This window comes from Beta vulgaris, chromosome 2, assembly GCF_026745355.1.
Source record: "Beta vulgaris subsp. vulgaris cultivar EL10 chromosome 2, EL10.2, whole genome shotgun sequence".
In the NCBI taxonomy this organism is placed as follows: Eukaryota; Viridiplantae; Streptophyta; class Magnoliopsida; order Caryophyllales; family Amaranthaceae; genus Beta; species Beta vulgaris.
This window is the reverse complement of record NC_079203.1, coordinates 56,386,697-56,504,640: the sequence shown is the minus strand read 5'-3', so window position 1 is coordinate 56,504,640 and position 117,944 is coordinate 56,386,697. Positions and strand designations below refer to the sequence as shown.

Below are 117,944 nucleotides of genomic sequence, written 5' to 3'. Positions count from 1 at the left end.
GAGAATGGAGAGTTGAAGAGGATGATACAAGGGTTGCCAGTGGCTGATGGAGGAATATGTGGGATGTGTGGTGGATTTAGATATGTTATTGTGTGTGAATGGTGTGATGGAAGTCATAGAGTGTTTGTAGATGATAAGTATGGGTTTAAGAGTTGTTCTTTGTGTAATGTCAATGGGTTGATTCACTGCGGTGTTCTGACTACTCGGGGTTGTTTTGAGATAATCCGTCCGACGCTTAAGTCAGTTGAGGTACATAGAGAAAGTCTAGAGAGAAATTCTCTAATTTGTTAGGTGAGAATTTAATACTCGTTCATTGATGAGACAGTTAATATTTATAGCGTTGGGAATTCCAGAAAGATAACATTGCATTCATGGGATGTGCTTCTTGGGGATCAATGGCTAAGTTGCCTTTTCAAGCAATTAGTCTTTCCACCTCCATTTGGGGATCCCTAGACAACTAGAGCTAGGTCAACTCCCCTGTATGACTCACTGTGCCACCTATCTAGTAATTCCTAATGACGTGGCATAGGTAATGGGTGGACCATTTTATTGAGCCCAAACAGTGGTTAAACCTCATAGTACAAAATTGTTATATAAAGTAATTTTTTGAAAGAAAAAATTTTAAAGGGTCATTTTTTTGAAAAAAGTTGGTTGTAAAAGGTATTTTATGACATTGAAATTGTAGTAGATTGATGTTCAAACTTTTACATTTTATCGGAATCATTACAAAAGTGAAAAAAAGAAGAAGTTACAGTCAAGTAATTGATCATCAATTCATCATAAAGTATTGGACGTTACGTTTTCTTCTATATAAATGATCCAACATGAGAATGTTAGCTGACAAAAAAATGGGTAAGTCTACTTCCCCTAGATGGGGCTTCTTCACCCTTGTTGTAATGATGATGTTTGCACAGGCACAGCATATACAAGCAGCGGTTGTGTCCATTATACTAGGCGGATTAGGCTTTGCTACCTATGGTTTGGCCATCGCTATCATGATGGATAAGATCAAGATCAGTAGTTATAAGCTAATAGACACAGGATGGGCTGATGTAATCAACAACACTGCCATATATAATTCTCGCGTTTTTACTGAAGTTGTGGAAGAAGGTGGAAGATGTATAAATGTTTCTCACAAGCTACATGGAAAAATATTCAGACGTTTACAGTTCTAGGTAGAACTGATTACTGTTGTGTTCTGATGTACTGGATTATGTCTCCACAATAGAAGACAAATGGAATTTAGTAATAATATTGTAGAAGGAAAATGTGAAGGTATTAGATGTAAAAAGAGCCCTAGAGCAGTAGATTTTGACTTAGCGCTAGAATTGCTCTTTCGCCGATTATTCTCCATTATCTCTTATAAAATTATATATCTTTTTTCATACTAATTGCATAAATTACTGTGAAAAAAGAGAAATGAAAACTATATTTTAAGACGAAGGAAGTATTGCCTCACATCTGCGCATTCCGATGCTAGATTTTTGTAAGTAAAAGTTGAGAACATGGAATTAAATGTGAAATGCAAACGTTATTTTCTCCGTTTTATGATGAATTTTCAGTGATGTTTTTCAAGATCAGTGGCATGTGATTAAAATCTGTATATGGGCGGATATGGGCGTTTCAGTTTTAAATAATTAATGAACTTCAAAAATGGATTTTACCAAGGTTGAATTATTTCGGTTCTAAAATGTTGTTCTATGAGTCCTGATATGTGGGAATAATGGTTATAAATAAATTTACAGGAGAAGAAAATTGTTCTTATTTTTAGATTTTACCCCCCTCTTCCCTTTCTAAATTACAAAAAGAATATTAATACCAAAATGGGGGTTCAAACAAAGCCACCGAAAAATAAATTCAACATCACTCACAAATCACTTATATCAAGAAATTTTACAAAACACTCAAAGAATTGAGAAAATCACGTTGAAGAAATCACGCAAATCACTCACATGATCAGAAACTTTACAAAAAACTAAATATTAACTTATACACTAAAACTAATATAGTAGAATGTCAATACATACAAAACATTCACAAAATTCACTTACAAATCGTTGTTCTAAAAAAACCATTTACAATTACATACTCACAAAAATTACCTATAAACACAATCTCAGAAAAACATAAGATTTTGACAGTCATATCACACATTCGTCCCGGCGATTTTCGAACTTTCAAACAGGTACATAATTCTTTTAATCTTCAAAGTTATTTCACATTAGTCGATTGTTATGTAGTTGAAAAAAGGGATAATATCAATTAGTTGAGAAGGGCTTTTATATAATTTGATTCATTTTCATATAAAATCAGAAAACAAGATGTGTATGAAATTTGATTCATTTATGTCACTGATCAAAAAGTAACAATTTTAGTTCTTTTATTAAAATTCCAATATAAACTTTGTGCCCAAAACTTTTGCAAAATATCCATGTTCATTTAAAGGGGGTCTGTACTCTTCGGACCGTAAATACTATTCTCAATTAAGAGAGGTGAATAATAACTTGGATCTAAAAACTGCTTCCTCTCAAAAACGAGGATTAAGAATATTTTTGCAAAAAGTATAAAAGTATGAATAAAAGGAAATGAAAGAAAAAGGAAAAAGTAAAAATAAAAGAAGTAAAAATAATTGGGAGAAAATAAAAAGGAAAAAGAAAAAAAAAGAAGAAAAAAAACCTGAAGAGTACAACAAAAGCCAAAAGGAGTAAAAAGAAAAGGAAGAAAAAAAGGAAAAAGATAATAGAAATAGAGAAAGGAAATCAGAAACTGAAGCATCAGACCCCCTTTTTGCAAACAACTTTTTCAAATATCCATTTTCAGAAAAATAAATTACATTAATTTGCGAAATTAGATTGTGTACGAAAATTTTAAAATTTCATTTCAATATAATTGAAACTCAAAGTGTTAAAATTTAAAAAAGGAGAAAAATTAAAAATGACCATTTCATGCGAAAATAGATTGTGTATGAAAAAATTAAATTTTATTTCAAATATAATTCAAACTCAAAGTGTTAAAATTTAGAAAAGGAGAAAAATTAAAATGACCATTTCATGCAAAATCAGATTGTGTATGAAAATTTTAAAATTTCATTTCAAATATAATTGAAACTCAAAGTGTTAACATTTAGAAAAGGAGAAAAAAAAAAACTGAAATTGTATTATACTTTTCGGTTAACAAATTACTGAAGTCCATGATTTAGGAAATTACCTTTCTTTGTTACATAATCGACCCAATTAGATCTACTGCTTCATGAGACTTGAATTGAAATGCTTGACTTTTTAATGTTGTTCTTTGACGTTGACCTGAAAATCTACTGTTGTATGTCGTTCGAAAAGTTCCTGATTTTGTTATTGTATATTGCATACTTTGATGAACTGGGTGAACTAGGTTCCTTCAAAATATAGGTTGTAGATTTGTAGTGAGAGGAGAGAGAGAATAAATAGTTAGAATGTACAGAAATTTTTAGGCCGAGAGGAGAGAGGGAATCAATAGTTGGAGCATTTTTTTTTTTATCTGATGGTCTTCAGTTCACTCTCACTCTTCACCAATTTAATCTCACTCTTCACCAATTTACATTCACCAAGTAAGACCATGGAGATTAATCAGTTCCACACCGTTGATTACATATTTGAAGTTGACTGGACTGATGAGTGTGCGTGGATTTTCAAGAAAATTAGTTAAAGTCAACAAAAAAGTAGTTACAAATGCAATTTCGATCATTATTTATACTTATTTATTAAAGTGTTTTGAAATACTATTGGATTGTATTTCAAATAATCTTATTCACAAAATGGAGGTGAACTTAAATACTAACTTGCATTTTCTTTTTGTTTTCTACTTAGTAATAATTAGGCCTAAAAATATCATCGCATGCATCGCGTGCATAAAAAGCTAGTAGAGTATAGACTTAGGAGAGCAGTACAATAAGTTTATAAACTTTGAATAAATATGAATTAGGAGAGATAGTGTTGAAATGTAAAGAAAATAACCAGTCTTATAAGATTGACAAGTTACTTATTCTATTGTCAAATGATTTTGAGGTAGAATTTCTATCGGGCTTAGCTTATAAGTGGTTCAAACTCTAATTCTTCTTCCCGAGTAGCCTAGGCCTAGTTTTATTTTCTTTCTAAGTTTAACATAATTACATAACCCAAGTCCTATATCTAGGGGTGTAAGAAGATTGGACTTTGCTAAATTCAGTCCAAATTTTGTAGACTCGAGAAATTGAGTCCAAATCCAATTTGAATTTTTTTGAGTCCACTCAAGTTCAGTCCAATTTTTTTCTTGAGTCCATATCCAGTCTAGTCTGATTGGTATATAATATACTTAATTTTTTTGTCGAGTCAGGTTAATAATGTTTTCTCATTATTGAATTATTAAAATTTGAAAACTTGAACTCGTTACATCCATTTTATAGAGTAAGTTCCATATATCTTTAAAGTCTAGTAAAATGCAAAATACAAAAGACGCCAAAAGCGTTAAATTAATTTTTGTCTTTTCAATCTTCACTTTTCACTTTGGACTTTTGGAAGGTAAGTGTAAATTTTGGCCCATGTAAAAGTTTAGAGCGAAAATTTTAGAAGTCCAAAATTTCAAAAGAAAAATGTCAAAGAATATTTTGAGTCCAATTTTTTTGGACTGAATATATTATATATTGTAAGCTTAAGTATTTTTTTTATTAGATTGGACTTATTGGACTCCAAAAGAGCGAGTCCAAATTATGAGAAAAAGATCTCAGCTTTGGGATAACTGTAAGGAACATTCAACTCAGCCCTAAATTGGAATCCATATTACCAATTGTAAGAGGTAACGACAACAATGTGATGCACTAACTGCATAAAGGGTCGGATGTTACATCTTTCGTGTCCTTCAGCACTATAATATAAGAACCAACATACAAAGGCTTGCACCTTAATACAGCATGGGGAAATCTACTATTCCAAAATTAGCCTACTACTTTCTCCTTGTTATGGTCGTATCAGCGCAACGTACACAAGCAGCTCTAGTTTCGGTTGGTATAGTCACAGGGGCTGTGGTAACTTTTTCTGCAGTTCTTGGCATCATTACCAAATACAAAATCAAAAAAAATCGGGAACGTAGAAGAAAAGGGTTACCACCTCATGTAATCAACACTTCCGGTAACAACCAAGTATATCACAGTAACCGCAGATTTTGTTATGTTGACGACGGAAGCCTTCACTGGAGAGGCGAAAATGCTTCTCATACTATGCTATCTATATGTTAGGGAAAAACTCTTTTGTGTCTCATCAGTTGCCTAAAACCGTGATATTATTTAAAAACTTGTTAGTTATAGGTGAAGTATAATTAGTAGAATGCGTTTGTATTTAAATGGGGAATGAACCTTGAACATGTCGGTCGAATTATGTTCTTGCATCTTATATTATAATTAGGTTCAATTTTCCCACCTCTTTTTGGGAGTGGGTGGTGAGTTTTATGTACTTATCTTCATTATATAAGTTAAAGGGGAGCTATGGTGCCCCTTTGAAAAGACTTATTAACCCGTGATTTAATAAAAAAGATTACCTATTAAGATTTTGAGATTTTCTTCAATCATAGTCATTCCTAATTTAAAATAGGTATATCAAAGGAAGTTCAAAGTAGCTAAAATAGACTTTCATAAAAATATGTGTATTGAAAGAAAAAAGTTTGTGATTGAAGAACAAATTAACATAACTAAAGCAGTTTTCAAATCAATTACAAAACCAAAGACATAAAATTTTTAATTTTACCTCAACTTTAAAATGCAATAACAATATACCAACATCCATTAATTAACAAGTAATAAAAATACCAAGAAAACAACTTCTTCCTAAAGTAATTTTTTTATTTTGTATTTACACTACGTGATATTTACTTAGAACTAATGATAATTATAAATTACATCCTTCAAAATTATATTTAGATGAATTTTAATAATAATCGTTAAAATAATTCACACACACATCGCATGCAAAAAAAGTTAGTGATTATATAAATGAAACATATTTTACCCACCTTTTTTATAAACCTTATTATACTCCCTTCGTTTTTTTTTTTAAATTAGGATGTTTGTCTTTGGTCCAAGTAAAATTAGGAATGTCAAACCCTAAGTTATAGCTAATAGCCTTCCCACCAAGTTTATCATATCGTTGCACAATTTCATTAAAGTCCCCTAAAACAAGCCATGTATGGTTTATTAATGTTATTTCTTGCAAATTAAAATTTTTAAGGTCTCCCATAATTATTTCCTCTTCCAAAGTTTAAGACTACCATAAATGAATAAAAATACAAAGGAGGTTTTTGTGTTACGTACCTCAACAACCCCATAAACTCCTTGCACACCATCCCTAATCACTTGAAAGTCCACAATATGCGACTTCCAAAGGAGGAGAATGCCTCCCACAAATCCCAACGGCTCCACAAGGTGCCAAGGATCCATCCCGAGGTCCCACACAACCATTGTCGTTTTTTCCCGGCCCAACCAAGTCTCTACCAAAACGACCATGCTCGGATTATGTTACTCCACAAGTAGTCGGAAATTGGACTCAAAAGAGGGGCGTCCAATCCCCCTAGCATTCCAAAAGAGAATATTCATTCCTTTCTTGTCGGCGAGGAGGTGGCCGAGGTTTTGTGCCGTGAGGGCGGTACAGGAATGGGGGTTTTCTTTTGGAGTTTTTCTCTCCCCATCTTATTACTCTCCTATACTTTCATGATGAGATTAATTGTGGTCTTTGTTACGCATGAATCAAACGCAACTACATTATCCAGCTCATAGCTTATATACAAGTCATCACAATTCACACCTCTACTTCTAATAATAATAGAAATAACAAGCGTAATTGTGAACATTCAACGTTATGCAATAAATGTGTTCGTAATATATATTTATACACATGAATGTACGTTATGTCTTTATGTAGTATATGTAACTCATGCTAAGATGAGAAAATTCGTGATGAAAAGAATGGGTACATCCACTTCTCCTACATGGACCTTTTCCATTCTTATGTTGCTATCAGCACGGTGTATAGAAGCAGCTCTGGTATCGGCTGCGTTGGGTGCAGTAGCTTTTGTCGCCTTTGGTCTGACTTTTACATGGCTTACTGATAAAGAACAGCGAAAAATACGTGAACTTAAAAAGAAATGTGTCGATATGTATAGTACTACCAGTTACAACTCCGGTAATGGTGATCGCTTACATGGGAAACGCATACATACATATCCTATGCATGCAGATGGGTACGATTCTAATTAGCCAAGCTACTTGAGGCAGAATTCACTTGTCGTCGTACGTTAAGTTTATTTTTTTTGACGGGATCGATGATTCAATGGTTGCCAGTGGCTGATGGAGGAGTATGTGGGATGTGTGGTGGGTTTAGATATGTTGTGTGAATGGTGTGATGGAAGTCATAGAGTGTTTGTAGATAAGTATGGTTTTAAGGCTCCATTTTGTAGGGTGTAAAACATTTTCCTGGAAAACTGTTTTTCTCTATTTTCAGTTTTACATTGTGTGGCTGACAAAATAGTGTAAAACCATTTTCCCTTGGGGTAAAAATGTAAAATTACTCTTATAATGATGGAAACCATTTTCCCTTCAGGGAAAATTGTTTTCCTTAGCTCTCTTGTACAATACTCCTCTCACTACTTTCTTACTTTTCCTTTCCTTGCATCATTTTTCTTACATGGAACCAAACAACGAAAACTAATTATACATTGTAAATTGTTTTCGATGAAAATCATTTTACACTGAAAATATTTTACGCCCTACCGAATCGAGCCTAAGAGTTGTTCTCTGTACGTGTAATGTCAGTGGGTTGTTTCACTGCAGATATTGTACTACTGTTGTTTCTGAATTACTCCATGATGTACTGGATCTTTGGAGAAGAAAAAGGTTAAAAGAAATTAAAGTTGTATTAGTGGTATGAATGTATAGGGAAATTGTGAAGGTATATATGGGTCTTAGGGATGATAATATGATATGTAGACGACTTGACGGTAGAGATCGATAGTAGTAGATTTTGAGATATGCTAGCTTGGTTTGTTTGAGATATCTACACAGTTTCGGACTTTTTTTTTTTTTTTTTTTTTTTTGGTGAACAAAGGAACATCAAATTAACTAAAACAATCCCGAAATAAAGTTATTACAATCCGAGATGTACTCATTCATGCAACAAAGGGGTGGGGTGCTAAAAAACTTTGTTACATTCATGCAATCATCAAACTTTAAAGCTTCCTTTGCCAATCGATCCGCAACCTTGTTTTGTGTTCTAGGTAGATGCTTGACTTGGACTTCCCTGATCTTTAATAGGAGCTCCCTGCACTCAGATACAATGTTAGTGTAGATGTCCACCACTGATTGACGACGCGTAAGCAAGCTAATAGCATGTAGACTATCAGAAAAACAGTAACAATGTGTAATATTCTGTCGTACAGCCTGTTGTAACCCTTCTCTTATCCCCGATAATTCTGCAAGTACTACATTTAGAGTGTAAGATTTTTTGCAAAAGCCCAATACCCAAGTACCCTTAGAGTCTCTAATTAGGCCACCAATACCAATTTGAGAGAGAGGATCATGGAACGAGGCATCGGTATGAATCATAAAGCTATTATGAGGAGCTACAAAGAGTTGTGACGGGGAGGATAAAAACAAGGGTTGTAAATTGGGTTGGTCCGTAGGTAGGTCCATCAGGGGTTTGTACTTACAAGCCTTCAAAAACTCCCAAGCTTGTCTTTTTGCCTGTATCATGGTTTCTTGGGGAGTGGGTATATCCTTACCCTCGAAAACTAGCAAGTTTCTAGCTTTCCAGACCTCAAAACATATCCAGGGAAATAACACTTTCCATGGTAGGCCATGTAGTACCCTCGTAGATTCAAGATTCCGTGTTATCCATGTTTGGATATCTCCCTCTCTAACCTCGGCGTCGAGGTCGGCAAGGGTCCATACTGGAGCCGACAATTGACAGTCCCGCAAAACATGAATTCCATCTTCCGTGAAATTTACACACCGAGGACACATTGGAGATGGGAGAATATGTCGGATATAGAGGAGTAAGTTATGAGGTAAACGGTCACGCCATACCAACCAAAGGAAGAATTTCAGCTTGGGAGGGGTTTTAGCTTTCCAAATCAAACTTATCTTGGACGGTAAAGGTTTGATTACATTGGGGTTTTGCAGGAGACTCTCTTGATAGGCCATTGCTAGGGAGAAACCTGTTGCATTAACGAAATTTGACACCGGTGCATCAGTGAGGAGGTTCTGCGGGGGGGTTATTGAATGAATACGGTCCACAATTACATCTGGGAGGGAGATCGATAGTGGTTGAAGATTCCAAGACCCGTTGGTAGTGAGGTCCCTAAGTGTTAAATTACATTCAGTCTCAGTGAGGGGGCCCATAACCAACTCTCTCAGCGGTCCAACACCCACCCAGTTGTCAAACCACACCCTAATTCCTTCCCCATTCCCAATGACCCAAGAGCTGTTTCTGGATAGTAAGTCCCACCCTTTCCCAATTCCTTTCCACACATGAGACCCATACTTAAAACTCGTAACATGATTGTAATGAACATATTTCGAAAATATACACTCCTTGGCCAGGGTAGATTCACCATGGCACATTTTCCACCCCAACTTTGCCATGGATGCCTGGTTCAGAGCCATCTGGTTTCTTATCCCCAGCCCCCCTTTATCCTTGGGAAGGAAGGTGGTCTCCCTATTTACTAAATGCAAACATTTTTTCTCCTCTGTGTCTCCCCATAAGAAGTTATTACAGATCCTATCTATGTCGTCCAAAGAAGCCTTAGGCAGGTGAGTGGCCTGCATGTAGTACGATGCTATTGTTGCTAGGGTCGATTGAACCAAACATAGTCTCCCTGCTTTGTTCAAAAAGGTAGTTTTCCATTTTGCCAACTTGTTTCTAACCTTGTCCACAACAAACTGGACTTGAGCTCTAGATGGGCGTTTATGAGAAATGGGAAGGCCCAGGTAGAAGCCCAAATCAACAGATTCTCGTATGTTTAGGGTATCCTGAAATAGGCTCTTATGTTTGCAGATGACCTGCTTTTGTTTGGAAGAGTAGATGAGAATACGGCCTTTACGGTTAGGGAGGTCTTGAATGTGTTCTGTCAAAAGTCGGGCCAAAAGATTAATGAGGATAAGAGTAGTTTCGGACTTTATGATACTAGATTTTTGTAAGTAAAAGTAAGAACATGGAATCAAATGTGAAATACAAATGTTATTCTCTCAATCATTTTGATGAATTTTCTTTTCTTTACATCAATATCACAATGATGTTCCGTCATCCGTGGCATCATTAAACACGAATTTCTCCGATTTCATTTCGTAGATGAGAGTTATTTTCGTGTTATTTAGAAAATGTTTAATCATTGCAAATAATATAACATTAAAGGGAGGTAGTAATTGTTTCGACTTACTCGAGATGTTATATCCAAAATGTAAGTTGTTAAAATTGGACCTGATTTAAATTTATTGCACTTGATTAGACCTTATTGATCCTGATTGGAACCTATTAGCTGATTGGACATGATTGAAATTTATCTTAACTGCACTGAACTTAACTGATTGGACCTAAAACTTAGTTTTTGAAGGTGAAGAGAATGCACCCTTAAAGTCGTGCATATACAATATGGCAAGTCTCGTTACGTAGGCTTAACCACTAAACGAAGTAATTTTTGGTATTATCATCTTGAGGTAAATATTAATAAATAAAATATATAATTGCATATAGCCCTTGGTGGGATTTTGTTCCTCCACATGCTAAGGTTAAATACTAAACTAAGTGATTACTCCAAAAAAAATTAATGGGTATACTTGCTTGTACGAGTATAATGCATTATACTCTTATGAATAAATGAGATAACCTTAAACAAAAAAAGGTATACAAATAAGGTTACTCATAACTAATGCGCAAATCCAACAAGTCTCCTAGAATTTCACTAATAACCAAGAAGGTCTTGGAGAGTTCATCAATGTTTTTTTGAACTTGAATTTCTGAATTATATAGTAAATTATTTAGAAATGATGTAATTTCTCTATATATGTTCATGCATGATATATTGGATTTTTCAATGATAAGATTAATTGTTCAGAAACGGTACATGTTTTTGACCTGGTGTCGACATGCCGCTAATATTAACATGAATCTTCTCAAGTTAGATAAGTCACTATATATATAGGGAGTTCCACTTCTCCATACTTCCTCCTAATTTTTACCCCCTGAACTTTTCTTTTGGAACATTTTGACTTATCCAATAAATTTATTAGCATTCAGCAGTAACTGTTAAACCAATGAAGATATATCGACTTTTCCTGTAAAAAAAATGCAGAAATGTAACAGCTTACTGACATAATAAAGCTAGTTTTTGTTGATATATTAATGGATGTTACTCCTCTTCCAATTATAAAAGACTCAAATCGAAAACATTGCCAATTAACACAATGTGTAAATCCACAACCCAACCTAAATGGATTATCTTCTTTCTTGTTCTTATTGTCGTTTGTGCACAATCCACTCAATGACTCAAGCAGCACTGGTGTCCGCCGCATTGGGTTTAGCGGGTTGTGACCTTTCTTATGAGAAACCTTAAAATCGAAGGCTATAAATTCAAACTGGAATGTCCTCAGGTTTTGTCCGCATGCTCCGTTTGTTATAGTCATCGCAAAGTTCTGTGTGGCACCAAGAAGGTATTTGAGAAGCAGATTTATAGACGCTGGACGCATTACCTTCGAAGAAACTCCTCTAATTGTACGTTATTTGACAAATAAGACAATCAGTTAGGTGCCACCTTCAACATGCGAGTCATCTTTTGTTTTCATCATCTAAATTCATTTAGTCATGTTTATGGTAATTATGATGAAATCCATGGTTCGTAGATCTTTGCCTGTAATTCACCAACTCTATATTTTTTTTTTGTGTTTGCACCCGTTCGGACTATATCCGGATTGAGGCCAAGTTCGGGGTGATTAGGTTCCATTCCTCTCCCAAGGATGTTGCGGGGATTCGAACACGGGTCCGTCCTACCAAAGCCAGTCCCCATCACCACTGGGCCAACACTTACTTAGTATTCATGCTATCTCTATATAAGGCTACTAGACTAACCGGTTAATATAGGTTATAATACAGCATGTCTTGCGTGTGGCAGGCCACATGCGAAATTACAAGTACGGCCGCGTGACACGCTGTCAGCCCGTCAACTCATTTTGAAATGGTCATATCTCACTCGTTTTTACATTAGAATTGAGCTTTTGACCAGGCATTGCAAAGCTATTGAGCCAAATTTTCATCTCCAACTTGAATATATCTTCCCAAAAATATTAAGTGTGCTGTGAGATATGACCTTTTGAAATTGATCCTTATGCACAAACATTTATAAACAAAGGGAGTTACTTTTATAACCAAATGGAGTTGCTTATATGAGTATGTGGTTATTCTCAACAATAAAAGAGTGTCACTCCTATAAAAAAACGAGGTTACTCTTCTAAGCAAATGCGGTTACTTTTGTAAACCTTTAGGGTTACTCGTATGATAAGATGAGGTTACTCATATGATTTATTAGAAGTTACTTGTATAAATAAATGAGATTACTAGTATGAATTAATTTGGTTACTCATAAGATTAAATGAGGTTACTCATAGATTAAATGACATTACTAGTATGAATTAATTGGGTTACTCATATGATAAAAATGGGGTTACTCATCCATCTTCCTCACAATTGTTCACAAAAGTAGCCCAAATCGAACCTCGCAAAACGGTTCGATGCATTGCGGTTTGTGGCATGAACCATTTTTTCATCCGCAATATGAGTTTTGTAATCTAAGAATTCTGAATTTTTTTCATCAACGATATGAGTAAAAGACATGTAAAAGACTAAAAGAAGTGAATAAACTTGTTTTAGCATATCACTATAACACGTGTCATTATCGATTTGTTTTTAAATTTTTTTATTTCAATTTGAAAAAAAAACCCGAATATTTTTCTTTTTTATTTTCTTCTGTGGGTCCCCTCCACTTTTTTTCTCTCTCCCCCCACCTCACCCCTCCCCTACCTAGACACAACAATCATATCGCCACCTTCTTCACTTCTTCAAACCATATTGTATGAATGGTTTCAATGTACGAGTATATTTCAATAAGTGGATAGAGATGGTGTATCTGACAGTTACCACTGCAAAACTGTAACCGGCGACATTCCTTGAATTAGATGTGATGTTATGTCTTTTTTTTTGTAATTATGAGAGTACTATATAAGTATGACCCAAGAGGAGATGTACGTCACTAAAACCAGGCAATGGGTAAAACCAATTACCCTGCAAGATGGTCCATTTTATGCGTTGTTCTCCTAGTAATATCAGCACAGCAAATTGAAGCAGCAATAGTATCGATCGTACTAGGAGGAGTAGTGTTTGGAACTTACGGTCTTGTTCTTGGTGTGTTGATTATAAGAACGGCAAAATTGGGATGGACTTGTATATTTAGTTCCGCAAATGATGACACAGGAAGTTGTGGTTTTCGTACGTTAGCTGCTGCTCAAGCAAACGAGACTGGTAGACGGTCGTCATCGTCATAAGAACAGGAAGAAAACTTTTCATCCCCTGCCCCTCTTTTCTAGTAGCTTCAGTTCAGAGAAGGAACTCGCGAAACACAAATGGTGCCAAGCACTCGGGCCTGGTAATTGCCGGAAATCAAACGAATAGAGGAAACGAAGGTGATGAACTAATGTGCATCTGCTTTTAGGGTACTCGGTGCGTTTACTACTGTGTCTGTTGTGTTCTGATGTACTGGATTCTGTCTTCACAATAGATGAAAAAAGGTAAAAGAAAGTTGGAATTTAGTGGAAGCTTTTAGGGAGATAATATGAGAGGTAGAGTGAGAAGTAGATTTTGAGAAAGTGTTAGGCTTACTAGTGATTTCTTCACAGGCTGTGATACTAGATTTTTGTAAGTAAAAACTAAGAACAAGAAATTAATTGTGAAATACAAATTTTATGAAACTCTTTTTTTTATTTGTTTGTGAATTTTCTTTGCTTCAAATCTCTGAGATTGGTGGCAGGTGATTTGTTTTGTGTAGCATCTAATTGGAAGTCTGAGTACCATTTGTAGATTGCTCTCTGTTTTTGTCTTGTTTTTCAATAAGTTTTTTTGCTTTGAGTTTGCCAATTTTATAGGGAGTGCCGATTTTGTTTGAATTATGGTGAGAAAAAATTGCAACATTGGTCAAGTAGGTTGAGTATTTTTTTTCTTTTTTGATTCATATGAGCCACGAAGGCGGTACAAAGTACAAAGAAGGGGAGGGGGTACAAAGTACAAAGTACAAAGTAGGTTGAGTATGAGTCGTGAGTCATGACACTTGTTTAGCTGTTTCAAATGTTGAAATAAGAATACGAACTTTAATTTTACTTGGAAAGAATAAGTTGCATTGACTATGCATAATTTGTGGGTTGTTTAGCTCATTGACTAGATAAAACTTTGGTTACAAATGTATAGGGATCCATTTTATTTGTGTACAATTTCAAACATAGTATTTAAATAAGTTATTGTTGATAGAATATAAAACTATTCATGTCACTTTAATAATCAGTTTAAATTTTTGGTTGAGTTAATTCTTTGACACTTTGGGAATTGGGATGCACACATAATGTTGGAGATCATTCCAACAAAGCTAAGCTCATCCTACCTCCACTATTTAATAATTGTACGATTGTTTTATACTCTCTTTTGGTGCGTTTTTGTCAAGTTTCAATCAAGTATCCTTCCGTTTCTATTCCTCAATTAATCAATATATACAACCTAGAGGACCAAAGTCCTCATCTTAATCCACCTAGGTAAATATACGATAATATGTATCTCCTAATCAACCTTGGTACAAAAATCAATGTCAAATGAGAGCATGTAAATCTCGAACGCCCAACTTGTAAAACAAAAATTCAAATTGAATGTTGCCTAAACCTTTGGTGAATATATCTGCAAGTTCAAATTTGGTAGGAAGGGAATAACGAGACCCTCAGTTATAGCATCTCAAACAAAATGACAATCTGTAAAGCATGGATTATGGACTAGGGTGCACAATGCTCATTGTGCACCAAAAAAGAACATACAATTAATATAAAAGAACACGAACTTTTTTTCAACAACTTTTCTACTTTACAAAAGAACACACGACTTAAAATTAAAGAACGTGTAAATCTATATTTATAAAAGAACATATAGTAAATGAACATCTACACTTAAGGTAAAAGAACATATATCTTTTAAATTTAAATTTGAAAAAAGAATCTTTACTTGCAAAATTTAAGGAAACAAATAACAATAATTTTTTAAAATTATATATAGACTATAAAAATAATAAAACGACGTAATTTCGAAAAGGGTGCACCATGCTCTACATGCACTTGGGTGCATGTACTTATTTGCGTCACAATACAGAAGCATACCCTTATTAAGATGTTTAATCACCCAATAAGTGCTTGAGCCATTTCAATCCACAAACAATAGCAACCATGATATGTGCCTCCACCAAAAAACGAGAAACTGTAGATAATACGTGATAGGAAAATCTGTTCGGAAGTTATTATAAAGAAGCAAAAATGGAAAAGAAAATATAACGGCCGATGGAGTAATTGATATCATAAAGTATTGGATGTTATGCTGTTCCCGCATATAAATAATCCAACAAAAGAATGTTTAGAGACAATACTTATCATATACTATGGGTAAGTTGACCTCAGCAAGATGGAGATTTTTGATTCTTGTATTAATGGTTATATCAGCAAATCATATAGAAGCAGCGGTGGTGTCGATTGTAATAGGTGGACTGGGTTTTGGTGCCCTTGGTTGGGTTGTCTCTGTGATTACAAGATACAAAATTAAAAAAATTATGAGTCGTAAAATTGTGAAGAATAACCTCCTAAGCCATGTTTCTCGTGGTTACGCTAAAACAGACAAGGGCTCATATCAGCTTCATGAGGGAGGTCAAAATACTTCTCAGGCTAAACCTTACGTGGTGGCTTCAATTCGCAGCAGGTACACCGGAAAATCAGGTGATGATTTAGGTTTTATTAGAGCTTCGGTGATGTTGTCTGTGTGCCTTTTAGTCGTCCTTTGTGGCTAATTAATCGATTTTTTTTTTGACGGGAACTAGTCCACTAGTGTGTGGGATGTGAGGTGGATTTAGATATGTGGTGTGTGAATGGTGTGATGGAAGTCATAGAGTGTTTGTAGATGATAAGTATGGGTTTAAGAGTTGTTCTCTGTGTAATGTCAATGGCTTGATTCACTGCATAAATTGTACTAGTGTTGTTGTTTCGGTTGTGAAACGGCGGCAGATCGATGAGACATCCGTCACTAATCGAGGGTTGTTCGGGACTGGTGAGCTGCAAGAAAACAAATGTGAGCTACCCTCAGGGGGATGCTAGGAATTAAACCCCCTTCGACGCTCAAGTTAGTAAGTATCCGCTAAGGATTTAGAGAGAAAGCTAGAGAGAGATAAACTATTTATAGTATGTAAGAGAATGTACTTGCAGAATAGTACTATTGAGCTATTTATAGTAGTACTGTTCATCTGATAGGATGAGTAATCCTTTGACACGTGTACGACTAAGATGAGTCTGATTGGAGGAAAGATTCCCTTATTTTATCCTTTTTGGTGGCCGCGAGGACCATCTCGGTCCATTACCAAGGAAGACTTGTTCCACTTTGATAAGTTTGCGTCTTGAAGCGTTTCTTGTTCGACAACAGACTTGGGTGCTACCCGTACAGTTGTGTTCTGAATCAGTCCATGATGCACTGAATCCTGTTTCCATTGTAGAAGAAAAAGGTTAAAAGAAAGTTGGTGTGAGTGGTATTCGTGGTATGAATGTACAAGGACATTATTGTGAAGGTGTGGGATGATAATATGTTATTTAGACGACTTGACGGTAGAGATAGTAGTAGATTTTGAGATATGCTAGCTTGGGTTTGCTTGAGATATATCTTCACAGTTTCGAACTTTATGATACTAGATTTTTGTAAGTAAAAAGTAAGAACATGGAATCAAATGTGAAATACAAACGTTATTCTCTCAATCCTTTTGATGAATTTTCTTTACTTCATTATCTCAATGATGTTCCGTCTGTGGTATCATTAAACACGAATTTTTAAATACTAATGGAGCTGCTCGAGGCTCTCCTGGTGAAGCTGGAGAGGGAGCAATCATACGGAATAATTGTGGTACTTTTATCTCTGCCATAGCCTTGAATTTTGGTAGCTGCCATGCTTTTCGTGCTGAAGTTTTAGCGCTCCTACGTGGGCTTGAGCTAGCTAGGAATCTCCAAATAAGCCATCTTATTGTGCAACTTGATAATCAAGCATGTGTGCAAGCCATTAACGCTGGGGGTAGTAGCATTTGTGGGTGTTCCCATCTCATAAAAAATGTGTTGATTTGCTAAATAAGGAAGATTGGAGAGTTAAGGTAATCCACATCTATCGAGAAGGCAACTGAGCTACTGATTGGTTGGCTAACCGAGGCGTGGAGCAACATCATGCAATTCAGTTGTTTGAAAAAGCTCCTCTCGATCTTCATAGAATCATAGTTGAGGATGCTCGTGAGATTGCACTCGCACCTATGATTCCTCATTAGATTGCTTGTTTAGTTTGCTTTTTTTCCCTTGTTTTTCTTTGCTTGGCTTCGCCTCATTTGCATCAAAAAAAAAAATTAAACACGAATTTCTCCGATTCCATTTCGCAGACGAGAGTTGTTTTCGTGTTATTTGAAATTATATACTACGATAGTTTCATATTAATTATTTGTAACGATTTTGTAAGAATAGTGACTTGAATGGTGACTTGAAGGTATTTGGTAGAATGCGTGAAGAAGGAATGACAAAAGGCTGACTTTGAATGGACATATCTCTCAATCTATAAATGATTTTGAGGTGATTCAAAGTGGAGGTGATAGCTTGTTCCGAGAGCTTTCCAACGATAGGTCATATGCCCAATTCCGCTGAGAAACGAGAAAGTTATGTCAGTTTTACGAAGAACTGACGAAACTGTTTTCGTCTTCGCCCGGTCGGGCGGATCTCGCCCGGTCGGGCGCGCAAGCTGTTTTGGAAGAGCTGGGGACCGCCCGGTCGGGCGGATTTCGCCCGGACGCCCGGGCGGATCGGGAAATAACGCGGAAAACGCGTTTTGAGCGGTTTTGTATAAATAGGTTATTTTAACCTATCTTTAACACTACGAAAAACACTCTGTTCTCTCTGTAATCTGGTTTTTCTCATAATAAAATATTCTCTCTCTCTCTGCCGTGGACGTAGCCAATTTGGTGAACCACGTAATTCTGGTGTCTGATTTTATTGTTTTTGCATTCATTATTTGTTCTTCCTCACATCCGTTATAACAAATTGGTATAAGAGCTTAGGTTTTCGATCTGTGTGAGAAAGATGTCTGGGGTGAATGTCAAAATCGATAAATTTACTGGGAGGAATAGTTTTAGTCTGTGGCAGATCAAGATGCGGGCGTTACTGAAGCAACAGGGGTTGTGGGCACCGTTGGCAAAGAAAGCAACGGATTTAGTCACCGCTGAGATGGCCGTTCTGGAGGAGAAAGCTCATTCAACGATTATGTTGTGTCTGGCAGATGACATAATCACTGAAGTCGCGGAGGAGGAAACCGCATCTGGTCTGTGGTTGAAATTAGAGAGTTTGTACATGACAAAATCTCTAACCAACAAGTTGCTTTTGAAGCAACGTCTGTTCAGTCTGCGAATGCAGGAAGGTATGCCTCTTAGAGATCATCTGATCAATTAAATACAATTTTATTAGAATTGCGTAATATTGATGTGAAGGTGGAGGATGAGGATGCCGCTTTAATTCTGCTTGTTTCTTTACCTATATCGTATGAAAATTTTGTGCAATCTTTCATTGTTGGTAAAGATTCTGTGTCCCTAGAAGAAGTTAGATCATCTTTGCATACTAGGGAATTGCGCCATAAGGCATCTGGTAGTAGTACAGAAAGTCAGTCTTCTGGGTTAGTGGCCAGTAGTAGTGGTGGTAAAGGACATGGTAAAAAGAATTTTAAGAAATCTGGAAATTCAAAGGGGGTCCTAAACCTAATGATATCTGTAACTACTGTAAGGAAAGGAGGCATTGGAAGAAGGAATGTCCTAAAAAGAAGCATCAGGAGAACAAATCTGGGTCTGGTTCTGCTGCTGTTGCAGCAGAAAATTCGAATTCTGAGGATGACCTTGCTCTAGTGGCAAATGAGAAAACATATAGTGATGTGTGGGTTTCTTGATTCTGGAGCGTCATATCATATGAGTCCTCATAGGGAGTGGTTTACTACTTATGAGCAGGTAGATGGGGGAAATATTTCGATGGCTAACAGTGCAGTCTGTAAGATAGTTGGAATAGGCTCTATCAAGATCCGGACTCATGATGATATTATCTATACTTTGAAAAATGTTAAGCATGTTCCACAGATGACCAACAATCTGATTTCACTTAGTCTACTAGACAGTAAGGGTTTCAGTTTCAGAGGGAGTGGTGGAGTTGTGTATGTTTGCAAGGGTTCAAAGGAGGTTTTGAAGGGGGTCAAGCGTAGTACTTTGTATGTTCTGCAGGGTTCTACTATCTCAGGTTCAGCTTCTATTGCATCGTCTGAGGTTCAGAAGGAGGATATGACCAAGCTATGGCACATGAGACTTGGTCATATGAGTGAGAGAGGAATGCAAATCCTCTCCAAGGCAGATCTTCTGTGTGGCCATAAGGTCACAAACCTGGAGTTTTGTGAGCATTGTGTTCTTGGAAAATTACATCGTAGCAAGTTTTCAAAGGGCATTCATAGAACAAAAGGTACTCTGGATTATATCCACTCTGATTGTTGGGGTCCTTCACGCGTGGAGTCTTTGGCAGGTCACAGGTATTTTGTTTCTTTCATAGATGATTATTCAAGAATGACTTGGTTGATTATTATGAAGTCAAAAGGTGAAGCTTTCAAGAACTTTAAGCAGTGGAAGGCATTAGTGGAAAATCAAACTGGGAAGAAGATCAAAAGGCTACGAACTGATAATGGTCTGGAATTTTGTTTGTCTGAGTTCAATGAGTTCTGTAAAAATGAAGGGATTGCTAGGCATCACACTGTCAGAGATACACCACAGCAGAATGGTGTAGCAGAAAGGATGAATCAGACACTTCTGGAGAGAGCTCGGTGCATGCTCTCTAATGCTGGTATGACTAGAAGATTCTGGGAAGAAGTTTGATAGCTATATGATGAAGCTAGGCTACAACAGGAGCTCATATGATTGTTGTGTGTATCATAACAAGCTGACAGATGGGTCTTTCATCTACTTAGTGCTATATGTGGATGATATGTTGATAGCTGCCAGGAACAAGTCAGATGTTCAGAAATTGAAGGAACTTCTCAGTGCTGAATTTGAAATGAAGGATTTGGGTGCAGCAAGGAAGATTTTGGGGATGGAAATTTATAGGGATAGGACTCAGAAGAAACTTTTCTTGTTACAGAAGGGTTATATTGAGAAGATATTGTCAAGGTTTGGTATGTCAACAGCAAAACCTATAGATACTCCAAGTGCTTCGAATAGTCATTTGTCTGTGGCTTTTGCACCTAAGTCGGCTGAGGAGAAGGAGTACATGAGTCGGGTTCCGTATGCTAGTGCAGTAGGGAGTCTGATGTATGCTATGGTTTGCACTAGGCCGGATCTTGCACATGCAGTCAGTGTGGTTAGTAGGTTCATGGGTGATCCTGGTAAGGAGCATTGGCAGGCAGTCAAGAGGATCTTTGGTACCTTAGAGGTACGTCAGATATTGGTCTCATTTATGGAGGTGATATGGTTTGCTTAGTTGCAGGATATTCGATTCTGATTATGCTGGAGATGTAGATGGTAGAAGGTCTATGACTGGATATGTGTTTACTCTTGGTGGTTCTGTGGTGAGTTGGAAAGCAACTTTACAACCTACTGTAACTTTGTCTACTACTGAGGCAGAGTACATGGCCTTGACAGAAGCAGCTAAGGAGGGGATCTGGTTAAAGGGGTTAATCAGTGATTTGGGTCTACATCATGATCAAGCAACTGTGTTCTGTGACAGTTTAAGTGCAATATGTCTAGCAAAGGATCAAGTCCATCATGAGAGGACTAAACATATTGATGTCAGATATCATTTTCTGAGGAGTGAGACAAGGATTAAGGTGAAGAAGGTAGGAACTGCTGATAATCCTGCTGATATGTTCACCAAGCCGGTTCCGCAGAGTAAGTTCCAACATTGCTTGGACTTACTTAATATTCGTGATTGTTAGTTGCCCTCTTGGGGCAATTCTGGGGTCCTTAGGGACTAATCTGGTCTGGTTGTCTTTTGGGACAAATCTGGTGTTGGGAGATTCTGGGCGTTGTTGTAACACCCCCAAATTTCTCTCTTTTGGAAAACTTATTTTCATATAAAACTCCTTGAGAAACTTGAGAGTATTACCGCCACGTGATAACGTTAAAGGCTTTAATACTAAATACTAACTGAACTTTAAACTAATGCAGCGGAAATAACTTAAATAACTTCTCTTTATTAATATAATCTTTATTGTACAACTATACAACAATAGAAATAAAGAAAATAAAATAACAACTCCTTGACTAATTATGATTCCTCACTAGCTCCCCCATATGAAGTATGCATCAATCAACCTGTAAATTCTGCTCACCAAAAGGGTCATCACAGGGACAATGCCATAAAACAAAAAACAAAACGCGTGTCAGTAAAATACTGAGTACATGTATATGCGGAATATTAAACACTTTATTTGATTAAACTTTTGAAATATTTAATTTCAAAAAACCTTTCTGGATACTTGATAATACTTGTATAACATAACTTTTGAAATATTTAATTTCGAAAAACCTTTCTAGATACTTGATAATACTTGTATAATACAAAGTATATAACCTTAATAAAAATCCTTTTTCCTTGCCTAGGTACCTTGCCTAAAGTGTGCACACCCCCCAAGTTTAGTATTCCTTACTGAGTCTATTACGAGGGGAACTACCTTGTCCACATGACTTATACAAAAAGTACATGGGTAAATAATATAATGGCTACCGTTCTTGCTAATAAATAACAAGCCGTTGCCTTGGTAAGTAATAATAGCTACCGTTCTTGCTAATAAATAACAAGCCGTGGCCTCTTTATAAATTGTGATCATAAAAGATCATATAACTAATAAAAATCCTTCGAAATAATCCTCCTTTAAAAAGAATAATAATTCTTATATAAAACTTTAGCCATATGAAGGCATAAATAAAATAACTTGCTTAAGGTTTAACCTTTGAAAAATAATAATAGTTCAAAAACACTCCCTTTTTAAATATATAGACATGAATCTAAAGATCAAACTCCTTCTAAAATATTTGAATATAAATTCAAAGATAAAACTTTATAAATATATTAAATAAAAGACATAATTCAAAGTTCATAAATAAAATTTATAAACATTCAAACATGTTCATATAAAACAGATGCAGTTCATAATAGAACTCACAAAACATGTATTTCGATCCAAAATATTTTCCTAAAAACATGATACTATACTTGCAAAACAATTATTAAAGATCTACAAATACACGCACCTTGAAAATTAATAGCTACTAAGGAGGAAGAGAAAGGTAGGCTAAAAGAGAGAGAAAGTTTAAACTTGAGAAAAGAGATTTATTCCTCAAATTTGGTGTGAAGAATATGGTGGGTGGAGACCCCTATTTATACTAGTTGGGTAAATAAGATAAGAATAGGAATAGGAACTAAAAGATAGATTTTTGAGAAAGATAATTAATTTTAGCTAGGATAAAATATCTTTTATGATAATATAGATAGAATAGAGGAATATTCCACAAGATAAATAGTCTAGATGCTAATTAACCAAAAGATAAAACAAACAAATTAACCAAAAGATAGAAGAAAACAATGTAATGTAACCACCTTTTGATAAACATTACCTTGTTTCCTGGCGGTGGAAACCAAAAGATAGAATCACCAAAATACCAATTTGGATGCAACTCACTGGCGTGAGTTTGCACCGAAATTGGTTTGCATATCTTTTTTTTTTTTTTTTTTTTTTTTCCTTTTGTAAATCTCTTATAAATCCTTTTTGAAATTTCTTTTCAAAATATCTTCTAACTACTTGGATTACAAGTTGTAAACTCAGGCCCAGTATATAATTTGGGCTAGAATTTATTTGAAAACCCCATAATATCATAAAGTCTTATTTAAAACCTTTATAATTAATAAAAAGCCTTTTTAATATATAAAACCTTTTAAAAAAATATAACTAAGAAGTTACTAAAAATACGGAGTATTACAGACTACCCCCCTTAAAAGAAGTTTCGTCCTCGAAACTTGAAACAAGCAAGTAAGAAGTAAAGCATGTAATTCACATATACTACAAACTCTCTATAAAATAAGTTGGCTCACATAATAACTCAATAAAATAAGTCAAAAGTAGGTCAAAAATAGCATTTTAAGTTAAAAGCGCGAAACTCTATCGTATTCTACCCCTCTTAAAAGGAGTTACGCCCCCGTAACTCGCTAAGGCTTAAAACTTGACTTAAAATTATTTACCAACTTTGTAGTGAAAAACAATTAAGAATCTTTGGGAATGAATAATTAAAACACTAGAGAGATAAACTTTCAAAAATAACTTTTAAACTTTAAAAAAATTAACCTCTATTTCAAGGTATTGAAATAAATTGCCTTCAATAATAAATCAACATAATAAAGAAAGTATTTGAATAAGTACAAAAGGTATAGTTTATGACAAACTGAAAAATTTTCTAAAACTTGAGTAGGAAAATTTTTCAAATTCTTGAAATAATAAGAATTAACATACTGATACTAAAGACAAGTTTTGTAGGAAAACTATTTGAGAAATACTAATATATTATCAAAATGCTATAATATAGTGAGAACAAAAGAACTTTATAAAACCTTTCGTAAGCTTTACTCGAAAATAAATATTCAAACAACTTTTTCTTTTGTTGTTTAAAATACTTTGTTTTCTCCTCAAAATTTAATCAGCTTACATAACTCATGAAGGTCTCACAATGAATAAAAAAAAAATTACCCTGATCCTACTTACTATAATCAAAATCAAATAATTCATCATTATTCACAAGCAAAACTTGTATTATATATATAACACAACATATACTTGAAGAAAAAATAGACTTCCTTACTTAGGTCCTCAAAACTAAAACTCCTCGAAACTCATCTTCAATTTTTTCTTAAAATACCACAATTAATATTCTCTCAAAAATAAAGAGTATGTAGTCAACTAGGACTTGAGATAGTAAATAAACAATCTTTCCTCATACAATCTTCAATTCAATAAAATTAACTCCTTCACATAATATAAACTCAATGCTTAAATCCATAATATAAAAATGATTATTCTTTCCAAAATCAATCATTGATTGACTAGTTTCCTCCTTTTTTTTCTCTTTTATTAAGCTCCAGATTTCTCCCAAAAGAATATATTTCTTCTATTATTAGAGTCACTTATTTCAATAAGTGATATACCCAATCCTTATAATCACTCTATCTTTCATATTGCCAAAACAACAATTATACACTATCATTCAAGCAAAAGTTTAAGACTACTCCCAATAATACTCCTCTTGACATTCAATAATCTCCAAAATCAACTTAGAATACATTTAAGAATTCTAGTATCTTACTTCACCTTTAAAACAAAAATGATCAAAGAACCTGCTAAAGTTTCAAATATGGTCTTACTTCGTACTTTCTTGTTACTATAACAACGATAACTCCTTTAAAAATTTGCGATTCAGCATAGGGAAAATTCCTTAATTAAATCCGCTTCAAATATGTATCTCATATACCTATAAGGTCCTCATAATATTCCTTATTTTGTCACCTTTAAAGGTTATCTCTATATCATTGCTAAGAGGTTGTGACTATATCCATAAACAAAATATATAACTTATCTAAATCTTCAATAATTCCTCCAAGCTGGTATAAACCATTGACCTCCTACTTGTTTCCACAAATTATGAAATTTTCTTCCTTGCTTATGTCACTAAACATTAAAGATCATCCAACTACATAAAACTTCAAAGGACTAATTTCACAATTCTTAGCATATAATATAATGTATTGCCTTCTTCACTCCTACTAAAACAAATAACTACTAAACTTCTTTCCTTCAAAGGAATAAACTAGAACAATTTTCACCTTTTTTAATGATTACATCTCAAATAGTCAACTTTTTTTGAACTCATAGGTTCTCCTAACACTTATAAATCAACAAATAACATATTGATGCTTTACACAATATATATAAATCATTTGCATGAATTGAATCACATGCATACATGTCATATAAGACATTAAAAAAACCAAGTTCAACTCATAGAAAATATACATGCCAAAAAAAAATATCGTAAGAGATAGTAATCTCACAACTTGCAAGTAGCTTCTTAATAACATGTCATGAAAGACAGAATAATAACTCAACTCTTATAATAAACAATAAACTCTTTCTTTGCTTATGAAAAATACGAAGATTTTTCATATTAACTTGACAATAAGTCAAACTTCCTTAAAATATTCAAAATAATCATATTACAATAGAACAATGAGCACTAAACAATTCTTAAAAAAAATCAGTACTTCATAAAAATTACAGCTTTATAATTCAAATAAATATATATAGATTTATAAGATAAATACGGATTGCATGTTGAAATAATAGTCAAAATAAAAATAACATTTGAACTATAATTTCAAATGGATCGAAAATATTTGAAATTCCTATATAAAAAAAATTGTTTGATATTCTTGAAAAATACATATATATGTATTGACAAAAGAGTTGTTTTATTTGAGTACTAGGCTTAGTGTATGAATAATTAGTCGAGTGAGTTCCCAGGAAAGAGAGGTGCGGCACAAACGGCCAACTTAAGTACCAAGTCTTTCCTTAGCCAGAACTTTCCTCAGAAAAATAAATCCACATACTTATTCCGTTCTTCAAAATATAAATCAGAAAATATTTATACTTGAAAATTAAGTATTTGCTTAAAAAAAAGAAGTATTTTTTTTCACATAATATAAAATGTCAAAAAAATGAATAAATAGAATGCGAAACTCTACTTATATGCCCTTCCTAGATCTACCCATACTCTCATTGACTGTTTATTTATTTTAAAAAAAGCACCTGGAAAACTGATACCACTTTGTAACACCCCCAAATTTCTCTCTTTTGGAAAACTTATTTTATATAAAACTCCTTGAGAAACTTGAGAGTATTACCGCCACGTGATAACGTTAAAGGCTTTAATACTAATACTAACTGAACTTTAAACTAATGCAGCGGAAATAACTTAAATAACTTCTCTTTATTAATATAAACTTTATTGTACAACTATAAACAATGAAATAAAGAAAATAAAATAACAACTCCTTGACTAATTATGATTCCTCACTAGCTCCCCATATGAAGTATGCATCAATCAACCTGTAAATTCTGCTCACCAAAAGGGTCATCACAGGGAAAAGCCATAAAACAAAACAAAACGCGTGTCAGTAAAAATACTGAGTACATGTATATGCGGAATATTAAACACTTTATTTAATTAAACTTTTGAAATATTTAATTTCAAAAAACCTTTCTGGATACTTGATAATACTTGTATAACATAACTTTTGAAATATTTAATTTCGAAAAACCTTTCTAGATACTTGATAATACTTGTATAATAAAAGTATATAACTTAATAAAAATCCTTTTTCCTTGCCTAGGTACCTTGCCTAAAGTGTGCACACCCCCCAAGTTTAGTATTCCTTACTGAGTCTATTACGAGGGGAACTACCTTGTCCACATGACTTATACAAAAAGTACATGGGTAAATAATATAATGGCTACCGTTCTTGCTAATAAATAACAAGCCGTTGCCTTGGTAAATAATAATAGCTACCGTTCTTGCTAATAAATAACAAGCCGTGGCCTCTTTATAAATTGTGATCATAAAAGATCATATAACTAATAAAAATCCTTCGGAAATAATCCTCCTTTAAAAAGAATAATAATTCTTATATAAAACTTTAGCCATATAAAGGCATAAATAAAATAACTTGCTTAAGGTTTAACCTTTGAAAAATAATAATAGTTCAAAAACACTCCCTTTTTAAATATATAACATGAATCTAAAGATCAAACTCCTTCTAAAATATTTGAATATAAATTCAAAGATAAAACTTTATAAATATATTAATAAAGACATAATTCAAAGTTCATAAATAAAATTTATAAACATTCAAACAGTTCATATAAAACAGATGCAGTTCATAATAGAAACTCAAAAACATGTATTTCGATCCAAAATATTTTCCTAAAAACATGATACTATACCTTGCAAAACAATTATTAAAGATCTACAAATACACGCACCTTGAAAATTAATAGCTACTAAGGAGAAGAGAAAGGTAGGCTAAAGAGAGAGAAAGTTTAAACTTGAGAAAAGAGATTTATTCTCAAATTTGGTGTGAAGAATATGTGGGTGGAGACCCCTATTTATACTAGTTGGGTAAATAAGATAAGAATAGGAATAGGAACTAAAAGATAGTTTTTGAGAAAGATAATTAATTTTAGCTAGAAAAATATCTTTTATGATAATATAGATAGAATAGAGAATATTCCACAAGATAAATAGTCTAGATGCTAATTAACCAAAAGATAAAACAAACAAATTAACCAAAGATAGAAGAAAACAATGTAATGTAACACCTTTTGATAAACATTACCTTGTTTCCTGGCGGTGGAAAAAAAGATAGAATCACCAAAATACAATTTGGATGCAACTCACTGGCGTGAGTTTGCACGAAATTGGTTTGCACATCTTTTTTTTTTTTTTTTTTTTTTTTTTCCTTTTGTAAATCTCTTATAAATCCTTTTTGAAATTTCTTTTTAAAATATCTTCTAACTACTTGGATTACAAGTTGTAAACTCAGGCCCAGTATATAATTTGGGCTAGAATTTATTTGAAAACCCCATAATATCATAAAGTCTTATTTAAAACCTTTATAATTAATAAAAAGCCTTTTTAATATATAAAACCTTTTAAAAAAATATAACTAAGAAGTTACTAAAAATACGGAGTATTACAGTTGTGATCAATGCATCTGATTTTCTGGTTATTGTGAGAGGATTCAAGTCAAGGTGGAGATTTGTAAGAATAGTGACTTGAATGGTGACTTGAAGGTATTTGGTAGAATGCGTGAAGAAGGAATGACAAAAGGCTGACTTTGAATGGACATATCTCTCAATCTATAAATGATTTTGAGGTGATTCAAAGTGGAGGTGATAGCTTGTTCCGAGAGCTTTCCAACGATAGGTCATATGCCCAATTCCGCTGAGAAACGAGAAAGTTATGTCAGTTTTACGAAGAACTGACGAAACTGTTTTCGTCTTCGCCCGGTCGGGCGGATCTCGCCCGTCGGGCGCGCAAGCTGTTTTGGAAGAGCTGGGGACCGCCCGGTCGGGCGGATTTCGCCCGGGCGCCGGCGATCGGGAAATAACGCGGAAAAGCGTTTTGAGCGGTTTTGTATAAATAGGTTATTTTAACCTATCTTTAACACTACGAAAAACACTCTGTTCTCTCTGTAATCTGGTTTCTTCTCATAATAAAATATTCTCTCTCTCTGCCGTGGACGTAGCCAATTTGGTGAACCACGTAATTCTGGTGTCTGATTTTATTGTTTTTGCATTCATTATTTGTTCTTCCTCACATCCGTTATAACAGATTTGACATAAAATGTGAATAGAAAATGTTCAATCATGACAAATAATATTAAACTGAGTTAGTAATTATTGGACTTACTCAAGATGTTATATCCAAAATGTCAGTCGTTAAAATTAAGAAAGGTGAATTTTTAATATAAATTTATAGAAAGAGGAAAATGTTCTTAGTTTGCGATAGCAACTATGTGGAAGTTTGACTACCAGTTGTCTAACTCTGTTTATAGTTTTGTTTTCAACAAGTTTATTTTTCTTTGAGTTTGGCAAATTCATATGGAGTACCGAATTTGTTTCAATTATAGTGAGAAAAGTTACAAAATTGGTCAAGTAGGTTGAGTACGACTCGTGACACAAAGCTTTGTTTCGAATGTTGAAATAAGATTAAGGCTATGTTCAGTTCATCTTATTTTTGCTTATTTCAGATATAATCAGATCTAATCAGATCAGATCAGATTAGAAAAAATAAGTTCAGATCAGATCATACTTATATTTTAAAATCATTTTACTATTAAATATCTTTCATTACATATTAGTAAAAATTACAATAATTGAATATTAATAAAGTACTCGTTGAGACGAATCAAACAAGACCACACATGAATATATATTTTCTTATATATTGAGAAAAATCTAAAAGATAAGATCTTGTAATCATATCAGATCAGAAAAAATAAGTTCAGATCAGAAAATTTCAGGTGAACTAAACATAACCTAAGGACGATACTTTTACATCGAAAAAATAAATTGAATTGATTAGGCTTAAGTTTGTGGGTTATTCAACTTATTTACAAACCAATCTTTATAAGGAGGGAGGAAATTAGATGAAAAATACTTATTTCCAGTTATCATAGTTCGAAATATCAATAATGGATCAGTTATAGTTGCGATTATATATTTTGGTTTAATTTCTTGTTACCGATATGTATTTGTGTGAGGTAATGCTTTAAAATATTTGGGTATTCTACAACATATGTAATTATAGGGAATTAGGAAAAAAAATCTTGAAAGTTTTGGAAATGAACAACATATCTAAAATTGATAAGAGTATTATTCACATTTAAGTAATAGTAGTATATCCCCTCAAAGAAAAAGTAGTATACTGAGAATAAAATTGCGAAAATTTCCTTATTATCAAGGAGTGGTACATGCATAAAGAATTTGGGACCATATAAGGCTTTTATTAAACTGATTGGATCTGGTTAGACATGATTGAATCTAATTTAAACTTATTGCACCTGATTGGACCTTATTGGTCTTGATTGGAACCTATTGACCTGATTGGAACTTATATAAAACAAACGAACATATAAATCATGAAAAATTGCTTTCAAAGGTCTTAACTCTTAATCATGGCTTATCATTTTTAATAGATTTCATTTATCGACCAACATATATCAATCCTATTTTTGAGAATATTGTCTTTTATTAGATTCAAATGACTTATGACTTGCTAAGTAAATAAAAATGTGTAGTTACTAAGAATCAAATACATGACCTTTGAAATAAAATGTGAGACTTTAACCATTAATTAATCCACTACAAATCAATGTTTAATGTTTCAAAGTAAAACATAATAAATTCTTATAATTATATGTAATTATAGAAACACTTTGTTTTAGTTGCTTTACCCATACACCTCATACAGCCAGTGTAAGTACCAACTGTTTTGGAACGAACAATTATTTCACAATCATCTTGCTAATTAAATCCAACTGTTCCGGAGTGTCGCGCGCTAACTGGTTACTACAGAAGGCCAATCAGCCAATAGTTAATGCATCAAACTTAGGCTAGATATAGTTAGTTGAACAAGAACGCACCGAAACGACTGCAAATTGTAACAGCAAACATATCAAGTTTAACGCAGTAAATTGATCATAAAAGTTTTGTATGTTATGTCTCCCTTATTTGCTATATATCGTTAGGTTCAAACTAGAGAATGTTGGCTCAGAACATGAGAATGGATAAATCCACTTCCTTTAAACGAGTCTTCTTCTTCCTCGTTCTTATGGTAATGATATCAAGACATGCACAAGCAGCATTAGTTTCTGTTGCGATTGGTTCAGCAGTTATGATGACTTATGGTCTTGCTATTACCATTATCGGGTTAATAAAACTCCACTGTGACTACAAATGTCTTCAAGAAACTAATACCTATACTACCAACTACAATCACACAGATCATTACATGATTTACAACCAGCGTTGGTTAGGTCCAGCTAACGTCGGTGATTACAGGAAAGGCGATCATCAGGCTTATAATAATAAGCCATTGCTCTTTCGTGACAGCCCGGCGAAGTTCCTTGGGAATTGGTTACACTCCTAAACTAGAGAATGTTGAGTTGACGTTTTTGACCTGACATATAAATCAGTTTGGATTGAGATTTTCGACCTGAAATATAAATCAGGTCGACCTGAAATTGACCCAACCCGACCTGATTGCCAATCCTGAGTCGAAGCCGTTTAATGTTTGATACTTTTTGTATTAAAATTGGACCCTTTTTTTAATAATTTTTGTAATATGTTTATGATCGATATTCTTTTACGACTCCTTTATGCGGAGAAGTTGCCAAATAAAAAATATTATAACAGGTCATGAACGTGCCGACGTGGTGCACTAAATTGCTCAATAAATGTAGGAGAATTGTTGTTCGATATATGTACGACCCGACATGAGAGCGTTTGCCAAGGCTCAAAAGCACAATGGGTATCTGCACGTCCCCAAAATGGGCCACAATATTTCTCTTACTGATGGTGTGTTAATTTTTTTAGATTTATATGAAAATGGGCCTGGGTAACCCAATAAAGAGGAGGAGAGTTTAGCCCACTTACAAGTTAGGAGGTTCCATCTTAAAACCAATTGGGGAGCTCTGATATCATGTTAATTTTTTTTAGATTTATATGAAAATGGGCCTGGGTAACCCAATAAGAAGGAGGAGAGTTTAGCCTACTTACAAGTTAGGAGGTTCCATCCTAAAACCAATTGGTGATAGGAGTAACTCTTTATCTTATAAAGTGGTTTATTCTCTCCGCTTTCTCCGATGTGGGACACTCACAAGTGGGCACTTAATGGGTTTCAACATGGTGTTATCAGCACAACACATAGAAGCAGCGTTAGTATCCCTTGCAATAGGAGGAACAACTTTTACCCTCATGTGTATGGCTCTTCCCATGCATATGAGAAGGCATAACGTCAAAACAGAGTATTCTCGAATAATCGACGCGGCCAATCCCAAGGCCAAACCCCAACCCGAAAATCCTCTTTTTTATTGATATGTTATACTTCCTCCATTTCATAATACTCGCTACACTTTAAATTGTGGGAAGTTTCACATTACTTGTTATACTTTCTTGGGTAATAAACTCTCTCTATCCGTCTCCTCTCACCTGGGTCCCTTTTCTTTTTACTTTCTACCTCTCTCTTCTCTAAAAATTGTCTAAAAGTCCGTGAATTGAAAAGTGTAGCGAGTAATATAAAATGGAAGAAATAGTACAAGTATGATGACTAATGCAATCTTCATTGACCGGAAGGATTAGCGCAGCTCCGTGCGCCCATGTAAATGTTTTAGACTGAATCCCACTGAATGTGGAGAAGATGAGCCATTAAGTAGTACTAGTCAATCCGTTTCAAGAGTAACAAATTTAACGGCCGAGTAATTGTCTACATAAAAGTATTGAATATTATGTTTTCCCCCTATAAAATTATCCAACATGAGAACGTTTCGTGAAAATACAATGGGTAAGTCCAGCACTCCAACATGGGGTTTCTTCATTCTCGCTATAATGGTAATATCAGCACAGCATATGGATGCAGCGGTTGTGTCGATTGTGCTAGGCGGAGTAGGTTTCACGGCGTTTGGTTGGGTTGTCTCTATGATGATGAGAAGACTCAAAAGTGCTCAACCTGAAAGAGGACGTGCTCATAAAACTAGCACTGTCAAGTACAGCTTAAGTTATAATTCTACTGGATTTGTTAAAGAAAACAAGGAGTATCATCAACTTCGTACGCGAGGTATATATACTCCTCAGAGTCTCAGACTGTACCTTTTCTGCGTAAATTAGTCTCGAGCTTCAGTGTTTTTGGTAACGTGGATTATGGTTTGGTAAAGAACATTAGAGCCCAAGATTAATATTGGCGATGCTACTTTCTAGTAAGTATAAGTCCCTTAATTCTAATATTGTTGTAGGCTTTTCTTGTTCCTTGCTGTCCCTTAAATAACTCTAATATTCATAGTGTATTTACATTTGTCTTACGAAGCAAAAATGGGCTAATAATTATTTGCTAATTGACCTTATGTTGACAATACTTCCTTGAAAACAGGGTTAGCATATGGATGCAGCGGTTGTGTCGATTGTGCTAGGCGGAGTAAGAAATCACCCAATAAGTGCTTGAGCCATTTCAATCCACAAACAATAGCAACCATGATATATGTGCCGCCTTCAAAAAAACGAGGAAATGTAGATAATGTGATAGGAAAATCTGTTTGGAAGTTTGACTACCACTGTAGAAGCACTCTGACTTATTTTTATCCAATAAATATTTTGCTTTGAGTTTTGCGACGTCATTGGAGTACCGAATTTGTTTCAATCATGATAAGAAAAGTTGCAAAATTGTCCAAGTAGGTTATGACTCGTGACACAAGGCCTTGTTTCAAATGTTGAAGCCAAAATCAGACATTGTCGAAGGGAAGATAACAGGATCGCGGATGTATTAGCTAAGGATTGTAAAACGTAAGCTATAGAATGCAATGTAACTAGGATTTTGAGTTTTCCCCACTCCTCCTGGTTATTGTATAAATTGTTACGTTTTGGCTTGTAACCAACCTTAACTTTAAACTTTATTTTTCTAAAAAAAGAAAAAAAGATTCCAATATATGCTCTGAACCACACGTATGTAAATATTCTCCTCGTATGTGTATCCAACATAGGGATGTCAAGAGAGTGAGGGATAGCCTAGTGGTTAGAGTTTTCCTCCCGGTTCCAGGAAGTCCTGGGATTGATTCTCACCCTTGGCAAGTTGGGATTCCCTTTATTTTCCCCATAACTTGCCAAGGGTTCTCTTTACCTTATTGAAAAAAAAACATAGGGATGTCAATGCATAAGATTTGGATCGGGTCCTCTAGGATCCAGATCCGACCCGATACGCTGGGTAATAAAATTGAGGATTTAAATCCAATTTCAATGGATACTACGGATCCAGGTCCTAAACAGATCTAAAATTGATCATAACTTATTTTCTTCAAACAACCCTAATTTTCATGATAATTAAAGATTTTAAAGAACAAAACAACAATATTTAACATCTTCATTTGTCGATGTTGAAGTAACAAACATTCAATTTTAATAGAACAAATCCAAACATAAATAACATTAAGAGTTCAACATTAATTTTTACCCTTTTAATTATATATTTTAAAATAACTTTCAAAAACGGGTTATTGATCTGGATCCGAGTAATCATTTAGCACCTGGCTAAAAACGAGGATGCATATCCTGCCCAGTTCCGTAAGGTCCAAAATTTGAGGATTTAGATCCGCTAAAAAACCAAACTGAATCCACGACTTCGGTTAGGGTCCATTATCCACTTACATCCCTAATCCAACCTACCCATCTCTTAAGTCATAATGATAACTTTTCTAAAGAGGAGTGAAAAGACGGCTGGGGAACAATGATGAATTAATATCTCACATACCAATAAAAAAAATCCGACATACCAATTTTAAATATTACTAAATCACTATGTTATCTCTAGAACTTTGAAAATTCTATTGTGCTTCCAGGAGCGCATGGTGTACATGGTGCACCTAGTAAATTTGTTCCATTTTCGATGAGTAAATAAATGTTATATTTCAACAAATGTTCGTTTTAAGCAAAAAATATGTTCTATATTCAATAAAAAAGTTAGAATTTCAATAAGTAAATGTTCTATTTGAATAAATGTTCGCTTCAAGCATAGAAGCACAATCCACAAATTACTAGAACTTAAGCCACACACTTTGAAACGGCATAGTATGAAAAGTACGATTAATCTTTCATGAAACTGAAAATCATCGGAATTGCGATGATCATAACTAAAGGGGTTACTATTAGAATTTAGAAGTCTTGAAATTTCCAATGACTAGAATTTTTTGCATGCGATGCGTGCTTGAATTTTTTTCGAAACAGAAACTCGATTTTCTTCGACATAAGAGTCAAAATTTGAACATTAGACATACGAAGTATAATTGTTTTTAGTTGCAAAATTTGATTGGTTTAGTTTCTGTCACTTAAGTCTCTCACCATTCTTTTTATTTATTTTTTTAAATTTCAAAGTTAAGTTCTATGAACAAAATATAAATTTTATTGAATTTATTTATGATTTCTAATATTATAATTTTTTAGTTGATTCTTGAATTAAGTATAGTACTTCATAAATTGTAAAGAAAGTGGACACTTTGATTTAAAGTTAATTTTTTCATAGGTTGTAGTTTATAAGTGAATTTTTAAGTTTTTGTAAAGTTTTCTCATTTTAGTGATTTGCATAACATAAATTATGCAATTTTATGATTTTAGTTCACTTGTGAGTGATTGTTATAATTATATTTTTGGTATTTTTTTTAGAAACCCCCTTTGATTTATAAGTGAATTTGTAATTTAGAATGGGAAGGTGGTAACATAGTCTCTTCATTCGGGGACACCATAGCTCCCCCTTCCCTTATATAATAGAGATATATGACCAAAATTTGATTTGGGTTTATGTCATCTTCTTCACTACCCAAACGAGGCAGCCCAAGTAAAACCAACCAGGATAGCTACGCCAATTGTAATCGACGCTAGCTCTTCTTCAGTATGTTGGACCGATATCACCATACCTAAAAGAAAGAAGAAAGACCACTATGGTCGGGACGTATATTTACCCATTGTCTTCCTCGCGAGCATTCTCATGTACGTGTTGAATCATACATAGCAGAACAAAACATAACATCCAAATTCATATAGTCAGCCGTCGGGGTACCAAATTTGTTTCAATTATCCTTATCCTTGACCATTTAAAAGTTGGAAGACTGACTACTGTTCATTTGAACAGTGTTTTGAGTCACAAAAGCATGTAAATCATTGTTCATAAAACTTGGGCAATTTCATCCCTCCATCTACCTCCTCTTTACGGTGTCTCTCTCCTCTTTTCTCCGTCTTTCGTCTTTCTCCATCCTATTTCTCTTCACAGCTTCTTCAGGTACTTCAACATAAAACCCTAGCATACTTTTCCCTAAATATATGGTTTTCTCTTCCTAATTTTAATTTCAAGTTCATGTATGATGCACATTAGATTTGGACCAATTCTAGTTTCTAATTCATTTTTTTGGCAATGCAACAAGATCAATGCAATAGGGTTTTAATTTCTTTCCATTCTCTCTGTCTTCATTTCGGCTCTGTTTGGTAGGGCGTAGAAGGTTTTCCTGAAAAATTATTTTCCTTTATTATTTTCTGTTTTACATTATTTGGTTGGCAAAAGAGTCTAAAACCATTTTTCCTTGGAATAAAATTATTCTCCTAATGATGGAGAACTATTTTTCCTTTAAAATGAAGGGGAAACAATTCTCCTTACTTTCTCTTTCATTTTCATCATTTTTCATGAAAATCATTTTACGCTGAAAATATTATACAGGCTACCAAACGGAGTCTTCTTTACTTATCTTATTTCTCTTCATTTTTATGTGTGTGTGTCAGATTTTCTGAAATTTGAGTGTTTACGAAGATATTTTTTCTCTCGCTATTCTTTTTAGATTTAAAACAACGCAGTAATTGGTCAAATTGTCTTCTCCCGACGTCAGGAATATATAGAGAAACATTTTACGGGAGAATCAAACTCTGTCGACGAGATTGGAACTCGAATTCCCTAAAAATCGAAGGTATTATTACGAGTAATTCTTCATATAAACTTTAACACTGTCTTTTCTTACACAAATTTGAGTGAGAAACTAGATTATTCTTCATCCATCATCCATTTTCCAAAAAATGTTTTCTAATCCTTCCATGGAATGATGTAGGAGTGATGTTCTATTCTTCTTCTCGGAAGTCTATTCATATCTATTTACCATGCTTTAGGGTGGTATTTTTCTTGCTCTAGGGTTTAACTTAACGATTTTTATTAGTCAATTGTCGAAGGTCTCTCTCTCATCTTTTTTTTTTTTTTCTTCTTGCGCTTGGTATTATTCTGTTCAAAACTTTGTTTCTAGATGGAAAATTATAAAATGGGTGAAAATGATGGTCTTTTAGTGTTTGTAATTGCCAGAACTTAGAGTAAGAGAGTTGTAGAATCGACAAAGAGTTCGGCAATATGCGTACCAAGTTCAAACACGAAAAGGTTAGGGTTTCATTTTGTAATCTTATTCGTCAGCCTTTTTTAATCTAAGTCCATTTCTGGTGATTTTAATGTTATTTTATTTGTACAACTCATCTAATTTGAGAGGAAATTTGGTTATGTATTTCGTAAATTTTGATCTGCTATAGTTTTGATGACATTGAAATTTCTTTTAGGGTTTGGCTAAATTGGAGGATTTTGATATTTTGGTGAAAGTTAATTGGTCAGCCCTCAACTTCAGACCAAATTCAACCAATTATCTCTGTCAATTGTTGTCGCCATTTTTCCTTGAATTATTGTTGCAGTGCTGGTTGTGCTATTGCTCATTGTTGTCCCTGTTGTATGCATGTGCTTTCGGCGATTGGTCGCTGCCACCGCCCACCAGCACAATGGAGGTGTTGTTGCTTTGTTGTATGCTGGTGCGATGCTTATTCATCTCTTTTGTTCAGCTTATTCCCCTTTCTTTTGAGGGACGGTAAACCTAAAACATTCAAGTTTGACATTTATTGATATAAATGGTGGTTGTTACCGTAACTATGATTACATGTGCGTGAAACATTTGCTATCGTAATACAATTGTTGTAGAGTATGGATGATCCTAGCCAGTTGTTGTTCGGGACCTTGTTGGAGGGTGGTTAACATATCCATTATGCTGTGTTGCAAGATTTGTTGGAAGGGTTGAGGGTCGGCTTGCTGCAGCTGCTATGAGGGGGTAGGTCGATCCCCATTAGAGTGCTCATCGTTGGGATCGATAGTATGGACCGTGGGAGTCCGATGGGGGGGGGGGAGGCGATGTCACCCGTTCGAATCTCATATGGTGAGAGGGCAAGGGTGCTCATTCGGATCCCTGAGCTTGTGTTGAATTAAGGTTGTCTTTTGCGAGTGCTCTTGGCTGGGGCCATTGTTGAGTAGCAATGAGGTGAATCTTGCTGAGTGGTGGCGAAGTAACTTTGTTTATAACTTTTCCACAGGCGGTGCCAAATTGTTTTTGTCTAGAAATTGAGAATTACTTATGTATGCTGATCTGAGTAGCACTGAGCCCCAAGAGCGTTCGCCTGAATCAATTGTCCATACGTTGAAAACTTGAAAAACACGGTTAGACTACCCTAGGAGTTGTTCCGGGATTGTCCCTTCGACGCTCAAGTCAATTGAGGTAGAGAGAAAATATCTAGAGAGAGATGCTCTAGTTTGTTAGGTGAGAATTCAATACATGATCATTGATGAGACAATTGATATTTATAGCGTTGCGCAGTGACGGAGCCAGGATTCTCAAAGTGGGGGGACAAAATCCGATTGTCGAGCGTTCGGGAAAATAACAATACAACACAAATTGTTTAATACTTAATATTTTGCATTTAAAATTTCAAAATGCTTATAGTCTTACAATCTAAGAAAAATGACAAAAAAAAAAAAAAATTAGAAACATCCATATCAACATCATGTGTTTGGGGAGAACTAAATGAAGGAGATTCATTTTGAGGTTTCACTATGAGCGAGTGAAGAACTTTCTTGTGATTTCATTCTTTTAAAGAAAAATTGTCGAAGATCAGGTTGTTTTCCCTTAGCCTTGGATTTGTTAGAATTAGGTGAATGTGAATCACTTGACATTTCTTATAATATTGATAAATATTAATCAATTACATATCAAAGTAATTAAACAGAACTATTCAATATTTCAATTATAAATCAATTCATATTTTCAATTTCCTAATTAGAAATTCGAAATTGCAACTAACAATTCCATAAATCATGAGTTCATGACCAATTCCAAACCAACAACAAATCAATCAGCAACCATAAATCCACAATCACAAATTCACATTTCACAAGTATCATAATTCACAACCAAACAATGTAAATATTACCTTAAAAAAAACTAAAACTAAAACTAAAACTTAGGGTTTAGAAAACTTACTGACTGACACAATCAGTGAGTGTTAGTTGGGCGTCTCGAGAGGTCCGCGACGGCGAACGCGGTGGTGGTGGCGGCGTCGCTTCGTCTTTTGACTCTGTCGCTTCGTAGCTTCGTTCATCTTCGGCTCTTCCTCACCGCTCCTGACTCCTTCGTTCGAAGTTCGTGACTTCGTTCCTCTTCCTCAATCCTCACCGCTCGTCGTCGTTCCTCCGGTGAATGCGAATGTGCGGTCGACCGTCGTCGTTCCTCCGCCGCGAGTTTAGGGTTTCGTTTTTCAGTTTCTCTCTTCCTTTCACTGAGTTTCAACGTGTTCTTTTCAAAATCATTTTCTCTCTCTCACCTTCACGCGTTTACCCACTGCCCAGCATGTTCTTTTTTTTTTTTTTTAGAAATTATTTTTTATAAGTGGGGGGGACATCTGTCCCCATGCCCCCCCTGCTAGCTCCGCCATTGGCGTTGCGAATTCCCAAAAAGGCAACGTTGATGGGATGTGCTTCTTAGGGATCAATGGCTAAGCTGTCTTTTCAAGCAATTAATTAGCCTTTTCACCCCCATCTAGTGATCCTTAGACAACCTAGAGCTTGGTCAATTCCCCGTGTATGACCCACTGTCCCACCTATCTGGTAATTCCTCATCATGACGTTGCATAGGTATTGGGCGGGCCATTTTATTGAGCTCAAACAGTGGTTAAACTTCATTGTAAGTACATTGAAAGAAACTTTTTACATAAGGTAGTTTTTTGGAAGAAAAAAATTTAAAAGGTGATTTTTTTGGAAAAAGTTGGTTATAAAAGATAATTTTATGAAAAATTTCTACATTAAATATTGAAATTATAGTAAATTGATAGTTAAACTTTCATATACATTTTATTTCAAAAATAAAATCACTACAAAAGTAAAAATAAATAAATAAAAAAGAAGTAACAGTCAAGTAATTGATCATCATAAAAGTATTGGACGTAAACGTTTCTTCTATATAAATGATCCAACATGAGAATGTTAGCTGACAACAAAATGGGCAAGTCTACTTTCCCGAGATGGGGCTTCTTCACCCTTGTTGTAATGATGATGTTTGCACAGGCACATCATATACAAGCAGCGGTTGTGTCCATTATACTAGGCGGATTAGGCTTTGCTACCTATGGTTTGGCCATCGCTATCATGATGGATAAGATCAAGATCAGTAGTTATAAGCTAATAGACACAGGATGGGCTGATGTAATCAACAACACTGCCATAAATAATTCTCGCGTTTTTACTGAAGTTGTGGAAGAAGGTGGGAGATGTATAAATGTTTCTCACAAGCTACCTGGAAAAATATCCAGACGTTTAAGGTTCTACCGTTCTAGGTAGAACTGATTATTGTTGGGCAAACAACAGGTGATATAGATGTTAAAATTAGGTGTATCGGAGCTTAGAATATGACAGCCCTCCTTTAGTCTTATTATAGTTCGGATATTATATGGTTTTTTATACTCCGTGTTTTGAGTTGTCATTTGATTTTGGGGTTGTTTGTCAATTGGCTATTGGCTTCTAGCTGTTTTAGTTGGCTCGTTTGACTCGCTGGAAGTATTGACTATAATGTAGTTATGGATTGGCTTTTGAGTTGATTGTTCAAGCCAATTGTTTGCAAATTAGTTGTGGTTATTGGTTGTTTATTAGAGAGTTTTTTTTTCATTTTAGCTTAAAACCCAGCTTTTCAGCCAACCAAAAGTCAATAACCAAACACTTTTTTAGCTGTTTGACTAAATTGAAAAGCCAAAAGCCAATGAAAAAGCCATTTACCAAACATGGCTGTTAAGTTTGATTTATTTATGTATCTATATATGAGAATTGCACTATTTCACATTTGATCACTATTTATAAATCAATTTTGACAAGTTTTTTTTATCTCTCTAGTCATCCTTATTTAAAGGAAAAAAAAAGGATTTTTTCACCAGGTACCCCTGAGGTTTCTTAATATTCACCTGGTACCCTCGCGTTTTCCAAATTTCCCCAAGTACCCCTATGGTTCGGAAAAATACCTGACGTGACCCTACCGTCAAGTTTTTGTTAAATATAACTCTAAAAAACTTAATTAACCTTAACTTCTAACTCTATCCTAACCCGAACTCCTAACCCTAACCCTCCACCCTTAATCCTCCCACCACCCCCTCCCACCACCGCAGCTCCTCCCCAACCCCAACCCCACCCCCGTCGCAGCCCCTCCCCCAACCCCGTCGCGCAGCGACGATTCCCCCCACCCCGTCGAATTTTGCGCTCCCCTCCCCCATCCCCCGCCGGCTGCGTGAAAAATTGACTTATGGGAGAAATTCGACGGGGGGTGGGGGAGGGAGTGCAAAATTCGAAGGGGGGATCATTGCGCGGCGGGGTGGGGGGAATCACTGTGCGACAGGGTAGGGTTGGGGGAAGGGCAGCGGGAAGGGCTGCGGTGAGGAGGGGCAAGGGTGGTGGGAGGGGCTGCGATGGGGAGGGGCAAGGGTGGTGGGAGGGGTTGCGGTGGGGTGGGGAAGTGGTGGTGGGATTTGGGTGGTTAGGGTGAGGTGGGTCAAGTGGTGAGGTTTGAGTGGTTAGGGTGAGGTGGGGTCAAGTGGTGGGGTTAGGGGTTATGGAGAGAGTTAGATTAATTAGGTTTTCAAAGTATTAATTAAGTTTAATTAGAGTTAATTAGTATTAATTAAGTTTAATTAGAGTTAATTAGGATTAATTAGGTTAGTTAGGGGTTAATTTGGTTGATTTAACCTTAATGACTAACAGAGTTGACGACCGTTAGTCATTAAGGGTATTCTAAGTATTTTTCAAAACCTCAAGGGCACCAGGTGAATTGTTGAAAACGTGAGTGTACCAGGTGAATATTAAGAAACCTCAGGGGTACCTGGTGAAAAAACTGAAAATAATAATAATAAGGTGGGATCTTGTTTAATTCTAGAAGTGACCATGGGTCGAGTCGAATCAATTTTTTGTACCCAGCTATTTCGAGCTAAAAAAAGTGGGTTTTTCGGACTAAAATCGGGCCGAATGGAAGTTAGTTTAGATTAAAAAACATTTTCGGCTTGTCATAAACCCGTCCCAAAGCCAAAAAAATGGATGGCGCCCAAAATCGGGCCACAAAAATTCTGTCCAAGCTCGAAAAAAATATTAAAAATGAAAAATATAATCACCTGGGCATAGCCCGGGTGTATTAACTAGTTAACTATAATAGAGAAAAATATAATCATACAAAAACTGACTATATCAATTTGAAATTAACTATATCGTATGTTATCTGGTGCACTGTACGTGATTGTGCAACAGGTACATTTAAATTTTTTTACAAGATAATTGTATATTAGAGCCAAAAACATTATTTTGATAATATGTCGATAATTGGATTATATATTGGGTTTTTATATTTATATTACTTTTTATTTATAAATAGGAATTTTTAAATCTATACAAAAAAGCATAGGTCAAGAGCATCAAAAATCCTATATAAGATATCATTATACAAAAAATATTTCATTTCAAAGACTAATCAAAATAAAAAAAAACTATATGTTTTTTTTTTATCTTCAATATCAATCCTTATTTGTTATCTCCAAATAGAATTTTATTACATTATTTTTTAAATAAAATCTTAAAAATCCAAATAGAAAAGTCCATATGAATATACCACCTTTTATAATTAATATAGTTGTGCGATTATTTTTGCTGAATAAGGGTGGTTAAACGTCGCGAAACAACATTTCGGTTCGTTTTTTTTGCGGACCGTAACCGTTTAGTCCGGTTATCGCATAAGCGGTTAACCATTAATTGTGAGTTAACGGCGGTTAGAAAAAGGGTATATGGTGCACGTTTTCGGATAGTCAGGGTATACGGTGCATTTCTGAATCATTGAGGGTATATTGTGAATTTGTTGATTTGTCGGGGGGTATTTGGTGAAAAAACTTAAGTTATACTATTATGTTTTACTTAATGTACATATACATTTTTTTATTTTTTTGTGCATATCTTATATATTATATATACTCTAATATAAATGTATTATAAAGCGGATAATGAATCTATTTGAAAACATAACGAACACTAATAATTCACTCCATTTTCTAATTAAAGTATTTATATTAGTACTAGAGTTTCCAAATAATCACATATTTATTTTCTCTAATTATTGTAACTTAGTAACAAATATTAGAATTAATGTAATTGTTTGAAAATGTTTCACAATAATCATATAGAGAAAAAATATATTTCGATCACTGAAAAATCATAACCGTAACCATACCGTTTAACCGTTAATTATATCGGTTTGGTAACCATACCGTTAAAATATTTTTATATCGGTACGATTACCGCTCATTTTAACCGGTTTTTCAATTTTTCGATACGGTATTTCGATTTCGGTTTTTCGATACGGTATTTCGATTTCGATTTTTCGATACGGTATTTCGATTTTTCATAACAGCCCTAAAATACACCACCCAAATTCTGCTGGACACTAGAATTTTAGTTTGGGTCTTACACGGAGCTTTTAGTTAGGGACTATTTCCTCAACCTCAATCTCTGCGCTAATAACGCTCGCAAGTCGCCTTCCCTTCGCTTTGTTTGGCGTGGAATCGAATGGTTGATCATCAAAGCTATCATATCTTAATGAGCTGCATTCCCTCAGTAATCTCATTTAATTACAAATTACAATGGCGAATCCAAAGAATTGGGTTTTCACCCAAGTATTTGATCCGAGAAGCAAGTTTATACTCCAGTTGAACAGCCTTTCGTTTGTCGTTGGCTTGATCAATTTCTTCCTCGACCCTCTCTTCATGTATATCCCCTCAAATAGCTCCGAGACTTTCTTATACAATGATCTTCATTTAGGAGCAATTCTCGCTATACTAAGAACAATTGGAGATCTCTTTCGGTTTTTTAATATCATAATAAAATTTCGCACGGCCTATGAAGATCCTTGTTCAAAAGTTTTTAAGAAGAGGCGGCTTGTTGAAGAACCTAGAGCAATTGCCATCAAATACTTGAAGTCTACTTTCATCGTTGATCTTTTTGCAGCATTACCACTGCTACAGGTGTGCATCAACCCGCACTAGGCACTACTATTTACTGCTAACTCATTCTATCTGTCTCAAAATATAGTTTCGATTTTCATTTTGGATATCCCAAAATATAGTTCTTATTTTTATATTTAAGTCCACGTTTTTTGGTAATTTGCTTCTTAAAATTAGTTTTTTTCCTTTGTTTATTCAACCCAAGTGTTAGAATTGATACTCTTTCACCAATTATTTTCTGTTCTCACTCCTAATATCATTTTTTTCCATACAATATTTATTTCAATAAACAAAAGTATTTACTATCCCTCATAAATTCTACTTACTTTAATTTCGACAGAAAAATAGAATCATGAACTATATTTTGGACGGATGGAGTAGAGCATAATTGATTAATGGGGGTAATACTTCCCCTTCCTTCATTTTTCTTTGGGTTTTTCTGCGTAGTACCCTGTGTTTTACGAAATTCTACTTTGTAACCAACCTTTTTGAAATTTACATGTTATATCTCTAAGCTTTCTAAACATCACACAAAATACCCTTATACATGATATCAAACAATCAATTTTGGTAGTTTCTTACCATGTTGGCATAAAGTAGTATTTTTGAGCCCGGTTAGTTGACTAAGGTTTGGGATATGATATGAGAAACTAAATGCTAAGTGAGGCTTGGAGTAAGATTTTCTATGGACAAGGGTATTTTGTGTGTCGTTTTGAAAATTTAAAGGTAAAATGTGGAGAGTTCAAAAAAATTGGGTACAACATAGAATTTCGTTAAACAAAGGGGCACTGCGTAGAAAAGACTGATGAAAGTTAATCTAGAAAATTCTTGATAGGTCATGTAATGTAAGGAAAAATTTTATATGCATGTCTTAAATTGTCTAGAAAAATCTTGTAAAATATCTATGTAAAAAAATCTAAGTTTAGAATATTTGAGTGTGTGTTAGAAATATCAAGGTCTAGAAAAATCTAGAAACTAAGGTACAACAACTATAAATATGTTGTATGTGTATGAGTTAAAGGTGAGCTCAAATGAGAGTGAGCAAGATGAGCTCAAATGAGGGGGAGCCAAACAAAGTGACCTCCGCACAAAATATTAAGAAAGGTAGAAACAAAGGGTTTTACCAAGGTGAATGAGAGACATGAGCTCTCGCAAACACACTTGTACAATTAATTATCAATGAAAATACAATTTTATGATATTATTCGGGTCCATCAAAACTTCCGCGTGCGCCACAAATTCTATCAAAGACTAACTTGTTTTCTTTAACACCATTCATGTATGTTATTAGCACCTTAATTTTTTTTAGTTTGACTTTTGTTACTCCATTAATGCATTATTCTAATTCAAGCATGTCCTTAAACTAATATTAAGCCAATAGCTCGATATCCAATTTTTAATCTTGTGAATGTGTAACTTTAATCTTAAATTCATTTATGTTATAATTTAGTTGCAACATAAGGAGACACATTCATGTAGGAGAAGAGTTGCTACAATGGCTAGTGCTACTTGATTGTCATCCTTAAGAATGGTTGGGGCAAGACCTTTTTAGACCCAAGTCTCAGAGTTTTTAACAAGGTAACTTCACAAGTAGTAAGCACCATGTCTCTATATTAAGATATTTGGTGTTGAACGAGCCAGCAGCGCACCACAAACTGCTTTGTAGCGTTCCATGATATAGGAGAGGATCCAAGGAAGATGCAAGAAGTCGAGAACAGATTCCTGTACTGTGACAATAGGTTGTGAGATGGGCTGCTGATGTTGAACTGAAGTAGAATCCCTTGAGCAGGAGTCTCTTTGTGGCTTGTATAAGAGTACAGGAAAGATAGTGCATAAACTGATTCAACAAATGTGAAAAGCTTGAACAAGCTCAGAGAATTTCAGAAGAGAGAGAAAGTTTAGAGAGAACTTAGGAGTAGTTTCTCATTGATTAATTGATGGAAAAGATAACTTCTCAGAATGAGGAAGATATCTATTTATAGTTACAGCACTCAGATAGAAAGAAAAGATGTAATAAATTACTAATGTGTAACAACCTTACAACAAACTTATAACAAATTGTAACTAACTATTATAAGAAACGTGCTAAAGAAGCTTGAGCCAGATGAGCTAAGCAGGTGGATGTAGAGAAGAACCAGTAGGTCCAATAAAATGTATGGCAAAGCCTAACCAGGCATACTGACAGTAAGACAGATCAATGTGCCTAGGAGAAATTTGATAGGGTGTCGGGAAAGGATCACCTATCTCTAAAGCCTTAGATATGCATCCATAGGTAGCTTAAGATGCTTTAGTGTGACATATTCCATATTCCGTGAGAAGATCCAGAGCGTACTGTTTTTGTATATGAAGATGCCATCCGAAGATCTCTTAATTTCAAGGCCTAAAAGTACCTCAGCTGAGCATGAAAACACTGAGGGAGAAGATATTTGAGTTTTATAATCTCTGCTGCACGGTTATCTGAGATAAGAAGATCATCAACATAGATGATTATTAAGATGATGTGATTTTGTTGACTTTTGATCCGCTCCTGACTGATAAACCAAAGAGATAAGGGTGGAAGATACTTTTCGGAATCATTGTTTTGGAGGCTCTACATGGTTTTCTTGGGCTTGCACACTGCATTTTCTTTCAGAGGAGCTTGTATTTTTTTTGAGATGAAGGGTAGCCAAGGAGTGAACCTATCTTTCTGAGTGACTTGGTTAGTAGCAAAAGCTAAGCACTCAAAGACTATGTGTTCTTCCTACTCTTCCATTTTGTTGTGTCCAGTTCACATAAGATGTTTGGTGGAAAATGCATGTTTTGCAAAGATTGATGACGGAGCTCATTATGGAAATCTGCAACTGCTTTATCATATCTTAGAATTTTAATTTAAACGCCCAAGTGTCTTATGCGATCACCAACTATGGTAAAAAAAATGTATGAATTTACTCTTGGTGCAAACTTTTATAAACCCTATATTTCCTAGGGAATCAGATCAAATCTTACCCAAGCATGTGAGTCATTGAGTGTGAAATGGAGCTTGCTAATTACGTACATATGACATGTAAGGCAGAGTTGTGTTTCTGCAGAAATATGAGGTATGACACACTCCTGTGTTGGAGTTGTTGTTTGTACAGTTAACAGGTTGATGCGCAACTTCTTCTCCATCAGAGACACTCCAATTACCGACATTGAACATTGATATTATATGTAATGTCTTCACATATTGCCATTGCCTTACCCCTTTGCTATATAATTTCTGCTAAAGTATGAGTATCTGTAAGACTTTATACAATTTCATGCTTCGTTTTTCTCTGTCAGGCTTATATATGGCTCCATATTCTATCATCCAACAGTGCATTGACAACTGGCAAGGGTGCCTATTCTCGCATATATAGAATCTTCTGGCTCCAGCTCCCTTCACGGTTGTTTGTTGTGGGATATGCATCAAAAAGCCAAATCCCCAAAACATCTGGTGTTCTAATGAAGAGTGCGATGTTGGGAGCATTTTACAACCTTCTATCGTTCATGACTCTTAGTAACGTGAGCATTGTATTTAATGTCCTTTTGCTTATCAAGAGTACCATGCATGTGGCTTAACATGTTGTCAAATGCAGCTAGTAGGAGCCATATACTACCACATGCACATATATTGGCTGATAGGGTGTGTCAAGAAAATAGAACGAAAGAGCATGGATATTCGAAACCTTGAATGGGATCAAGTTCTTTCTACTTGTACCCAAGAAACTCAACTTGGTATGCTCTCGAGTGCTTTGACAAATAAGATCGTGACAAGGAATTTTATTCAAAAGTACATGTTTTGCTTTTCATGGGGACTCAAAAGTTTAAGGTATGGACCTTGATATCTTCTACCTTGAAATGCTCTTTATCTTGGATCAGCATCCAGTGTTTACACTTTACGTGCTTCATCAAGTGTTTACACTTGACATGCTTCTTCCTGAAAGCAGAAAAGCGATGTCAGTTCACTCTAGAAAGTTCAATAATGGTTTCTGCTTGGCTAACCATGATCGTTGGTTATAAAGAGTGTTTCTTTGTCTTTTTTCTTTTTTATTAATTGCCAAGTAAATAACTAAGTACTTTTGCGTTTTTATTTATATTCACAGTTCCCTGGGTCAAAATTTCACTACAAGCTTTTTCACTTGGGAGACAATTTTTAGTATAATTATCACCCTGTTTGGTCTTATCTTTTTCGCGGATTTGATAACCCGGATGCAGGTATGTTTTACATAGTATTATAATGGCTCTCCTAGCTACATACTTTCTTATGTGTCTTCTATCTTGGAGTTGCAGTCCAATTTCATTCTTTCTGATGTCATCTGTCCTGGTTTTGCTAATCTCTTATAGTAATTGTGTTGTATATACGTTTAATTGGGAAGTTGGGATATCAAAGATAATGCTGCTGGCAGGACAATAGGTGGTTGTTTCTTTTTATCAGTATACTGGATTATTGGTGGTCTTTTGTTGATTTTAAATGCTGTTTTCTTCTTAGCTAAAGGTCTCCTCTATTATATATAAAGGCCGGCATACAGTCCATGGAGGAGAGGGAAGAACAACAGAGGGCAAGACAAAGAGAAGTAAAGGAATGGATGGATTACCATCAACTACCACTTGATCTAAAGGAACGCGTTGATCATGCTATCCAGTCTGAATGGACTGGAAGTGGCATAGATGATGAGACCGTGCTGGATTCACTCTCTCTGGAACTGAGATCTGAAATTCGGAAATATTTATACATGGATTCTGTCTGCAAGGTGAATTGCTCACCCTTCTCTGAGTTTTATTATTGCATATCTCATATATGTACAGCTAGCTAACAGGAACATACCCTGAGGATGCGTTCTGTTTGCCTCATATTTTCTTGTTTGAACTAATCTAATCTATTAGGCCTTAACTGATCTGAACTTATCAAAACTAATTGGCCTTTTAACTTAACGTATTAGAACTTATCATAGTAGATAATCAAATAAAGGTAGCTCTTATTAACACTGAAAATAACTTATCTGAATTTATTGGCCTTGAATTTTTAACTTATCTGAATTTATCCTTCTGAATTAAGAGAAAATCATGTGATATGGGAGAATCTAAATTGCTGGCTGATCTTTTTCCTTCTATTGTCATGTACATGAGAATGGCGACTAAAAATCAGGAAAATTGCCAGCTTTGTGCAACAATGTATGCAACCTAATAATCACAGACATAATGACCAATTTTCTTGATCTAAACTTATATTCAGAAAATCATACTGATTTTTTACTGTCATGTAATGAAAATGGTGAAAGAGAGTTATTAATTGCCATTTGTGCTAGTTAATAACAGAAATACTAAAGTGCTGATCCAGTAATATGGACTGGGAATCTATTTTGTTTTCTCAGTTGCCTAAGTTTGCAGATATGGATACTCCATTAGTTGAGGCAATTTGCCAACACCTGAAAACATTCTCTGGTAAAGAAAGCACGTACATTGTATATGAAGGCGATATTGTCAAGCAAATGCTCTTCATTTTCAGTGGTCAATTAGAACTCTCTTTCACAGACACGGGAAACTCTATTTTATCGATTCTCGGACCTGGTGAATGCTGTGGCCAAGAACTAGTAACATGGGCTTCACAACCCACAACTTCAATGGACAACCTTCCTCCTTCCACTTGGACCATCAAATGCCTCACAGATGTTGAAGCATTTGTGCTACATGCTTATGACATGAAGATTCTCGCTACTCAATTCGCGCACAATCAAGAGTTTCAACGTGCTTTCAAGCAGCATTACCGTTAACTGGGAAAACTGGTCTATTATCATGAGTTCGGATGCAAATAAGTCAGATTTATGAGGTTTTTTTTAGCATCATTGTTATGTAAAAAGTTCCTTACTTTTGGTTTCGACTGAAATTAAGTACATGAGAGTACCAAGACAAGATGGTGCAAACAAGATTGGTCATTGAATTGCATGCTGATTTTCAGGCAAAATTTCCAGCTTGAGGTGAATGCAAAAATGTGCATATGAGTATTTTTATTCGTTTGTAAACCACAAATGAAAAGAGATTAACAATGGTTTCAGGAAATAGTGAAATATCGTTCTTGTTTAATACAACAAACAACAAAATCATTCTACCAATTTCGACAATGATTTTTTTTGTGGGGCAATTTCGACAATGGCTATTTCTCTGATATCATTTGCATATATGAGTTATAAATAAGACAGTGCAATGAACCATTTTTACCTACAGGTAATATGCAAAATTAAAATGGAAAGGTAATATGCCCCCAAAATTAAAAATCTTTCTCTGGTTAGCTTGGTGGGACCGTCTCCCCACCAACAAGCTTCTCCACCACCGTAATATCATCCCATCTGCCCTCTGTCCGAGTTGTCTCACCAGTGAGGAGTCTACTAACCATGTACTTATAGAATGTAATATCGCCCGAGAGGTATGGGAGAGGTTGGATCACACAATCCCAAATCAAACCAACATTGAAGATTGGCTTAGAAATTACCTACAGGACCCCACATTGTTTGGTGACATTCCCAGGAATTACTTGTTCCCCTTTATTTGCTGGGAATTATGGATCCAGCGGAACCAACTCGTTTTCGAAAACAAACCATTGCCACCACCAAATATTACTATCGATATAGCCCGTCAAAAGGCTAAGGCACACTACAAAGCCATCCCTAACCTCCTGGTCACTCCAAAACCGACACTAAACTACCCAAAGATAGCCCCAAACCCGTGGATAACCATAAACGTTGATGCATCCTTCGTGAATATTTCTTCTGCTTCGTGTGTGGCTGGGGTTATGTTTGACTGTACAGGTACATGGATTCTCGGGTTTCAAAGAAAGGTGTATGCAAACAGCGCACTACACGCGGAGATTCTGGGCATCTTCTGGGCCCTAACCACGGCGCACTCAAAGGGGATGATGCATGTGAGATTGCTCAAGCAAATAGCGGCGCAACAAATTAACAATCCCAGTACTTGCACAACACAAAATGACCAATCTATTATGCTATGCAGGGATCAAAGCCAGTATTTCCAAGGGATGAAGGTCCAATCGTGCCCAAGAATGCTCAACTCAGTCGCGGATACAATGGCTAAGGAAGGAAGAAGAAGTGTCTTAGATATGAATGTAACTAGGCTTACCCCCACCCCCCCTAGTTATCTTTTGAACTTGTGGGATGATTATGTACTAAGGCGTTTAGCCAGAGACATTTAAACTTAATTTAAATCCGTATTTCACCAAAAAAAAAAAAAAAAAAGAACCATTTTTACAATTTGGTGTTAGGACGAGTGGTTAAATTCAGTGCAAGTAGTAGATTCAATATTTATCCTTTGTTAAAAAAAAAAAAAAAAGTAGTAGATTCATATAAGCTTATACTAAAAAGATAGAGTTTTTATTTTTGGATGTAAAAAAAAGAAGACAGAATTTAAATCAAATAATTAATAGTTGCCAAACAATTTGTAAGATACAGTTTTTTCTTCTTTATTTATTTTGACTTATGAGATAGAATGGGGTACTCCTTTGGAACCAGGGGTTTCGTAGCCATGGTATGACTTTCTCAATCGTTTTACCTATTGAAAATTGAAGGTGAAAATAACCCCAAAAAATCTCCTCTAAATAACTAACCCTAAAACGAAACCCTAAACCTAACTCTCAAACACACACACTTGAATCTCTCATACTATCATCTCTCTGCGGAACTCTCATCTCTTTCGCGGCAAACGTGAAGGTTTCGCCGAAAAGCGTAAGGATCTCACCGGAAAGTATAAATATTCTCGCCGGAAAACACAGAGATCTCGCCGGTGTTTCTCTCTCCTCGATCAACTGTTTTTCTGAGGTTTGTTTGATTTCATTTTTTTTATCTTTTTATTTTATGTAAAATATCTGATTTTCAATTACGAAGTGGTTAGAAAGCAAATGACTCCTGAATCAAACAAGATAAAATGAACTTCGGTTGTTTTTTTTTAAATTTCGAGTTTCAATTCATGTGAAGTTGTGAAGTTGTTTGATATGTTTTTTTAATATCAGAGTGAAAATATTCGATTCTATTATGTGCGGAATATTTAAAATTGAAGTTGTTTGATTTGTTTTTTTTTTTTATGCTAAATACATGTTAATATATATGCTTTTTTTATTTTTATTTTAATATACCCTTAAATTTGTTAAATTTCAGTTATAAATGGCTTCAATTGTTCAATCAAATTCTGATGCTAATACTACTGGTGATGATGTTGTTTCCGCTGAAAGTGCTAGAGGTACCACTAATCAAAATAGGAATTTACTCCATGCTTGCCTTTCGGTCTTGCCCTCAACTCTATATCGATTTAGAATTGAGTAGATTTTTATTTGAATTTGCTTGAGGAATGGGGCCTTAAAGATAAGGTTTTTATATTGACTTGTGATAAAATGCTAGTAATAATAATGTTATGGCATTTGAAATTGTTGATGATTTGCTTTGACACATGTTTTAAATTTAGGGGGCGTTTGGTTGTCACGGGGTAAAGGAAATGGAATCAAGAAAGGGGTAGAGAGGGAATGGAAAGCAAAACCCTTAGATTTTAAATGTTGTTTGGTTGGTTTCAATGTCAATTTCTTTCTTCCTTTTCTACTATCCTTCCACCATAGCACCACCCACTCCACATCCTTCTAGCGCCGTCGCACCGCCCCCCTCTCCCCATCGCGCAGCGTACCTTCTTCACCTCCCCTTCGTGCAACGCGTCGCCTCCTTCCCTTCTCGCATTATATGTGCCTCCTCCCCTTCGTGCAACCTAGGTTCTTAGGGGAGGAAAGGTGTTTTCGTGGCCAGGGAAGGTGTTCCCATGGCTGTAGGGTTGTTTTTCGGGTGGCTGTGGGGTTGTTTTTGGGGGTTAGTCAGTGGTTTCTAAGCGGTTTTAGGAGATAGGGGGTGGTTAAGAGTGTTGGTGGATTTTCCGGTAGTGGAGGTGGGTTTTCCGGTAGCGTAGGTGGGCCTCTTGGGAGTGCGGCGGTGTGGTTGGTGGTTAGGGTGGGGAGGTGGGTGGTTCCGTACTCCGTAGGGGGTGGGGTGAAACTTGGGTGGTCAAGGGTTTCCTTTACCCATATCTAAAAGTGGAGCGGGGTGTGGGTAATCAAGTTAGAGGGATTTGGGGTAAGGAGGGGAAAGGGGGAAACAAACAAGATAAAAGGGAGTCGAGAGATTTTGTTCCCTTTTCAGTTTCCCCAAACCAAACGCCCGTTTAGTTGTACAAAGTGGTATGATTGATTGATAAGAGTGTTGAAAACTTGCATTTAGTTGTTACTTACATTGGTTTAAATTTGGCTAGCCTTCAACGTTTTGATTATTGCGTTAAGTATGTTAATACTGGATTTTGTGGTAAGTTGATTTCTGATGTTTGTATTCGTTGAAACTCCACTTATTTAACGCTTCGTCGTTGTTTGGAAGGAAGGGAAGCTATTGAGAGGTTTGTTAGATTTGAGTTGGCGTTTGAAATTCGTAATAATTTTACCGCTTAGGAAACCATACAAAATATTTGTGATTTTTTGGAATCTTTTTATGATATAACTGTGCTGTTTTTTGGTTTCCAGTACCCTATCGCCAGTATTTTTCTAATATTGCATTAATTGTGAATTTGATTGTTAATGGACATAATCATTTAACTTACTGCATTAAGGATATGGTTGAACCTATGTATCATAAGTTTAACAAGTATTGTGAGGATTATTTTCTATTCTTTGTGTTGCTGTCATGCTTGATCCACACTATAAAGAACAATTTGTTAGTGATTTATATGGCAGTTTATATGTTGATTTCGAGCGTGATAAACGTGTTAAATCTGTTGTTGATAATTTTACTGAAATGTATACATATTATTCTCAAACTTATCCATCTTCTTCTATCGGTTCTTTGAGTTTTGGCCAAAGTGATGTTAATCCTTGTCCATGTGAGTCTTAGAACTACCATTCGCCAATATAATAAAATAAATCTTTGGTAAGAGTATGGTCGAATTGCTAGCCCTAGTGTTGGTGCTTCTAGTGTTCAAAGTATAACTTCTGAAATTAATGCATACTTTGGTGTCCCCTTTGTTCCTTTTGTTATTGATGTTGATTTTGATATTCTTTCATATCGACGTGCTCATGTGGTTCAATTTCCTATTTTTGCTTGTATGGGTAGAGACATTTTAGCCATTTCTATTATCTCTATTGCATTTGAATCCTCCCTTAGCATGAAAGGTAGAATTTTGACCAAATATCATTCACGTTTGTTGCCTAATTATGTTGAAGCTTTAGTAACTTGTCAAAATTGGCTTTCCGGTTATACGTCCCCAATTGAGGATGAAAGAACAGTTGATGTTGGTGTTCTAGGTGAACCTAGTGATATAGAGTATGGTTCTATCTCGTAATTCCATGTCCGAGTGCAAAATGTCATGTCCGAGTGCAAAATTCTCTTTTCTCGGTTGTCATGTCCAAGTGCAAAATGTCGGGTTTCACAAATGTCATATGCGTATTTGTGTCATATTGTGTCAACAAGGGTATGACTAGAAAATTATTGAACCTGTACGGGTATCATAGCCACTTAACACATACATGATTTCTTTTCTTTTGGAATTATATGGGCTTCATGGGTTAGAAAAACCATTGGAAAATAAGACCACACTAGCAGCAATGTTAAGGTCTCATAATCTCCGTAGAGACGTTTGTTAAAACCATATAACACTGAGATCCTTAAAATCCAATACAGATAGGAATATCTGTCCATGTCACTCTGGCAAAAACTCAGTTACTTTGTGTTTGGATAGGAAAATTTGGAAGGAAAGGGAGGAATTCATTTTCCCTCATTTGATATAACATGAGGGAAGGGAAAGGAAGATAGGAAGGATTTCATTCCTTCCCCTCTTAATAAACCAAACCCTTCCAAAGTTGAAAAGATTTGGAAGGAACATGTTAAGTCACTTTTCCCTCCCCTTCCTTTTCTTCCAAAGTTGAAATTTTTTGGAAGGAACATGTTAAGGTGAAAAGATTGATTGCTATCAAAACGAAGTCTTAAGAGGGTAATAGAGACTATACACCGACAAAACCAATGATACAAGGAACTAGAGTCGATACGAAACGTGGTACGGAAACGGGTACGGGAAACGCTACTTCGGGCGAATCGGGAACGTTGGGTCATTTTTTTACTGATTTTTTTCAATAAATTTAAAATATTAGAACTCTTAGTAATCCTATCAAAATATAATTAAAAAATGGTAATATAAATGTGTTACTTGGTCTTTGATTCAAAATAAAGAAAAAAAATTGGAAGTTGAAAAGTCAAAAGAGTTGCTCTTAGTGACTTATCCATGTGAGTTAGGTTGCATGTATAAAATTCGAAATCGAGGTGCATTAAAGGAAATTAGAGTTTGATATATAAGGCAAAACTACTGGAAATTTCAGTTATGGCTCTTCTTAAACCAATGCATTAACGGAGAATAATACATGTGCATGTCTAGGTGCATTTTCGTGTGGGTTTGAAAAGGGAAGTGAGGTGGCTTTGCCAAGCTTGCAAAAAGTCAGCTCTTTACAGCTGAATTTTTGAATTATAATTCTTAGTTATTAATGTTGGTTCTTACGGAACTTTGCATGTTTGTCAGGAGCCATCATCGTAAACTTTAATTCCAGCTCGTAGGTTCAAACACCAAAGATGGGTATGAATAATTTTGCTCCATTGTTCTCTTATGCTTTGTTTTCAGAGACACCTTGTTTATATGATCATAGCTTTTGGGGGTCACCTGTAAGAGGCTTTCTGCATACATTGTAATCCTTGATCTCCTATCTTCTATAATTATTGTTCTGTGTTGTTTTCCTACATTTGCTGTTTGATCTATGCATTGAATTTTACAGTTTTATTTTGATTGTTGAAGTTCCCTTGTTAGTGCCTTAGTGGCTTATATGCTTGAAAATGTAGATTGGCTTTATATGTTGATCCAAACTCGTAATCTTGTCCCTATTCACATTTACAAATTTTTAATATATCTTTCTTTTCTTTGATCAGGATTATTGGATATATGTTAATTTTTAAAGTGTCTTTTATTGTTGCTACTGAACGTGAGTTAATAGGGAGTAGATCACTAGATCTTAATATCTTAACTTCAGCTCTTCCTACGATGTTTATGAGTATGGTTGCTTACATAGTTACTTCCACCTGAAGTCGGGGAATTTATGTTTATTCTGTCTGTAATTTTTTAGACCCGTCCTCTTATAGATGGTAGTCTGTTTCTTCAATGCTTTTCTTCCCTCTCTTTTGGAAGGAGTAGAGGGTGGTCGAAATGCCGAGTGCTAGATTTTTTATTTTTTTGGCATTCAGAAGTCTCATTTCGGAGGATTGTCTACTTTCTAAAGCTAATAGTTGTAGTCTGTATACAGTAAATTACTTTAGTTTAACTGAATTAAGGTTCAATATTCTCCTTTAATGGCAGATATTTCGGAAGAGATTCGTGCTCTGCAGCTTGATTCATCTGGTAATTAAGGAGGCTGGATATGCAAATTTATCATGTCTGTTTTATTTTACTTTCACTGAATTTAGTTATATTTTGCATGAAGCAGAAGATAGTGGTGCAATTGATGTGGACGAGACTAGGCCAAAAGAAGCTGATGGTGTAGTTGAACTGGAGGAAGGTAAATTAATTTGTCTTTGTTTTGTGACTTTGTCACTGTATAGTCTTTATTACCCTCTTAAGGCTTTGTTTTGATAGCAATCAATCAATCATGGAGAGACAAGAAGGGGAGGGAAGGAGAGGCAAGCGTAAGAAAAGGAAGGGGAGGGAAAAGTGACTTAATATGTTCCTTCCAAAGCTTTTTCAACTTTGGAAGGGTTTGGTTTATTAAGAGGTGAAGGAATGAAAACCTTCCTGTCTTCCTTTCCCCTTCCCTCATGTTATATCAAACGAGGGAAAATGAATTCCTCCCTTTCCTTCCAAATTTCTATCCAAACACAAAGTAACTGAGTTTTTGCCAGAGTGACATGGACCGATATTCCTCACTGTATTGGATTTTAAGGATCTCCGTGTTATGCTTTTAGATCTGATGGTTTTAAGTTTTAACAAACGTGTACGGAGATTATGAGACCTTAACATTGCCTGCTAGTATGGTCTTTATTATGCAATGGTTTTTTTTTAACCAATGAAGCCCGTATAGTTCGAAAAGAAAAAAGAAATCATGTATGTGTTTAAGTGGCTATGATACCTGTACAGGTACTCGATAATTTTCTAGTCATACCCTTGTTGACACAATATGACACAAATACGCATATGAAATTTGTGAAACCTGACATTTTGTACTCGGACATGACAACCTAGAAAAGAGAAACAATCACAATCAATACTTCATCTGTTCCAATTATTCCAAGATTATTGCAACACTTGCTTAATTTAGTAGTTTTTTGATTAATGCAACACTTCTATAGATGGAAATAAAGATATATCCACACATGGGACTACTTACATCAAACAATTTTTCTCTCTCCTCAATTTAACATATTTACTAACACCATACTAGGTTGTATTGCAAAAGAGCGAAGGAAGTATTATGTTGGAAGAATTGTTTATTGGTATTAAATTGGTGCACCACACCCTTAGGCGTCATACCTGTCCATGGTTGAAGGATTAATTGCAAGGTTAATTGTAGCAATCAAGAAAGCTTTAAGATCAACCCTAGATCTGTAAATGAAGATGTAATTTAGTAAATAAAGATGTACATTATCAGGGCTTTTACTCGCGATGCTAAGGCGTATCGAGTGCCATGGTCGTGCTCTGGCCTATTGTCTTCTTTGGCGACTGTTCTTCAAGTTTCTGTTTGCTTTCTAGCTGGCCACTTCTTCTTCTCTATGTTACTCTCTACTTTCTTTTTTCTCCTCCCTTAAAACGTGATACTGGAATGCTGTTGATAGGCTCATATGATAGCTGTTCTTTTCCCTTTTTTCTTATTTCTTTGGTGCCTTTGGTACTATGTTAACTTTTAGTGTTAGGACTTGAGAACCCTATAGAGATACTGTGGCCTAGCGTATTAACAAGGGCAGTCTGAGCTAACTTGTATATATATATTGTCGTATCCGATGCGGTCGCTGATAGTCCTACCAAGTCCAGGTAACAATATGCACGTACTTAAGTGGATAATCGTCAGAGAGTTAGGGGTTACGAAATAAAAGTAAAGCTAGGGTCACGCCAACAGGTAGCTTTTTTTGCAAGTGGAACCAACACGTAGTTAGATTTACGACTTTTTGTTTTCTGGCAATATGAAAGATTATTATTTGCGTTAAATAGAAGAGCTAAAGCATTAGAATTCAAATCAGACCTAATCGATTGAAAGTGAAAGACCTTGAAGTAAAAGGATTTTGTTTTGTTAATTATTCTGAGCATCAGTATCTCATATAGACCTTGACAGCATGGTATTAGTATTACTGCAGTTTCTTCTTCAATGCCCTGTCTCATGTGATCTTAGCCCTACTCCCGCAGATCAATTTTTACATGAGTGATGAATCCCTTCTTTTCTTAATTTCAGTCATGTGCACTTGTATCTTGCTCCATTTTTTCTCACCCCTTGTGGACTGCTTTTATTTCTTTTCTAGTGGGAGGTTTGCATCAATTAGCTGAAAACGTTGTGTTGGAATAGCTTAAAAGGTTCCTGTATATCATGGATATAAATTTCCACATTATGTATACAATTTCCAAAAGAATTATTCTTGGTGATGCATCTTTTCCAGAGACCTTATTGTGTTGGAATCAGGATGACTGGTATTTTTCGGTCTGTTACGTGCTTTATAGGAGGTTAAAGATACCAAACTATGTGGTGTTGTGCTAGTTTAGATCATGCTTTTGGGGCTTTTCTGGATAGTCTTCAGTTGTAACTATTTTGCATATGATATTTAGAACACATGATGGAAGTTTTGTTTATAATTTGATCTGATGCCTTTAAGCTTAATCATTAATGTTTTTGGTCATCTTTTTGCAGATGTTGAGGGCTCTTCAAATAATGAGCAAATGCAAGTGGAGCAAAAAGGTAAAGTTGAGGTCTGGGATGAAGATTATGATTATGTTCCTGTATGGTTAATGGTTCTAAGGCCATTAAATCGCTCTTTCGCAAATTGCAGCTTTTACAAGATTTTTTCTCAGATCTTGTGTTTGCTCTCTTATTGGTAACAGTGTAATGGCAGAATGGTGGTCCTATTTGGTTATATTTTCTTAAGCTCATATATTCATTTATACTCTTGAAAGGTTGAAGTGTTATGTAGTCTTCCTTTTGATTCTAACTATATAGTAAGTATTAACTGAACACTTTTGAAGTTGGATGCATTTGTTGAAGTAAACTGATCTGTCAAGCTAATCTGATAAATTGATCTTTTCAGAGAAGGAAAAGGTGCAAGCTCCTGTTCATGAAGCAAATGAAGCAGTTGATATTGTCGAAGACGTTACGAACAAGAAACGCCACCTTAATGTTGTGTCTATTGGTCATGTTGGTGAGTCAACTTCTGTTGTTCTTTCTCTGTCTCTCTGGATGTGCTCTGGATGGTACATTGATATGTTTCTGTGTCGACTCATATTGTTATGGAACTTGATGTCTTGATGATCTTTTTTTGATCTTGAGTTATGCTCATGTATGAGCTGCCTCTATTACATAGTTATTATGTTTGTCATTTGTGGTCCTTGTGGATGTCAAATTTGTCTAATTTCTATTACCTTTTTGTTCCCTTTGAAAATATGCTTTGCAGACATCCGTGCTATATGTTTATGGTAGTGGAAATATATTCTCTCTTCTATTCTTTGATTAAGCCACCTCGGAACTTATCTGGAGGTGTATTATTTTGATATTATCTGTCGTTACGTCGTGGGTGCAGATCCCGTCTTAGTCTTATATCTTCTTCTTTGCAGAACAATTCTTTTGGATGGAATGATGCTTACAATCTTTGTCATTCCACTCCAGAGACTGTTATGACATGTAATTTGCCTTTTGATCCTCCCTTGTAATCCTTGTTTTTCTTTCATCTTTAGTATCTTTACATCTCCATCACTTCTGTGTATTGCAGAGCAGTTAATTGCTAATACTTTTGTGGGTATCCAGCACTTGTATTAGTAGTTAATGACTTAATGTCCTTATGAATATGCCTGGTATGTTTGGTGCTATATATGTATGCCTCGAGATCTATACGTCAAACAAATGTCTAATGGCTAGGTAAAGAATACCTGCAAATGTTGAGAAAGTTTGTTTTCTTCTATTTTTAATAGTTAATTGATTAGTAATTAAAGACTTAATGTTCCTATGCTGTCTTTTTTATCTTGCTTCATTTCGTGCTGTTGTTTTTCAATTTCTCTGTTGCCTATAAGGTTTGAGTATGTCATATGTGAAACATTTGATGGTTTTTTTTCTTTTACTTTCATCCTTGGTCTTCCTGTTCATTTTTTAATTCCCATGAAAAATTTCTTATATTTGGGTTTCAGATGCGGGTAAGTCGACAATTGGTGGCCAAATACTTCTTCTTAGCGGGCAGGTCGATGATCGTACAATCCAAAAATATGAAAAAGAAGCCAAGGATAAAGCGAGAGACAGCTGGTTAGGCATTTTTCTCAGTAGCTATTTTAGCGTAAATGCATAATCTTATGTTATTGTTTTTTGATGCTTGTAGTTAGAAAGAATGCTTGAATTTTCATGATAAATGTGTAGTAAAATTTAAGGATTTTTTATGCTTGCATATGGGAAAGAGCTGCCGTTGATTTCTTGAATCCAGGGCCCAAAGTGGCTACGTGCGGAAATATTAATTATGATTTATCAAAACCGTATCGATATGTGTACCTATCCTTCATATTATCTTATTGCACTGTTACTCTCATGAATGTGATTGTTCTTTACCCTGTACCCTATTTCGCTTTAGTCAAGTGGATACCATACTATACCATTAATCCTATTTTTCAATTGATTTATTATGCAGAGGCAAATGCTCGTTGTAATAGAAAATTAAACAAAGCAGATCTAATTATTAGTTTAATCGAAGTTAATAAAGGCAATACTGTAAAAAAACTAAACCCGCAAACTCGAGGATGTAGTTATATGATAAAAAAATCTGTGTGACATAACTGTTGTTTACTTGTTTCACTCCATAACATGCAGTACTACGTAATGTCAGCTATGTTTCCCGGAAGTTTCTAGCTTTTGCGAGGTTTTGATCCCTCAGGTGGCCATAATATAGATTTGTTTAAGCGACAACATAAAATGATATATTATGCTAATAGTTCCATATGTAACCTTGTACGCTGTTCTGTGTATTTTAAGACTGTTTAGCAAATTCATGGGGTTGGTTTTATGAATGTCTCTTGGTTATGGATTCTCATCATATTCCAGAGACCATCTACTCTGTGTCCATCTTTTAGTTGGTGATGACTGGACCATCAAACCTTGCCTTCAACCTCTCCCACCTTTTTAAGAGGGTTTTGGGGTGTGTTTCATGGATTGGTGTTCATTCGTGTTATATATGTACTCACTATATGGATTTTTCTTTGAATTTACCTGATTCTGGGAGAGACAACTGGAAGATCGGCTCTCCTTCCATTACTTTTTTTAGGAATTCTTTTGTTGCTAATTTGTCTTAAATGGCAATTACTTGGTCATCATTGTTCGCGATGGTATTGTATACATTTCAGTGTTTTCTCTTACCTTCATCCTTAATCTAGTAATCCTTCCGTCCCAAATTCACTTTTGGCACATTTACAAATAGAAGTGGAAAACATAGAGAGAAAAGAGTATTTGAGTGAATGTGGGGCCAACTGTATAGAAAAAGTTGAGAGAAAATCTTAAGAAAAAGGATTTTTTGCTGTTAATCTGGGGCATTCCGGAAAGGAGTATGTGGCGACTAATTTGGAAAGAGTGAGTACTTATCTAGTACTAGATTATACAGTGCCAAGTTTTCCAACTTTCCTAAAACTGTATAAAACTTACTTTTTTATAATATGGAGTCGGATAGGGTTGGAACCTTGGAGTTTGTACAAATCATTTTTGGTAGGTCACTTAATTAATTTTGTATCTGTCTCTGTCCTAGGTACATGGCATACATTATGGATACTAATGAAGAAGAACGTGCCAAGGTATTTGTCTTGAGCTGCTGGATTTTGAGGTGTTCATTGGTTTAGCTAATTTTGTTCTTCACTGCTAATGTTGTCTAGAAATATTGGGCTACTTGTTGTGTGACATAATTAATCGCTAAAATGCTTATGGTAGGGAATTACAGTTGAAGTTGGAAGAGCACGTTTTGAGACTGAGACTACTAGGTTTACCATTTTGGATGCACCGGTAATCATATTTTTCTCAGCTGATTTTATCCTTATTTTTCATTTTTATCTGAGGGCTTAACAATAGATTGATAGTGAGCTTCCTTTTGCTGTGGCATTTAGCATATAGCCCCACTATTTGAATAACGCAGATGGTATATTTGTGTGAGCTTGTGACGATAGATGCTTTTATTTCTTCTTCTTGGTAAGACTTTCAGCTGGTGCGTTTGAATTGGCTTTTTGTCTAAAAAACATTTCTTTTGATTTGTGCTCTTTGTTACCTGGATGCAAAGAAAAAAATTCAAGAGAGAAAGTCTTTAAAGTATTGCTAGGTTATTACAATTTAACTACTGACCTGGAAATCAATGGATCTTCATTGAACTCTGTGTCGAGTAGAGTGTTGTTTAAAACCTCATTGTCATGTTTTTCAGTGGCAGTGTTTCTGTTTAGGTGCAAGTACTATACACGCTATACTTTTTGAACTAGTCGCGCATAAGAGGACTCTTTTCTGTGGAATCAATTCTTCAATATCTATTTATAAATATACTTTCACCTAAAAATAGCTAACCCCTAATAGGCCACACTTATAAATATATAGAGTACTTCCTTTTTGTTAGTCGCTTTGAGCCCTTTCACCTTTTTAATATTTTGTTAGGAAAAATTGGTGGGACGAAATAGAGCGAATGTGAAAGCAAAGTTGAGGTCCATCATGATCATTTTTAAGCAGCAACAATTTTGTTCAAAGTTGCCTTCTTCTAACAAAACATCATATCCACATATGCAAAGAAACATCACTTGCAAGAACAATTTTCAGTCTGCTAGATTGGACTTTAGCCAAAATCTTACAAATATGAGTCATAAATTTGATAGGCTGATAGGTTTAGTATCATGACCAAAATTCCTTCCTTGAAATCAGGTTAATGGAATTTGATTTACTAACTCAACAATTACATCATCAAAGATTCCCTTAAACTCCATAGAACCTTGTTATTATGATTTCTTCTTACTCTTTTAACTCCATACTATTAAAAAAGTCTCGATGACTATATTCAGCTTGTGTTGGTGCTGTTTTGGTTTGGATGTCTTGAAGCAGCTGATGCTAACTGGTGTATAGCGTATACTGCCATTTATGTTGGTGAAGTCGTGAACAGGTGTGATGTAGGTTTTAAATATTTTGTGTAAACTTGTGTACTATTAACTGCATGGACAAACATAAGCAAATGACAGATCTGCCTCTAGGCAGGCTTTCCTTGACTTTATATTGTCGCCAAGTAAATATAGGTGGTTGGTAAATACATTTCTTTTCTGTCGAATATCGTTTGAGTGGATTAGGCAATGGTAAGCACTCTAGTCAAGTAAAATATAATAAAATGAAAAAGGTAATTGAGATGATCTTGTTTCCTGATAGAACATTGAGGAGGTTAAGTTAGTAATTTCTTATCAATGTTTTGGCACTAAGCCTCTAAATCCTGCCGGAATGTCAGTAGTGAAGCTATAACCTATAATTGTGGTCTAATGTGTTGCAATGTTTTTACAAGAAGGTTTCATCTTTAAATTCAAGCGTTCTGTGTGGGCATTGGAGAATAATATTTTCTTAAAGTTTCTCTGAAACTTGCCTGCATCCTGTTTTGCTTTTCTGTTTTTATGGGTGCTAGTATTTTTCTTTTGTTTTCATTCTGCAGGGTCATAAAAGCTATGTACCAAATATGATCAGTGGTGCATCGCAAGCTGACTTGGGCGTTTTGGTAAGTCGCAAGGCTTTTTATGTTCTTTATACCAAGTGCGTAGACTTTGGATCTATGATCTTTGTTCCTTGCTTCTTTTCACCATATGTGCATACATATAGGTGATATCTGCTAGGAAAGGGGAGTTTGAAACTGGATATGAGAAAGGAGGACAGACTCGAGAACACGTCTTGCTCGCGAAAACATTGGGTGTTTCTAAGCTTATAGTTGTTGTTAACAAGATGGATGAGCCTACCGTGAACTGGTCGAAGGAAAGGTCTGTAATCTTGGCTTTTCAATTTAAACCAAATTAGAATTTCTATAATTTCAAGGAGATGTCTGTAGTTATATATATAACTTATATTTCCTTTCCTCTCTTTTTTGTTTTTTTTTTTTTTTTTTTTTTGGGGGGGGGGGGGAGGATGGTATGAATTGTTATATTTTTCCTATATTCCATATTTGCTATGTCTATTAGTCACTCTTACTGTAGAACTGTGTATTATGCATGTCAGTCACTCGTATATACTTGGCAAACTCATTCCAGGAATATTGTGATCATTGAAAAGTAATCTTCTAGAAATGGTATAGTTGAATAATCTAACTGCATGAACACCCTACAAATAACCATATCTTTTGTTCACCAACACCCTAAAAGGTGATTCCTAATAGAAGCCGTGGAACTCTGAGAGGTTATGTCATTGCTTCAGAGGTGGCAGAGGACTTGTTAACTATTCCAGCGAGACCCTGCAACCGTACTTTAAACATCAGCAAGGTAGATTCTTAATGCACTTGTCTTATAAACCAAATTCTTTTCCTTTTCTAGCTTAATTTTAAAAAGCGCTGCGCGGGTCAAAACACATCCGACAAGCCAGGCGTAGCACATAATGACATTCCTCTCTGAGGCGCGTGCTTTTTGCCGCTTTTGAGTGGCGCATCGCCTTGCCGCCTTTAGTAGAGAGGCATAGGAGAGAGAATAGAGTGTAGATCGGCGTTGAAAAGTAAAAAAAAAAATTAAAAAACATACCTTGGCTTTAATTTAGCAATTTTGAGCAAAAACCCTTTGTTAATTACATTAAATTTCATCACATTGAACCCTAATTAAAAAACCCTACTTTGTGGGAAAACCCTAATTTCTGATTCGGTGGCAATCGATGCTTTCTTTTCTTAGATCTTCTCTGTCTCTTCTTCCGTTTCTTCTCTTCGTCTTCGATACTTTCTTCTTTCTCTTGATACCTATTTTTTTTGAAAGGTTTTCTGAACTTTACTGGTCTCTCTGAGCTTCTTTTTGGAAGGCTGCCAACTTCATCTTTTTAGAAGGCTGCAATTTTTTACTACATAAACTCTTTTTTAGCCATCAGTTTTAGAAAAAAAAATAGAAAAAGATAAAAATAGTAAAACCACAAAAGCAAATAATAATAAAATAAAAATGCTCGTCCCCAACGGGATGTTTTCGCCTTGTGCCTCGCGCTTTTTTTTAAACTAAGTTTTCGAGTAACGGGAATAGGTCCATCTCATCCGCATAGACTGCACACTGCTTTTTAAAATGCTTCTAGATTCATATTTGCTTTAATTAGTGTTTTCCAATTTCCATGTTTCCTCTGTCTCAAATCTACTTCTCTTTGGCTAAGAGACGAAGCTCTTCTATAAGCATTATTATTCAAATATAGATAGTATCTACTGGCCCACCTATCTTGGCAAATGTTAAAGCCAACTCCAGTCTTAGTTTGGGAGGCACAAGGGGATCAAGGGCTTTGGAGCCTAGGCACAAGGTGAATGTGCAAAACAAAGGCAGGCACATCCTGAAGGGAGGCACATTTTTCCTTGTTTTGTACTAATATTTTTCTATTGCCTTTGTGGTATATATTTCAATATACGAGCTCTATCTTTAAGCAAAACTGATACTCAATAAATAACATCCTTCCAAAAAAAAAAAAAAGAAACAAGAGGGGTTTACATCCTCTCTGGTCCAGGGTTACTATAGACAGTGGGAACACCTTTTGACTTCCTTTGTATTGTCTGCACACACTCACACGCACACATTACTGCAACTGTCTCATTTATTGACTTTTAAGGCAAATTTTTGAACTTGCTAATATGTAACTGCGGATATGTAGAGCTAGAAGAAATATTTGAAGTGGGTGTTCAGAAAAAAAGATTGATCAAGTAACCTAGGAGTTTGCAGCGTTTTGCCTGGAGATATCTGTATTTTTAGATTATGGTATATGTGGGTGGCCCTCATGACTTTAGGAAGAGTGACATAGTTCTTGTGGTTCCTAAACTGTTCACATTTTGCATACGCTTCATCTTTTTGAACACTCCACCTGGAAAGTTATCCTTGGCTTTCAATTCTCCCAGGCTTCTACATTTCAAAGCCTTGACCATATCTCTGTTTCCGTCATGAGCCATGTGATATCTTCAATGTAAACTAAGTGTTGTGATGATTCATTCAGTCTTATTTTCTTCTTTTTTCCAGTAGCTCCGAATTGACCATAATATGCGTTAAAGCTTTAAGCATTATCTCTATTACTTTCTTGTGCATCTTCCTTCTGTTTATTCACTGAGTGCCTTTTTGTTCCCAGGTATGACGAAATAGAGTCAAAGATGATTCCTTTCTTGAAAGGTTCAGGCTACAATGTTAAGAAAGGTAGTGGGCCTTAATGTTTGACTTTTTACTGAGTACTTTTAAGCTGTTGATATATGAGTTACATCTTAGTCACAGATCTTGGTCTATGTTTTGTTGCATGGCCTCTTGAATTTACTATGCTATGTTTTTTTATGGCATGTATTCTCATTCCTCATGCTGAAAGGATATATATGGAATACTTGAGTATAGTTCTTTAGTTACAATACGACCACACTGAAATGCTGGATGCATCTATGCTGGATATTTTGAATGAGTTCAACTCTTTTGAGCAATCTGCTGTGTCTGATTTTTGACATTCTATTGTTGACTATTTGCAGATGTCCAGTTTCTTCCAATATCAGGTTTGGTTGGATCAAACATCAAAACAAGAGTAGAAAAAAGTGTTTGTCCTTGGTGGAATGGTCCATGTCTTTTTGAAGCACTAGATTCCGTGGATATTCCTGCACGGGATCCTAAATCCCCCTTTAGGTAAATCTTGTTGAAACCCGCTTCCAAGATTATGTCAGGATTGTTTTCTTCTCATTCTTATATGACATGGTAGATATATGCATATTGAAAGTTTCTACGGCAGCCGTATAGGTCCCTGTAGACTTATATTTAGTTTCTATTAACATGGTGTACTGGGTGTCTGGGTGTGAAGTTAGACTCACACCAAACATGAATTACTGGTTGTACAGTCTTGTTGTCTTTTAGTTTAAATACTTCCTCTCCCCCCTATCTCCTCATCCCCTCTTCATCAACAGAACTGTCATCAACTCCTCTCCTCTCTCTCCCCCTTGTCTACACTCCCTTCACTCTCCAGTCTCCAGCATCCTTCTCTCTCCTTTTCGTTCTTTAATTCATTAGGCTGTGAGCAAGGGTGGTGAGAAGTTTAGCTAAGGGTGTCCTCTGCCAGAATCTTTAAAGAGAGATTGGAGAGGATGGAGGAAGGTATTTCTTCTCTGATGAGATATCAACAGATATTACCAGGTCAAGTTCCTTAATTGACGACAAGTCACTGTCCTCTGCCACTACTCTTCCCTTTATTGCCAAAAACACTACCATACCGTTGTCTTTAGCTGCTTTGTTTTTCAGATATATGTTTTTGGGAGTACGAATGCAATTTTCTGATTGTGATGTGGAAACTACTAGCGATGCTCATGTGGTAATTAGTAATGGTTTCAGTTGTGTTGGAGATGAGAGTTTAAGCTATTAGTGAGAGTGAAAAAGGTGCATGTGAGGGTGGAGGCTGCGAAGTCGACAACAATTTAGCATTAGGTGGCAAGGGGAGTGAGTTAGACAAAGGGGTGGATTTGGGTGGGGCTAACGGGGTCGAGGCCATGAGGGTTTTAGGTTGGGTGGTCACGACGTTTTTAGAGATACGGTCTAATAGGGAAAGGAGGAAGGGGAGGCGGGTATTTTGTTGTGTAAAGATGTACTTAATTTAATGGTGTCACTTTTCCTACCATGCCTTCTATTAGAAATTGTGGCAAGGTGAGTTACATATTGAGGAGGGTGTATATGTGCGTTAATATACATCTTTATTGGCTTATGGCTGGTAGTTACATTTCCAGGATGATTATGGTGAGGAATGAGATGTCTCATAACTAGGTTTCGGTGAGAGTGTTCGATCTTAGAGGTGCTTAGTTAGGGGAAATTCTTAGGTAAGTGTTTTTCCCATTTTCTTTTCTTTGGTTTGTAAAGGGTGAAAAATAGTTTTAAGAAGCTGAGGATGGAAAATACTTCTTGCGTTTCTTAATAAGTGCAACATAGAGAAAGTGGGGGAATACCAAGGAATGTAGAGAGAGAAAGTTGGGACCACAATAAAGTAGAGTAATTCAAGTGATGAAATAAAAAAATTGTGGTCCCCTCTTGCTTTTTGGTGGAATATTTGTAGTAATATTGAACTTTTTTTTACCATTTTGAGCTTGGTTGCACTTATTGTGACTATTCCAAATAAGGGAAATGTTGCACTTATTAAGAAACGGAGGTAGTACTTTTCTTTTTCAAAGGAATGAATGAAACATTTTTTAACCTTAATTATTCTGTACCTTACATCCTATCTCACTCTATTAAGTTAATGCTTGCCTTACAAACAAGCTACTTTGTTGCCTACTTACAAAAAAAGCTAACCTTATCATTTTAGCTAACAAACTGAAATTGCTCACTACTACTACAACTTCAGAAGCCCACACAATTTACAATGTCTCTTTGGACTTAGTGACACATCATTTTGCCATATTGCCAAGTGTAGTAGGGTTTGAATTCACATCTTCCAAAATATGTGTCATATGTTAGAAATCAAGGGGAATATACCATTTTAGAACTTGTGTGGTCATATGATTGATCTTAGCTACCACATGGTTTAAAATAAACACACTTCGTGGCCTTTCCAAGTGGAGCAAATGGAATACAAATAGACTTCCTCTTATTAAAGGCATGAGGGTGTGCATAGTTGCTTTAACCCTAAGGAGGATTTGTTCATTTTAAGGCAAGTTTAAACAGGAAAGATGTCCAATAAGCCAAGATTAAGACTTGGAATTTGAAAAAGAAGGCAATGCTATAAGTTTTATTGTTTTAACGATAGAGTGGTAATGGGAGGATATCGACACAACTAGAGTAAAGATGAACAACTTTTCTAGAATAGTCACAGGTCCTAGGAGAATCGAAGGGAAAAGTGGTGCACAAGGAAACAACATGGTAGAGTGAGGACATAAAAATATTGGTTAAGAAGAAGAAAAGAGCTCGAACTCGGCCATCACCCCCGCAGCCCCGCCGCACCGGTTTCGACACGACGCGGGTGCCGACACGAAATCAGGGTCGTCCTTTGGGAGAAAAAGTGGAATAGGCACTTTAGGGTATTGAAAACTTAATCTGAAGATTTGCCGTTTTGCATAAAGAGAAGAGAGCACGACTATGATATTCAGTGAACTATGAATGGGTAAATGAATTGTCACTGCTGCCGTTTATTATTCAAGCTGTCAAAACTTACTTACAGCTGGCATCATTTTTTCCCTTTTATACCTCACAGCCTAGCATCATTTCTTTCTTTTGATTTTTTTATTCCTCTCCAATAAGGCAATAACTGATCCCTTCCTTTTATTCTTTTTAAACTAAATCCTTATTTTCTCTCTCTTTGTTTTCTTTGTTGATTCCCTAAGCAACACTGTTTTCATACAGTAACATACTAACATATGTTTACTCTCTTTTTTCAAGAATTTATAATTAAATATTAGAAATAATTATAAAATATTGAAGATATACTTTGTTTGTATACACATAAAATTCAATATTCTTTCACAAGTTGCCGTGTCCCCGAGTATAAGAAGTTCTATGTAAAACTAGACTCAAGGGAGGGGTGGAAGAAAAATCTATAAGATGGCTAAAAAGGAGATTAGTTATTAAGAAGGATCTCCCCAAGGCGAATTTTGTGGCGGATAAAAAGTAAAGGATCCTTGTCTAAGATTGGGAGACCAAGGATAGATGGAAAGAATACTTTCATGTGTTGTTTATTGGAAGCCAAATAAGTGTTGTAGGAGAAATAAATTTCTATGCAGAGGTAGAAAGTAAACCGGGAGTATATGTGATGGATTGAAAAAATAGAGGTAGAGAAGGCATTAAAGAGAATGAGTCTAAGGAAAGATCAAGTAGCTTAGATATTCTTATATGAGGCTTGATGTTGGTATTGATGGATTAATGTAATTATTCAACAAGATTTGAAGGAAACATAATATCGGAAGATTGAAGATTGATATACTGAAAGGGAGATAGCCATGGGTGCTCTTATAATTGGGGTCGGTTGTACTGTTAAATTGTGGAAGAGAGTAACAGAGTACTGATTAAGGATGTTTACGAGCATTTCAAAAACTCAATATGGGTTTATGCACGGGGGTGCACTATAAAGACCCTTCAACCTATGAGACAGATGATAGAATATTATAGGGAGAGAAAGTAAGATTTAACAGATGTATTTTGGTGGACAATGATGAAAGAATACAATGTAACATAAGAGAGAAAATAAGATCTAACTAATGTGTATCGGTGTACAATGTTGAAATGGAGCATACAACGTGAATATGTTAAACCAACATCTTGTATGGGTCTGGTATGAGTAGTGGACACTTAGGAAGGATAGTGTTAGAAAAATGGGGGTAGAATATTTGCACATATTGAGATGGATGTGTGAAAACACACAAGAGATATCATTTAGAACTTAGGTATTCAAAAGAGAAGACATAGAGGATAAGATAAGGGATAACTGGTTACGTGGGTTTGAGCATGTGACTTTGACTAGATGACGCACTAGTTAGAGGAGGCCAAAGAAGATTTCAATAGAGAGCATTAGAATTGATATGAAGATATTAGGTTTCAGAGCATGTAAAGCTTCATAGAAAAGAGGCAGAAAATATGTGGACGACCAAATAAGATACAATTTTGACTTATGTAGCCGACCCCATCTTATTGGTACTCCGATGGTATTGTTGTGGTCAATTTTGTCGTTGCTCGATTGAAATGTTCATTTGGTGGCATTGGCTGGGTTCCCTTTATGCTTGTGTATTTAGTCTGGGTTTCTAGATACCTTTTTGTAAAACTAAAATTGTGCAATAATTACCTTTTAAGGTTTTGCCACCATTTTCATGGGTGACCCATTTTCTTGAAAAAAGGGAGGGTGAATACCTTCTCTAAATGAGCCATGTGCTTCTTTCTCATTGGCCGAGAGACAAGCAAGAAATTGGTCATGTTTTGGTTTTGTTCCAGTGGATTGTCTTTTCAGGAGACTAGTCATATGGATTAGTTATGGTTTGAGGTCAAGAACAATCTTAAATATTCAGCAAATGGGGCTGATAGAGCAGGAAAATTATAGGAGAGAGAGAGGGAAGGGAAGGGGGCTTGAAGAGTTTGGATGAAGAAACGAATCACGGGGTATTGTTTGCGAGAGGTAATTCCGGCGATGGACTTGTTATAGTCATTGGGTGCTTGCTGATGGCTGGAGATGGAAATAAGATGTATGGTCGAGGAGGCTGCTGCTGAATAGGTTGAAATTATGACATTGTGTGTTTGTTTTTCCTTTTAAAATTTAAGCTATGTACTTCCTCTTCAGGCAGGAAGAGATACTTCTTATCTCCCCCACCACATGCACAACCAATAATTAAAAAGAAATGTTCAAATTGAAGTAAGAGAGTTTCAAATGGGTTTTTCCCCGTTTTCCCTGTTGTGATTGATATACATATGGGAAGCTTTTTAATTTCTCTTTCTTTTAATGATGATTTATATTGCAGGATGCCCATTATTGATAGATTCAAGGACATGGGAACTGTGGTGATGGGGAAAGTAGAATCTGGCTCTATACGTGAGGGTGACTCGTTAGTTATCATGCCAAACAAGGTTAACTTTTGACATTTGGATTCTAGATATACTTGAATGGATTTGATATCACTACTGATGACTTAATTTATATGTGGCCTGCAGGTTAACGTGAAAGTTCTGTCCATATATGTTGATGAAAATAAAGTCAGATCGGCAGAACCTGGTGAAAATTTGCGGGTCAGATTGTCTAATATTGAGGAAGAAGATATATCGTCAGGCTTTGTGTTGTCAAGCATCTGTAAGTTCATCTTGGGCACTCTAACTTTGCGTTAGTCTTTTTTGAGAATATCTCGTTAAAAAGTTAAATTGAAAATTTATCTATTGTTGATATTTTGGATTGGTTATGAAATTTGCTGATGCATATATATTGTATTCTACATCTTTTGTGAAGTAAATTATGTTTTTCATTTTATTGATAAGGAGAGAAAGCTATTTAAGAAAAGGGATCGTATCAATTTGTTCCCACGAGCTTTGTCTTGCTTCAAAACAAGGACTTCCACCTCCAAGGTTACACATGCGTCCCTCTCTTCCTTTTCGGTGTAAAGTTGTGTGAAACCGACCTAGTTAACAAGCATTAGATCCTTCTGGAATGACGGTGATTTTCCCGCGCCTTCTAGTTTGGCTATCTTGTCACTACTTCACAATCTAACGAGATGTAATGTAAGGTTGAAATATCTGCTCTTGAGGATGGAATCTGTGTTAGATGTTCTTTTGTGTTGAGAAATCAACTATTCTGTCATGACTTTGACGTAATTTTAGATAGGTTAGATTTATTATGTTCATTCTAGTTTTTGGAACCTCTTGAATGTTTATCTTTTGCGCATTGTAATTCTAGTTCCATTAGGCTTTAATTGGTGTATGATAATGTGACTCTTCTACGTATAATATGACATTTTTTATTTTTCTCATATTTTGTTTTAAAGCTTATTATTATGCATTCCTTTGATACTTTGTTGTGTTCTTTTTTTTCTCTTTTGTGGACAAATTTGATCTTATGCAATGTTCTATTAGTTAATAAATCTTGACATTGGATATTGGGATGGTTAATGCCCTTAACCCTCGGCCTCCTCTTTTGGATCTTCAATCCTATGTTGCTCGGACTCTTCATTTCACCTCAAGTACCCGTGTTGGATCCTCGACACTCGGACATGGGTGGGACACTTGGACACTTTGTTTTGGGCTAAAAAATAGAAAAGATTCCAAAAAATAGCCGAGTCGGACACTTGGACACGTATCCGTGGCTGACATGGGTACCCGAGTCTGAGCAACATAGCTTCAATCTCTCTCTAACTTATTATAATGTAAATGATTGGAAATGGGGAAACTTATGGGTAGTGAGAAAATTCTTGTGCAAGTCATTTGTTAGAAGTAACTTGTATACTCAAAAAGCTGTTGAGTATTACTGCCTTGACTAAGAGCATCCAAATTCATTAACCTCCGCATATTTTCTCTCTCCTCACCTCATTAGTCCACATCATTTCCATAAACTTTTTCATCTGCCCTTCCCGTTTCATAACTCCATGCCTTTATTCAGAGGTTCCCCATTCACCTTCTCTCTCCTACTTTTCCATACCGCACTATTATTTCTCTCTCTTACTTTGACCAGCCACATGGCGCGTTTTGGTTCGTCGTTAATATTAGAACCTTCCCTATGTGTTGGTGCTCCACTCTGTATGAGAAGCATCCAGCAATGGTGGAAAGGTTCTTTTCCCCCTTTTTTAATGGGGAACATGATTTCCCACCATTGTGGTTGCTCTAAGCATACAATTAAGAGTGAAAAATTTGCAAATAATTCTAGCACTATAGCAATCTGTTCTTGGCCCTTGGCATTTTTGGAGGTAGACTTTTCTGGATCAGTTTTACGCTGACCTCAGTCATGTGGGACATCATTTGTGGTTAGGCCAGTGTTCATAGTCCGCTCCTACCCCCCCCCCCCCCCCCCCCAAAACAGTTTGCTCGTTCTGAAACGTGGTTCGTAGGCGAGCCAAATCGCTGGGGCACGCGATCCAATCGGCCAAATTGGCGTACCAAAATTTAAATGGTCATTCTCTGTTTGTATATAATAGGACGATTAGGAGAGAAAAGGCTTTAATTGAGGGAATTTCAGAATTAGGGTTCGAGAAAACAAACCCTAAATCCCTTAATTAAGTGTAAAACAAGAATATATTGTAATGAAATGTTGGGGATTTTGTTAGAGAAGTTTTCGAGCATAATGATGTAGTTTTTGTCACCATTATCAATTCAAGAGCGAGGAAGAAGAATTGCTAGAATTTCGAAAACGCTGGATCTGATAATTGAGCCATCTAATCAAGGAGAAGGAGAAACGTGGTTTGGGGATTTAGGTCGCCGTGGTGATGTGAGTTTACCGGCTTCTTTGCCAGTTACGGGTTGTCGGCTGCCGGTTCCGAGAAGAAAGAGAGGGGATCTGATTGTTCGAGAGAGTGTGACAGGGTCTAATGGGGTGAGCGGTGGAAAAGTCAAAATTAATCTGAGATGGGAAGGGAAAAGGCACCCACATGATATGTAGACAATTGTACACTACAACTCTTTCTCTCTTAAACTTGTACTTTGTTTTAGGCAACCAAAATTCACATGCTAGAAGTTGATTTGGTTTTTATTTTATGTTTTTTTTTTCTATCTATTCACTTGTTAACATTTTGACTTTTCACCTTCACAATCTTTTTATTGAAAAAAACTTCATATTTCCTTAATTAGGAAGGAATATAAGTAGAAAAATGCATGAGCGAACCGAATGATGCCCTAAAGCGAACCAAAAAAATACTCCCTGCTATCTCAAATTCAGCCAACTAGTGAATTGCGTTCCCGTATCCGTTCTGCTATCTGAAGGGATCCGCGAACTATGTGACAATGGTTCAGGCCTTCTGGGTGCTTACATGATTGTGCTTTGCCTGACTGAATGGTGACAATGGAGGCCAACTTTTAAGGGATGCCAATAGAAGATGTGTTTGTTTTATAGAATTGCTTTGATTATTTTATGTAATTGGTGATGTTTGGTCCTTGATGCTTACTCTAATTCTGTGCAGCCAAGCCGATTCCAGTTGTTAATGAGTTTATTGCTCAGCTGCAGATCCTTGAGTTGCTTGATAATGTATGTGAGATGTTTTCGTCTTTATAATATATATATATATATATATATATATATATATATATAATTGTTTTTTTCAAGATCATATCAGTCCCTTTCCTTTGAACATTTGCTTCATATTTTCTTGTATCCTAATTTCTAAGTGTTACTTCCTTAGGCAATTTTTACGGCTGGCTACAAGGCAGTCCTGCATATTCATTCTGTTGTTGAAGAGTGTGAGATTGTAGAACTACTGCAGCAGATTGATTTAAAGACTAGGAAACCAATGAAGAAGAAAGTTCTTTTTGTGAAGAACGGGGCTTCTGTCGTGTGCCGTATCCAGGTTTGTTTTTCGTATATATATTGTTTAATGTAGGTGCTTCTGTAGCCTGTAAGTCCTGTAAGATATTAACATACTTACATCTATGTTATAAAAAAATCAATCATGTATCTGGTTATGTTGAAAAGTGTATGTGTCATTGTCTAACTTCCACTTTGAGATTCCTTGCTTGATTCAAATGCAAATGTTAACGAGTTCCATATGGACTATGACGTATGTGTATTGCATATTTTTTTCTTTTGTAAAAACTAAAGACCAAGAATCCCGGTTACGGTTGACCTCAAAATAATCCCAACAATCAATTAACTCAGAATAAACCCAACTATTGGGTCCACCCTCTGTCATCCAACGCAAATCTACTTAGCCACTATCTCAAGAGTACCATCTAGGCATCTCCACAGCCTAATGCCTCTTAAGTGCCACAATCATCTTAATTACCTAACCAGACAGCCACGTCCAAGCTGAATGGGGTTTTTTGAGGACCCGATGAAGGTGGTTGTGGTGGTAGTTTGTCAGGTAGTGGTGTTGGGCACAGAAGTGGTGAGGGTGGTGTTGGTGGTTAGGGAGCAAGGGATGGTATGGTTATGTTGGAAGGGGTTTGGGTCGTTGGTTGGTGGTGGTGGGGATGTTAATTTGTTCTGCTCATATGTTTGGGTCTAGTTTTTGGTTTGAGAGACATTCGCCCACTGTCATAGATCAGAATGTAGGCTGAGAAGCATTGATGCTTGTGAGTTGATGTAGTTTATATTAATGCTTTGCTTTACTCAATTCTGAAATATTTTCTACTCTACGAAATTGATTGTTGCTAGGTAGTGCTTTCCATGGTTTTCTCTGTGGACTACTGAAGGTATAGCTTGATGCACTGTGGTTATGGGAGGGGGTGGGGGTAAAGGAAGGAGAGATGTACAAAAAGTGGAAGTCGTAAAAATTAATTAAAAAAGAATGAATTGTTTTAATGGGTTGTAGCCTTGTAGGTATGCATGGAGTATTTTGGGAAGGGTAGGGTAATAGTTGGAATTATTTGGAGTTAATCGATTGTGAGCATTATTTTGAGAAGGTCAACAGTAGTTGGGATTATTGTTGTTATTTTTCCTTTTCTTTAAACACCGATGACTACTCTGCGATCAATAAAGATTCTCTTTCCTTGTTTCCGATGTCCAAGTAGTGAGATATAACTAGTATTTTGGCCTGGGCGATGCCCCGGGTCAGTTACAATTATCAAATATATTATTATATATATGATTCATAATTGATTTTATTAGCTTTCCGTACTTGTCGGTCTATTGAGAAATTGGAAAATGAACGTTATGACTTCGTGACCTAACTTATCAAATTGGTTGTGTTTCTAGTTAAGCAACATGATATGTGTAGAGAAGTTCTCTGATTTCCAACAGCTTGGAAGGTTTACTCTTCGAACTGAAGGTGATGCCTTTGCTTAAAATTGGTGAATTTCTACATCAGTATATGTTATGTATCCTAATATTTTTTCTTCTACTTTCAGGAAAAACTGTTGCCGTGGGAAAAATTACTGATTTTAATGCTTAAACAGTTTTGCTATTATAGGTGAGATTGATTCCTGGATTCCCTTATTTCATTTGTGTGGGAAATGCATATCCTCAAAAGCTGTATGCTGAAGAATTGTCGTCTTAGTTAGTAATGATATTGATGACTTAATTAAGTATGCTACTTGGACTTCTTAATTGAAATGTGTTTGCTAGGCTGAGGGATAAAAGGGAGAAGAACCATCAGCATAGTCTAGGGAAAAGGCTGATTAAAGATCATACTTGTCAATACGTACTTCCTCCGTTTCTTTTACACTATTCACAAACTCCACTTAGTTTATCTTTGGTGATTTTTAGTTAAGGAAAAACATATTCATGTGAGATCTTGTTAGATTCGTCTCAATGCGTATCTTCCGAAAATCTACTTTTTATAATTTTTAGTTATCGGTAATTAAAGATATTAATGGTTGAAGTTATGCATTGGCAAACGTGAAAGTCAAATGGTTGTAAGTAAAAAGAGACGGAGGAAGTATTCTGTAATATACATTGATATTATTGTTCATCCTTAAACATCATGTTTGAGAAAGGTTCTGCATTTGTTTTTGCTATTGCAATTTTCCCCTTTGGACATTGATTGAGTAACCCTTAGGGTTGCCAAACCCTTTTATTATTGAATTTTCATTGGTTAGGAAAACATTATTTGCATAGGTCTTCTCTCCTCATTTATTACATACATATCAATATTTTATTCTAATGTGTCTAAGAGGGTTGGCGACCCTAAGGGTTTCTCAAACATTTTCCTTTCCCCTTTTATGATCACAAATCTTTGACATTCACCAAGTTGAATATTAACTTTCTGCTGTAGTTGGCAGGTAGAGCAGCCGTGAGGATAGTATATTATTGCTAGACAGGGAAATTGCATTTCATTGGCAGCTCATCACTTTTTTTTTGGTATGAATCTTCCATACGATGCAACCAAGGGGTCTACTTCCGGCATGAAATTGCAAACGTGAATTGAACACTAGTTCATTTCTGTGAGAAATTTGTTTATTTTAGGGGTGCTCTACTGATATACATCTATGTTATCACTATGGCCAGGATGTATACTTGGTTGATGTATAAAGCTCTTTTATTGGTACTGGACCAACCAACCAGCTTATAGTTTTGATATTATACTGCTTCATATTAGTCACTTTATTTTGGTGAGATTCCAGTTCATTGTATTTTTGGCCTCAGAATGCTCTATGTGATCGGTTCGACCTTTCGGCAAAATCGTTTGTTATAAGAAACTAGTCTTCTGTTTCGTAGGAGGCATGCTGTGATTAATGCAATATGATGCGGAGAATATTTCTTTTATTGTTTCCATTAGTTGATTCTGGTTGTGAGACTTGCGGCCAAGTTAATGAGCTTGAGTATTGTATAAATTTTGGGAATAATTTTACAGAAATACTGGCCAGATTCTGTCACGGCTGTTCAATAACTGCTAATAAAATGTTATAATGGTAATATTATTAAGTATAGACATCCATTATTGTGGTAAATGGTGTCTGGTATTACAGTTACTACCATATAATGATATAAACAGCCACAATATCCTTGTGAAAGTTTTGTTCGTTACATCAGATAGAATAGATTGGTCGGCTGCATTTTCGGAATTGGGGTTATCTTTGATCCTATGGATGATGATAAGTGTATCTTGTTTTTCTTCTTTTCATAGGGATGAGCGTAACTAGTTTTTCAGCTGTTAAATTTTAACTTGGTAGACATGAGCTTGCTAATGCTAATATTCTGACCTATCAAGTCTCAACCGAGCACTAGTTCACGTAGTAGCGACTATATGGTTGCAGCGATGATACGGTTGCAGCGATGATATCAGATATCTATTAATCGATTGTGCGCGATTTACACTCACCATGGTTGTGGACTTGTAGTAGTGTGCGATAGCATTGAGGACGTAATGGCTACCACTTACCTAGCAGGCTAGCACATTAAAAGGACTCACGGTAGAACTATGTAAGTTCCTTGCTGCTCATTACAGCCTCCTTATAGCTTATGATTCGAGGTTGTGGAATGTCATCCTGGAAGTTTTCAGCGTTTGATTGTGTTGTAGTCTTGTAGACATTTTGAAGGCAAATTGCTAAGAAGTCGTGTTCCATTTTCTCATGTTAAAAGGAAGGTGTTTGTTGTTGTGAGAGATACATAATAGAAATGTATCAGTAGGATGTATTATAAATGAATGAGCAATTCATGTCTTACAATGGCGGAATTTATAGGTAAAAAATTCACTGTGTATATCTACGTAAATTTAACAATTACAGCGATTGGGCCCTAAAAGAGTGTGGCCCGGAGGAGTTGATTTACCTAAAAAGAAGAAAAACATAATGGTGAATACTATGAGTTATATTATTTGATTGCACTACATGTAAAACTTTTTCTATTATATATCACGCTTGTCAATCCTAAATTACTTCCTCCGTTTTTTTTTAGATGTTACACTTTTCAAATCACGGACTACTAGGTAATTTTTGGAGAGGAGAGAGATAGAGAGAATAAAAAACAAAAGGGTCTCATGTGAACATGTGATAGGAGAGAGATAGAGAGAAATTATTAGCCAAAATAAAAGTGTAATATCTAATTTAAAACTTCCTAAAATAGAAAGTGTAACATCTAAACAAAAACGGAGGAAGTATTAAAATGTACATTGATCCCCTATATATAAATGAAGGGATCAATATATGTATTCATAGTTTAAAATTGTTCATAGTTTTGTCACAAAATAATGTAAAAGTCAATTTGTGATGCAATTATTATAAATTACTATTATATATCACGCTAGTGAGTGACCTTGTGTGAGGACAATCCAGATGAAATTCATCTTATCACGAGTTCGCTAGAGGGGTTAAAAAAAAAACCAATAATTAAAATTGGTACAAAGTTTCACAGACCAGATATTGATGGTGGATGGGTGGTATTTTTATGACCAAAAATTTATTGATGGAGCTATTCCAAATTTCCAACAACCTCTTGTCGATTATCTTTTCCAAAGAAATCTTGAGATGTGAAAATAAACAAGATATAATGAGTGATTGAAGCTTTATATAGATAATTGATCACCTAAACTTTTCAAAGGATAATGTTACTTAACAGTTGAGACATTGGATTACCAACCAAAAGGGTTCCCCTTGTTATGGAGTCCAATACTAGATTCTGAGAAGACTTGTATAACCAAGTTAGTGGAGTATACTAGTTTGGCTGATTGACTGGGACAAAAATATATATGTCCCCCATGTCAGCTTAATTTTTTGAGCTTTTTTTTTTGTTAAAAAGCAAAAAATTAATATAAAGGCTTAGTTCTCTCCACTTTATTCTATAAACTTATTTTGAATTTAAAAAGCAAAAAATATATAAGTCCCCCACGTCAGCTTAAATTTTTTTAGAGATTTTTCTGTTAAAAGACAAAAAATTCCTATGAAGAAATTTTATCAAAAATAAGGATTTTTTCCCCAAATCATCTTTAATTTTCAAATTTTTGTGAAAAACTACCTTATAAAAAAATTATTGTCCTAAACTACCTTACTTTACAATTTTGTTGTTGACAACTACCTTATGCTGGTTTTCGGCATTGACTTTTGTTTTTTCAGTTGAAAATTGTGGGAAAAACAAAAGTACCCTTGTGGAAATTTAGGAGGGTAATTATTTCAATTTTAGTTTACGTAGAAGAGGAACTTAATGGTGGATTGGTGGTATAAAGTGTCACATAGATATGAGAGAGAGAGAGCAATAAAACATAATTTTTATAATTTTTATCCTTTCAAAATATCAAATTTCTATAATTTTTACTAAAACATAATTAAAAATATTAATAATTAAAGTTGTGTATTGACAAGTGTGAAAACTCTATTGTTGCGATAGAAAAAGAACGGATATAATATCAAAATATCTTCAATATCTTATTAGAATTATTTACAACAATTAGATATTTTAGAAAGTACATAACATGACCATTAAACAAGATTCTAAGTAAATATGTCATTTTACTTATAAATTAGCATCAAAAAACGGTTAAATGACAGTTATAACAATTGATCAACCATACCAAAAAGATCAAGACTAGAGTACTAAACCTAATTTTAATAAATTCAAACCAAATCGTCTTATTTTAGATGAAGTGAATCTAACCTATATTTGAAAAATTCTATGGTGATGATACATTAATAAGACTCTAAAATTTAGGATCATTTTGATAGTTTATGAAATAATTGTTTTTGTTTTATGCCCCAAATTTAAATTATTCTTGGCAATTTTTTTTTTGAAGTGAGTGAGTACAAAAGATAAATTCTTCTTGAAGAGTCAGTCAACCTTTTGATAATGATGTCTGACTTCCTTTTACTCAGTCTTCTGCACTACGTAACATCAGTATTACACATCACCATTTTCCTTCAATTCTCAAATTGCAAAAACCTGTTTAATTTTCCAATTAGAAAATTACAGGTGCATCTTCCTTCAACATTATTCCCTGTTTGTTTGTTTTTTCCCATTCTACCCTGAAGTCAGCTACTTTCATTCAAAAAGTCTTCCCATAGCGCCATTTTCTATCCTTTACTCCTTTCCACAACCTACAAACATTCTGTCACCAAACACACCTTTATCACTCTTCTTCCTTACCCAATTTGGCTTCACTAACCTTCCATTTTTAGGGAATTCTTTAGTAAATTAGTTAAAACTAAGTCAAAGTTTGAAACTTTATTATTCAAACATCTGGGTATTTTCTGAACACTTCTTTCTGTTAACTTTTTGTGCAAAAATTATACTATCTTGGTTGGAAATTTTGAAATAAAGGGTTTCTTGTAGAATTGGTGATAATACAAGAACTTGGTCAAAAAACCCAGCTTTTTTCTGGGCAATTTTGGTTGAACTTTATCTTGTAAAGATGTCTGGATTTTTATGAAAAGAAGGAAAATGAATGATTATTGGTGGACCAATGTGTGCTTAACATGGAGAATTCTGGTTTTTATTGGGATATTCCTGCTAAATTCTATCTTTTGTTGGTCTCTCAATCATGAAGGTACTTAATTCTATGCATACTTTTATAATTTCTTTTGTTAGGGGGTTAATTACTGTAGTAAATCAAAATTTTAAGTGATTATGGTATAAAATCAAGTAAGTGTTTTTTTTATAAAAAAATCAAGTAAATGATAATGTTTCATAGAATCATAGTTTCATTTTTATACATCTTATGCTAATTGTGCAAAAACAAGAATTAGATTAAATGATCAAGTGATGTTCTTTTGAAAATTTAGATTTATGGAAGTTTTCTACAGTTATTTCATATGTACAGATGTTTTATATTATTTTGGTGGATGGTAAAACAGGAATTTCCCTATTAAAGTTCAAAGAAAGATTGGTGAATGACCCATTTGGAGGCTTGTCAAGTTGGAATGAGGAAAATGGAGAAGTTAACCCATGTTCATGGTTTGGAGTAGGGTGTGCTAGTGGGCAAGTGGTTTCCCTGTGAGTCATTGATCATTTCATTCTCTACTCCCTTATGATTATTTCTTTCTATTTTTCTACATTTCTCAAACATGATCTTAATTCATTATTGTAAATGATGCTGTTAGTATGATTATGCTTTGCTCATTGTGAGAAAGTTTGGCATATTTATATTAGTATGAAGAAAAAGATTTGCTATATGTAGCCCTAAAGACTACGTATAAGCATTGTATTTCGTTACTCCGCTCCTTTTGTATGTTCCTTAAGGGAAATTCTCGGTCACAGCCAAATTTTGGACCTTAAAGTCTCTCCAATAAGTATATCAGAAGTACATTATCATGTAATAGGATCTTGTTAGATTCGTTCAATGTGTAATTGGAAATGCAGTTTCTCATGGTTTTCAACTAATATAAGGACTATATTTATAGCATGTTCCTGTTAATTTGAAGATAGAAGTGGTTGTTAAGAGCTTAAAGTAGTAAAACTTGACTATACTTCAAAAATGAACTATACTTGATCGGGTTTTATGACCAAAGATCTATTGTTTTGCTTAAGAAATTGGGTTGAAGTTCTGTAGATTTTATTGCCATACTTAGGTTAGGGAATTTAGACACTGTTCCTTTGGGCCGATTTTCTAGTTTTTGTGCTTAATTCAGTTCAGTCTAGCCAAATTCAATCCCAAAGAATAGGGTCTTACTTCAATATATTGATTCTTTACAGTTTTTATTTATTTTTGGTTAAGGAGGGTGGAGTTGGAAAGGGGAAGGGGGGATAAATGTTGCTCCTCTAAGAAGATAAATATGATGTTCTGAATTTCTAATGCCATCGAGTCTCATATATCTCTGTTTCTTTCTCCCAAGGTGCTTGATAATGTTTCTCCAAGAAGATTCTGGAATATTATCTCTTGTGTATAGTATACCAAATTCGAAACCTAGAAGGATCTACAAAATGGTCATCAAAAAGCTAATTAAAGTTCACACCAAATGTGTGAAGGTGTTTCTCATAGTGATTGGATTGTGTCAGTGTATTGGTGTGTATTGTTTTGAAATTTAATTTGTGGTGGTTGTCTAGTTTTGTGTTATGATACGTCAGTTTTGTTGACCGGTCTATTAAAGGTGATCTCCATGTTTCTTGGAGTGATTACCTGTGAAGATCCACTGGCTCATCTGGTGGCACAACCTCTTATCCTTTTGATACATCACCAATTTTGGTAATGTGTCGAAAGGAAATTGGGTCGGGACACAAGATGAGACACACAATAGCCAAGAGGACATCAGACCTCAGCCGGTTTTTTTGGTTTCCTAGGGGTTGATTGGTTGTTGATTGGTGTATTAGAGGTGTTTTGACGGATTGCTGAGTAAAGAACTGTGATACTTTCTTATGTTTTTAATGTCCTGAGCTGTACTGAAAATTTCAGGAATTTGACAAATCTTTGTCTTGAGGGAACACTAGCTCCAGAACTTCATCATCTGCTGCACATAAAGTCCATGTAAGAATAAATTATAACATATGAAGGCCAACACTTTCTTATTATGCGCTAATACTATCTGTAATTTTGTTTTCTCTTCTCTTGCATTTATGTCACTCAAGTCTTTTGCAGCATATTACGGAACAATTCCTTTTCTGGGTTGATTCCTGGAGAAATTAGAAATCTAAAAGAATTGAAGTTGCTAGACTTGAGTTTCAATAATTTTCGTGAACCAATCACACATGAATCAGGATCCAACATCCCTATCTTGTAAGCTGCTAGAACTCTTTTGGTTCTGGGGGTAAAGTCATATATATGTAAAATATTGGTCCTCAAACTATTATGTTCTACCTCTGTTAATCTGCAGTATATTAGAAAAGAATGGATTATCCTGCCACGTATCTTCTGAAGTTCATGAAGAGGAGAACCTATCTATAAAATCTCTGAAAGTATTATCATATTTCAGGTAATGATCACTAATGCATCTACAAGTCATTTAAGGAAAGAATGCTTTAAAGCCCAATGAGCTTTTTTTCTTTTTGTTTGGGGTGGCAAATTGCTGATGATAATTCGTGCTAAACCTTAGGCATAATGATCAAGCAAAAGATGTAAGACATTCGAGAATACTGCAGGATGCTAATAGAACTCAAGCCTCTGAAATATCTCCACCTGACGGGACAGATTCAACTAGTGGAGGTGGTTCTGCTAAATCTTTAGATGATCTAGTTACGAATTCACCACCAAAGCCACCACTCACACCCCCTCCGTCTCCACTACATAATCTCCCACCGCAGCTACCAGAACCTCAACCTCCACCTCCACCTCCACCTCCTGATTCTCCTTTGTCTCCCCCATCTCCTTCACGAGCTGGTGGATTAAGTGGAAAAGATAAACTTCTGATAGGATTTGGAACAGGAGGTGGAATCATTGGTTTGGTTTTAATCAGCTTTTTACTATACTTTTTAAGGGGCAGTAAAATAAAAAAGGTTACAAGATTTAGTGGACAACTTAAAAAAGCATTTGTACCAGGTAAATGCTTCTTTATCCGACAATTTTTGCTTTTTTTTTTCATCTGGGCATGATGATGTTCCAAAGAATCATAATTGTGTATATTTGGGAATCTGGTCAAATGTAGGTAATGATAGATCAGATGGAGTCAATATTGATAAACCAAGCTTTGTTGAAGGTTAGCAACATTAGATTCTATATTACACTTAATACTTTTCCAAGTGTGTACAACTCCAGCATCCTTGATGATTTAGTTTCATCAAGAACAATTTCTTTTTTTTCCCTTTCTTTTCTCTATGATATATTTTTTCGTTTCTCATGTACAAGAGCATGATCATTAGAATTTGTACAACAGGGGTTCCAAATCTGAAGTGGTCCGAGCTTCAAACAGCTTGTGAAGATTTCAGCAATGTCATTGGATCATCATCCATTGGTACGATATACAAAGGCACGCTTTCTAATGGAGTTGAAATAGCTGTTATATCTCTTTGTGTAACTTCTGCCAAAGACTGGTCAAGGAATTTGGAGACACAGTTCAGAAAGAAGGTAAAAACTTTGTAAAAGTGGCTGGTTTATACTCTTTATTATGAAGTAAAATGCTGCTCAATTAATCATCTTCCTTTCTTAAAAAATATTCTATTTTCATGCCTTTCCAGATTGAGACTTTATCAAAGGTGAACCACAAAAATTTTGTTAACCTTATAGGTTACTGTGAGGAAGAGGAGCCTTTTGCCAGATTAATGATTTTCGAATATGCTCCAAATGGCTCGCTTTTTGAGCATCTGCATGGTAAGTAGCTATGGTCATTCTCATTTAAGCTGTTAATCCTAGAATGAGCCTCTTTCTGTTTCTTGAGGATAATAAGTTAAAGAAGTATGTAGCCCAAAAAATTTAGTACATGAAGGAAAGAGTTCGGCTATTTGTTACATTGTGCTCCACAAAACAAAGAGAGGGAGGTTTGTTTTGTAAATTTAATTTATTTTGTGGAGAACATGTTCTTTATATAACCTTTTCCTAGAGGAAGTAGTATGGGCGTTTGAAAAGGGGAAAAAAAGAGATTAAACATGTAAAATCATGCTGTATATACTACATCTTACATGTATTTCTTTATCTCACGGTTTTTATCATCCTGGTGGTTATTTGTAGTAAGGGAAGCCGAGCACTTAGATTGGGGAATGCGGCTAAGAGTTGCCATGGGAATGTCATACTGCCTTGAGCATATGCACCAATTAACACCACCAGTGACTCACCCAAACCTCAACTCATCAGCTGTAAACCTCTCTGAAGACTATGCTGCAAAAATATCTGATTTCTGTTTCTGGAACGAAGTGGCAGCAGCTCCACGAGTTCAGCCTGTCGCTAATGGCATGAGTGGTTTAAGTACAATATCAGTTAGCCCCAAGAGCAATGTCTATAACTTCGGCTTGTTGCTCCTAGAGATGATGACAGGCCGTATCCCTCATTCTCTAGAGAACAACTCAATTGATCATTGGGTGTCAGAGTATTTAAGTGGGGAACAACCTCTTGAAGAATTGATTGATCCTATGTTGAGACAATTCAAACCAGAACAGCTTAATAACATAAGTGAAGTGATAAGAAAATGTCTTCATTCTGAACAACATAGACCTACAATGAAAGATGTTACTGCAAGATTGAGGGAGATAACAGGTGTTGCTCAGGATAAAGCGGTTCCACGATTCTCTTCCCTTTGGTGGGCTGAGCTTGATGCTCGTTCTGTAAATGGAACGTAGAAGATATTGTTCGAATTTTTGAGTGTGAAGAGGGTGAAGATATACTGAAATCTATTGTAGTAGTGGTTAATGTTTTGAAGAACGAAAGCAGGTACTTAGTAAAAAGCAGGTCACACTTGCTTGTTATGGTAAATATTTGGTATGTTATGCTTGCAAGGTTGATAAATGTCTACGGAGTACACTTGATGGTTCCATTTTGGTCTGACTATATGGAGGTTTTGTTGTTAAACAAAAAGAAAAAAAAAAAATCTTTGTTTCTTGATATTAGCTGGTGATGTAAATATAGCTCTAAGATCAGGGGAGGATATAGGGGGTGGCCTACCCGGACCTCGGCCCACCCCATGATCCAAAATATCTATAAGTAACTTATCTGAGATAGTAATGCAAATAGGTATGGTGGAGCAGGTGGTTGGAGCGCGAGTATACTAGGCATCAAGTCACGAGTTCGATGCTAAGGACATTTGTTATTGGTTTTTTTCAAAGAAATTAATCAATAAGTTCGGCCCACCCTATATAAAAATCCTAGATTCGCCACTGTTTAAAATACTGAAAAGGATTCTTGTTAGCCACTCAAGTACGAACCGAACCCCCTCAAAAAAGAAGATAGGAAGTGTACCACTAGGCACCAACAACGAAGCCTAAGGCAAAATGTTGTGTTTTGAATTTTAATATACGCGAAACACATGTTTTAGGTATATCAAACTATTTTTACAACTATATTATACGAAGTTATTATCATGTGAAAATTAATTTTCTAATATTTCTATACATAACCAAGCATAATAATGAACAAAGTTGTATTTCAGAAACAATGAAACATAATAAAAGGCCAATGTTAATCAAAGATATTAAGGTATGGCAACCCTCGGACAAGTTAATATTATAAAGAAGTTAACTTTCCGGGCTATTAGTTTATAAAGTTTCAGAATTTCAGATGCAGTCTCCAAACGATTGTGTGACACTCAGGATGATTCAAATCCTCAATTTAGTTTAGAAATATTTTGTACTTCTTCCGTTTCATAATACTCGCTACACTTTCTATTGCGGGAAGTTTTACATTACTTGCTACACTTACTTTTTGGACAATAAACTCTCTCTATCTCTGTCCTCTTACATGGGTCCCTTTTCTTTTTACTCTCTACCTCTTTCTTCTCCAAAAATTACCTACGAGTCTGTGAATTGAGAAGTGTAGCGAGTAATATAAAACTGAGGAAGAATAAGGAGAGTTCATTTGTTGAGTTTCAAGGGAAGGATTCCCTAACTTGGTGCAGTTTTGTCCTTAGGAAGATGGAAGATGATTAACGCCTAAGTTGGTCGGACTTGTGTATGGTCATTGAATAAATTTATGAATTGGTAATAAAAATGATGAAGATCCTAACCATCTTGATAGACCACAATGCTGAAAAGCCACATTTTTGGTTTGGGAAAGCATGGTACTAAGTCATGAAGGCATAACATGATTGGCAGGAAGGGCTCGTGGCCTGGTGGGTCTTGGTTGTGTGTCGCGAACACAGCACGCAGCATGCTTAGACACGAGCCCGTGTGCCAACTCTGATCCAGCTTCCTGCAACACACGAGCGCTGCCTAGGCACATCTTTAAGGAAACATGCATGGAACCTGGATAACAATAGAGTTGAAGTAATCACAGATTGCTCAGAGAGGCTACTTGACTAATGAAGTGACTTGATCACCTAATCTCATTTAAAAGAACATTAGAATAACAATTAATCAGATACCATGTTATATGGACCTCACGTCAACCACCACTATTATTGTTGATCTTCTCCTCCTTCCTGCAGTCTTGCTCTTGCAGGCAGTAGTCGTGCACTGCATGTCCAAACTCCATTTTCTGAATTAAAAACACAGTTGACCTTCAACTTAGTAGCACCCACGTAAATTGGACAAGTTTTCAGATCATCAACATATACCATTCTTAAAACCATCAAATATAAATACCCATCAATTATTACTTATTTTCTCCTAAAACAAAATACAAACCAATTTCCTAATCCAGCCAAAAAAACACAAAAAAAAGAAAAAGAACAAAAAGAAATGACAAGAACCCAGAATTTGTTTCTACTGTCAGTTTTGGTCCTAGCTTTGGCCTTCTCTTACGCAAACGCGGATGGATATGAAACAAAAACCAAGTCATATCCAAAACCATATGCACCAACTACAAAGGTAACAGATGTGGTAGTGGAAGGGATCGTCTACTGCCAGAGCTGCAAGTACGCAGGAGCATGGTCTCTAGATGAGGCTAAGCCCATTGCTGGTGCTCATATCAGTGTTATCTGCAGGAACCAGAAGGACAGAATCAGCTACTACAAGGCCTACACTACAAATGGTGATGGTTACTTCTACGCGAAGCTTCAGGGCTTTTCAATGAAGCATCAGCTTCTGGATCATCCTCTTCAAGCTTGTGTTGTGAAGCTGGTTTCTTCCCCTATTGACAGCTGTGATGTCTTCACTAACATCAACTATGGTGTCAATGGAGCCAAACTTCGGTATGAGAACAAGAAGATTATGACTAAGAACTACGAGGCTGTGATTTATGCTGCCGGCCCCTTGGCTTTCCGCCCTGATCACTGTATTCCTAACCAATACTGATTTTTTAAAGTTGTTTGGCTGTAATATCTTCTCCCCGTTTAAAACCCTTTTTGTGTATTTTGTGCCTTGTGGGTTCTTGTCTAAACATGAGAGCTATATTCTTGTTCACGAATAATTTAACTAAGCATTAACACTTCTCTTTGACTTCATAAATTTCTGATGATCCAAAAAACCAATATTTACCTAAAAAAGAAAAGAAAAAAAAAAACAGTACACACTGACAACATATACAGGTGCAAATTAGTGAAAGGGATGCACAATAACTATGGTAAATCAAATTTATGAATTGATGAATAGAAATCAACAGGATTTTGATATATTGATTTCAAATTTGACCACTCATGGAAGGAAAACAGCAGAGCTTACCGCATACAACAACAACAAAAATATTTTTTGCCACCTAAAAAGAAGCAATACAAGTATCATGTCTAAAAGTCGAGAGGCATCTTGAAGAGGTCATTTATATCATCCATAGCTTCTTTTGTGAAGACGGTTGGCTCATATAACTCTTGATTTTTCTTGCTTGGTGATTTTTGTGGAGGTTGTGGACCTTCCTGACTATTGAATTCATCATCAGCAAGTATGGTAAACCCACCAAAATCATTTTTCCCTGAGGCGATTGCTTTTTCCTGCCTTTTCCTCCTGGTGGTCCTGACAAAATCTATTGGCTTACCAAACATGTCATTTATATCTTCCATAGCTTCTTTAAGATTCACAGTTGGATCCACCAAGCCATGGTGGCAGATATTCTCCACCTCTGGTTCATCAAGAATGGCTGAGCCCACAAATCTGCAAACAACTGTGTCTTCTCTGAATTTGGTTCTAGTCCTTCTGGATGATTTCTCTATTTTCATCTCATTGGAAGACTCTTGGTTATCTTGTGGCCTTAGAAATACGAATGACTCAACTCCAGAAGAAGATGATGGGGAGCCTTCTGCTGATGTCTGAGTCTCACTCGGTTCCAAATCATTGCTTAATTCATCATCAACAAATATCTTAAATGGTTCTTGAAGAGGCTGTTCTGGTTTGTTCTGTGGCACTATAAAGTCTTCTTCGTCTTTTTGGCATGTCGATTTGACTGTATTGCATGGATTTTCATCATTAAACACCTCAAGTACATTGCTTGTGCTCTGATGTACCTTGGGTTTCCCTTTATATGATCTCCGAACAGCCTTTGCAGGCTCAATGGGTTCTCTGAACATGCTATTAATGTCATTCATGGCCTCTTTCATGTTTATGGTAGGTTCCACCAGACCGTGGTGACAAGCATCCTCTGCTCCAGACCTTCCAACAATTGCAGAATCCACAAACCTGGCCACGACAGAATCATCTCGATATAACTTGCTTTCAGCTCCTTTTTTTGCTTCATTTAGTGGCATCAGATTTTGAGAATTTTCTGTTAATATGTTCTTGTTATTCACAGACTCTTTCTCGATGGAAGATACCTTAAGCAAGGATATATCAGAACTTCCATCAACCTTGCACAAATTTTCATTGTTCTCCTTAGAACTGCAATTTTGGGATGTGGTATTTTGATCACACAGAGGTCTCTTAGTTCTCCTCTTCTCACGCTGTATTAAATAGTGATAGTTAAACACAAAAGGTTCCTTGAAATGTAGAACAGTTCCAGGTTTAAGAATAAAAATTTGGAAGTAACCTGAACTCTCTTGTTTTTATGCCGCTCAATGCGTTGAATAAACTGTTCATATGATTTCTGCAATTCATCTAAAGGTTCTGCAAAGCTTCACAGAAGTTCAAAGAACATAAGTATGACCCTGATGCAAATTTAAACCCCTTTAATCATCCTAATGCATAAAAAGTTCCTAAAAGGAACTGAAAGAAGACAGATATCCCAACATTGTGCCCAACATCATTTCATACACGAGGAAACCAATAAATTGAAAACAAATGGATACTGAAGAATCATAGTTTCATAAGCTTCACAAATGCTGATTTTCCCCTACTTACACATCCAACATTATGTTCCTCCAGTTGATTGCATTATCCCCTACTAGTGATCTTAAAGCAGCTATATGTAAAGTGTAATGGACAAGGTGGATTACTCCCTTGATGCATTACCCTAAATCCAAGCATGCTCTAGAACGCGCTAGTGTCCCCTACTTCATATCCAAACACCAACCATAGGCACAGAACCTCCACTCTTTCGCAAAAGGCTAACTCCAAACAATGTTCAGATTTTACTTCAAAAAGTACTATTAAAACCGATTGCACGTATAAGAATATGTTCAAACTGAATCATACAATATGTGTACAAAGTTCTGCTCGAAAATACTTTACCCCTCATCATTAGAGCCATATTTCATCTTCCAAGAGTAAAAAGACAGCACTACAGTAACCACTAACCAGTTCTTTCACCTCCACAAACCACAATCAAACACAACCTAACATTTAACAATCAAAAACCTTTCAAGTTTCATACAGGATCTCATCTTAAACGGATACAACGCACATTTGGTGAAATAAACCATAAGTTCACATCATACAGCTACAACCTACATAATCAAATATTTTCATTTACATTCATCAAGCTTGACACAAAAAAAAAAAAAAAAAATTAAAAAACTTACTTCTGAACTCCCAAACGGTACATTTTTTCAGCTTCATCAAACTTCTTAATCTTCTCATAATAAAGCGCATAAGCCTGGTAAAACAAACACCTTTTTACCCCAATTTTTTTCATCTCCATAGTCCGCAATAACGCCTTTGGATCATCCACATAATCCATCTACTCCACAATAAAACCCTAATCAACAATTTTTTTCCAAATCTATAAACTACAAACTATAAAATCAACGAACTACATATAAAAAAGGAGATGAATTACCAATTGAAGCCAAATACGAAGATATCGGAGGTCGTTACGGTAACGACGATCAGAATCGAAAGTTTGTGCGCATTTTTGAAGAAATCGAGGAAGTTTCTCTTTGAGAAGATGAATTGGTAATGTCTGTCGCAGTTTTCGAACTCCACTGCCATTGATTTCAAGCATGTGAGAGAATGAAGGTAAAAATGGTGGAGAGAGAGTAAAGACGGAGTACCTGAGCCAAGGAAAAAGAGGATCGTTGCCGGAGTAAGATTTGATGTCGGAGATGAGAGAAGAGAAGATATCGTTGGGATTTGTGCTCGCCATTTTTGAGTTTCCTCAAGTTACAAGCTAATTGCAGAAATGGTGGGAAGGAGAATTGGACCGTTGGGGGGATAGGGGGGCCGCGGGGGGGGGGGAGAAATTTGAATTTTTGATGAGAGAGGCTCTAGGCCGCTGTCTACTTTGAGCCTTGAGGCTTATATTGCTCTATAATGAAATCTAAAACAACATAATAAAAGAAAAACCTCACTAAAGAAACATAATAAAATAAAATTTTCCACTGAAGAAAGTAAGAAGCATAAACCTCACTTAAAAGTTAAAACATAATTATACACCAAAACAATATAATCAGATACTCCGATTATTACACTTTCGTTGTCTGAGTTTGGATACAAGGTTAATTACGACGTTAGTTATAATACCCCTGGTAGGCTGGTACATAACTTTTGGCGAAACAATACTAAATACAGTACTATTCTCCCTCGAGTACTGAAACGTCGACAACTTAAATATCGATTTATAAAACTACCAAATTATTATACTCCGATTTATCACAAACAAAACAAGCCATGGTAAAATAATTAAAACACTCATCTATACATAGACTACATAGTCATAACAATAACTTAGAAAATTAGTATACTGTCACGTATTAGAAAATAATACAGTACCTACTAAGCAAAATAGCAAAGAAGAAAAAAATGAAAGTAGCAGCACCAGACCCACGTAGAGATTCATACTAAGCAAGCTATGATGAAATACTTACAACATGAAATTTTAAGCCTTAGCAATAAATGCCCATAATTGACAATACTAAATCATGACTTACAGAAATTACTAACAAAATAACATTACTACTCACGTGAAATTACAAGCTATTGTCATGTATGCTTACAAGCTATTGTCACGTATGCTTGCAAACTACTGTTATAGCTATAATAATCTAGGAGTATAGTTGACTAGCCTTCTCTGATATAATGCTGAACTATTATGTTATATGCCAAATATAACCGTTGCAAGAAAGGATACATATACTGTACTATTAACTCTACAACTCAAAAACATACATTGATGCATAGTCAGAGCTATACTTAGGGTCTGTTCTTCCCAACTTATTTTCAGTTAGTTCAACTCTGGACAATACTTTTACTCTCACATCACTGTTTATTTCAGTTCAATTCAATTCAGCTCATTTGTTTTATGCCAAAGAGAATAGACCCTTAGTATGTAATATGCATGCATAAGGCAAGAGGAAAAGAATAAGAACAATGTCATTAGTACATCTCATCTCCCAAACCAGAGACATAAAGAAGAATTTAAAAACCAACAATAGCAAGAAGATATTCTGATGGTTAAAGTTTTAATATCTATTGAAATTTATCAGTGGTTAAAATTTATCAATGCTCATTAGATCTAAAACTTTTTTTCAAGGTCAAGCAAATGCAACCTTAGTTATAGTCTACATGATGATATTCTGATGAAATTGAATCGAGATTAAATCTGCCCAAGACTATTCTAATCGAACTAAATATAAGCACACCTCTAACCTAGATCATGATATACTATACAATATATACACTCAGGTGTGTCGTGGTTTAACTAGAACACAAGAGCGAAGCATAGTATTTAAGAGGGTCACGACACCTGTTAAAGGCCTAGTTATACTGATAATAGTAGGCTAAGAAGATTAAGAAAGTGAAAATAAAAGTTGTTTTATTAGTAAATAGGCTCCCCTCCACAACCATGTTTAGACTTTTTTGTTAAATTTACTCTGCCACAACTATGTTTATAATTATTTGTTAAATTGGCCCCACAACAACCAAGCCCGACTTCGCCCCAGGACCTAGCCAAGATACTAAAAATTGGTGGAAAAATGTGAAATTTTGAAAAGGTGTAAATTTACTCGAGGATTAATGAAAATTTATATTGATTAATGTTCGATTTGAACCAATCCCACCTTACCTCAAAAATTGGTTTATTATGATTGTAATTTTAGATAATTAACCATAGGTGATAATATATGATCCAACACAAAAGTATCGAATGAATCATCACTAGAACATAACCAAATCATTTAAAATGACCCATATAGACGATATAGTCCGGCAGCTCATCAATCGACGGAAAAGTCACGACATACCTACTAGTATTTTCGGTGTATAATAGGTGACTACTTCTCAAAGTAATTTTATATGTGTTGGTATTTAATATTTTGACTTAAGAAATCAACTCTTTTAAATTGGCATGGAATAAGTTTGATTTGTGGTTTGTTTTTAGAGCTCATTCGTTATCGTTTTTCGTTTCCTATTTTCAATTTTTCTGAAAACCAAAAACAAAAATATGGAAACGCGAGGGCTCGTTCGTTAATTTTTTTTTCCTGTTTTCAGTTTTTTTAAAAAAAATCAAAAACAACAATACGGGCCCGTTTGGTATTACTGCGGTTTTCTGTTTTCTGGTTTTTTGATTTTCAAAGTCATATGATATATGTTCTATAATGAATAAAAAAATAGTCAAATTTATTGGGAACATGATAATCTTGAAAACTGACAACTAAAAAGTGAAAACCACTTTTTCTGGTTTTCTGTTTTTGGTTTTTAGTTTTCAAAAAAACTAAAAACTGAAAACAAAAAACGATAACGAACGAGCCCATAGTTTCCAGTTTCTAGTTGTCAGTTTTCAAAATTAACATATTTAGTATAAATATGACTAATTGTAAATTTCTTATCCCTTTATATCATATACCTTCTACATTCATAAAACCAAAAACTGAAAACAGTGATATTAGGGGGGTGTTTGTTTAGGGGGATTAGGGGGTGGGAATGAGATATTATATCCCTATGGGTAGATATCCCATGTTTGTTTGAGGGAATATCTAAATTCTCATGTGAAGGGGAATAGGATTAAAACCCCTCTTATCCCACCAAAATAAGACATGGGGATTGGGGAGGGACAGGTATTAGGGAGGGGATTATTTTTAGTTATGTTAAGAGACAAATTTACCCTTCATTAACATATACTTCACTAATATTGCTTGCTCTTCTTTTGTTATCCTTCATTAAAATGGGTAAATTTGTAATTTAGCAATATATTCCCTACTTAATCCCACTAACATACCAAACAAGGGATTGGAATATATTTAATAAATTCCCACCTTCTAACTCCCATTCCCAGTCCCATCCTCTAATCCCCAAACTCTCAATCCCTCATACCAAACGCCCCGTAGCGCCAACCTCGTGTCCTTGTAAAAAGAAGAAGACCGAAACAGAAGTAGAATAAATAGGAACAAACCATTATTCATACATACATTTTCATATATAATAACTAACTTTAGCTCTCTCCTCTAACAGTTATCCCCTGTTTTCTCCCTCTGTTTCTCCCCTCCATCAATGGCATCTATGACACCCACAGAAAACACAACCAAATCTCATGATCACCATTTATACACTCGAATTCGGGCCCCGAAAAAATCAGACGTTCCCTCCATCCACAAACTCCTACATAAAATGGCAGAATTCCACAATGCCACCAATTGCCAAGTAACTGAATCTTCCCTAAACTCCACCCTCTTCACAAATCCACAACCAACTCCCGTAAATGTCTTCGTTCTCGAAGTTTCCTCTTCTCCGCTTCCTCTCCACCCTTCAATAATCGAAAAGACATTCGATCTTCCTCGCCCTGTTAACGATTCAGAGGTGTTAATCTTCCAATCCGAAATAGGTACAACAATTGCGGGGTTTGTGTTATTCTACCCGACTTACTGCAGCTTTTTTGGGAAGCCTGGATTTAGAATTCAGGATTTGTTTGTAAGGGAGAGTTATAGGAGTTTAGGATTTGGGGAATTGTTAATGAAAGCTGTTGCAAATGAAGCTGTTAATTTGGGATATGTGAAAGTTGAATGGAGTGTGGTTGATTGGAATGTTGGTGCAACTAAGTTTTATGAGAGGATTGGTGCTTGTGTTTTGGAGGATTGGAAGACTTTTGAACTTACTAATGATGCACTCTTCTCTTGTGGAAAGCTTCATTAATTTGCTGATTTTCAACTTCTTTATATGTTTGTCTAATTTAGTTGCTAATTCAGCTTAATTATTGTATGTTGATGGTTTTTTATATAACTAGTGTTTGATTTCATGCAATGTGATGTGTGATGTATAAGATGTTATGTTTGATGTTCTAACTATGGAAAATATTTTACAATTTGAGCAGTTGAGAAGAGGATTTTTTTTTAACTACTTCCTCCGTTACAATTTAGCTGTGACACTTCTAAAATCACGGACTCGTAGACAATTTTTTGAGATAAGAGAGATAGAGAAAGAAAGAAAAGAAAAGGGCCCATGTGATAGGAGAGAGATAAAGAAATGTTATTGCCGAAAATGAAAGTGTCACAACTAAATTGAAATTTCCTAAAATTAAAAAGTATCACAACTAAATTGAAACGAATGAAGTATTAATTTTAATGTGAGATCTATAATCGTAGATATATAGTATGAACATTTTAAAGTACTAAGATGGTGACAATTTGGTTCAAGATTAATACTAGCTTGGTCTTTTCTCCTTAAAAAACAAAAAGTACTATGATGGTGGCAAAAGTTTGTTTGGGTTGATAATGTCAAGTAATAATAGGGATCAATTTATATTAGTAGCCTACTAGTCTGTGAAAACTAGAAAATAATTTCAAATTAATGAATTATAATTCAAAAATTAAATTCAAATATGATGAACTATATGAAATTTGTAACAAAATTTAACCTTATAATGGTGCAAGCCACCCATCTAATAGTTATTGTTTCTCAATAACTAGAAGCGCAAACATAAATGAGTTACTATTTGGTAAAATTATGTAAAGAGATAGTACTAATTATGTATATGGTCATTGAAAAACACAAGTCCCACACAATAATAAATTGTTATATGTCATAGATTTAAAATGGAATTTGTTAATCACTCTCTATTTCTCTCTTTTATGCGGATAGTTGGCTGAGAACAAGGCAAAAAAAAGTATATGAGAGTTGTGAAATTTGATAAACCCACTTACAAGGAGAACCACACGTTATTCCTCTCTTATTCATAGTGATGTTAACCAAACTATGGCCAAGACCAATTTCAACATCCATACCTACCCACATGAGTACAAACTAAATCCACATCCACCCTCCTATCTTACAGAATACAATACCATCTATGATCATTCACCAATTGTCTTAAGCTTCGTCTCATATTATAGTCGATGTTGTAAGATTGATGCTTAAACAATAACTAAAAGCGCAAACACAAACGAATTACTATTTGGTAAAATTACGTAAGAGATACTACTAATTTCGTATATGGCCATTGAAAAATACAAGTCCTACACAGTAATGTATTGTCAGATCTCATAAATTTAAAATAAAAATTGTCGATCCCTCTCTATTTCTCTCTTTTATGCGAGTAGTTGGTTGAGAACGAGATAAAAAAAAAAGTATATGAGGAGTTGTGAAATTTGATAAACCCACTTACAAGGAGAACCACACGTATTCACTTCCTTCTCATTATCATAGTGATGTTAACCAAACTATGGCTAAGACCAATTACAACATCCATACCTACCTACATGAGTACAAACTAAATCACATTCATCCTCCTATCTTACAGAATGCAATACCACATATGATCATCCACCAATTGTGTTAAGCTTCACCTCATATTATAGTCAATGTTGTAGGATTATCTCAAATTCCTTTACATTACCTTTAATACGGAAAAAAAACTAATGCACAGTGCATTAGAATATGGGTAATATGTACCAAAAATTAGGGATTTGTATTTTTTAAGTTGATATCAACTCAAATCACATTTAAGCTTAAGAAACTAGTGTTGTTTTGTATTATAACATACATATTATTTTAGATTAAGACTTTGGAAGGATAGATGTGCTACAGGTTAGACAATACTAAATCGGCTAATATTAGGCGAGTAAACTATCAAATCCACCACCTATCCATTACTCATAACGAGTATAAATTTAACATCGACAATTTCCGATCATCCACTATAGTCATATTGACATCAACAACTACACTATCAAGTACCCACTAAAATCATATCTACACGGATTAAACTATCAAATTCACCACCTACCTATTTTACACATGATAAAAAGTGAAAATGCCTTTAGGGAGTGAAAACAGTTAGTTAAGGGGTTCGTAAGGTGTCGAGAGCCATTTTAGGGGAGCTCGTAAAAGTTAAAACCCATAATCTCGCCTTCACTCTCAGTTCACGCCACCATCTTTCTCTCTCCTCAACAATGGCGGTCAAAACCGAAGACCTCCACCAATCACCACCAACCACCATTAACAACCCTATCTCCAACAATGGCGAAGTCGACGACGAACCAGAATCTGAAGAAGACGACATCGATGAAGAAGAAGAAGATGATGAAGATGAAGACGAAGAAGAATCTCCAGCAATGGCGGAATCAAATTTCGGTTCAGTTAGGGCAAAAATGTCGAAGCTCGCTAATCGATTGAAGTCCGAACCAGTTAACCTAAGAGTTCACGATGTGATAATTAAGGGGAATATTAAAACGAAGGATTCTGTAATTGAAGCAGAGATTATGGATGACCTAAAACGAGCTTCTACTCTTCAAGAGATTTTTCAAGCTGCTGCAATTGCTAATGTGAAGCTTCGACAGCTTGATATTTTTGATTCCGTTAATTTTACGCTTGATTCTGGTCCAATGGAGTTGCCTGGTACTGCTAATGTTGTTGTTGAAGTTGTGGAGGCGAAAAGCCCTCTCACTGGTGAAATTGGCGTGTTTACTAAGCCTGGGGTAATATTTTGTTTATTGCAGTTTTTGATTTGATTGTTGATTTTGATTAATTTGTTCAAATTTAGACAGGTGATTAAGAATGATTGTTGATCTAGTGTTGTAGTGATTAGTGGTTTGACTTTATGTGAAGTTGTTGAAGGTCTTTTGGTTTGGTTATGGAAATTGTTGTGGTTCTATGAGAATGTTGTGAATATGTGGAGTAGATAACACAGTATGGGTGGATATGGGGGGGGGGGGGGGGTTGGAGGAGAAGGTATTGTTGTGGAATTTATCAAACTCGAGTAGTTTACGAGTGTTGACATGAATTAGAGCCTTAGGAAAGTTTTGTTGGCTTGGAAGGTTGATCCTTTGTTTTTCAGATGGATGCATTGTAATCGTATGGGTTTTGGCATAAGATTACTGATTGTAAGTTTGTAAAATAGAACTCTGATTGTTGGGTTGTCTTGATTGGATTGAAGTTTACTCGTAAATGAAAATGTGGTGTATCTAAGGGTGTGTTCTTGTCTCCTTTAAAGTCTTAGGAAAAGTACGTTTATATACGTTCCGATAGTATTAATAAGGTCATGTTAGTTCTAATAAGTTCCATTAAGTACAGATAAGTTCCAATTAGTTATAAAATGGTCTCCGATGAACTTTTCTAATAAGTTCATATTAGTTGCAATAAGTTCAATCAAATTCCAAAAAAGTTGAAAGAAATTTAAGTTAAGAGAACGCACCCTGAGATCACAGGTGTAATATTGTTAGAACTATTAAACTGTCTATATAGGTAGATATTAGGTCTAATTGTAGCTTTTTGCTGCCGTCATAGTCTAATAGATGCTAGCTCTAACTTCTATTTAAAAGATTAGTAACATAACAATATCAGCAAATTTACCTATACCTCCAAAATACGATTGCTGTAGCTTTTCTGAAACACTACTTGTACCTATAAGAGCTACCCGAGTTAAACTTATAAGTTATGGAGATGTTGTTTCTGAACATGGCCTTATAGAAACTAGTGTTTTAGGTATTTGGACTGTGCATAAATTGGTTGTCATGACTGATTTTGTAAGAGAGCTTATTAACAAAATTGATTTACAAAAATTAACTGCATTGTGGAAAGAAAGAAAGCCGTAGCTTATCCGCTGGCTCAGTATTGTTACTTCTTTTACAAAATCACTTCCATCATCTCCTCTTTCTGTTATATACGAACTGGAATTTATGTTTCTTGGTTTCCGTAGTAGCCAATATCCTTTGCTGCTGGAGGATGGAAGCTCTGCATTTTAAAAGTCTAGCTCTTTGTACTGTTTGACATTATGCTACCTGTTTTGCCTCTTGCAAAAATAACTTTGCTGTGATTTCATATCTGATTTCCAGTCTGCTCATGAAACTACCTTACCTTGTTAAAATTTAGGAGGTAATTTACTTCTCCCAATCGCACACAAGGCTGTTACTACATGCTTTTTGGTCATCATTGTGCTAATATATGTAAACGTTGGAGATGCATTTATACCTAATGGTCTGTGGTTTGAGAAGGACCATATCACTTACAATTTCTTGTGGCTTTGGCACAACCATTTTTTCTTGCCATAAGTTTATAACTTCTCTTCCTTCTTTAACTTCTGCTGCTAATGTAATTGTTTTTGTAGGCTAGATCTTGGTCTCTTGAAGGAGGTTTGAAGCTGAAAAATCTGCTTGGTTATGCTGATGTTTGGGATGGATCTGTATCTTATGGATGGGACCAGACAACAGAGGTTAGTACTGGTGTTTCACTCCCCAGAATCAGACATTGGCCCTCTCCCGTTTTTGCACGAGCATCTCTACTCTCTCAAGACTGGCTAAAGTTTTCCTCATACAAAGAACAAGCAGTGGGGTTTGGTCTTGGTCTAATATCAACAAGGAATCATGAAATGGTATACAATTTGACATGGCGCACCTTGACAGATCCATCACATATGGCGGGCGAATCAGTGAGGAGACAGCTCGGACATAGTTTATTGTCCTCGTTGAAGTACACATATAAAGTTGATAAGAGGAATTCACCTTTGAGGCCTACTCAGGGATATGCTTATAGTTTTACTACCTTATTAGCTGGCCTTAATCCTGATAGTCGGAGTGCACGCTTTCTGCGGCAGGTGAGGCTTTTTTTTTTTTTTACAGTTGCCCTGAATTGTTTCTTGTTTGTGTTTAAGTTGATTATTTAAACACTATCTAGTTTAATTTTGAATAGTTTGTTTGCCTGCTGGCTCCACATTAGGAGCTGCTGCCTATGTTTTATTCCTCCCCCCCCCCTCTTTTTTTTTTCTCTTTCTGGAGTCTTGGGAATGTCACTTTTGTGAGTGGAAATCTACGTGAATAGGTCTTGACAACTTTACATAGGATGACCAGTTTATGTGATTCTTGAAGATATGTTAACATGTTTATTATCATACATTGCGTATTATAAGAAGATAAAATCTACTTTTGGAGAGAAGCTTTATCTACTTTTCATTCTAGAATTTGTGGTTAATAGTTAATAAAAAACTTGCTACATTAACTGCAAAGTGATGTGAAATTTGAATTTCTGGGTGTCATCCTTGACAATTTGGGGGGGGGGGGTACACACAAGAGGAAATAGATTATCACTTTATCTTATCACACAAGAGTATGCCATTGTGCATTATTGCTGCTATTTTGATGTGCATTGCCTGGGTTGACCGTAATAATATATGAGTTGTAAAAATATTTCTTCACTTAACTCAATATCTTTGTCGGTTTTTCTCCTTTACATGCGGCCCTAATTAATGTTGGACTCATGTTCTGTAGACTTATTTGTTAATTTTCTACTGTAATAGAGAGAACACCCCCCACTCTCCCACTAGAAAGAAGGGGTAACACGTTCTGGATATTTTCCTATCCACTTTATCAAGTCATACTGACGAAGTATCACAGAGTCATTGGATGTGGCATCAATCAGCGTCTCTACAAGCTTTTTCATCGTTTTTGGGGTCGGGAGACAGATATAAACAGCCTTGCGGCTGTCACAGCCTCACAGTTTAATTTCAAACCCAACATTGGAGAAGTCATGAAGTAACTGTCACTTCAGAACAAGCAAATACGAAATACCAAGTAGTTTGAATGCAGCATATGATTGTAGTCCAAAATTAACTAAACTCCTTATAGGGAGTGTTTAGCTCCATTAAAGTTGTGTTACTGGAAAAAGAAGTCAGGAAAAGTATTTTATGAACAGGTTATGAAAAAAGTCCACACTATTTTTGCCCAATTAGTACTATTGTGGAATCCTGTTAAAGATTGCCTGAAGTGAGGGGAATATATTCTAACCGTTTTGTACCTCTAAACTTTGGGAGTCTTTCTCACTTGAAAAGTGGTATAAGTGCTCACTTATTATTGCTGCTAGAAAATTTTTCTTCTTACTCGTTGGTGTTGTTGTTGCTTTTTCGTCTTTCCTTGGCCTATATCTACGCTTGATTGATTATTGTTTGGATAAATCTACTAATGTGATATATTTTTTCATCAACTTAGTAAGGACTTATGGCAAGGTATCAAGAGATGTGCTTTGTTGGGCATTTACAATGAAGAGTATAACACGTAAAGAAATTGACATAGTCAAGAACATGTATTAAGAAGTGATAAAAATAAGTTAGCACACTAGAGGAATGGAGGTTTTTTTTTCCTATTATGATTGAACTACACCAGAGGATTTGCATCAACACTTTGTTTGGATAGCAATGATGAAGAGATCGTTAGGGGAGGGAAGGAGAGGGAGGGGATGGAAAACTGAGCTTGCATTTTTTTTCGTAATCTTTCCAACAATGGAAGGATTTGGTAAATGAGTCCCTCCAATTTCCTTCTCTTTCCTTCCCTCCAAATAAATGAATCTCTCATTATCACTCCTCCCCTTTTCCCTCCAAATTCCCCTATCGAAACAAATTGTAATCTCTCCTTTCCTCTTTGCAGCATTAGAAGATGATTCAGCATGGTTTATTGAGAAAGAGATACCATGGCATTGTTTAAATTCCTTGGTTTTAGGCTAAGTAGGAGTCAAACCGAGTACCTGAAGTTGCAACCTAGTAATCAGAGAGAGCCAAGCGAGGATGTAGTTACAGTGTGACAATAACATGGTAAAGAGTTTCCCTTAAGTGAGTCTTTCGAAGTACTTTAGAATGGAAAATTGACCAAGATGTGACTCACAAAGATTAATTCTGAGTGGCTTATATGGAGATCGTTATAGATTTTTGTGCTTATGTTACCTTTAAGGTTAAAGAAAAATTTCGTAGGATGACTATTTAGCCAAACATGATTTGTTGGGTCAGATATTCAGCATTTTGAAAGAATTATAGTAGGTAGACGGGTGTACTATAAATGCATATGCTTAAATGGGTGGAAAAACTGAAGGGATGAAATTTGAAATGAGGAATATCTGATTATGCTGGTTAGGGCATATGTGATGTTGAGTGTTGACAAGATGATGCACGGTAAAGAAATTGAAGAGTTGGGAATATAAATATTTTATAAATTGTCGAGGAAGGCCAAAGATGATTTGTGTGGAGGGACTTAAAAGGATATGAACAAAATGGGATTTTAGGAGCACATGACATTAGTCAAAATCAAATAGAGGAATACTTGTCGACGATCAAAGGAGACTCTTGGTTCATTCAACCGATCCCATCCTTGTAGGATATTTATTGATGGTCAAAGGCTTTTATATATGTTGCTTTGCTGTTTTTTCGTATAGAAACTTCACACCCTTGCACTTTGGGCCTTGTTGTATTGAAATCACTGAATGGATGAGAAGCTTGACTTTTTGAGTACCAATTTATTTTTGAATTAAGTCCTTTTAGCATTTTTATGAAATTTTATTGAGAGGTCATGCTCAACTAGAAACTTTGGCTCTGTTTGGCAAATAGAGTTTAGCTGTTAGAGTTTAGAGTTTGCTTTAGAGTTTTAACTTTTTTTTCAGCAGATTTGACAACTTTTTTTTTATAAATGTGTTTGGTAACAATTAACTGATTGCTAAAAGCTTATTGTCATTTGTTTGTTTGAAATGACATTTATAGAGATTTTAATACATATGTTTAGTATTATTATTAGAGGCAAAAAAGTCATGGAACATTCTTTTACCTAATCCTCTAAAGGAAAGCTCCTATTAGGAGCTTTTTCATTTTGAGAGTTTTTATTCCAAAACTCCCTTTTACCAAACACCCCTTTTAGAGTTTTTGACTAGTCAAAACTCTAAAAGTGATCCAAAACTCTATTTTTGCTCCAAAACTCTATTTTTACTCCAAAACTCTAATTGCCAAACACCCCCTTTATTTTTGATATTAACGACTTGATTAATAAAAAGCCATGATTGATCTTAATGAGTTAATGTACATACGCTATCATATTGAAGCTTCATATGACTAGCTTGGGGAAAACTTCACGTGCAATGCTGTAGATGTCCTGGACCTTGTCCTGCAATTTATTATTCAAGGTAGGGCTTGGGGCTGATCTTGAATTGTAAGGGATTTGTCTCTCTTGCTAAGCTCTTTGTATCCCCAAGACCCAACTGTGCAATATGTCATAATAAGATATAGGCTATTGAATATTGAAACTTGTTTAATTTGTTTCTGGTCCACCAGCTCTTTGACAGATGTGATTGGTTTACATGAATTATGAACTGGGGCCATTTTAAGTTGATTTTATTCAGGTCTGCTCTAGATAACTAACTCAGCTATCTGCTATTAATATTCTCAATAGGAGTGTGATTTCCGTTATGCACTGCCATTGGGATTTTATCGTGCAGCACTTAATCTGGGGGTCTCTGCTGGTCTCCTTTTTCCATGGGGGAGGGGCTTTTTGGATAGACCGTCGTCTCTGCCTGATAGATTCTTCATGGGTGGTAATACTTCACCAGTTTGTGCATTGGGAGGGCCCAGTTCAGTGTTGGGTTTTAAGTGCCGAGGACTTGGACCTACTGAACCACGGAGACAAACTAGAGATAAACCTGATGATGATTCCACTGCTGGTCCTGAGAGGGATGCTGTAGGTGGAGATCTTGCTGTTTCTGCATTTGCAGACCTTTCATTTGATCTTCCACTCAGGGTTCTCAAGGATGCCGGGATCCATGGTCATATCTTTGCGTCCACTGGCAACCTTGTCAAATTAACAGAAAACGAATGGCGCAAATTTTCCACCAAGAATTTCATGCAGTCATTTCGAAGTACTGTTGGATGTGGCATCATTGTTCCAACAAACCTATTCCGGATGGAGGTTAGTATATATTTTCTAAGCTATACTGCATAAGTTTCATGTGAAAAGCCTAGTTGATGGATTTTATTTGCGACCACGTTCAGCTTTTGCTTTTTATAGTTGAAATGATCTTAAATCTACTTCCTTGCTCATTCTGCAGGTTAATTATTGTCACATTGTGAGGCAATTCGACCATGATCATGGAAAAACTGGTGTCCAGTTCAGCTTTTCTTCACCATTGTGAACATTGGGAAGAAGTTAAGATTCTTTTGCTATTTCAGTAATGTACACACCTCCCAACACTTTTCTGTTCTCTTCTGTGATTTTGACGCTAAAGAGCAATGCCTTTTGATAGGAAACAAAGTCAAGTGCTTTCCCTAGGAAAGGGAAACGAGAGTATTTGGTGCATTGTGTCCGAGACTAATCCTTGAATAAAGATTATGCGGAAGTTTCTCTTGCAGCTTTTGATTAGGGTGTTCCTACTAAAATCAAGTGTTTAACTTTATGAAACAGATAATATATCCAACGGAGAATTAGACTGATTTTTTCTTTGCCCCGGATCCTAATATCGGAAGGCTCCTCTATTTAATTAGAAATGACTTCCTGCTGTAGAATTGTGGTTTATTGGCTTAGAGTTGGCAGATCTTTCAATTTGTTGTCAATATGTTCAGTCTAAATCCGTTTTTACCGGTTGTTCCGTAACTTTAACTTCGATTTTGTTGTCAATATCTTCATTGGTGATCGGGTGTGAAACTTACTAATTGATGAGTTTTGCTACATCATTCTGAAGAACTGATGCTATTTCTATCTGTCCCAATCCCATCATTTCACCAAGACTTTATGATAAGAAATCTTTTAGCCTTCAGTCAATTTTATTGTTGCCTTCTGCTGGTTTAGTGAGGTCCCAAAAGCTGTTCTTCCTGGTTATGTTCACACAAAAATTTGGTATTTTTGTTGCTATATTCTTAAATCTTACCCTTGTTAATGTTATGCTATCGCCTATCAGCATCACGATTATATTTTATGCTCTTTGTCACCTCTCCGCTCTTCTCTCTTATACGATACTCTTATTCTTTATGCAGCAGATTGTTACCACTAGCATAACACAGTTCCTTTCACCGTTAAGTTATCATAATTGGGTTCTCTGTTCACCAACACTTCAATTTGTGCTTTCCAACCCAACTGTAGCCTGTAGCCTGTAGCCTGTAGGTAGTGCGATTAATTGTGTTGTAGCTAATTTAAAAACCCCCCTTGTAGATTTGAGACTCAAATTTGGAATTCTCTCCTGGTTGAAACTTGCCAGTGAGATTTTTGTGTCCTACTTCAATATTTCTAGTTGGTACCGAACGACATAAAATGCCTTACAAGTTACAAATATATATATATATAGGGGTGAGATCACATGAGAATGTTTCTTACATGAGAATGAATCTCAACCACACAATTGGATTAAAGTTACAACTCTTGTTCATTAGAGCTATACTTCCGAAAAAACTTTGAGCCTAAAAAAAATTTATTTTTTCTTATATTCTTTTTTTTTTAGTTATATCACTTTTTCATTAGAGTTATATCACTTGTTCATTAGAGTTACAACGCGTAAAATCCATTCTCATTTCTATGTAAATATGCATTCTCATATGAACTCACTTCTTTTTATATATATATATATATATATACATATATATATATATATATATATATGTATGTATATATATATATATATATGTATGTATATATATATATATATGTATGTATATATATATATATATATATATATATATATATATATATGATCTTGGCTAATTAAACTTGAAGAAATAACCAACAAAATAGTAAGAGCGTTACACAATAGTTGTACAAAATTACAAAATAAAGATCATCCTTGGAGAACACACAGTATGATAAAAGAAATAGAATATACTCTTTCTACATAGGATGATAAAAGAAATAGAATATACTCTAAATGAATATATGTTTTGTGGGATAAATTGCTATGCTCTTTTCAAACAAGTATTCTTATAAAGATGTTTTTGCAACATCAATTATCAGTTTATTTTGAAGGAAAATATTTTTTAGGAAAATATCCCTTTTCTGTTGTTTGGTTGGATAAGGAATTCAAAAAGAAAAACTAAGATGGAAAAAAGTTTTCTATTACTTTATAAACATTTTTCTTCAAACGTTGAAGGAAAATCATTTTCCTCCACTATTCATTTCCGACATCTCCATTTCCCTCTTCTTAACTTAATAGTTTTCAAACCAAAACATAGATAAACTAATATCCATTTGCCTTTAAACCAAACATGCCCTAAGGAATAGCTAGGAAATACTATAGGAAGCTCGTATGCAATTGGCAACTTATTAGTTTCTTTTTTGTTGGTGGAAGGCATAATTAGGTTGCCCATCACCTCAAAGCTACTAGCTTGAGATATTTAAACAAATTAAGGCACTTACTCTCAAGGAAAGAAGAGAATAATCAACTAAATACGTCAAAACACGTAAAGAACTAGAAATAAACTTTTAATTTAGAGTTTACACAAATAAATGACTTTTATTCTTTGATAAGGAGACAAATAAATGTCTATGATGCATGCAATTATCATTGATCAACTAATATGTTTTGGTTTTGACAATATTCCCATCCACAATCACATCATTCTAGCATATGCATGAAGTAGTGAACGAAGCAAATTTGATTCTCAATTTATATTTTTGTGGACCACATGTAGAATATTATTTTCAAATGACGTTCACTACTTCGTATGAATAGAATTTATAAGCTTATAGTCGGATACTAATGTTACTAGCATGCACATAATAATTATTAGCAATTAGATTTATGGTATATTTAATCTTGCAGAATAGTAGTAATAATCTCACCAAAATTTACTTTGACTTTAATTTCTTCGAGGTACGAAAATTATTTATGAGATTAGTTTAGTGATTTTCATGATTAATTTTGAAGAAAGCTGAAGCAAGTTTGACATCTGGCTAATCTCATAAAAAAATCTAAATAAAGATCATTATATCTATGATTTGAGATCAACGATAGAATAACACAAAAATAAATTTTGTAATAATGAATGTCAATTATTTTATCATCAGACTTTAAATTTGAAGGACATGATATGCAAGCTAAGATGGCAAGATCTGACTATGTATATTCTAAACTTTTTTTTTATCGTGTACATGTAATATCAATATATCATCAACAACAACAAGCTATGACAATATGTATATGCTATTACGTACTTGCAGTCTCCTTCCCTAGAATCTCCGATAAATATGCATGTTGGTTTTGAATTTGAGCATTTAAGTCCCTTTAAAATCTGGATAACAAGTATTGGGCATCCCTATCTTATACCTCTAATATAAATGATAAAACCGCTAATTTAGTGAGTCTAAATTTAAAAGCTAAGTTGTTAATAAATCAATTAGTATTTATATTAGAGGGTATTTTACTATTGTGCATGTCTAATAGACTATGTATAGATGTGTTATTGACGTGCTACAATAATATGTATATGCTTCTATATTTTTTTCCTTTTTCAATATGTTTTGGCGTGCTAATCATACCCCACATGTACAAATATTTTCTTATTATTATTTTTGGAAATGCCATATACTACTCTACGAGTATATAATAATGCATATTGCATGATATTCTATATATACATGGTTAATTAGAACAAGCATTATTATTATTCATTTATTCATATGGAGGAAAAGACAGACATACCTATTGCAAACAGATACGAAGATCCGCATAAGTAGGGTCACGTATTTTTATAAATATAAAGATGTAAAACAGGAGTTGGTGGGAGAAAAAAATATCAGGAGAAAGAACAAAATGACAATGGAACTTGTTGGAAGTTGACTTTACAGCTTGTTTTGCTCAAGGTTCAGTCTTACTCTTACAGACCAATACAGTACATACATTATATTGCTAGAAATTGCATGTATTTTCATGAAAGTGTACATTACATTATATTGCTAGAAATTGCATGTATTTTCATGAAAGTGTTATTTCCGTCCTTTAAATGATGTACCATATTTAGCCACATAAATGAGTACGTAGGTCCTAGTAAGGATTAAATCTGGTTAATGAGATATATTTGAGTGATCTTAAGAATTGTCGACTCTCATAAAAGATCAAGATCTAGTGAAATGTAGATGATATTATTATTGAAGTCTAATACAATTTAATTTACTTAACAAGATATTAAGAATATGTTATCCTTTGTTAACTGCACCCTAACAACTTTTTACAATATAGTCCAGGCTTATTTGTGAAAGAAATTAAAGATAAACATAAGAATTTATTGTTAGTTGGAAATCTAATCTTAGGTACTCCTGTATTCCTTTAAATTTGTAAATTTTTTTAGGCATCTTCTTTGAGATTAAGAAGAGTCTCGTAACAACTTATTGTACCTGAAAAAAATGTCACTTTTACTAATATATATACTATATTTAAAGAACTTAATATATAGGAGAAAATAAAATAGCATATGAACGATAAACAAATTGCAGCATAAGATTTCTTGATTCTTATATTGCTGCTTTTATGCAATTCTTTTTAACTAATTATTAAATTCGTACTGAAATCTTTTAATCTTGCGAGGTATTAGCATTATTGCTCGAGTAATTGACCTACCTTTTCCTCCTTATACTCCTAATCAATAAGATTTATACTTCCTACTTCTAGACATTTCACAATATACCGTTGTTAATACTTAATACTTGTATCTTTACTTTATTATTCGCTTTTTTCTATCTCTTTCTTTTCATTGTAAAACAAAAATGTTAACACGTGTACCTTATAGAAAAGACGGAGTATTATTTGTTGAGCTAATAATCATCCAATAAGTATAATATCAAGAGGTGTAGGAATAATGAAAATTGATTCATAAACAAACATCACAAGAAAGAATATATTTGTGATCATAAAACCTTGAGTTACTTGGACGGCTCACTTTTGTACCTCTCGGATAGTCCGTGACCAAATACTATAAATAAAAAAGGTTAAGCAAACCCTCTGAAAGTCTTTCTGTAAAATAATGAGAAGTATACAATTTCGTGCACAAAAAGTGGTAATTTGTAGCCTCTTTTTTTCTAGTTTGGTTGAGCCAATAATAATTCGTGCATGCAAATTAAATAAAGAAGGCCATTAAAAAGGACAAAACATACACGAGTGCAGAATATTTTTAAGTTTTCATTTCATGCGAAAATGCCTTAAAATTGCCTTTTTACTTTGGAGAGTTTTTGCGTCAAAAGTCAACGAGATGAATGCTTGCTTACCAAAGGAGATACAGACGCACGATTTCAGAATTTTCACAACAAAATATGAAAATACTACTAATAACATATATGCTGTCTAACGTTAAAGTATTTATAAGCCAAAAGACAACCGTCAACCATTTTTCATATGCACCCCTATATTTTAGGAGTATCTTAGTATTTTTATAGATCATGATTCATGATTGATATAATTTGTGATAAGAGTCTAAGACTATATCAATTTTGATAATCACTCGGCGCGGACTCCTCATCGTTGGTTAGAGTTTCATGATCCTATTTTCCTCTTTATCATCTGAAAAGATGTGTAAGATTGGTCCTATTTTAGGAAAAGCCTAGTTTTCTCTCCTTATCAAAAAAATATATATCAATTTTGATAATCATATTATTGTGTAGATGACTTATACAAGGTTCGTTGTTCACTAACTTGTTGAACTATTTGCACCCATTATATTTATTCTAGCTTGTGACTATTTTGCCTAAGAGCCTTAAACGTAGCTCATAAAACTCCTCAATTTTTCGCATTGTGGAATAAATCTAATTGTTTAATTGCGAGAAAATTATTTTTTGTTTCTTTGTGTTTTTTAGTTTTGTCTAATGGGGTGTATTTAGTTTCAAATATTTGTATACGTCATAAATCGTTAGTGATGTTGTACACTCACATCATTTGAAATTAGGGGGTTTGTTACGATGAATGCGTTAAATAAGTAGATAAAAAATTGAATATTAAGTTTAGTAGTTGCATGGGATAAACCCCAAATAATATTTTTTCAAATGGAAAATAAAACAAATAAATATTGTGCCATAATTTTTCTAGTTCTAGAGTGTGCTGTGTTTTAGACTATCTAGTCCAAATGTTCAATGTCATTTTTACTAATGCATACTTTAATTATTGTGACTATTTGGTCGTTATATATTAGTATATAAATTAAATATAATAAGTTGATATTCTCAAATACAAACATATGTAGCAATATCTCACATGATAATATTGTATTCTAAATTTCGACCTCAAAAGTAGATTTTTCACTACTCTAAAAACATATTAATAACTACATTGGCTTATGCTATATCTCTAATCTTTAAACAAGAAAAAGAATCTCACAAAACAAATTCTACCATTAGCAAAATAGCAAGTTAAACATTAATAAACATACATTACTTTTATATCAAACATGAGAGATTGATCAATTAGCTGGCTCTTCATACACATTACACACACATCTCATTACTCATAGCCGTTGACGAGAGTAGGAAAAAAAGAGAAAATTTTACACGAACTCAAACAAACACAGAGGGAGAGAGATCCGTGAATATAGACGTAAAAGACAAAGCACAGACAACAAAAGTATTCTTTTGGGACACTGATTTCATCCACATGCACATGATTTCAAGTTGTATATTTTCTTTTTCCTAGTAATTTGTAATGTTAGTTCCCCTTCTACAGTTATACTGATGCATGCATACATGCTGCTGTGCCACCTACTTATAATACTTCTCACGGGAGTAGGATTAGTAAGCCCTCCCATTTCTTTGGCCTGCAGCCCTGGATTTGCTCCACCTTTTGTGTTTCTTTTGTTTTAGCATATTGAGTAGGTCTTTGGTAAGACAGTCTGACGTTAAGAGCTTAACGCCATACTTGTTAACAATGATAATTAATTAAAAAAATTATTAATTCGAAAAATCATAACTAATGACTACACAATCATAACTTTTATCCTAAATATAATAACTAATCGTGCAAAAAGTATAACTAATTGCCAAAAAAAATATAACTAATGGCGTCAGCTTAATGTCAGACGATCTCTTATAAGAATTTATGTAGCATATTTATTCTAAGTTTTTTCAATCATATAAAATTTATATACGCTCTAGCAAAATTACACTTAATTTTATTATTGTTATCAATATTCAAGTATAGTAAGTTAGGGAAAAAAATCAAATTCTAACTCTCACTAATCTTAAACAATTATATATATATATATATATATATATATATATATATATATATATATATATATATATATATAATATATATATGTATATATATATATATATGTATAATATATATATATGTATATATATATATATATATATATATATATATATATATATATATATCATTGAGGAACTCTATTTACTTTATAATATTGTATGCTTAGATAACGCTCTATACTCTTTTAACGTTCATCTTTATATTGTTAGTAATGATATTTTAAAAGGAAAAATTGTTTTAAGTAAGTCAATCTTTAGTTGATCTTCTCAAAATAAGTCAATATTTTGATTATCTTAGAATAAGTTACCCTTGTATCTACTTCTACTCTAAATGAGTTATTGACGTTGAAATTATGATACGTGTCACATTTTAATAGGATGATACATTGTGATAACACTCTATAAGTTTTGTGGTAATCAACTTGTTTTTGTATGCTGGATTTTGGGCTCTAAACTATAAGGCTTAATTTTTTTTTAAAAAAAAAACTATGAAGGCCAGGCCCAGGCCTGCCCCAATGAAAATCCGCCATTAATTGGATTAGAGTGATAGCTTAATAAACTAATTTAATGACTCAAAATTCACTAATAAATTACCACAAAACTAATATTAAAGCATATTCCACTATGTTGCTTATCTAATAAATATTGATTCTTACTTCTTCTTCTTTTTCCTCATTAATTCCTACAAGTTACAACCAACAACACCCTATAATAAATGAAGTTCAAAATATATGACGTACATGTAAAGTAGTATTGATATATCTCCTTGTGCCCTAGCTAGCTAATTAAAGCATCATGCAATGCAGGCCATACAAGTCACATAAAGAAGAACTTGTTAGAGAGAGAAAGAGAGTAGTTAGAGAGAGAAAAGATAGTATTTGTATATAATATAGATTATTAACTAATATTATATAAGTAGAGTATAAGCTTGGGAATTTCTTCAAATTCTACAAGACCTCACCTGCAGCTTTCATGCTGAAAAAAATTCCTCTCAATCTTCTCTTTAACTAGCTATAGTCCATATATGTTTTCTCCACCTAAAAACACCTATATTATTTCCTCAATCTTATACCAAAATTAACACCACTTTAACTTAATTTGTCCTTAATAATATAATTAGCAAAGCAACAAAACAATATATAGGTGAGGATCAAAAGGAGAATTAAAGAGATTATAAATTTAATCATGATTAGGGCAGGAAGTGGTAGCACAGAAGGATCCAAAACAAGCCTTTCCAATGATATAATTGATGATGAGTTTGATGAGGATGACAATAAGGTAGATGAAGAAGAGGTGGATGATAATAGCAACAATACTAATAGCAAGGTGGTGATCAAGATCAATGGTTCGAGTTCGAGTTCGAGCACAGTTGAGGAGGATGAGAAGAAGAGGACCACCTCCTCCGGATCGGTGAGGCCCTACAACCGCTCAAAGATGCCGCGGCTCCGGTGGACACCGGATCTCCACCTTTGCTTTGTTCATGCTGTTGAAAGGCTAGGAGGACAAGAAAGTAAGTAGCAATATACTCTCTCCGTCTTTTATTAGTTTACTCGCTCGTTTTTGAATTTTCACATTTAATGATGTAAAACTTTGAGTAATAATATCTTTAATTATGTATTTATAAAAATTATAAAAATTTAATATTCCAAAAACATATTGAGACGAATCGAACGATATCACACATAGATTATATTTTCCTTACATATAAAGCACAAATGATGATCAAAGTAATAAAAATGAATAATGTTATAAGTCAAAGTGGGTAAACTGATAAAGACGGAGAGAGTAATAATATGATCTAGTTTAGAAATTTTAAGGGTTTTTTCAATGGTTTTTGTGATGTGGAAATTCATGATATATAAATGTGTAGGAGCAACACCTAAGTTGGTTCTTCAGTTGATGAATATCAAAGGCCTAAGTATTGCTCATGTCAAGAGTCATCTTCAGGTAATTAACTAGCTACTATATATACTCAGTTCTTAAATTAGTAGTATATATCATCCTTATTATGAACCAATTCAATTGATTAGTTAGTTAATTAAGGAAGTTCTAATTTGATTTTGTTTATATATCATATTGATTATTAGTTTAAGTATTGACTCCTTGAAATGGTGTTCTCTGATTAGATGTACAGGAGCAAAAAGATTGATGAATCTAATCAAGGTAACCACCTTTAAATCTATGAAATTTTTTTAATTTAGTTCAAATTATACTAATTAGGGTTTTGCAATCTATATATGTATCTAAGTTTTATTCTATTTCTTTTTTAAAAATTTTGTTGCAATTGACTACTTTTACAGAAGCTATGAGCAATAATCAAGGAATATTTAGTGATGGAAGAGATAATATCTACAATCTCAGCCAGCTACCTATGTTACAAGGCTACAATCATCAAAGATCACCTTTTAATCTAAGGTACAAAAACAAATAGTCTTACATATAAGCAAAATGTATTTTTGAATCATGTACTTCCCCGTCTCGAATTAAATGCAACAAAAGGATATTTTATGTATCACAAATAATACCTCTTTATTGCATTTAATTTGAAACGGAGGAAGTAGTATACTTTTAATCAAGATATTGATCAACTTTATAACAAACTAAATATGTTCCGTTTTTTTCCTATTGTAACAAGATATGGCGATTCTTCTTGGAGAGGTCATTCCAACCAGATTTATGGTCCATACAACGTTGGAACTTCATCTGATAGGCCTAGAAACGGGTCGAATTTCAATTCTCTTTCAGAAAGGATGATCTTTGCTAGTAATAGTATCAATTCTCAAGTAACCAATGTCAATTTCCTCCAAGGGCAATTATCAAATTGGAGAACTCAACAATCACTCAAAAACACCCCAATATTTCAACCTCATGGATCTTCATCATCTCAATCCATAACTAGACCTTCAATCAACCTAGCAATTAGTCCAACCACAGAAGTAGCGCCCGAAAAAAGAGAGAAATCAAATTCTTTCAACTTCCTTAAACCCTCTAATAACAACATTGAGATTAAACAAAGAACCATTGTTAATCATTTAAAAAGAAAATCCTTAGATTTAGATCTTTCTCTTGCCCTAGCTCCAAAAAATGAAGTTGATCATTCATTAACCAAGGCAAATTCAAAGGATAAAGAGAAAGATTGTGAATTATTATCACTATCTTTACTACACACACCGCCATTTTCATCTTGCTCGAATGATAAGTTCATTAACAAGTTGAAGGAAGAAGATGCAAGTAGTAAGAATAAACAAGCAAAAACAAGTTTGGATCTGACTTTATGAATGAAGACAATTGCTGAGTGAGATCTTGGTGTACTTTGTCAGAGAAAAATAACTCCTAATAGTGCAAAAAAAGTAGATAAAAATATGTCTATTGCATATAATATACCAAAGGTAATGCCAAATTTTACTTGTCCTTAGTTCTTATTTTTGTTGTTATATATATATATCATATTAACATGATTAATGTTTTCGTCTTATGCTTGTAAGTCTAATATTCTAATTTCTAAGTGTCTAGGAAATCGAATCTATTATTCTTTTTTATGTAATTATTAGATAAAAGTTGCATAAAAGAAGGACTAGTTACATTAGTTAATCAACCATTTCTTTTGATTTTTAGTGAAATTCTCGAAGTACTTAACTGCTGAGAATCATTTTATGATCATCCGTTTCGCTGTCTTAATACAGACGAATTTGACATTAGAATATTGCATGAAAATCTTACATGCTACAGTGAACTGGATAATATATAATTTTTCTTTTCTGTTCTATAACAATATTTTCTTAGATTTTATTTTCTTTTTGTAGAATACGTTCCTACGTAGATAAGCATTGATTTTTGTAGTTGAAAATGATAGAAGTTTATGTCCTGCTAAGCTATGATGTATAGCGCATCTACATGTGAGCACGTTGATATAAGAAGAGAGATAAGTTCACTTTATAATGTAAAGGGACTGCTCCCCTCATCGTCATATGGTTTTAAGGTGTAACCTCCTTTGTGTAATTGTAAAGTGGACTCTCTTTTCTTGTAATGGGTGCGGCTCATGCCTATATTTAACATCTTTTAAAAGAAAGTTTCAAATTGATAGCAGTTTCAAATGTGATTGTGTATGAACATTTCTGTTTTAAGAGGTTTTGAACATGAAACAATATTAAATTATAGCCATTATTTTAATTAATTAAGAAAACTGATAATTTGACATTTTATATAATAAAAATAGAAAAATCTTACCATTGTAAATATTTTTGTAATGTTGTAATAGATAATAGATAGGCTGGAACTTACAGATATTGCATATATAATATAGTAGTGCCTTGTCTTTGATGTAGGTAATGTGCTTGGACTAGAATGACCTAATTATGGATGAGCTAACATTAAGTAATTATGAGTAATTGTTGGCCCGTGAACAATTCACATATATGTGTGCAAATCATCGAGGAGTACGTAAAATGTTGCTTAGCAAGCATGTGAATGATATTCATTCAATTTCTTCCTGTTAAGAAATTAAATATTCTTTTTTATATATAATTTTCTATTAAGGAATTTAATTTGCCAAGATATCTCATTACATTTATTACATAAAATAAATAAATGGGAGAAATATTACCTAAGTGACCTAACATAATATGTACTTTGCTCTAAAATCTCTTATGTAGATTTTTTTTTTTTTTTTTTGTATAGAACCAATTGGACATGACAATTTTCAAGCCACACTTGGTGGGACATATTAGATATTTATATTTTCAATGGAAAAATGAATTTTCCACGAAAAAAGCATTTTTTGGCAAAAATAAAAACACAATCGTACATTATTTTTCCTTCATATATTTTTTACTTGAAAAGTTAAAAAGAAAAATAAGATGAAAATGGAAGGGAGAGGATCTAAAATGGGGGAGATGAATATAAAAAATGGGGAAGAAGATGAGACATTCATTTCTCGATCTCTAAGAGAATTATTTTACACCCTTGAAATAACTATTATCCACAATCATGTGAAAACTATCTTTCTGCTTTTAGAAATTAGTACTATATATGTTATCTATTTGGAAAAGGTTTAGCTCAAATTTCTTGGGTTTGAGGAAATCGAAGGTCTAAGTTGAAGAATCGCTATTTCTCCATATCTTGAAAGTTCATACTTTTTTATCAAAAAAATAATTCAATTTAATAATCCCATATACATTTATACCTACATTTTCTAAATTCAAAATAACAATTTAACAACCAACAATACCATGC

General features: G+C 34.9%; 9 protein-coding genes across 17 annotated transcripts; 8 read left to right on the top strand and 1 right to left on the bottom strand.

Moving 5' to 3' along the window:
* The first annotated feature begins 43,724 nt into the window (after positions 1-43,724).
* Positions 43,725-48,428, top strand: LOC125494943 (putative cyclic nucleotide-gated ion channel 15). The gene is made up of 5 exons (XM_048638883.1): positions 43,725-44,105; positions 47,385-47,606; positions 47,964-48,097; positions 48,188-48,299; positions 48,375-48,428. The coding sequence occupies exons 1-5, from the start codon at positions 43,725-43,727 to the stop codon at positions 48,426-48,428; spliced, it is 903 nt and encodes a 300-aa protein (XP_048494840.1).
* A 188-nt stretch (positions 48,429-48,616) lies between these two features.
* LOC104906057 (probable cyclic nucleotide-gated ion channel 16) lies at positions 48,617-49,855 on the top strand. Its single transcript, XM_048638882.1, has 2 exons — positions 48,617-48,835; positions 49,457-49,855. Exons 1-2 carry the CDS (start codon positions 48,617-48,619, stop codon positions 49,853-49,855), a joined length of 618 nt encoding a protein of 205 aa, XP_048494839.1.
* Positions 49,856-51,712: 1,857 nt separating this feature from the next.
* LOC104906058 (uncharacterized) lies at positions 51,713-78,203 on the top strand. 9 transcript variants are annotated; one of them, XM_048639658.2, is made up of 21 exons: positions 51,717-51,910; positions 52,247-52,328; positions 55,680-55,733; positions 56,505-56,546; positions 56,629-56,703; positions 59,035-59,082; positions 59,429-59,539; positions 60,519-60,630; positions 62,111-62,156; positions 62,290-62,361; positions 64,022-64,084; positions 64,186-64,340; positions 66,643-66,707; positions 67,025-67,175; positions 71,966-72,071; positions 72,156-72,291; positions 75,098-75,162; positions 75,317-75,481; positions 76,828-76,900; positions 76,980-77,041; positions 77,853-78,203. In XM_048639658.2, exons 3-20 carry the CDS (start codon positions 55,730-55,732, stop codon positions 77,021-77,023), a joined length of 1,533 nt encoding a protein of 510 aa, XP_048495615.1. In that variant the 5' UTR covers positions 51,717-51,910; positions 52,247-52,328; positions 55,680-55,729; the 3' UTR covers positions 77,024-77,041; positions 77,853-78,203. The 9 variants fall into 9 exon arrangements, with proteins under 9 accessions (XP_010693064.2, XP_010693063.2, XP_010693065.2 ...); XM_048639659.2 differs by having other exon boundaries at positions 51,718-51,910; positions 56,632-56,703; XM_010694762.4 differs by lacking the exon at positions 55,680-55,733 and having other exon boundaries at positions 51,713-51,910; positions 77,846-78,203.
* A 3,272-nt stretch (positions 78,204-81,475) lies between these two features.
* LOC104906060 (probable inactive receptor-like protein kinase At3g56050) lies at positions 81,476-86,905 on the top strand. The gene is made up of 10 exons (XM_010694768.4): positions 81,476-82,045; positions 82,353-82,491; positions 83,888-83,959; positions 84,071-84,208; positions 84,306-84,404; positions 84,525-84,967; positions 85,074-85,124; positions 85,302-85,492; positions 85,603-85,735; positions 86,093-86,905. Exons 1-10 carry the CDS (start codon positions 81,925-81,927, stop codon positions 86,695-86,697), a joined length of 1,992 nt encoding a protein of 663 aa, XP_010693070.3. The 5' UTR covers positions 81,476-81,924; the 3' UTR covers positions 86,698-86,905.
* Positions 86,906-88,098: 1,193 nt separating this feature from the next.
* LOC104906061 (non-classical arabinogalactan protein 30) lies at positions 88,099-89,448 on the top strand. The gene has a single exon (XM_010694769.4). The coding sequence runs from the start codon at positions 88,750-88,752 to the stop codon at positions 89,302-89,304; it is 555 nt and encodes a 184-aa protein (XP_010693071.2). The 5' UTR covers positions 88,099-88,749; the 3' UTR covers positions 89,305-89,448.
* Positions 89,449-89,568: 120 nt separating this feature from the next.
* LOC104906062 (uncharacterized) lies at positions 89,569-92,532 on the bottom strand. The gene is made up of 5 exons (XM_057392843.1): positions 92,364-92,532; positions 92,150-92,294; positions 91,893-92,050; positions 90,962-91,046; positions 89,569-90,875 (listed from the first exon to the last, which is right to left on the bottom strand). Exons 1-5 carry the CDS (start codon positions 92,453-92,455, stop codon positions 89,733-89,735), a joined length of 1,623 nt encoding a protein of 540 aa, XP_057248826.1. The 5' UTR covers positions 92,456-92,532; the 3' UTR covers positions 89,569-89,732.
* A 3,381-nt stretch (positions 92,533-95,913) lies between these two features.
* LOC104906063 (GCN5-related N-acetyltransferase 8) lies at positions 95,914-96,435 on the top strand. Its single transcript, XM_010694772.3, has one exon. It carries the CDS (start codon positions 95,914-95,916, stop codon positions 96,433-96,435), a length of 522 nt encoding a protein of 173 aa, XP_010693074.2.
* Positions 96,436-98,558: 2,123 nt separating this feature from the next.
* On the top strand, positions 98,559-106,151 carry LOC104906064 (uncharacterized). The gene is made up of 4 exons (XM_010694773.3): positions 98,559-99,215; positions 100,844-101,329; positions 104,934-105,446; positions 105,586-106,151. Exons 1-4 carry the CDS (start codon positions 98,691-98,693, stop codon positions 105,667-105,669), a joined length of 1,608 nt encoding a protein of 535 aa, XP_010693075.2. The 5' UTR covers positions 98,559-98,690; the 3' UTR covers positions 105,670-106,151.
* A 7,370-nt stretch (positions 106,152-113,521) lies between these two features.
* On the top strand, positions 113,522-116,174 carry LOC104906065 (two-component response regulator ARR18). Its single transcript, XM_010694774.4, has 5 exons — positions 113,522-114,222; positions 114,583-114,659; positions 114,839-114,875; positions 115,013-115,127; positions 115,348-116,174. Exons 1-5 carry the CDS (start codon positions 113,898-113,900, stop codon positions 115,988-115,990), a joined length of 1,197 nt encoding a protein of 398 aa, XP_010693076.2. The 5' UTR covers positions 113,522-113,897; the 3' UTR covers positions 115,991-116,174.
* Positions 116,175-117,944: the final 1,770 nt, after the last annotated feature.

What these genes read in the sequence shown, in the direction of transcription:
- LOC104906061 (XM_010694769.4), top strand. Translation starts at nt 88,750, where the DNA reads ATGACAAGAACCCAGAATTTGTTTCTACTGTCAGTTTTGGTCCTAGCT.
- LOC104906064 (XM_010694773.3), top strand. Translation starts at nt 98,691, where the DNA reads ATGGCGGTCAAAACCGAAGACCTCCACCAATCACCACCAACCACCATT. An exon ending in GCGTGTTTACTAAGCCTGGG is followed by an intron (nt 99,216 to 100,843) that starts GTAATATTTTGT and finishes TTGTTTTTGTAG; the next exon opens with GCTAGATCTTGGTCTCTTGA. An exon ending in CAAACCTATTCCGGATGGAG is followed by an intron (nt 105,447 to 105,585) that starts GTTAGTATATAT and finishes CTCATTCTGCAG; the next exon opens with GTTAATTATTGTCACATTGT.
- LOC104906058 (XM_010694762.4), top strand. Translation starts at nt 52,253, where the DNA reads ATGGCTTCAATTGTTCAATCAAATTCTGATGCTAATACTACTGGTGAT. An exon ending in GATAAAGCGAGAGACAGCTG is followed by an intron (nt 60,631 to 62,110) that starts GTTAGGCATTTT and finishes TCTCTGTCCTAG; the next exon opens with GTACATGGCATACATTATGG. An exon ending in GATCCTAAATCCCCCTTTAG is followed by an intron (nt 67,176 to 71,965) that starts GTAAATCTTGTT and finishes TTTATATTGCAG; the next exon opens with GATGCCCATTATTGATAGAT.
- LOC104906062 (XM_057392843.1), bottom strand. Translation starts at nt 92,455, where the DNA reads ATGGCGAGCACAAATCCCAACGATATCTTCTCTTCTCTCATCTCCGAC. An exon ending in CCTCTTTTTCCTTGGCTCAG is followed by an intron (nt 92,295 to 92,363) that starts GTACTCCGTCTT and finishes AATCAATGGCAG; the next exon opens with TGGAGTTCGAAAACTGCGAC. An exon ending in TTCGTATTTGGCTTCAATTG is followed by an intron (nt 92,051 to 92,149) that starts GTAATTCATCTC and finishes ATTGTGGAGTAG; the next exon opens with ATGGATTATGTGGATGATCC.
- LOC125494943 (XM_048638883.1), top strand. Translation starts at nt 43,725, where the DNA reads ATGGCGAATCCAAAGAATTGGGTTTTCACCCAAGTATTTGATCCGAGA. An exon ending in CAGCATTACCACTGCTACAG is followed by an intron (nt 44,106 to 47,384) that starts GTGTGCATCAAC and finishes TTTCTCTGTCAG; the next exon opens with GCTTATATATGGCTCCATAT. An exon ending in TTGGCTAACCATGATCGTTG is followed by an intron (nt 48,098 to 48,187) that starts GTTATAAAGAGT and finishes TTATATTCACAG; the next exon opens with TTCCCTGGGTCAAAATTTCA.
- LOC104906060 (XM_010694768.4), top strand. Translation starts at nt 81,925, where the DNA reads ATGAAAAGAAGGAAAATGAATGATTATTGGTGGACCAATGTGTGCTTA. An exon ending in CTGCTGCACATAAAGTCCAT is followed by an intron (nt 83,960 to 84,070) that starts GTAAGAATAAAT and finishes AGTCTTTTGCAG; the next exon opens with CATATTACGGAACAATTCCT. An exon ending in GGATCCAACATCCCTATCTT is followed by an intron (nt 84,209 to 84,305) that starts GTAAGCTGCTAG and finishes GTTAATCTGCAG; the next exon opens with TATATTAGAAAAGAATGGAT.
- LOC104906057 (XM_048638882.1), top strand. Translation starts at nt 48,617, where the DNA reads ATGGAGGAGAGGGAAGAACAACAGAGGGCAAGACAAAGAGAAGTAAAG. An exon ending in ACATGGATTCTGTCTGCAAG is followed by an intron (nt 48,836 to 49,456) that starts GTGAATTGCTCA and finishes TTGTTTTCTCAG; the next exon opens with TTGCCTAAGTTTGCAGATAT.
- LOC104906065 (XM_010694774.4), top strand. Translation starts at nt 113,898, where the DNA reads ATGATTAGGGCAGGAAGTGGTAGCACAGAAGGATCCAAAACAAGCCTT. An exon ending in AAGGCTAGGAGGACAAGAAA is followed by an intron (nt 114,223 to 114,582) that starts GTAAGTAGCAAT and finishes ATAAATGTGTAG; the next exon opens with GAGCAACACCTAAGTTGGTT. An exon ending in GATTGATGAATCTAATCAAG is followed by an intron (nt 114,876 to 115,012) that starts GTAACCACCTTT and finishes CTACTTTTACAG; the next exon opens with AAGCTATGAGCAATAATCAA.
- LOC104906063 (XM_010694772.3), top strand. Translation starts at nt 95,914, where the DNA reads ATGGCAGAATTCCACAATGCCACCAATTGCCAAGTAACTGAATCTTCC.